General features: G+C 42.8%; 1 protein-coding gene across 3 annotated transcripts; it reads left to right on the forward strand.

Annotated features, from left to right (window-relative positions):
* Nucleotides 1-32927: 32927 nt before the first annotated feature.
* On the forward strand, nucleotides 32928-115836 carry ppfibp1a (PPFIA binding protein 1a). Of its 3 annotated transcripts, XM_034163153.1 has the most exons (25): nucleotides 32928-33045; nucleotides 40971-41048; nucleotides 68828-68908; nucleotides 69777-69997; nucleotides 81784-81873; nucleotides 83814-83915; nucleotides 83994-84104; nucleotides 95869-95977; nucleotides 96557-96618; nucleotides 96698-96764; nucleotides 97009-97127; nucleotides 97299-97372; nucleotides 99309-99363; nucleotides 99574-99727; nucleotides 100666-100789; nucleotides 103041-103163; nucleotides 103378-103528; nucleotides 103616-103727; nucleotides 103805-103893; nucleotides 103973-104095; nucleotides 109833-109958; nucleotides 112202-112390; nucleotides 114512-114658; nucleotides 114804-114869; nucleotides 114940-115836. In XM_034163153.1, exons 3-25 carry the CDS (start codon nucleotides 68845-68847, stop codon nucleotides 115021-115023), a joined length of 2562 nt encoding a protein of 853 aa, XP_034019044.1. In that variant the 5' UTR covers nucleotides 32928-33045; nucleotides 40971-41048; nucleotides 68828-68844; the 3' UTR covers nucleotides 115024-115836. The 3 variants fall into 3 exon arrangements, with proteins under 3 accessions (XP_034019044.1, XP_034019043.1, XP_034019045.1); XM_034163152.1 differs by lacking the exon at nucleotides 40971-41048 and having other exon boundaries at nucleotides 32929-33045; XM_034163154.1 differs by lacking the exon at nucleotides 40971-41048 and having other exon boundaries at nucleotides 32929-33045; nucleotides 69777-69982.
* The last annotated feature ends 6060 nt before the right edge of the window (nucleotides 115837-121896 follow it).

Raw genomic sequence — 121896 nt, forward strand, 5'->3', positions numbered from 1 at the left:
CGGTAGTTGATTTCTCGGCGAGGAGGTGGAGCAATGATCCAGCTTTTGTAGAGATGGTGGTGATTGGTGACAGCTGGTGTAAACGAGTGACAGCTGTCACTCTCTGTCTCGGCGCCCTCTCATGCTCGAAGCCCGCACTCCAAGCAGGGCGCCGACTGGTGGTGGTGGGCCAGCAGTACCTCCTCTTCAGCGGCCCACACAACAGGACATCGGCTTCCAGTGACGCCCACCAGAAGCGCTGCTGGACTACTGCCACGGTCCTACGCACTCCGGGATGACAGGAGAGCTTGGATCCGTGGCAGAAGTCCAAGACGGCAGCCCTGGCTTCTGGTGGGACGTAAAGTCTGTTCTTAGGACCGTTCCCCGGGTCCGGGTTCCTGGTCAGGGCCTCCCGGACGGTCTTCTCCATGTCCCATGTGAGGGTGGCCACGACAGTGGACTCGGGAACGATGGTCTCGATGGGGTCTGACAAGTCGGCCTTGGCTGCCTCTTCGTGCACCCAGGACAGTGCGTCGGATCGTTGGTTTCTAGTCCCGGGACGGTAGGTGATCCGGAAGTCAAAGTGTCCAAAGAACAGGGACCAGCGGGCTTGCCTAGGGTTCAGACGCTTGGCGGTCCGGATGTACTCCAGGTTCCGATGGTCCGTGAAAACCGTGAAAGGCACCGTAGCTCCCTCCAACAGGTGTCTCCACTCTTCAAGAGCCTCCTTAACCGCGAGGAGTTCCCGATAATTCTACACAATTTCCCCACAGAAAAGAAAGATCCAGACGGACGTAAAAGTCGGACTAAAATTGTAAGTTTCTTGCACACATTTATTTTGTCAATATCCTGAAACTGTGCCGAATTCTAATGTGGCTGATGACGCTATTTTCGTGCATCGGCTTATGACTGTAATGTTGCACCATGAATGACGTGGCGCGTAATATTGTAATATTGACATGTTCTATAAACAAACTGCATGCATGCACATATCATCGTATGTCTGTCAACTTATCAAAACAAACGTGACACCAAAGAGGTAATATGTGAGACCCACCTTCATTGTCGTCATTACGAAGCCGGTGGAGTCGCGATTTCTCATCCCTGCTTAGCAAATATTCTGCAATATCCACAGTTTCAGACTCTGGACTTCGTCTAACCATCCGTCAGTTGCCTTCAAGGGGTCAGAAATTTGTTTGTCTCCAGCTATCAACAAGGACAAGTCATTTTTAACAGCAGCGCGCTCTTCCTCCTTTGTCGGCACTAACGGTAGTTTCTGTACAGATGCAGCACACACAAGCACAATCAGCTCTCCTTTCCATTTCTGTCCACTGCCGTACGTAGTCCTGGTTGTAACAGGCAATCCGCGGAGCTTACAAAAACGCTTTAAATAGTCAACTTTTCAGCGGTTGAAATGGTCCAAATCATAGCACTCCTCGCTGCTTTCCGCTGTCATAGCATGTGGATTGGTAGTCGAAAAATTTAGCCTGCCCATAATGCACCGCGCGGCCTGAGATGCACACTTCCAACGCTTATTTCCGATGGTATATGAACACAGCTGCAGCCTCAGCGCTCAGAAACGGCTTCTGCACTGTGTGAAATTATTCAGCTGCTAGAACGAAGTTAACCTAAACAATAACATTACAAAAACTAAACAAACGATTAAAAAACGTCAAGAACGACAGCAAAACGAAACATGGACAAATTTAGGTTTTCGTTGCCCTTCGTTAAGTGCCATTGACTGGGCCATAAAGTGGACCCAAAATGTGTTTAGAAAATATTTAGAAAATATGTTACTTATCATAGAAACAAATCTGCAACAAAAGCAGAAATACGAGGTCTGTTAGAAAAGTATCGGACCTTATTCTTTTTTGCAAAAACCTGATGTATTTGAATCAAGCCTGCTTGCGTGAGCCAACCTTGAACCTTCGTGCACATGTGTGAATTTTTTCACGCCTGTCGATTGCATCAGTTTCTGGCAAGCAGCGTTTGAGTGAGGACGTGTGCAGCGCACTGGGCAGATTTTTATTGCAAGGAAAATGACAGAACGACTGGAGCAGCGCCACATCAAATTTTGCCAGAAACTGAGCGACAGCCAGGTGGAGACCATTCGGATGATTCAGACAGCTTTCAGTGATGATGATATGGGAATCACACAGATTACGGAGTGGTACAACCGGTTTAAAGACGGCTGCACAATGGTGGAGAGTGAGCCGCGCTCCGGGCGGCCATCAACATGCTGAAATGACCAGATCATTGCCAAAGTGAACGCTGTGGTGATGTGGGACTGTCGTGTGACTACTGGAGAGATTGCGGACGAGGTGGACATTAGCACTTTTTCGGCACATTCCATTGTGACAGAAGATTTGGCCATGAAAAGAGTGGCGGTGAAATTCTTTCCTGAAGCTTCTGACGGAGCAAAAGCAGATTCGCTGGTCAAGCTTCACAGATGCTTCTGCTCTCAGCATGCAGAGGTTCCTGCAGCTGGGTGCCAATTTGCCAATTCACCACACAGCTCAACTCAGCTTTATACAACAGTGATGTGAAAACTAGGCAGCTGCCCAGTTCACTCGTGCCAAAAACTGCTACTGTCTCCAGAGATGTTCAGTCAGATTCAGGTCTGGGCTCTGGCTGGGACACTCAAGGACATTCACAGAGTTGTCGTGAAGACACTCCTTTGATATCTTGGCTGTGTGTTTAGGGTCACTGTCCTGCTGAAAGATGAACCGTCGCCCCAGTCTGAGGTCAAGAGTGCTCTGGAGCAGGTTTTCATCCAGGATGTCTCTGTACATTGCTGCATTCATCTTTCCCTCAATCCTGACTAGTCTCCCAGTTCCTGCTGCTGAAAAACATCCCCACAGCATGATGCTGCCACCACCATGCTTCACTGTAGGGATGGTGCCTGGTTTCCTCCAAACATGAGGTGAAAGAGTTCAATCTTTGTCTCATCAGACCAGAGAATTTTGTTTCTCCTGGTCTGAGAGTCCTTCAGGTGTCTTTTGTCAAACTCCAGGTGGGCTGCCATGTGTCTTTTACTAAGGAGTGGCTTCTGTCTGGTCACTACCATACAGGCCTGATTGGTGGATTGCTGCAGAGATGGTTGTCCTTCTGGAAGGTTCTCCTCTCTCGACAGAGGAATGCTGGAGCTCTGACAGAGTGACCATCGGGTTCTTGGTCACCTCCCTGACTAAGGTCCTTCTCCCCTGATCGCTCAGTTTAGATGGGCAGCCAGCTCTAGGAAGAGTCCTGGTGGATCTGAACTTCTTCCATTTACAGATGATGGAGGCCACTGTGCTCATTGGGACCTTCAAAGCAACAAAAATGTTTCTGTACCCTTCCCCAGATTTGTGGCTCCAGACAATCCTGTCTCAGAGGTCTACAGACAATTCCTTTGACTTCATGCTTGGTTTGTGCTCTGACTGTGAGACCTTATATGTAGACAGGTGTGTGTCTTTCCAAATCATGTCCAATCAATTGAATTTACCCCAGGTGGACTCCAAATAAGCTGTAGAAACATCTCAAGGCACCTGAGATCAACTTTGAGCTTTAAGGCAAAGGTTGTGAATATTTATGTACACCTGATTTCTTAGTTTGTTATTTTTAAAGAATTTGCAAAAAAAAAAAAGACCTCTTACATTGTCATTATGGAGTATTGTGCGTAGAATTTTGAGGGGAAAAAATGAATTTCATCCATTTTGGCATGAGACTGTAACATAAAAAAATGTGGGAAAACTGAAGTGCTGTGAAAACTTTCTAGATGCAGTAGAGAAGCTTGAATCTTCGACTGGACTGGGTTGCTTGACGTGAGGACGTTTCGCTTCAAATCACAGAAGCTTCCTCAGCTAAAATTCTTTCTCTGGACGTCTGACTTCTGTCTTGACTCTTGTAGAGAAGAATAAACCAGAAGCCAACAAAAGCTGGAGTTTTTTAACCTAACCAGACCCCACCTACCGAGAGGCTGACTGCTATAGGCTAGTGACTAAACAATAGCTCTAATTAGCACCTATTGTGCTCTAATTAGCACTCTCCTAATGACAGGACGGAAGCCTCCCCTGATGGCTCCCTTGACGACTCTCTCCTGATGACGTGAATGACTCATTACCATGAACAAAAGACTGAAACTGCTTTGACCTGAGTACCACATTGTAAACAGGGGACAAAGCGTGTCTGAGACCCGCTCCATGGTTAAGGCTGGGTTTCAAATGTTTTACAAAGAATGCTTCCTTGACCCCTCTCTCAAACCATTTCTTCTCTCTGGCTAAGATTTTAACTTCCTTGTCCTCAAACGTGTGGTTAGTGTCTTTCAGGTGGAGATGAACTGCAGACTGAGGTCTGCTGGCGCCCTCTCTGCGGTGCTGGTATAGCCTCTTGTGTAAAAGTTGCTTCGTCTCACCTATGTAGTGTTCATTACAGTTTTCCTGACATCTGATATAATACACTACATTTGTTGTGTGGGCCGCCAGAAGAGGATGTACTGCTGGCCCACCACCAAAGGGCGTCCTGCCTGAAGTGTGGGCTTCAGGCACGAGAGGGCGCTGCCGCCACGGACACAGCCGGGAGTGACAGCTGTCACTCATTAATTCCTGACAGCTGTCACACATTCTTCATCATCGCACTCCATAAAGACCAGACGTCATCTCCACCTCATCGCCGAGATATCATACTTCATTGGAGGTAATATCCTCAGCCGTTTGTGTGTTTTGCAATATATCTGTATATTGTGAGTGTTTGCAGGAGTACCGGTTCCTTTTTCTGTGGAGGCTGAGTGAGTGCAGGACGGCACTCTTTTCCCCTGAGGAATCACTGCGGTACTCTGCACCATATTGAGTGAGAGGTGGAGGTGGCATTCCCACCGCTGTTGTTACTGGGTGTACACACACCCACACTGACTGTCTTTGTTCTTCGCCAGCAGTACCAGATCCGACAGTCGGGGACGGTGATCACCTGGGAATTCGGGACTTGGCGGCTCCAGTATTCACCAGGTTCTGTGGGGGCGGAAATCGTGTGGTTACGGCTCTTCTCAGGACAGACGTCTTCTATCCTCGAGCCTGCCCACACGTCACCTTTGTAATTTGACTGTAATTATATTCTGAGATTGTCTGTATGTTCGTTGTGCACGTTTCACAACATTAAATTGTTACTTTTTGGCTCATCTATTGGCCGTTCATTTGCGCCCCCTGTTGTGGGTCCGTGTCACTACACTTTCACAACAACATTGCTCTGTTTGTAACGAGGGATCCTGTCCTTGGGGTGAACTAATTTCTGTCTCAAGGTGTTGGCTGGTTTAAAGTAAACTGGGATTTTGTGCTGTCTGAAGATCCTCTGTAGTTTTTCTCCTACTCCTGCTAAATAAGGGAGAGACACTGCTCTTCTTCTTGTCTCTGTCTCCTGTCTATCTGGTCTCTTTGTTTTCTGGGACTTCTGCACTTTGTCCAGGGACCAACGTGGGTACCCACATACTGTGAGGGCTTTCCATACAAGTTGTTGTTCTTTAGCCCTTCCCTCTGCAGGTGTGGGCACCTGTAGGGTTCTGTGTTGAAGAGTCCTGATCACCCCGAGCTTGTGTTCAAGGGGGTGGTTTGAGCCAAAGAGCAGATATTGGTCAGTGTGCATGGGTTTTCTGTAAACCTCTGTCTGGAGCTGCCTGTTCTCTCCAATCGTAACATCACAGTCCAAGAAGGCTAAATGGTTGTTTCTGGCATCCTCACGTGTGAACTTGATATTGGAGTCCACCGAATTGATGTGTTCTGTAAAGTCCTCGACCTCCTGTTGCTTGATTTTAACCCATGTGTCATCGACATATCTGAACCAGTGACTGGGAGAGATGCCCGTGAACGACGTCAAGGCTGTCTTCTCCACTCGCTCCATGTACAGATTGGCCACAATGGGGGATACCAGAGACCCCATCGCACAACCATGGATCTGCCTGTAGTAATTCCCCCTAAACAGGAAATACGTGGTGTTAAGACAGATCTCCAAGAACTCCAGCTTTTGTTGGCTTCTGGTTTATTCTTCTCTACAAGAGTCAAGACAGAAGTCAGACTACCAGAGCAAGAATTTTAGCTGAGGAAGCTTCTGTGATTTGAAGCAAAACGTCCTCATGTCAAGCAACCCAGTCCAGTCGAAGATTCAAACTTCTCTACTATGGAAACCACTTGGACAACTGAGAGCCTACACAGAAACATTCTAGATGCAGTGTAGTTCATAGGACTATGTCTCTATTGTCTTGATTCGTCTTGTCTCGGCATGCCTTCTATTTGCACATTTTATTCTGCCCTACTGCTGCACAATTCTATTATCACTGCAAATTTCCTTGTCCAGGACTAATAAAGGAATATTGCATTATAATTTAAACCTGCTCTTCACTAAGCTACTGTTGTGACACACTGGGACCTGAAAACAGACTCAAATGCAATGGGGTAGGTTTTGTGAAAAAAGCCAAAGGTACCAATTTACTGTAAATGTGCTGATGAGGTGGAGACCAGGAGGTGAAGTCGGACCAAGGTGCAGGTTGCCAGATGAGCCAGTGGAGCAGGTGGTGGCTGCAGAGGGCAAGAGAAGGAAAAAGCACAATGATGAACAGAGTATAGTCCAGAAAAAACATGAGGAGAGACAAACTCAGGCGATGAGGAAACAACTGTGAGGCCAGGTTACACTTCTGTAGATGGAAAGATCTGGCAGCATCCCCCAGTTCAGCCCAGGCCTACGTTGTACGCTGCTAATCAGTGCAGGTATGCTGCAGCCACAGGTGTAGTCAGTCAGCTCCACTGGCAGAGAAACACAGAAGACAACAGGTGCATGTGGCATCAGCAAGGGTTTGTCTCGTTGATATGCCCTCTATGAGCTGGATACATGTTTTGTACTGCATGTGGATGCAGTGCTTCAGTTAACAGCAGGTACACTGCATGTGTACTTGGTGGTCATTACTGTTTGAATGTAAATAATTCAAACACCTGGAGAACACAGGTGGTGTTCAAAGTCAAACCACCAACGTTTTGTTCAGTCAGACCGAGCTGGAAGAGCATTACTAATGCATCAGTCAAAATATGCTAATGAGGCACTCAACATCAAGTGCCTTTTAAAATGTGATCTGACTTGAACACACACACACATGCTGACTCAAGACATGAGAAGTGGGGCAGGAGGACAAAGGCAGTATGTGAGGAGAGGATAAACGGCCACCATCTTCAAAAGAGCCCTCAGACACAATGGCAGCAATGTTTAGGGCGCAACTAGATCCCGGGTCTGGAGCCCGTTGCATTCTATTAAAAAGAAATTCAAGAGAAAATGAAAAGATCACACACAGAATGAAGGTTGTGGTTTGAAGCAGAGTAAATGTTCCATGATGAGGCAGTAATGTGATCTCCTGTAGTCACACAGCAGCACACTGGCTTGATATCAACATAATTTTATTGACGGCACAATTACGCCACTTCTCATCAGTCAGGAGACGAGACTGAGGATGGGCCGATTCCTTTCCTTCTCTCACCGCAGAGCGGAGTGGGAATATCGCATCACCCACTTATTGCATTTAGGCAGCAGCTAATGGAGTGGAGTGGATCAGCCTCGGACCACATCCGAAGTCTATTTGATCATGAAATCCTTCACACACCAGAAGCTTTCCATATTAAATGCTTTGCCCTCACCCAGCTGAGCTTCTTATGTTTGTGGCCCAACACATTTGTTAGTATTTCTCAAACTTGATGGAGGAACCCTCTAAATTACCACAGCAAAAATATTGAAATATACTCAAAGTCCTTTGATTCCTACTGAATGTGACACATGGATTACAGTTGACCACACAACTACCCTTAAAGGGGACGCTTTGGCAAAGGCCAAAGACACTGGGGTCAAAGGTCATTTTTGTTTCCACTCTGATATGGAGGTGGGTTGTGGAATTGCCTGGGCAACATCAAATTCTACAAAGGTCAATCATTGGGCGTCAAAATTTAGGTTTTGAACAATAATTTACATCAAGTTGGCATAGGTGGATCCTGGTAATGCCGAGGTGACTTCCAATCTACCGAAGGTCAATCACAGGGTTATGACCATTGGGTCAAAGGTTATATTATATTTTTACCAGTTAATCATCATTTTTAATAATACTACATTAAATCCTGATCCCAGTGGTGGTTCTACCCTGAATTACTCCCCGGGCAAGACCAATTACAGGACCCAACATTAACCCAAATGATGGATAGAAAGTGTTGGATATAAACCCTGAATGCCGGCTTTTAATGTAATTGACCACCACTGAGTTCTGGTCAGAGAACACACACAGTCATCAGATGAGGTTGAAGTTTAATTTGAATGAATGGAGTTTGGCAGAATGAACAATTGAAGTTGGACAGACGTTTCTACAAAAATACAAACAAAATACATGACATTAGTGCAACTAATCCAAGTTTATATTGCCCCAAAATTAACAGTAATAACAGAGCCGGACTATTAAATAATTCAACAGAAATACATGCACATCTGAAACTAATAAACATCCAAATGTTACTAAAGTAAATGTAAATAAACCAGAAGCAGGATTAAATAACAGCTCCTAACTGCATATAAAATATAACTGGGCCCAACAGATCAGCTTTGCTAAGATTAGCACTGAGCTAATCTAATTTTCTCTGGGCCCCTCCCCAATCGGACAGGGAGTGACATGTTTAGTCCGCATGTTCTCCTGATTGCTGGCTGTCTGAGTGGTGTCCAAAAAATGAGGTGGGCTTCATAGATAATTGGCAAAGCTTCTGGGGAAAACCTGGTCTTGTTAGGAGAGACGGCATCCATCCCACTTTGGATGGAGCAGCTCTCATTTCTAGAAATCTGGCCAATTTTCTTAAATCCTCCAAAACCGTGACTATCCAGGGTTGGGACCAGGAAGAAGAGTTGTAGTCTTACACACCTCTCTGCAGCTTCTCACCCCCTGCCATCCCCTCATTACCCCATCCCCGTAGAGACGGTGCCTGCTCCCAGACCACCAATAACCAGCAAAAATCTATTTAAGCATAAAAATTCAAAAAGAAAAAATAATATAGCACCTTCAACTGCACCACAGACTAAAACAGTTAAATGTGGTCTATTAAACATTAGGTCTCTCTCTTCTAAGTCCCTGTTAGTAAATGATATAATAATTGATCAACATATTGATTTATTCTGCCTTACAGAAACCTGGTTACAGCAGGATGAATATGTTAGTTTAAATGAGTCAACACCCCCGAGTCACACTAACTGTCAGAACGCTCGTAGCACGGGCCGGGGCGGAGGATTAGCAGCAATCTTCCATTTCAGCTTATTAATTAATCAAAAACCCAGACAGAGCTTTAATTCATTTGAAAGCTTGACTCGTAGTCTTGTCCATCCAAATTGGAAGTCCCAAAAAACAGTTTTTATTTGTTGTTATCTATCGTCCACCTGCTCGTTACCTTGAGTTTCTCTGTGAAATTTCAGACCTTTTGTCTGACTTAGTGCTTAGCTCAGATAAGATAATTATAGTGGGCGATTTTAACATCCACACAGATGCTGAGAATGACAGCCTCAACACTGCATTTAATCTATTATTAGACTCGATTGGCTTTGCTCAAAATGTAAATGAGTCCACCCACCACTTTAATCATATCTTAGATCTTGTTCTGACTTATGGTATGGAAATTGAAGACTTAACAGTATTCCCTGAAAAACCCCCTTCTGTCTGATCATTTCTTAATAACATTTACATTTACTCTGATGGACTACCCAGCAGTGGGGAATAAGTTTCATTACACTAGAAGTCTTTCAGAAAGCGCTGTAACTAGGTTTAAGGATATGATTCCTTCTTTATGTTCTCTAATGCCATATACCAACACAGTGCAGAGTAGCTACCTAAACTCTGTAAGTGAGATAGAGTATCTCGTCAATAGTTTTACATCCTCATTGAAGACAACTTTGGATGCTGTAGCTCCTCTGAAAAAGAGAGCTTTAAATCAGAAGTGCCTGACTCCGTAGTACAACTCACAAACTCGCAGCTTAAAGCAGATAACCCGTAAGTTGGAGAGGAAATGGCGTCTCACTAATTTAGAAGATCTTCACTTAGCCTGGAAAAAGAGTCTGTTGCTCTATAAAAAAGCCCTCTGTAAAGCTAGGACGTCTTACTACTCATCACTAATTGAAGAAAATAAGAACAACCCCAGGTTTCTTTTCAGCACTGTAGCCACGCTGACAAAGAGTCAGAGCTCTATTGAGCCGAGTATTCCTTTAAGTATTCTACTATTAGAGAAAAAAATTACTCATAACCATCCCAAAGACATATCGTTATCTTTGCTGCTTTCAGTGATGCCGGTATTTGGTTAGACTCTTTCTCTCCGATTGTTCTGTCTGAGTTATTTTCATTAGTTACTTCCTCCAAATCATCAACATGTCTATTAGACCCCATTCCTACCAGGCTGCTCAAGGAAGCCCTACCATTAATTAATGCTTCGATCTTAAATATGATCAATCTGTCTTTATTAGTTGGCTATGTACCACAGGCTTTTAAGGTGGCAGAAATTAAACCATTACTTAAAAAGCCATCACTTGACCCAGCTATCTTAGCTAATTATAGGCCAATCTCCAACCTTCCTTTTCTCTCAAAAATTCTTGAAAGGGTAGTTGTAAAACAGCTAACTGGTCATCTGCAGAGGAATGGTCTATTTGAAGAGTTTCAGTCAGGGTTTAGAATTCATCATAGTACAGAAACAGCATTAGTGAAGGTTACAAATGATCTTCTTATGGCCTCAGACAGTGGACTCATCTCTGTGCTTGTTCTGTTAGACCTCAGTGCTGCTTTTGATACTGTTGACCATAAAATTTTATTACAGAGATTAGAGCATGCCATAGGTATTAAAGGCACTGCGCTGCGGTGGTTTGAATCATATTTATCTAATACATTACAATTTGTTCATGTAAATGGGGAGTCTTCTTCACAGACTAAGGTTAATTATGGAGTTCCACAAGGTTCTGTGCTAGGACCAATTTTATTCACTTTATACATGCTTCCCTTAGGCAGTATTATTAGACGGCATTGCTTAAATTTTCATTGTTACGCAGATGATACCCAGCTTTATCTATCCATGAAGCCAGAGGACACACACCAATTAGCTAAACTGCAGGAATGTCATTCAGACTTAAAGACATGGATGACCTCTAATTTCCTGCTTTTAAATTCAGATAAAACTGAAGTTATTGTACTTGGCCCCACAAATCTTAGAAACATGGTGTCTAACCAGATCCTTACTCTGGATGGCATTACCCTGACCTCTAGTAATACTGTGAGAAATCTTGGAGTCATTTTTGATCAGGATATGTCATTCAAAGCGCATATTAAACAAATATGTAGGACTGCTTTTTTACATTTGCGCAATATCTCTAAAATTAGAAAGGTCTTGTCTCAGAGTGATGCTGAAAAACTAATTCATGCATTTATTTCCTCTAGGTTGGACTATTGTAATTCATTATTATCAGGTTGTCCTTAAAGTTCCCTGAAAAGCCTTCAGTTAATTCAAAATGCTGCAGCTAGAGTACTGACAGGGACTAGAAGGAGAGAGCATATCTCACCCATATTGGCCTCTCTTCATTGGCTTCCTGTTAATTCTAGAATAGAATTTAAAATTCTTCTTCTTACTTATAAGATTTTGAATAATCAGGTCCCATCTTATCTAGGGACCTCATAGTACCATATCACCCCAATAGAGCGCTTCGCTCTCAGACTGCAGGCTTACTTGTAGTTCCTAGGGTTGTAAGAGTAGAATGGGAGGCAGAGCCTTCAGCTTTCAGGCTCCTCTCCTGTGGAACCAGCTCCCAATTCAGATCAGGGAGACAGACACCCTCTCTACTTTTAAGATTAGGCTTAAAACTTTCCTTTTGCTAAAGCTTATAGTTAGGGCTGGATCAGGTGACCCTGAACCATCCCTTAGTTATGCTGCTATAGACTTAGACTGCTGGGGGGTTCCCATGATGCACTGAGTGTTTCTTTCTCTTTTTGCTCTGTATGCACCACTCTGCATTTAATCATTAGTGATTGATCTCTGCTCCCCTCCACAGCATGTCTTTTTCCTGGTTCTCTCCCTCAGCCCCAACCAGTCCCAGCAGAAGACTGCCCCTCCCTGAGCCTGGTTCTGCTGGAGGTTTCTTCCTGTTAAAAGGAAGTTTTTTCCTTCCCACTGTCGCCAAGTGCTTGCTCACAGGGGGTCGTTTTGACCGTTGGGGTTTTTACGTAATTATTGTATGGCTTTGCCTTACAATATAAAGCGCCTTGGGGCAACTGTTTGTTGTGATTTGGCGCTATACAAATAAAATTGATTTGATTTGATTTGACTTAAGGATGATTCACAGTATATCTCTAACCTGCTCCTAAAACACACACACACACACACACACACACACACACACACACACACACACACACACACACACACACACACACACACACACACACACACACACACACACACACACACGCTTCAGACACTGATAAAGTTACCCTGAAACATAATGAACTGAAAAAACTCACATCATCAGAGACTTCTGACCAGCTGTGTGACCATCGTGGAGTTGTGCCAGAACTGGAGGTTACCACACATACACCCAAACAACATTCCAAAATAAAGCACAAAAGTGAGTGATGCACCTCAAAATAGGACCTTCGTCAGGGAGGTGACCAAGAACTTGATGGTCACTCTGCCAGAGCTCCAGCATTCCTCTGTGGAGAGAGGAGAACCTTCCAGAAAGACAACCATCTCTGCAGCAATCCACCAATCAGGCCTGTATGGTAGAGTGGCCAGACAGAAGGCACTCCTTTAGTAAAATGCACATGGCAGCCCACCTGGAGTTTGACAAAAGGCACCTGAAGGACTCTCAGACCAGGAGAAACAAAATTCTCTGGTCTGATGAGACAAAGGTTGAACTCTCTGGCATCATGTTTGGAGGAAACCAGGCACCATCCCTACAGTGAACATGGTGGTGGCAGCATCATGCTGTGAGGATGTTTTTCAGCAGCAGGAACTGGGAGACTAGTCAGGATTGAGGGAAAGATGAATGCAGAAATGTACAGAGACATCCTGGATGAAAACCTGCTCCAGAGCGCTCTGGACCTCAGACTGGGGCGACGGTTCATCTTTCAACAGGTTAGTGACCCTAAACACACAGCCAAGATATCAAAGGAGTGGCTTCAGGACAACTCTGTGAATGTCCTTGAGTGGTCCAGCCAGAGCCCAGACCTGAATCTGACTGAACATCTCTGGAGAGATCTGAAAATGTCTGTGCACCGACGCTCCACATCCAACCTGATGGAGTTTGAGAGGTGCTGCAAAGAGGAATGGACCAAACTGCCCAAAGATAGGTGCACCAAGCTTGTGGCATCATATTCAAGAAGACTTGAGGCTGGAATTGCTGCCAAAGGTGCATCAATTAAGTATTGATGAAAGGCTGTGAATACTTATGGACGTGATTTCTTAGTTTCTTTTTTTTTTTCCTTAAATTTGCAAAAATGTAAAAAAAAAAGAAAAAAGTTTTTCATGTTGTCATTAGTGGGTGTTGTGTGTAGAATTTTGAGGGGAAAATATGAATTTCATCCATTTTGGAATAAGGCTGTAATATAACAAAATGTGGAAAAAGTGAAGCGCTGTGAATATTTTCTGGATGCTCTGTATTCCTTCTGTTTTTTTTTTGTTTGTTTGTTTTTTTTTTGTTTTTTTTTATTGTGAGGACGATTAAGTGATGTACTTTGTGCTTTAGTTTTTATGTATTGTAATGCACTATGTCTGTTGATTGTTTGAGACAAACTAATCTAATCTAATAACCAATTTTGCTTAACTCAAATTCAAATTCAAAGGAGCTTTATTGGCATCACCAATACAGTATTTCCAGCAACCCAGACTCATTTGAGGAGTAAAACTGTTGCTATGAAAAGGTATTTCATCCATTTGTTAATCAGTTTTGAACTAAGATTTGAGTTTGACCAGTTGGTTTCAAATCCACAATCAATGCACTGCAAACTTACCTTTCACCTTGACCTATTTAAGTCCTATATAGGAGCTGAGGCCCTTAAAAATGTTTTACACTCATTGCTCAAGAGATAAATTATCGACTGGTGTCGAGGCTACAAAATCCAGTAGTGAGACAAGTTGCACTCTGCATGTAAAACGTGTTCCAGCACTTCAACTGCACAGGACAGTTAGTGCTTTATTATTAGTCTCCTGACAGCTACAGGAGATAATCACGGGATGTCATTAGGTTCCACACAGCTGATGGACAAAGCTATTTGTGGTGTGTTCCTTTCTTTTGTTCATACAACTTACACTTACAGAGGAGAGGGCATGTGTGTGACATGCCTATTTACAGCAGAGCTCATCACCTGCAGCCAGCGGCAATTCATGCCAGAGAGCCTTGTCACATATGTGAATCAGTTGTCACATAGCATTAGCAATGCACAATGCATAGAAAGTGAACGTATTGCACAGCAGGTGGCGTGAAAGACTGATCCTGTGGGTGCTACACTCCACAATATAAACGTACAAATAAATATACATACATCTGTCTGTACTGGTGTTTTTGATCATACAGTTTTCTGTGTGACTTTATGATGGCATCATTCACACCATTCAATCACAAATACTTTGCTGAACAATATATGCCTTAGATCAAGTTTCTTGGTTGTTGAAATATACAAAAAAGTTGGTTTTTGGACCATGTTTTCCTTGACCTTGATCTTTGAATTTTGACAAAAGTACTACAAAATCTAATCATCTCTAGATATTTATCCAGGTAATTTTCCCACCAAGTTTGAAGGAAATCTGTCCAGCTACTTTGGAGTTATCTTATTGACAGACACTCAGACACACGCCAGTGAAAACAATACCCTGCTATCACAGCTTCACTGACCCGCAGGGTACCAAAGCACTCAGTTATCCAATGTGGGGGATTTGAGCTGTGACAATGTTCACTGTGAGGAAAGATTATTGCAGGTTGTAAGGTTGGTAAGGTTAGACCTTACTTGTGTGGGCAGCTTGGTTGTGATTTGGGGCTATAGAAATGAAATAAATGAAATTAGAAATTAAGGTTGTGGACACAGTGGTGCCACAATGTAGTGGTGATGCTTTGAAATGTAATGAATACCAGTGAGCCAGGGACATGGAGTGGAACCTGTTACTGTGGAAGAATTGAGACCCTTTTACATGAGCTCCCATCTAATTATTTAACACTGTCTGTTACATAAGAGATAAGGACATAAAGCAGTGTGATTTCCCTGCCTTCATCAGCGAGCGGCCGAATGATGAAATAAAACCAGCTCTCAAGCCTCATCCCTCAGCTAACGAAGAGATCGCTCACTGTTTCAGAGTGCTTCTCAGTGCATGTAACACGCTTGACAAATGACCAGAGTTTGGATTATATATCACACGACTGCAGTGCCTGTAGGAAGTTTATATTCTGATAGAAAATTGGGAGCTAAAAAAAATTATATTGAAAAAGTCCATCTCCAGATCAATACTGCATATTAATTCCAAATACCACCACCAGACCAGCTGAATTCTAAATATAGTGCTATGAAATGCCATCACCAGAATGCAGCACTTTCAAATGCCACCAGTTATACGAGGGAAGCGACACGCAGCGGCGTAAAGCTCGCTCATGGTACACTGAGTCCCAAACAGGAAGTGCCAAATTTTGAGTCTACAGTGAAACAGGAAATGTAAAATGTCAAACACTTCCTGCATTGACAGACGAGATCTCATGGAATCTCACGGGAATACAATGGCAAGTTCACACTGAAACAGGAAATGTCAAATGTTGAACACTTCCTGGCATGGGTGTAGCTAGAACGGAGGCCGGGGTTTCACTGGGCTCCGCTGAAATCTGATTGGACACAGATGATTGACATATCATGGCAAATGCAAAAAAAGAAAAAACAAAAAAGCTGCATTTTGAAATCAGTGACACATACTGACTGCTAGGCCCCTCCAGTACAGTAGTTGGTGCTAGTTGGTTCCACAAGAAGTTCTAATCCACCTTGGAAGAAGAAAAATGCTTTAATAAGATGTTAAACTGAAAACGTCATCTGACTCTAAATGACACCAAAGTTCTTTGAGCAAAGTCAAAGGGGAGGTGATGGTCTAGTGGTTAAGCACTGGGCTTGAGACCAGAGGATCCTTGGTTCAAATCCCAGCCTGACCGGAAAATCACTAAGGGCCCTTGGGCAAGGTTCTTAATCCCCTCGTTGCTCTCAGTGTGTAGAGAGCGCCTTGTATGGCAGCACCCTCACATCGGGGTGAATGTTTGGCATTATTGTAAAGCGCTTTGAGCATGTGATGCAGGTGGAAAAGTGCTATATAAATGCAGTCCATTTACCAAATTATATCGGTGAGTAAACGACTGTATTTTATGCCAGAAACGAGGTCCAGGTTGTTAAAAGCAGCATTTCTCCTTTAATTCAGGTTGCCTTATATATACAAGGTCTGTCCATAAAGTAACGGTCCTTTTTATTTTTTTCAAAAACTATATGGATTTCATTCATATGTTTTTACGTCAGTCATGCTTGAACCCTCGTGCGCATGCGTGAGTTTTTCCACGCCTGTCGGTGATGTCATTCGCCTGTGAGCACTCCTTGTGGGAGGAGTCGCCCAGCCCCTCGTCGGAATTCCTTTGTCTGAGGAGTTGCTGAGAGACTGGCGCTTTGTTTGATCAAAATTTTTTCTAAACCTGTGAGACACATCGAAGTGGACATGGTTCGAAAAATTAAGCTGGTTTTCAGTGAAAATTTTAACGGCTGATGAGAGATTTTGAGGTGATACTGTCGCTTTAAGGACTTCCCACGGTGCGAGACGTCGCTCAGCGCTCTCAGGCGCCGTCGTCAGCCTGTTTCAAGCTGAAAACCTCCACATTTCAGGCTCTATTGATCCAGGACGTCGTGAGAGAACAGAGAAGTTTCAGAAGAAGTCGGTTTCAGCATTTTATCTGGATATTCCACTGTTAAAGGAGATTTTTTTAATGAAAGACGTGCGGACGGATTGCAGCGTCGGCTCGCAGCCGCCACGATGCTCCGCCACAGGAAAAACACCTCTGTTGGAAGCCTTAAGGACAAGTTGGAACATGTCCAGCTGTTAAACAATTTCTCATATACTCACTCCACTGAAAGCCATCAAAAGCCGCCTGGATTTTACAAATGGTTATCAACACGGAGGTGTTTTTCCTGTGCCGCCGCACCGCGCCGGCTGCGTCCTGACGCGCGGACCCGTCCGCACATCTTTCATTAAAAAAATCTCCTTTAACAGTGGAATATCCGGATAAAATGCTGAAACCGACTTATTCTGAAACTTCTCTGTTCTCTCACGACGTCCTCGATCAATAGAGCCTGAAATGTGGAGGTTTTCAGCTTGAAACAGGCTGATGACGGCGCCTGAGAGCGCTGAGCGACGTCTCGCACCGTGAAAAGTCCTTAAAGCGACAGAATCACCTCAAAATCTCTCATCAGCCGTTAAAATTTTCACCGAAAACCAGCTTAATTTTTCGAACCGTGTCCACTTCGATGTGTCTCACAGGTTTAGAAAAAGTTTTGATCAAACAAAGCACCAGTCTCTCAGCAACTTCTCAGACAAAGGAATTCCGACGAGGGGCTGGACGACTCCTCCCACAAGGAGTGCTCACAGGCGAATGACGTCACCGACAGGCGTGTAAAAACTCACGCATGTGCACGAGGGTTCAAGCATGTCTGACGTAAAAACATATGAATGAAATCCATATAGTTTTTGAAAAAAATAAAAAGGACCTATACTTTATGGACAGACCTCGTATGTGTGTTTTTTCCAGTGATTTTTAAAAAAGCAGGCAGCTGTTGATTCATGAGATATAACGTGAAGACACTCAAGCTGAAAGAAATACAGGGAATTTATTCCTCCTCTGTTCTGTATAAAACCTGTGTAACCTCTTAATTTTGCTCTCTGAAGGACTGGTTTTTAAATAACATCTTCATTTTGCTGTCTGAGTGACACACCAGTGACACAACTTTAGATAAATAAATCATAAATAAAATTATCTTCCTTAACTCAAACTGAAAGCAAATCTCTACAACTTGATATAACTGAATTAAAAATCTAAAATCCATCTTCCTGATGAAGTGGTGTAGAGGACGATTTTCTTCAAAAGAAGACCTGAAAGTTCAGCTACAATTTGACAGAAAGTACATTTGAGATGAAAGACTAGATTTGATGTTTTGGTGAAAGAAACTTTTGTATTTCTTCATAATTGATGTAAATAAAGTCCAAGACATATTCAGTGACTTGGAAATGTTCATGTTTCCATCCCCTGACTTGTCTAAAGAAAACTGGCAATAAAACTGATTATTATTTACAGGTTTGATCAAGTTTTAGAGATTTGCTTTCAGTTTGAGTTTGAGGAAGATCATTTTAGAAATTTTTATTCTTTATTTTTTGTATTTCTTGTATTTAAAATGGCATAATCAAATTAAAATGTGTGAAATTCCAAGTGTTCCAATACTTTTGGAGGGAACAGTATCCTAACCTTATGATGAGTGTAAAATGAGTGTGAGATTATTACTGTTTGGTTTAAGAAGGTTTAATTTTCACTGTTGCTGCATTTTTTGTCAAATCATAGTCATATCGTATATCATGTTGATATGAAAATACTGAGATATGATCATTTGGCCATCTACATTTTAAAAAATGCTTAAAGTGGCAGGTGATTAAAAGGGCTGTAATTACAGGGGGTCTGGGGAGCCCCCCATAAACTGAAAGGTTGTATTCATGCTAATGCTCCCCTGAAGCATTTACTCAAAAAAAGTCTAAAGGACCTAAATGACATGGTGAGATGCTGAAGAGCTTCGCTCGTTCATGTCTGCCACATATACATATTAATATAAATAATAAAAATAATAACCAATGAATATACCTGTACAGTATTTAGTACAGTGCTTTAATTTTCCCTCAAAATATTTTATTTTACAAACTATATCTTGTCATTGTTGAATAATAGTGGTTTATCTATTAAAGAGTAAAAACTGAAGGAAATGAATTGTAAGGCCTGAAAGACGTTTCTGTAGGAAGTGTTTTAGCCATCAGGTCAAGTCAGAGGGGGAGGTATTGACTTTTTAAATACTTGAAAGCCACTGGACTCTTCTTCTTCTTCTTTGTCTTTCGGCTGTTCCCGTTAGTGGTCGCCACAGCAGATCAATCGTTTCCATCTCACCCTGTCTTCTGTATCTTCCTCTGTCACACCAACCACCTGCATGTCCTCTCTCAGCACATCCATGAACCTCCTCTTTGGTCTCCCTCTTCTCCTCCTGCCTGGTGGCTCCATCCTTAGCATCCTTCTCCCTATATACCCTGGGTCCCTCATCTGCACATGTCCAAACCATCTCAATCTCGCCTCTCTGACTTTGTCTCCAAACCGTCCCACCTGAGCTGTCCCTCTGATATGTTCATTCCAAATCTTGTCCATTCTTGTCACTCCCAAAGAGAATCTCAACATCTTCAGCTCTGCCACCTCCAGCTCTGCCTCCTGTCTTTTTGTTAGTGCCACTGTCTCTAAACCATACAACATAGCTGGTCTCACTACTGTTTTGTAAACTTTCTCCTTCACTCTTGCTGATATTCTTCGGTCATAAATCACTCCTGCCACCTTTCTCCACCCACTCCACCCTGCCTGCACTCTCTTCTTCACCTCTCTACCACACTCTCCATTACTTTGAACAGTTGACCCCAAATATTTAAACTCATCTACTTTCACCACTTCCACTCCTTGTAACTGCACTATTCCACTGGGCTCCCTCTCGTTCACACACATGTACTCAGTCTTGCTTCTACTGACTTTCATTCCCCTTCTCTCCAAAGCATATCTCCACTTCTCCAGACTAGACTCAACTTGCTCTCTACTCTCACTACAGATCACAATGTGATCTGCAAACATCATAGTCCATGGGGACTCCTGTCTGATCTCATCTGTCAACCTGTCCATCACCACTGCAAACAAGAAAGGACTCAGAGCTGATCCTTGGTGTAATCCCACCTCCACCTTGAATGAGTCTGTCATTCCGACTGCGCATCTCACCGCTGTCACACTATTCTTGTACATGTCCTGCACTACCCTAACATACTTCTCTGCCACTCCAGACTTCCTCATACAATGCCACAGCTCTTCTCTTGGCACCCTATCATAAGCTTTTTCTAAGTCCACAAACACACAATGTAACTCTTTCTGTCCTTCTCTGTACTTTTCCAACAGTATTCTCAGAGCAAACATTGCATCTGTAGTGCTCTTTCTCGGCATGAAACCATATTGCTGCTCACAGATCTTCACCTGTTTTCTAAGCCTAGCTTCTACTACTCTTTCCCATAACTTCATGCTGTGGCTGATCAGCTTTATGCCTCTGTAGTTACTGCAGCTCTGCACATCACTCTTGTTCTTGAAAATAGGAACCAGCACACTTCGTCTCCACTCCTCAGGCATCCTCTCACTTTCCAAGATTTTATTAAACAATCTGGTTAGAAACTCTACTGCCATCTCTCCTAGACATTTCCATGCCTCCATTGGAATGTCATCTGGACCAACTGCCTTTCCACTCTTCATCCTCTTCATAGCAGCCCTCACTTCTTCCTTGCTAATCTCTTTTACTTCCTGATTTACTCTCACCACATCATCCAGCCTTTTCTCTCGCTCATTTTCGTTATTCATCAACTCTTCAAAATATTCCCTCCACCTTCTCAGCACACACTCCTCACTTGTCAGCACATTACCATGTGCATCTTTTACCACCCTAACCTGCTGCACATCCTTTCCAGCTCTGTCCCTTTGTCTGGCCAATCGGTACAAGTCCTTTTCTCCTTCCTTACTATTCAACTTCTTGTACAGCTCGCAATATGCCTTTTCCTTTGCTTTTGCCACTTCTCGCCTTACGCCGCATCTCCTTGTACTCCTGTCTACTTTCTTCATCTCTCCGACTATCCCAAAACTTTTTCGCCAACCTCTTTCTCCTTATGCTTTCCTGGACCTCCTCATTCCACCACCAAGTCTCCTTGTCTTCCTTCCACTGTCCAGATGTCATACCCAGTACTGCCCTAGCTGTCTCCCTCACCACATCTGCAGTACTCTTCCAGTTGTCCAAAATTGCTTCCCCTCCAACTAGTGCTTCTCTCACCTGCTCGCTAAATTTCACACAACAGTCTTCCTCCTTCAGCTTCCACCATCTGATCCTTTGTTGAGCTCTCACTCTCTTCTTCTTCTTTACCTCTAAAGTCATCCTACAAACAACCATCCTATACTGTCTAGTGACACTCTCTCCTGCTACCACCTTACAGTCTGTGATTTCTTTTAGCTTGCATCTCCTATAAAGAATGTAGTCCACCTGTGTGCACCTTCCTCAACTCTTATATGTTACCCTGTGCTCCTCTCTTTTCTTAAAGTAGGTGTTCACCACAGCCATTTCCATCCTTTTTGCAAAATCAACTACCATCTGTCCTTCCCCATTCCTATCCTTGATACCATATCTACCCATTACTTCCTCATCACCTCTGTTCCCTTCACCAACATGCCCATTGAAGTCTGCTCCTATCACCACTCTTTCATGCTTGGGCACACTCTCCACCACCTCATCTAAGACACTCCAGAAATCTTCTTTCTCCTTCATCTCACAACCTACCTGTGGGGCATATGCACTGATGATATTCATCATCACCCCTTCAATTTCCAACTTCACAGTCATCACCCTGTCAGACACTCGCTTAACCTCCAACACACTTTTAACATACTCTTCCTTTAAAATGACCCCAACACCATTTCTCTTCCTGTCCTCACCATGGTACAACAACTTGTACCCACCGCCGATGCTCCTGCTCTTACTTCCCTTCCACTTGGTCTCTTGCACACACAATATGTCTACCTTTCTCCTCTCCATCATATCAGCCAGCTCTCTCCCTTTACCAGTCATACTACCAACATTCAAAGTCCCCACTCTCATTTCCACCCTTCTAGTTTTCTTCTTCTCCCGCTGTTCGTGGCAACGTTTTCCTCCTCTTCTTCATCATTGTCTTCGCCCAGCAGTAGCCCAATTTCCACCGGCACCCTGTTGGGCAATAGCACCGGTGGCGGACGTTCTTAACCCGGGCCGCGACCGATCCGGTATGGGAATTCGATTCTGAGTCTGCATAGTTGGGTTGGCTTGAAAGCCACTGGACTCGTTGAGAGGATTTAGTACTGCTATAATGGACTGATGCAGCAGGTGGCAGCAGTGCAACAATAAGGATGCCAGCTGCTCTTAAATGCAGCAGAAGAAGAGAGGGTGCGCTTGTTTTTAAGCGCAGGGTCACCTTTTGAATGGAGCGCATTTCGTGTCCAAATAAAGCCATAAAATATATTTATATATATATTTTTAAGTTTGCGGTTTTATACGACAAAATAAACAGAACATGGAAACAAATTTGACGGAAATCCGTATACAAATGGATGTTTTGCAGGACAGAGACGTCACAAAGGGTGCCATCTTGGAAGTACTAATATTACAATGTCAAAATAAAGGTTTAATATCAAAATAAAGGTTTTGAAAATTAATCCCCCAAAGTTTCATAAAAAAGGATGCACATCATTGTGCCATGTGCAAACCATATCCGAAAGTTGAGGTCGATCTGACAAACAGAGAGATATGCGAGCCACATAGATAGATGCTTGAAGCTGAAAGGTTCAGCTGACAATCACTTAATCATTAAAGCTACTTGTCAATCAAACACTAGCTTTTTTCCTGCTACACAACAGACTGAATATATCCATGTATTCATCCATCCATCAGGTTGTACAAGGTTGTAACGGACCAGAGTGGTATCCACAGTACAGTCACATAGCAGAGGATTACGGAATATCAGTTCTCAGTCTATGACTGTACCTTCAGTCGTCAGTCAGGCTCGTAGTCAATAACACAAGCAAAGGGTCAGAACACAGGTGAGCAGTCCACAGAGCAAGAGTCTTTCAGAAGAGAACAACAAGGTGTTATCCAAATATACACGCTAAGGTCAGTAACAAGTGTCCTACCATGCAAAAAAATCCAATATCCAGCAGATATAACTTGGTGATCAAAATGACAATGGGGTCATAGATGAACAATCAAAAACATAAGGAACCAAAAGAATGCAAGAGAGCTTGGATGGAACCTAAGATAATCTGGTGCAGAATAATAAAAAGAATGTGTCTTTTAAAGATGGCAACCAATAAATGGAGGAAGCACGGGAACACAAGAGCACAGGGAATAAACCCGGAAGGACCAGTGCACATGAATACATTTGGAACCACAGTGAATGACAATAAAACCTAAAAAACACAGGAACATGGAGGAACACTAATAGAAGTTAAGGCCCTGGCACACCTTGACGATATAGCATATGACAATCATATTAAAAAACGCTGGCATAAGACCAATAAGTTAAGAGCAAGCTGACGCACATGGAAGCACGCTGAAACACGCTGAAGCTCGCTGATGTTCGTCCAAATAAGCTGAGCTCCTCAAAAAATTTTGGGCATGCTGAAAATTTTCAACGCATGCCAGCGTGTGACTCACATGTCCCGCTCATGCTGGACATAAGTTACAGGTAAGTTATGCGATTGTTGGCAGTCGTTTCTTGTAATTTACTCTAAATACATCCATTAATGCTGGCCACTGATTGGCTGAAACCTACAGTCCTGATGCAGAACGATGGTTTCATTCACACATGGAGTAAATCTGACCTGTTCATTTCAGTCCAATTCACCATCACAGATGGACATGAATCCACATAAAGCTCCTGATTTTTGAAAATGACATCTGAAAGTACTTTAATTTGTGGCTGAAAACTTAGCATTTTAAAGCAAGTCCCTCTGTGGTTTTTCTGCTGCAGGTGTGTTTCTCAGCCCATGTCGCGCCCTGATCACACAGAAGCACTGTGATGATTTAAACTTTTAAAGTGTCATTGCTGTCGGTGTGATCATCAGACGACCTGATCGAGCAGGATGATCACACCTGATTAATGCACTGTAACACTTTAAAGCATCATCACTGTCAGTGATCATCCCACCGACAAATCACACAGTGCTTCATTCAGTGACTCGACGGGTGCTTTAAAAGTTTAAATCATCACAGCGTTTCATTATTCAGTTCTGCTAATCAGGAAGCAGCCGGCGCTTTAAACATTTAAAGAGACAGCACTTCATTCATTCATGCAGCATTTCCCACAGCCAGTTCAGCATTCTGTGTACAATGAAAATGGTCCACCAAGATAAAAAATGAAAATAAAAAAATTAAATAATGTTAAATTACTCTGTTTCTGACGTGCACCACACTGTGCAGTACCGACCCAAACCACTGGGTGGAAATGGAGCTGTCAGCATACACTGGATAATCGTCAAGGTGTGACAGCTGCATTAACTTATTAGGCATATGCCAACGTGTGCCAGCATTTTTGATACGGTCGGCATACACAGGCAAAATTGTCAAGGTGTGACAGGGCCTTCAGTGAATGAGATGAAGACAAGAGAAAGAAAGATGTGAAGAAAGAATACAAAGATGCAGGGGAAAATGGAGGAGCAATAGAACACAAAAACCAAAACTAAAATCCAGAAGAGAAACCTGTGTAGTGTACTGTGGGAAATATGATCACACAGAGAATCAGTGGACAAAAGGAAAGCAGATGGAAAAGAAACAGACAATAAACTGGGGCGAGTACCAGCCAGGTGCACCATAAGGGTCATGGTGGCATCCCACTCCCATCCACATTCTCCAATTCCTTCTGTGATATTCCTATTCTACATGGCATATATGTTCTCTCCAGCTCATAATGGGTGTACCCTGCTGTCACCTTTCAGTTTTATGTCATATTTAGAAAAATGCATCCATGGGATATTTTGAGAAGATGCCCAAATCACATCAGGTCAGGTCTTGGCTCTATGCCAGACATTTCCACATGTACCACACCATGGAACACCCTGTAGTCTTGAATAGCAATCGTCCAGTCCACCATCACTCCTTAAAAGTGCTGCAGGTAGATTAAACATGGATATCCCGGTGGCCTTTTCCAGTTGCTTGGATTCTTAACACTGAGTCACCCACAGAGACGATCCTGGCCATAGAAATGTGCTACGTGGCTAAAATCTCCCAGAATACCTCACTACGTCGATGAGTCTCGCTTAGTGTCCTCTACTTTGACTCAATATCATTCCAGCAGTACCCAAGAGTCTCTGAAGAGACCTAGCACCATAGACATCCAGTCATCACCTGAGGTCACTGGTTGCATCCAAGTCTCACAACAAGAAGCCAGGAAGCACTAGGACCCTAAGGATTTAGACCATCGGCACTGGCAGACATCTTTTGTCCAGGAACCACAAGTTTCAATAAACTCTTCCAAGGCATTTTGCATCACACAAGTAGAGTACAGCAGAGTACCACTGCCTTAAATATGAGGTCTTTATCCTGGCTACTCCACATAGTACAGTGGAGATGATGTTCAGAAGAATGAATCAAACAATATCAGAACTACATTGTCTACAGAAAGCAAGAATGGAATCCTGAGAGCTCCATAGCAAAAACTCTCCAACTTGAGATACTACATATGAAAATCATTCACCAAACGGGGCACAAGGTATCACCCTAATAAAGTCTGTGTTTCTGATTTTGATCAGCAAGAGGCATTCTTACATCATCACCAAAATCAAGTTTTTAAAATTGTCCTTCACGACCATTACTGCAGAGTCTAGTGGAGTTTTCATGGTTTCAGTTCACATATAGACCCTCTAAACTCAAATACCTGAGCCACAGTGACAATCTAAATTGATTACTGGGGTTTTGAACAAATTTGTCAAGCTACTAATCTTGTGATGTGAAGTGGTTTTAAATTGCTTTGCTGATGCACAGTATGACACTGAAAATATTTTTCAACTCCAACCATTTGACTTCAGGGAGAGGATAAAAACTTGCACAGGGGAATAATATGAAGACCACAAATAAAATGGAGGGAGATTTGTAGCTGCAAGCACTGGCAAAATAGTTATTATGAGAGTAAAGTCTGTATTTAGGGTACATGCAGTTTTACATCCTTTCAGGCTCCAGAGTTGTAGTTTGGTTTCCTACTTCTCTTGAATACATGAATAGAACTGCAATAGGTCAAACACAAACGGGATCTGCTGAAGTGAATTAATTAAGCCACAATTTTCAATATCTATGGACATGACGCCTCAAAAATGTCATGTTTTGGTGTTTGGGTCTATTCCCCACATTGTTCTATTTCTGCTGTTATTCTGCCTCAGGAATATTATTTCTTCTGATGTTTAATTTTTCTCTTGGCCTCTGGGTGCTTGTCCTCTCTCACTCCCTCTGGTGTCCTCTTTCTACACTCTGCCACCTGAAGTGATTTCCATCAGTCATTTCCACAGCTCTCCCTGCCTTTGCTGGATTGTTAAGCATTTTCCTTGTGTTTTCAGCGTGTCTTGTTCTGTTCCACATTACTGCTTTCCTGTTTTGGACCACTGCTGCTATCTCGTGATCCTGGTTTAGGTTTGCTCTTTTGTATTGACTGGCTGGGATGAAAATCCCTTGTTACTGAACCTCGCCTGTTTCTGGATATCCCTCTGCTGCCTCTTTCTGAGAGATGGTTACCTGTTGGACTGACCTTCTTATTAATGATCCAGGACTGACTCCTGTTTCTGAAGAAAGAACTTTGAACTTGGGATCACACCATTGTACTCACCATTACAATATATCTGTGAGTAAAAGGAGAACAATTCTACTATTTTGATTGTCTTTAAAAAAAACATTGACATAAAAATCACTTTCACACCATCTCAGACCTATAAATTACCTTATGGACGGCATTTATATAAGTAGTAATCAGGAGTAACTGATTACTACTGGTTACCCCAAAAATGAGGCTGAAAACTAAAGGTGACAGAGCCTTTATAGGCTCTGGAACAACCTGCCCTGGCACGTTCGCTCTGCCAGATCGTTTGAGGTTTTGAAATCTTCAATAACTACCGTGTGTTCCTAGGGTGAAGAAGAAGTCAGCGGGTCAAAGAGCCTTGGCTTATCGTGCACCCGCTCTCCCTGCGACCGTGAGGCACTCAGATTCCGTGGACATTTTTAAGTCAAGACTAAAAAATGTATTTTTATTCCTTTTCTTATGAAAAGCTTTTATTTGTTTTATCTGTTTTATTCTTTTACTTGTGTATTTGAATCTTTTAATTTACTCACTCATTTTAATTTTGATTTTGAACTGTTTTGTGTGAGGCACCTCAAGGCAACTTTTGTTGTGATTTGATGTGTTATAAATTGAAAAGAAATTTTATTTAAGTTACTTTATTATATAGTATTGAGTTATGTGGTTTGGTTTAGTTTTATTGTAATTGCTGCATTTTTATTATTGTTTTATTGTATACAGCACTTTGGTTGAATGTGGTTGTTTTAAATGTGCTTTAGAAATAAAGTTTGAGTTGAGTATATAGCGCTTTTCCATCTGCATCAGAAGCTTAAAGTGCCTTACAATGATGCCTTGCATTCACACAAACACACTCACACACCGGTGTGGGGGGGGCTGCCATGCAAGGAGCTCACTACACACCAGGAGCGACTTAGACTATAGATGGCACTACATCCTACACACTGTAGCTTTAACATAGTTCTTACTAACATATGGATATGATTACTGGAGCTCAAAGTAGCATGAAGAGCAATCTTATTGCTGATACTATACACTGAATCCCTTAATATACATCAACAAATACATTATCCTTACATTCTTGGCATTTTTCAAGGAGCACAGCTTTTAAACAGAAGTAAGCCTATACAGGCCCTGTGGCCCACTGGTGCTTATTCCTAGATTCATGGGAAGAAGTGGATGGAACTCGACGTGCCCTGGATGGGGTACCAGTCTGAGGCAGGTTACTTGCCCAGCCAAGGCTGATACCCATTTACAGATGGCTAGACTGGGACATTGCAGATGAAGTGTCCTGTCCAAGGACACAGACAGGTAAGCATGACTGGGAATAGAACGCAGGATGACATTATTAATCAGTGGCACAATTTATTAAACAGAAGACACTGTTCATTAAACTGAAAGGCTTGTTCATACAAGTTTTTTTTTTAATCTGCAGGTACCATTTGTGGAACAAACTGTTTATTATTGAAACATCAGTGTTACTTATCCAGTAGGGGCCAGTTTATAAAACAGATGACATCATTTATTAAACCACAGACACACTTTATTAAAGTAGAAAGTCCTATATAGACCCTGGTGCCTGTTCTTATCTCCAGATTACACACTTCATTAAAACAAGAGTGTGATTGTTAATATCAACACAGATTACTAATCTGACAACATGGTTAATTAATCTGAAAGTAAGGTATATTAAATTTAGGTAATCAATTGCTCACCATAGTACATAATTTATTAAACCAAGATAGTGATTTAATCATTAATCTTGCTTTTAGATCCATGCACACAAATGTCGATGTCAGTATTTTTATTTTTAAATCTTGAACATTGCAGTCAGTCCATTCTGAGTGCCAGTCCGAAGCCCGGATAAATGAGCGGGGTTGCATCAGGAAGGGCATCCAGCATAAAACAAGCCAACCCAACTATGCAGACTAAAAATTGAATTTCCATACTGGATTAGTCGAGGCCTGGGTTAACAATGACCGCCAGTGCTGCTGCCCAACAGAGTGCCAGCGGAAATTGGTTTACTGCTGGGTAAAGAAGAAGAAGAAGAGGAGGAGGAAAATGTGTCCACAGACAGCGGGACAAGAGGAAAATTAGAAGGGTGGACGTGAGAGTCGGGACTTTGAATGTTGGCAGTCTGACTGGTAAAGGGAGAGAGTTGGCTGATATGATGGAGAGAAGAAAAGTAGACATACTGCGCCTCATGTATCAACATTGCGTACGGTGATATTTGAGCGTATATGGGGTGTACGCCAAAACGGCTGCGCTACTTGGCATTTATCAATGTGGTCGTTGGCGTACACTGCGCTGAAAATATACACCAGGTCGAGAGGTGGCGTAAATTATACACCAAAATGAACCAGCGCTGGAATCCACATAAAAATGAAGATGATCAACATGATAAACAGTGCCATTATACAAATCAATGCATATGTTACATAAATAACACTTTCCTGATTATACTACATAATAATCAATACAAATCACGTCTTTGCGGGATTGTTGGTCTCGAGCATGATCCATGGTCACATCGCTGACTGCAAAGAAAGTGCTGCTCGCCTTTTTCTCCAGACTTCGAGCCTGGAGCCAGAGCAGCGCTGAGCTTAACTTCATGTGGTGTGATCGTTTTAGACAATGAAATTGATAATAACAACTGTAGTTTCGTCATTCCCTTAATTCGCCCGTGCTGCAACCAGGTTTTGTCGTCTCCATTCGGTTGTCACAATAAAATAAATACAGAATACATTTAAAAAATAAAGAAATCTGACAGATTAGGTGTGTCTTATTAATTGAGCGAGCAAATATCCACATGTCAAGAATTATTGACATGTGAAAAGAGAATACAGTGGTCCCTCACTATAACGCCGTTCACCTGTCGTGGCCTCACCGTTTGCGGAGTTTTTAGTCCAATTTTGCATGTCTTTTTTTACAGTGTTCTGTGTTCTGCGTATCTGTTTATAAGAATCTTGTTGTCCAGAAGAGAAAAGAGCGCCAACAACTACTCATAACTGTGTTTGTCACTCGGAAACAAACACCTGCTGCAGCCAGGTGTGAGTGGGAAAAGGTGCGGCGTCAGGACACAGAGGCGCAATCAGTGAAATACTGGTCAGTCACATTAATAATTTCTTATGTGTCCGACCTCGTTCGTTGATCGTTAAAATTAATTCATTAGTTCTAAATGCCATCATAATTATTTATAGGAAAACGTTCTATTTTATTTCTCAAACAAATGTTTGGGCCTGAAAACAGTTTGGTATTATTTTCCTACTAAGGTTTGAACTTTGAGAGTGTTTACACACGAGAGAAAAGTGAGGAAATGTTAATGCCTGATTGAGAAAGTGTATAAAGTGGTTTTACAGGGTTTTTACAGCTTTAAAACATCTATAATAATTGTAAAAAAATAACGCTGACTACGTCGCGGACTATGCTTTTTGCGGGCTATTTTTAGAATGTAACTCCCGCGATAAACGAGGGACCACAGTAACACTTTTTTGATTATACTACAAAACAATTAATACGACGGCCGCTTCTGAGGCTTTATTGGCACGCGTCGTGATTGGTGGAGTTCTTTTTCTTTGCCGTCTTCCTGGCTTCCATGTCGTAAAATGAGGGTGTGTCTGAGGTGGAGTCTGAATATTTATGGGCGCGTTTATTATAATTACCATCGTTTTCACCCGCCGCATTTATCAAGGTCACGTCAGGCATACGCCGGAAATGGGCAGGTGCGCACTGCTTGATACATGTCACGGCAACTTTGGTGTACTTCAAATTTACACCGTAAATTTACGCCACAAGTGCACAACTTTGATACATGAGGCCCAGTGTGTGTACAAGAGACCAAGTGGAAGGGAAGTAAGAGCAGGAGCATCGGCGATGGGTTCAAGTTATTGTATCATGGTGAGGACAGGAAGAAAAATGGTCATTTTAAAGTTAGAGTATGTTAAGAGTGTGTTGGAGGTTAAGTGAGTGTCTGAGAGGGTGATGAGTGTGAGGTTGGAAACTGGAGGTGATGATGAATATCATCAGTGCATATGCCCCACAGGTAGGTGGTAAACTGAATGAGAAAGAAGATTTCTGGAATGAGTTAGATGAGGTGGTGGAGAGTGAACCCAAGCATGAAAGAGTGATGATAGGAGTGGACTTCAATGGGCATGTTGGTGATTGGAACAGAGGTGGTTAGGGTTAGGAATGAACATACCAGAGGGACAGCTCAGGTGGGACAGTTTGGAGACAAAGTCAAAGAAGTGAGACTGAGATGGTTCAGACATGTGCAGAGGAGGGACCCAGGGTATATTGGGAGAAGGCTGCTGAGGATGGAGCCACCAGGCAGGAGGAGAAGAGGGAGGACAAAGAGGAGGCTTATGGATGTGCTGAGGGAGGACATGCAAGTGGTTGGTGAGACAGAGAAAAATACAGAGGACAGGGCGAGATGGAAACGATTGATCTGCTGTGACGACCCCTAACGGGAGCAGCCGACAGAATAAGAAGAACATTGTGGAGTGCCATATAAAATCAAAATCATTGCACAAAGAGGAACTTTAAGTATTCGTGACTCAGACATAAATCATGATTCCTGTTTAAAATGGTTTTTGCTAATACCAGAGTTAAATTTGTGTATGTCCACATCTGTTAGTTTGCTCTTGATTTCAAGATGGGAGCTTCAGAGACAACAACATGACACCAACACAAACATACTGGTTTCAATTCACTCCTGGCTCTCTCTCAAATTAGTAATTGTTACGAGGTTGTAAAGGTAATTGCAAGCAGCAGGGTTACCATGGCCACTAAATCATGATGCAGCATGCTAGAATGTACAGTGACATTTGTTTCAGAGATTAAACTGGAAAGGCAAAACCACTCATGAAGCCAGAATGGGGGCATGCACCCGGAGTTACAGCTTTCTGCAGGATCATTTCAACTGTAGCATTTCATCAACAATGTGTACGTGATCCTCTGCAAAACACACAAAAGTCAAAAATGGCTGTAAACGTGATTTAAAAAGTAAAAGTGATTGATGTTTGGCTTTCACTTTGCATGGTAGAATTTTAAATTGCACTTGTAGATGTAGCGACAAACTGTGTTAACTGACAATGGTTTTCTGAAGTGTTCCTGAGCCCACGCGGTAAGATCCTTTACACAATGATGTCGGTTTTTAATGCAGTGCCACCTGAGGGATCAAAGGTCATGGGCATTCAATTCTGGTTTTGGGCCTTGCCGCTTATGTGTAGAAAGTTCTCCAGATTCTCCGAATCTTCTGATTATATTATGGACTGTAGATGATGGAATCCCTAAATTCCTTGCAATTGAACTGTTGGGCTATATTTTTCATGCAGTTGTTCACAAAGTGGTGATCCTCACCTCATCTTTGCTTGTGAATGGCGGAGCCTTTTGGGGATGCTCCGTTTATACCCAATCATGACACTCACCTGTTTCCAATTAGGTGTTCTTTGAGCATTCATCAACTTTCCCAGTGTTTTGTTGCTCCGTCCCAACTTTTTTGAAACGTGTTGCAGGCATCCATTTCAAAATGAGCAAATATTTGCACAAAAACAATAAAGTTTATCAGTTTGAACATTAAATATCTTGTCTTTGTGGTGTATTCAATTGAATATAGGTTGAAGAGGATTTGAAAATCATTGTATTCTGTTTTTATCTACATTTTACACAACGTCCCAACTTCATTGGAATTGGGGTTGTATTTTAAAGCCACATACCACCTCATAGCTGTTGAAGAGGAAAGTGTATTTAAACTGTATTCATAAGGAGACTCAGTTTTGGAGCTAATCTTCTCTTGTATCTAATTTGTTTAGCTCTTCTCAGCCTCTATAAATCGAAAGGAAATCAAATTATAAATATTCAGCAAACTTATCCCCGTCAATTTTTTCCACTAATAGCAAGATATAGAAACAAACACTCAAAATTAAAATGATTTTAAATGAGATTAAATGCAACATCATGCTCGTCTACATTTGGTATCAAATAAATTGCTTTGTTTTATCACCCAAAAGAAATTGTGCATTTTTATAGGATAAAATTATCTCATCATTTATTTATTTTCACAAAATAATTCTTAATAATTAAAATTTCTTAATTTTATGTTAGATATATCCAAACCCTTTGCGCAGTATTTTGCATATATTCTGTGTCTTACTTACTGGTTTCCTGCTTTTACTTTACTTTTACTTTGGAAAAACGTCTGGTAGTTTTCCTGCCGTACGTTTTGTTTTCATCTTGACACCGCTGTCTTTTTTTTTTTTTGCTTTAAAATGAGAAGAAAAAAGTCACAATTTCAGTGAGTTGAACGTCGAGCGAAGCGCAGTTGAAAAGTTCAAGCTGCTGGAAACTGCAGGATCACACCGAGAACTTCTTCCCGGGTGAAAACGTAAGTTGAATAAGTTTGAGTGAACTTTCTTTTGTTGTTGGAGTTTGTAAAACGGAGCGCGGAGTTTTACTTTTAATCCAGGATTCGAAGCGCGGTTCGCTCGTGTGAGTTTAACTCCGCTTTTGTAGCCTGAAGGATCATTTGATTAATTGATGGACAAATTTTAAGATCATCTAAAATGTAAGTATTTTTATATTTTTATTTTTGTTTCTATCTAAAGAAAAAAAGTTGCAGAATTTTTCAGTTATAAATATGGTAACTTACTTTTTCGCCGAGACCGTTTATTCATTTTAGCTTTTACGACACAGTCAGTTAATCAAAAGAAACTTTCTCATCTTTTTGAATCACACAATTTAGGAAAGCAAATACGTAATTTCGACTGATGAGTTCTTATTTTTCTAAATCATACGAGAGGTTTGCATCCAGCTCATTTAATTAATCAGAACCTTTCCGGAGTGTGACCAGCCGGACGATGTCACAATTCTGATGCTGCGCAATACTCTTGGAATTGCGCAAAGCCATGATTTGGAAGTGGAAGTATTGTTCAAATTTCCAGGGCTCCTGCATTTTACTTTAAAACGTTTTACCCTAACCCAGACCGTTATACTGGTCCTAATCATTTAAGGAAAAATAATCTGCAAACTTGTTGCCATCTGAGACACTTTGAGCAGGGCTTTGAACCAGAATTTTTTTTTTCCCAACTGGTTCCTTCTGAACAGAAACGTATTTCAACGTTTCCGGTTTTGGGCTCCACCCCAAAATTAGCCATTTGGTGGTTAGGAGTGCACACATGTCTGGGAAAGCCTATAGCACTCCTGGGTCAACAGTCACAGGTACCAGACAATATACAGTTATAGACTTTTGATTTCAGTGTACCCGTGATTATGCGGACCTGGACACCCCATCCTGACCAGGTCCGCATAATCATGGGTACACCGAAATTAAAAGTCTATAACTATCTTATTATATGGTAAACAAGAAAATTGGGGAGTTTGTGAAACATACTAAAACTGAAAAATCAATCTCAAGTTTCAACTCCTTATTATTACTGTCATACAGCACCAACAGGTCCAAAATACTTCATGAGCACAATCTCTAAAGCCCCTTTCACACCGGGGCTGCCTCGAGCTTCCTGTGGTGTCGTGACGACACAGGAATGTCTGCGTCAGGTGCGCGCTGCAGACAGACTGTGCACTCTGATTTATCTTCTAGTTTATATTTGTGCTGAGCTGCAGGTCTGCGCTCTGAGTTCTGTTATAGTTTATCTTTCCGACTTTGACCGCAAGATGCGCGTGCGCACGAACCGTCTGTGAGTAAATGTGGAGATGTCTGGAGTAGAGGTGCACCGATCAATCGGCCACCGCTCATTATCGGCCGATCACGCCTTGATCGATTTGATCGGTGATCGGCAAAATGCGCCGATCAAAAGGACCGATCACAACAGTGCAGGCAGTAGCGCAGGGAGTGCTTGGTGTGTTTGTCAGGAAAATGATCATTTCTCTACATTGATTACAGACCCTGCAGTGGGTCCGTGATCAACTTTTCTGCAGCGCGGCTTTGCTCTGAACCTTGAACCAATCGAACCAGTGGTTCGCAGATTGAAGCAATGCTTCGAGCCTTTTGCTTCGTTTATACTTTCTTTCTTTCGCTTAATTTTCCCCCGCTAAAACCCTAAAGAGCATACGTCTGTGAGTATTATTTACCTTTTCTATGTTAAATCGACCTGTTGTGGTCTTCTGAAACAGTTGATAGATGTATTTTATAACTTAAAAACGGGAGCGATGCTAATGCGTTAGCATGTCTATGGCATTTTCAATGTTAAAAGTTAGCATTACGCATTTGCAGCTGTCATCACGTTCGGGTGCATTTGTTTTCAAATTGTAATATTTCTTAAATTTATTTTTGTTTATATATTAATTTATTATTATTTTGGGCATGATCCAAATATGTACTTGATCAGTATCGGCCAATCAAAATTTCAGTGATCGGTGATCGGCCTAAAAAAAATCCTGATTGGTGCACCTTTAGTCTGGAGTTATACTTGATGTGGACATGTCCTGTCTCTGGAAATCAGTCTGTGAGCAGGACTTTTATGGACTGTATTTAAACACATTTGTGAGAGAAGACTGAAGACTGCAGCCAGCAGCGTTTTTTTTTCCTCGGTTCAAAACCCAGCCAGACTGGAAAATCACTAAGGGTCCTTTGGCAAGGTCCTTAATCCCCAAGTTGCTCCTGGTGTGTAGTGAGCACCTTGCATGACAGCACCCTGACGTACGTGTGTGTGTGTGTGTGTATGTGTATGTGTGTGCGTGTGCGTGCGAATGGGTGAATGTGAGGCATAATTGTAAAGCACTTCTGATGCAGATGGAAAAGTGCTATATAAATGCAGTGCTCAGTCTCATGTGGCTGAGCGCCACTTGTCCCTCTAAGAAGTTGATGCTGACTGCACTGGGCCGCATAACTAGTTAGCATACCGGAGTCCCATTCGTTACTGGAATTAACCAGACAAATCACTCCACCAGCTTAGAAGTGCCACGCACCACCAACCACAGAATCAAGAAAGACCTATCAATCTGCCAATCCTCTCCGTGTCCAAGCTGGCTGAGGTTTCCTGTGTTGAGTCAAATTAAGCCGCAGCTCCACTCATGGTGCCGCCCTTCTTTTAGTTCCTTTAAGAAAGGCTTTGGTGTCCCGGAGCCTGCCCAGCAAATCATAGGAATAACGCCTCCAGATCACTAGTTGGCATCATTTATGGTCAGAACTACGACGGTATCTGATCATCTTCAAACCTCTGACTTTCATTCTTGATTAATGAAAACATTCTTGGCAAATGCTTTTGCTTTTGTCCGTCTTGTGCCGGTCGAAGAATTTCACCTCTGTTGACACAATACGAATGCCCTCGGCCATCCCTCTTAATCATGGCTCCGGTTCAGAGAAGAAAACCCACAAAATGGAACTGGAGTCCTATTCCATTATTCCTAGCTGGGGTATCCAGGAGACCTGACCTGGTGTGAACACTTTCATTTTTTTCTGAAGTAAACGCGTCGGACCCCGCGGGACACTCGGCTAAGAACATCAAGGGGGCACCGAGAGGCAGGGGCTTGGACAGATGGCAGCTTGATCCCAAGTTCCAACTACGAGCTTTTTAACTGCAGCAACTTTAAGATATGCTATTGGAGCTTGAATTACTGCAACTGGTGGCAACAGAGGCACACAAAATACTGATAAACAGAGAGAGAAATGACTTGGATTTAAATGGCCGCTCACATGTGTTGGCTATGTTTGGTACTAGTGAACTCTGACCTCTCCCACAATACAGTACGTCACCCGAGACGCCGATATGGCTAATTGACATTCCCATTCCCATTAGAACAAACAAATATCCTTCTCAGACAAGGTTAATAGCATTCCATGTCAGCTGTGGGACACTGAAAACACTTTATGTGCCAGACCTGTATGTGGCGCTGTGACGCTCTCACAAATGACAGAGAAGACAGTAGAGGGTACTCAAACAGACAACATAAGCGGGACACTGAGTAAAATAAAGCCTTTTAAGCGGGACACTGAGTAAAATAAAGCCTTTTAAGAGAAAGAGGGTCTGATCACCTGAAATAGACTTACTCTGTATTTAAAGCCAAGCAGTGTGTTTCTTGTATTTTTAAAAGACACAGTGCTGTGTTGCTCTCAGCCTTGCAGCGAAGTCTGCGCAAACCCACAGCTGCGCAAACTCCAGCGATTTGTTCCGTCAACCAGAAAAATAAGTTATTTTAAAAGGTGAAATATATTCTCTCCAGTGTTCACCCATCTGATGTATCTTCGGCATTCTGCTGAAATAAAGCCCATTTGATCCACTAAAACAAAAAAATTATAATAATGACCCAAATAAATGCAGTGTTTTTAAAGAAATATGCCGATGTTGTGCTTTTCTCAGCGTGAAATGTGGGACAGCACTTTGTCTCTCCACCAACAACATCCATGAAAATACAGACCTGGAATGGATGTGTGCACCTCAATCTATTAGCGTCGCTCAGGACAGGAAGATGTGCCGATCAGCAATAATAAACTGACTGCTTTTTTTTTGCGCTAGCGTCGCTATTTCCTAATGTATTTTAATAAATGTAGGCTTGTTTTAAAGCCCTTTGAACGTATGCATGTGTGGGTGAAAAAAAAAAAACTTATGTAAAATGCAGAAATTTGGGGAAATTATGAAAAACTGAGCTGCTTTTCTCACTCTATTGTCGCTACTTGTTAACAGATTTTAATAAAAGTAGACTTGTTTTAAAGCCCTTTGAAAGCTCTTTCCAATGAACCTATGCATGCGTGGGTAGAAAAACTGTTTTATGTAAAGTGTGGAAATTTGGGGAATTTACTGTGTCTCCCCTTTATAAATGAAGCCTTGTAAGTTGTATTCAAGCTGATTAAAAGCTCGGATAAAAAAATCCTTATGTATTAAAATATAAATCTGAAGTATGCCTTGCCATTGTGGTCATTTACCTTGCTGCTTTTTCCACTGTAATATTACTGCTAGTCTTTTAATGACAACAACATATATATGAGGTCTGTGAGAAAAGTATCTGACCTTTTTATTTTATGCAAAAAATATATGGATTTGATTCATATGTTTTTACGTCAGCCAAGCTTGAACCTTCGTGCGCATGCGTGAGATTTTCCACGCCTGTCGGTTGCGTCATTTGCCTGTGGGCAGGCTTTGAGTGAGCACTACTCCACCCCTCTCGTCGTTTCATTGCGAGGAAATGGCGGAATGATTTGGGCTTTTTTTTTTCCAAAATTTATCTGGCTTTCGGTGAAAATTTTACGGGCTTCACAGAGAATAAGGAGTGTTACTACAGCTTTAAGGACGGCCCACAATGGCGTATGGCGCGCCGCGCTCCGAGCCGCCATCAAGAGGCAGAAACCACCACATCATTTCTAAACGGATCGCTGTGTGGATCCGTGACCATCGTGTGCAATTTCTCTGGTTATCACAAGAGCTGGACATCAGCCATTTTCCGGCAGATTTCACTTTTAACAAGAGATTTTGTCATGGAAAGCCACGCGGAGGCTTTGCGCGTCAGGACCGATTCGCTGATGAAGCGAGACAAAGGAACACCTCCGTTTCAGAGTGTTAGAGGACAAGTTGGGACAAGCCCAGCTCTCCACAATTTCTCTTATACTCACTCAACTGGTAAACACTGAAAGCCGAGATAGGCGCGCCGTGCGCCATTGTGGGCCGTCCTTAAAGCTGTAGTAACACTCCTTATTCTCTGTGAAGCCCGTAAAATTTTCACCGAAAGCCAGATAAATTTTTTCAAATGGTTCCCACCTGCCAGTCTCTAACAGTTTCTGAAAAACGTCTGATGGGAAAAAAAACCCAAATCATTCCGCCATTTCCTCGCAATGAAACGACGACGAGAGGGGTGGACCAGTGCTCACTCAAAGCCTGCCCACAGGCGAATGACGCAACCGACAGGCGTGGAAAAACTCACGCATGCGCACAAAGGTTCAAGCTTGGCTGACGTAAAAACATATGAATCAAATCCATATATTTTTTTGCATAAAATAAAAAGGTCGGATTCTTTTCTCACAGACCTTGTGTGTGTGTGTGTGTGTGTATATATATATGTATGTGTGTGTATGTATGTATATGTGTGCATGATTTTTACTAGCATTTTATTACAAGTAGTAGATATAAAGCCATTCACCATCCCTGGTTCTTAAGACCAGGCACCTAAGTGGCTCTGCTCTACTCTTTTCTACTCTCCTATTTTACTCTTCCTTTTTAGATATTTAGATATACCTTTATATACTAGCATAGTTTCACCTTAGAATTGGAATATAAGATATACCTTACTGAATTTTCATATCATATTAAACAACAACTGCAAGTATGTATGTGTGTATACAAGGTCTATTAGACAATAAACCGACCCTTTTTTTTTTTTTTTTTTTTTAACTATATGGATTTGATTGACATGCAATTACACCAATCATGCTTGAACCCTCGTGCGCATGCGTGAGTTTTTTCACGCGTGTCGGTGACGTCATTTCCCTGTGGGCAGGCCTTGAGTGAGATGTGGTCCCGCCCTCTCGGCTGAATTCCTTTGTTTCACACGCTGCTCGAGACGGCGCGCGTTGCTTTATCAAAATTTTTTCTGGACCTGTGAGGAATATCCAAGTGGACACTATTCGAGAAATTCAGCTGGTTTTCGGTGAAAAGTTTAACGGCTGATGAGAGATTATGGGGTGTTTCTGTCGCTGTAAGGACTTCCCACAGAGCGGGACATCGTGCAGCACTTCCACACACCGTTGTCGGCCTGTTTCGACCTGAAAACATCCTAATTTAAGGCTTAATTCACCCAGGACGTCGTGAGAGAACAGAAAAGATTCAGAAGAGGCCGGCATGAGGACTTTATGCGGACATTCCACTGTTTAAGGACATTTTTTAATGAAAGACGTGCGCGCAAATTCGCAGAGTCGTCACGGAAACGACTCGGCGAATCTGTGTGCGCCGCGACAGGAAAAACTAAAATTAAACTCAAATTCGGGCGGCTTTTGATGGCTTTCAACAAGTGAGTAACTGAGAAATTGTTTAACAGCTTGGGCATGTTCCAACTTACCGTTAAGGTTTCCAACGGAGGTGTTTTTCCTGTCGCGACCCCCCGAGGTCGGGTCCAGCCCGACATGCGACTCTGCCCGCACGTTCTTTCATTACAAAATGTCCGTTAACAATGGAATGTCCGAATAAACTCCTCATGCCGACTTCTTCTGAAAGTTCTCTGACTTACTGGGTCAACAGAGCCTGAAATGTGGAAGTTTTCAACTTGAAACGGCGAGACGCTGCCGCCTCGAAGCGCAGATCGCCGTCAGGCGCCATGGGCCATCCTTAAAGCGACACTACCAGACCAAAATCTCTCATCAGCCGTTAAAATTTTTACCGAAAACCAGCTGAATTTATCGAATGGTGTCCACTCAGTTGTGCCTTACAGTTTTGAAAAAATTTTGATCAAACAAAGTAGCAGTCTGAGCCATTCCTAAACAATGAAAAAAATCGACGAGAGGGTGGGCGACTCCTCACTCAAAGACTGCCCACAGGCGAATGACGTAACCGACAGGCGTGAAAAAACTCTTGCATGCCCACGAGGGTTCAAGCATGTCTGATGTAATCACACGTGATTCAAATCCATATGGTTTTTGAAAAAAATAATAAGGTCAGATACTTTTCTAATAGACCTCGTGTATATATATTTAAACATTTTTGTTTCCATATCTGTATGCATGTGAACGCAGCTTAATGAAAAGAACTTATGGCGTTGCGTTAGAGTCTCAGTATATCGATATTAATTGTGACATAACGACTTTAAAATAGACATTTGTTTTACATAATTACATTAAGGCTCTTGTACAGTTCATTTTAGTATTTGAGAATTTATTTTTGTAGTTGGTGCAGCAGATGGTGAAGCTCTGGCTGCCTTTTTTTTCTCCTCATTTCGCTTCTGGCTCAAGGTGCTCTCTCCACCCTTAGTAATGGCCGCCGTGTGGCACGCCGCTATTCACGTGACGTCCATTCCAGGTTTCTATTTCCATGACAACATCCACAATAAAAGACAGGCAGCAGTGAGCCTCACCGGGTTGTCGTCGTCTTCTTCTTCTTCTTCTGTCAAGTTTATTGGCGGTTTCTAAACTGACACGGTGCATTACCACCACCAACTGTTTGGGTTTGGAGCATTAATGGAGTCTGATGTCCTAATGATCTGGTGAGGACAAAGCTTTTCAAGAACGAAAAAAATAGCAGTATGAAGCAGTTACCATTATTTTAAATAAACAGTTCTGTTCGGGAAGATAAAAAATATAAAGTTTATGGTTTTGTTTTAGTTCCTAGCAAAATGCCAATGTTTCTGGTTTTCCTTCCATGAACTGGTACAAAGTCTTGACTCTGAGGACCTCGTTCTTACACCGGAAGCACTTCCAGAAATGGCGGCCAGTCCTTTCCACACACAGAAAAGGTAAACTCGATAGAAAACAAAGTCCCTGTTTGTTGTGGAGAGAATTTATTCACATTACACGTTACATTGTTATTGTTTCAGTCGTTTGCATAATTTTCATTAATTGTCTTGAATGATATGAAATGTGTTGGCAACATCATCGATGCTTTGATCATAAAGTTTTGGCTTCCTGCAGAGCAAATGTCACAAATGTGGGGCAGATCGATATTTTTTTGGAAACACTGTCAATCATTTGGGGACTTGATTATTATTTATTCTCAGATTGTACACTTTTGGATCATAGTTTGTTTGTCTGAGGGGAATTATTTTCAGGACAAATGGTGTTTGAATCCAGATTTGGTGGTAGTAAATATATTAGACACTGTAAATAACAATTATTTTCATAATTAATTAATGGATCATTTTTCTTGATTTAATTGTGCAGTTTTTGAGCCAAAAAATGATCACATTCAAGAATCCAAAATAAAAAAAAAACGTTATCACATTATCAATTACCAATTATCATCTAGACTATGGCTCCAGTCTGTGTGTAGAAAAAGCAGTTTAAATTTGCACTGAGTGCTTGTCTTCCTTTGTTTGAGGTACAGCTGTGCAGGAAAGTCCTCCTGAAGCACTGCCTGACCTGCTACGCCTGATTAGGACTTGGCTGCTGGACAGAGAACTGAAAGCATAACAAAGGATTTTATTTCTATCTCTGACAGTAACCATATTTGTACCTGATTACACTTCCCCAGCCAGTGTTTGGCAATGGAGTCCACACTTTTTTAAAGTTGTCTACCCTGCTGTGGCTCACATTGTGGTCCAAAGCTCCTTTTTTCCCCCTGAGGTAACAGATGTTTTCATTTGTTTATTAATGTAAAGAGGAGACGATACACACTTCTTTTACAGGAAAAATAAAACTGAGTACTGGAGAGGCCCAAATCAGCAGGGCTTTTGTTGTTATTGAAGCTCTGCATCAATCCTAGCAACTTTTTAAAGGTATTTCTGTTCCTTACATACACGTGGTGGTACTCTTATAAAAAGTACAATTACTTAAAGTAGACCTGCATTGAAATAAATGCAGTCAGATTTTTTTGACCAAAAAATGACTTACATTTACACATAAGATCCTTCTGAATGTAGTAAAGTAAATCTGCAAGCCCAGATCTGTCATTCAACAGAGAAATCTTCATTTAAAAATGACAAATTTACAGCTAAAATTTAGCCCTCTGCAAAACTGTCATCACATCCGGGACGCTGCCGAGACGTCAGGGAAAAGACCCTATCCCAGCATGCATTGCGCACGCCAACTGTAATTTGTGGATTTACATCAGTTTGCATCTGCATCTTTTTCTTGTCTTATACGGAAGGATCTACTTTTTTTAAAACTTCATATTGTCTTGCAGCACATTTGGTGAGTACACATTTCTTTTATTTGTGCTTGAAAATTATTTTGGGGGACTTTTTCCTACGCCGGTTTGATTGAGTGGTTTCTCATTGAAAATCTACTGTCTTTCGCCTCCGGTGTTACCGTTGCGGGGTACGGAGGCGGGACCCGAAAAGAATCCAAGTCATTAAAAAGATATAAACCTCTCTCAGCGGCCACGGAGCTCTGCGGCTCCAATTACCGAGACATGCGGTGCTGTGGAAAGTCTGTCCTTGCAGCAACAGGTGTCACCGGCCGCTCCGCATCAAAACAGCGAGCGTAGTCTCTGGACTTGTGCCAAGTTGGCTGCATCTCCATTCATTAGAGAGAGAGGTGGTGCCAGCTGCACAGCAGACACGGGGGCGACGTGAGTGGCCCGCTTCGGCGTTTACCGAGCACACAGACTCAGTAAGCGCAGCGGAGGCAGAGAGCGAGGCGTCGGGGAAGAACGTCGCCCGCTGCCGATGTCGCCGCTGATCTGAGCATGCAGAGCTGTATCTCACATTCATTGCAGCTTACTTTTGGATGCTGAAACCAGGATGTGTATAACAGTAACATTACTAACAGATAAAATCAATTTCAATGCGGGATCGGACTGAAGACGGGAGCGCTCCGTCTTCTGCCGGATGTCACTGCAATGTCCCGGATGTACAAACAGTTTTTGCTGAGGGCCAAATTTTAGCTGCAAATTTGTAATTTTTAAATGAAGATTTCTCCGCTGAATTACAAATTTGGGCTTGCAGATTTACTTTACTGCATTCATATGGGTCTTATAAATACATATCAGCTATTTCTTTCTGAGATCTGACCACATTTATTTCAATGCAGGTCTACATTAAGAGCCAATTTTTTTAAGGATCAGGCAGGCTGTGATTCAAGCCGACTGATTTCCACAAAACATGGCTCAGAGATGGAAACTACCAAGAAACAATCTTTCCCAAAAAATTTTCAACCGAAAACCAAATGGTGACCTTGCCAGGGGTCATCAAAGTTCAATGCAGAAATACGAAAAAACTGATATTTCATTAAATTCCCATCTTTCAAGTGGTGTAACATTCAGTGTCATCAAGTCCCCAAGCTAGTTTAACTATCAAATGACTTATGGAGGCAAACTCTTAGGGAGTTTGCCTCCATAAGCCATTTGCCAAAATTTTGCCAACTGTTATATAAAGTAGAGATGTTGGTTTATCCACTCCTGCAAATTCTGTTTTTAAAAAAAAAAAAAAAAAAAAGGCTGATGGTGCGGGCCACCAGGTGGCACTAAACGTCCTAAAAATTGGGCAGGTCGAATACTTTGGCGCTCCATCAAGACCCCAATGTTTTTTCAGTTGCATTTGATAGAGTAGGGCCTATATTTGTTGATAACATTGAAATCTGGTTGGGGTCGTGATGGTGCAGAGGGCTATGGGCCTTTAAATACAGCCAATTTTGTGAAATAACCAGACTTTGAGCGCCCCCTATATTCAGCGCCATCGATCCCCAAACCTAATATGTATATAAGAAAGAGTTTGCTTCCATAAGTCATTTGATAGTTAAACTGGCTTGGGGACTTGATGACACTGAATGTTACACCACTTAAAAGATGGGAATTTAATGAAATGTCATTTTATGCATATTTATGCCTTTAACTTTGATCCCTGGCAAGGTCACCCACCTGTTTGGTTTTCGGTGGAGAAATTTTGGGAAAGTTAGTTTCTTGGTAGGTTCCATCTCTGAGCCATATTTCGCTGAAATTCAAGTCAGCTTGAATCACACCCTAATGTAAACCTGCCTGAACTTTAAAAACATTGCCTCTTAATTTTTCCCCAGTAATTGTGTATTCCAGCATTTATTTGATGACTAATACAGTAATCAAAACTGTGAGGCTTTCAGTTGTATAAAATACAGGTTTAGATGAAGCCTGTTGATGATAAAAGCAGCCTGTAAGCTCTGTTTTTTCATGGCAGAAAGATTAATTAAAATGCCAAAAAAAATCCCTTCTCAGGCTAACCTTGCTGAATTGTTCATGATAAAGTCCAAAGGTCAAAGGCCAATATATCCACGTGCAGGTCTATACAAGCACCAGACCTCAGATTTGGAAAAGAAAGAAACTGACGAAGTTAATTTCAAGCGCCATGTAACTTTATGGCCACAGACATCCATAAACTGAAAGCAACTCCTGCTCATAATTTCCACCATGCATGTGATAAGATTATTCCCTGTAATAAACCCAATACCATGGTGCTGTTGTTTGTCTTTCGGCTGCCCCTGGTTGTCCCAGGACTGATCTGCATTTGGAACTGGCGCAACTTCACAGTGGATGCTCTTCCTGATGCAAATGGAGAAACACACAAAGCTCTTAGTCTTCCTACATACTCCCTCTGCCAAGTACAAATCAGGACCTACTCTGGTTCAGGTGTGTACAGAGCATGTCTCCACCAGCGACACACGAGTAGATGGTGCCTCCCAGCAGCTACAGGACTACTTTGAAAACACCAACTGGGATGTTTTCTGCAACCAGGACCTGGAAGAATACAGCTCTGCAGTACTTGGGTACATTCAGCACTGTGTGGACACTGTCACGGTAGACAGGCATATCCGGGTCTTCCCAAATGAAAAGCCCTGGATGACCAAAAGTGTCGATCCTGCTGAAGGAGAGGGACATAGCCTTCAGGTCTGGCAACAGAGAACATTACAGTGGTGTCAGAGCAGACCTGAAGCGAGGCATCAAAGAGGCAAAGTCAGCCTACAGGGAGAGGATCAAGGAGGACTTCAGCAGCAACAACAGCCAGCAGGTGTGGCAAGGGGTTCAGCACTTTATCAACTACAGATCCAGTAACATCACTGCAGCAACAGGGGGCATCTCGCTGGCAGATACCAACCACTTCTTTGCCCATTTCGAAGTGGAGACAGTTGCGGGGACCGCACGGCAGATACCAACCACCAACAGCCAGACCTTCACCGTGCAAGCCCTGGAGGTCAGGCATGTTCTGCGGATGGTGAACCCCCGGAATGCTGCAGGACCAGACGGCGTGACCGAGAGTACTGAGGGACTATGCTGACCAACTGGCTGATGTCTATACCAGCATCTTTAACCAGTCCCTCTCCCAATGCTCCACCACCCCCACCCCGCCTGAAGTCCTCCACAATCATCCCTGTTCCAAAGAGAACCACCATCAGCATCCTCAACGACTACCGGCCAGTAGCACTCATGCGCATCATTATGAAGTGCTCTGAAAAACTTGTCCAGAGGCACATCACCTCATCCCTGCCCATCACACTGGACCCCCACCAGCAAATAGATCAACAGAGAATGCCATCGCCACTGCTCGACACACCGAGGGAGCTACGCAAGGCTTCTGTGTCTAGACTTTAGCTTGGCATTTAATACAATCATACCTAGCAGGCTGATGAGTAAGCTGGGGGACCTGGGCCCCTCTGAGAACATCTGCGTGTGGATTATGGACATCTTGACCATCCAGATTGTTACCAGCGCAAAGTTCAAAAGCCAGCATCTGTGATGTATGGGGGCCTGCCTGCAGTCCAGATCTGTCACCCATTGAAAATGTGTGGCACATTATGAAGCGCAAAATACAACAACGGAGACCCCGGACTGTTGAACAACTGAAGTCGTACATCAACATTTCAAAATGAGCAAATATTTGCACAAAAACAATAAAGTTTATCAGTTTGAACATTAAATATCTTGTCTTTGTGGTGTATTCAGTTGAATATAGGTTGAAGAGGATTTGCAAATCATTGTATTCTGTTTTTATTTACATTTTACACAATGTCCCAACTTCCTTGGAATTGGGGTTGTACAATATACAGTGGGGTTAAAAAAAAGTATTTAGTCAGTCCCTGATTGTGCAAATGCTCCTACTTAGAAAGATGAGAGAGGTCTGTAATTTTCATCATAGGTACACTTCAACTATGAGACAAAATGAGGAAAAAAAAAAAACCAGGAAATCACATTGTCGGATTTTTAAAGAATTTATTTGTAATTATGGTGGAAAATAAGTATTTGGTCACCTACAAACAAGCAAGATTTCTGGCTCTCACAGACCTGCAACTGTTTTTTTTTTTTTTTTTTAAGAAGCTCTTCTGTCCTCCACCTGTTACCTGTATTAATGGCACCTGTTTGAACTCATTATCTGTATAAAAGACACCTGTCCACATCCTCAAACAGTCAGACTCCAAACTCAACCATGGCCAAGACCAAAGAGCTGTTGAAGGACACCAGGAAGAAAATTGTATACCTGCACCAGGCTGGGAAGAGTGAATCTACAATAGTCAGGCAGGTTGGTGTGAATAAATCAACTGTGGGAGCATTTGTAAGAAAATGGAAGACATACAAGACCATTGATAATCTCCCTCAATCTGGGGCTCCACGCAAGATGTCACTGTGTGGGGTTAAAATGATCATGAGAACGGTGAGCAAAAATCCCAGAACTACACAAAGGGACCTGCAGAGAGCTGGGACCAAAGTAAAAAAAGGCTACACTCTACGCAGAGAGGGACTCGAATCCTGCAGTGCCAGGCATGTCCCCCTGCTTAAGACAGTACATGTCCAGGCCCGTCTGAAGTTTGCCAGAGAGCATATGGATGATCCAGAAGAGGATTCGGAGAATATCATGGTCAGATGAAACCAAAATGGAACTTTTTAGTAAAAACTCAACTTGTCGTGTTTGGAGGAAGAAGAATGCTGAGTTGCATTCCAAGAACACCATATCTACTGTGAAGCATGGGGGTGTAAACATCATGTTTTGGGGCTGTTTTTCTGCAAAGGGGACAGGACGACTGATCCGTGTTAAGGGAAGAATGAACGGGGCCATGTATCATGAGATTTCAAGCCAAAACCACCTTCCATCAGTGAAAGCATTGAAGATGCAACGTGGCTGGGTCTTCCAGCATGACAATGATCCCAAACACACCACTCGGGTAACGAAGAAGTGGCTCCGTAAAAAGCATTTCAAGGTCCTGGAGTGGCCAAGCCAGTCTCCAGACCTTAACCCCATAGAAAATTTGTTGAGGGAGTTGAAAGTCCATACGACAGCCCCAAAACATCAATGCTCTAGAGGAGATCTGCATGGAGGAATGGACCAAAATACCAGCTACAGCGTGTGCAAACCTGGTGAAGACTTACAGAAACGTTTGACCTCTGTCATTGCCAACAAAGTTTATGTTACAAAGTATTGAGTTGAATTTTTGTTATTGACCAAATACTTATTTTCCACCATAATTTACAAATAAATTCTTTAAAAGTCCAACAATGTGATTTCCTGGATGTCCCCCCCATTTTGTCTCACAGTTGAAGTGTACTTATAATGAAAATTACAGACCTCTCTCATCTTTCTAAGTAGGAGAACTTGCACAATCAGGGACTGACTAAATACTTGTTTACCCCACTGTAATGTTCCTCTCCTACGGAATTCTTCTTCATATTTGCATTTAGTGTCGTACATTTTTGCACATTCCTTGTATTTTGTATATTGTGTACAGTTTTTTGCTTTCCTTCATTCTTATTATTCTATTGTATTTTATTTAAACTCTGTTATTTATTTATCATCAACCACTGCACTAAAAAGAGAGCTGCTACTTTTTTTAATCTCGATATACTTTGTACTGCTACGCTGTAAAATGATGATAAAAGGATCCTGTGCTGTATATTCCATCATACAAGTTGCAGTGCCTTCCAAACAAGTTAATAAAATATTTTACTGCAGAAAGTTACCCAAATTTTAATCAGTTTATCCTCATTTCATGCCCTTCTTGCTTCGACACTTCCAAAATGCTAACATTTATCGTTTTTGAGTTATTAATGAAAGTGGAAGGGGTGGACTCTTATATTTTCACTTACTGAATTATCCCAGGCTTTTATGAAATTCACACTAACATTTTACCTGTACTCATTAAATGAAGTGAATTACATTGCGATGTGACAAAAGCAGCACTGTAGACTTTGGAATTTCAGTTTTCACTAATGTCAGTGTCGGATTTGTCTGAGAATGACTGTGAGTGAGAGGAAGACATTTCTGCACAATATGCCAGGAAATACTTCCTAATAGAACCAAGCAAGGGTCTTCCTGAGTCTCGGGATGCTTCTTTTTTTGGTGTCTTGTTTGTGCTTTCAGGTTCACTCCAGTGGGTAACCCTGTGAAGCTTTCAGTGTTTTACTTTGGAGTAGCTCATCTGACATAATGCCCTGAACACGCGACTCTGTTCAAACTCTGCACTCGCAAAGAGCTGCTTCTGTGCAGTGAACTTGATAAAAGCAGCAAGAGGCGACGTTTCTTGTCTTGCTGTGGTCTGTTATTCTGTTCCTCTCTTTCCACTGTCCTTGTTTTCTGTGCAAAGACATTTGGATAGCTGCAGTTTGGCTACTTGGAGAAACTAGAATCTTGAGACCAGTGTTGGCAGTGCTGCCATGTGAGTATCTTGAAGACAAAGAGATGTTTGTGTGCGCAGCGTCTCATTGGCCCACCGCCGCTGCAGCAAGGCATAAAGCATAGCTCTCTGACGTCTCTGTTAAACACTTTGAACTCACAGTAGCTCAGACAAAAGTCCACCATAGGTCCTCTCAGGGAAGGAGTGTAAACGAAGACTGCAGGCTGGACTTCACATGGGATCAATTTGGACAAATCAGTGCCACATTGCACACTTCGGGATATCACTTTCAAGTACTGGTAGAGCTACACAGGCTGGACTGTAAAGGTGCCCTGACACTTGCATGACTTTGATCCGTGCACTTGCACGCACATCGTTGTGACGATGCCACCCGCTGGTTAGGGTTAGGGACACTGCGTATATAAAATAATTATTTCATAGCAGATTAATCATTTTCCTTGCACGTTGGCTGTTGAAAACAACTCTAATCGCTTCCGGAATCACAGCAGACTGTTCCAGCTGGAGCTCTTCCTGCACGCGCGCTGAACGAGGTGGAGAAAGCCTTTTGAGCCGTCTAAAAAGGTAATTATTTGTCATGTTTACATTGTCATGACTTGGTAAAACAGTTGCATGTTCTTCACTTCTTGTGTGCAGCTGTAAAAGTATGTTAATGACAGATTTTAACATCTTGTTATAATCTGTCGTTATAAATCTTTTTGAGGAAGATGAGAACCTTCCAGGTTTCTTCTGAGATGATAACTCTCTTTTATAGAAGTTTTACTGAATCTGTTTTAATTTTTTATATTGTTGCATGGTTTGGAAATTTGAATTGTTCCAATAAGTCGTCTCGATAGTCTTGTCAAAACTGCTGGAAAAATCTCAGGAAGTCAGCAGGCCGGGGTAATGTCCATCTATAACAGACAGGTCCTGAGGAAGGCTAATGCTATTCTGGATTGTCCTAATCACCCACTGGAAAAAAAGAGTTTGAGCTTTTGCCCTCAGGCCGTCATATTAGTACTCATGAGGAGGACTAAAAGATTTCAGGTCTGGTTTATTCCCAGTGCAATTTTATTACTTAATGGCAATTAGCCCTTAGGTGCTCTTGTTTTTCTTGCACTACTATTGCTTATTTGCACATCCACACTTTGCACTTTTGCAGTACTTTGTAGTGTTTTGGCATGAATTCTGGATTGAACATTTGACATTTGTATGTGTATGGTGCTTTTAATATGGAATTGTTTTTATTATGTCTGAACTTAGACTTTTAATTGGGTCTTATTTTCACTGTTAATATTGTTATTGTCTTTTGTGTGCTCCTGCTGCAACACTAATTTCCCTTTATGGGACAATAAAGAAATTCTGACTTTGATGCGTGAGTGATTTTCTTTTTTCAACATTTCAAAATTCTCTTTGTGCACTTGCACACGGCGGCACACATCTCGCATTCAGTCTACACTGGTTCACAGCGAGTTTACTCATCAGTACGACACACTGCATACGCGTGCATGAAACAAAGTCGTGCAAGTGTCAGGGGGCCTCAAGTGGTTGGGATAGTAACTACAACCCCTGGCAAAAATTATGGAATCACCGGCCTCGGAGGATGTTCACTCAGTTGTTTAATTTTGTAGAAAAAAAGCAGATCACAGACATGACACAAAACTAAAGTCATTTCAAATGGCAACTTTCTGGCTTTAAGAAACGCTGTAAGAAATCAGGAAAAAAAATTGTGGCAGTCAGTAACGGTTACTTTTTTAGACCAAGTAGAGGGGAAAAAAATATGGAATCACTCAATTCTGAGGAAAAAATGATGGAATCATGAAAAACAAAAGAACGCTCCAACACATCACTAGTATTTTGTTGCACCACCTCTGGCTTTTATAACAGCTTGCAGTCTCTGAGGCATGGACTTAATGAGTGACAAACAGTACTCTTCATCAATCTGGCTCCAACTTTCTCTGATTGCTGTTGCCAGATCAGGTTTGCAAGTTGGAGCCTTGTCATGGACCATTTTCTTCAACTTCCACCAAAGATTTTCAATTGGATTAAGATCCGGACTATTTGCAGGCCATGACATTGACCCTATGTGTCTTTTTGCAAGGAATGTTTTCACAGTTTTTGCTCTATGGCAAGATGCATTATCATCTTGAAAAATGATTTCATCATCCCCAAACATCCTTTCAATTGATGGGATAAGAAAAGTGTCCAAAATATCAACGTAAACTTGTGCATTTATTGATGATGTAATGACAGCCATCTCCCCAGTGCCTTTACCTGACATGCAGCCCCATATCATCAGTGACTGTGGAAATTTACATGTTCTCTTCAGGCAGTCATCTTTAGAAATCTCATTGGAACGGCACCAAACAAAAGTTCCAGCATCATCACCCTGCCCAATGCAGATTCGAGATTCATCACTGAATATGACTTTCATCCAGTCATCCACAGTCCATGATTGGACTGTGGATGATGTGAGATCATCAGTAACTAATCTGTTTGAAAGTAGTTTGCCTCTACTGGTGGTTGGCTCTCACTGCGGTATTGTATCACTTCCTGTTCCGGAGCACAGCTGTGTTTTTCTGTATCTGTTAGCTGTTTAATCTGCGCAGTTAGATTGATCTAGTTATCTAGATTACGATTTGTTTCCCAGTGTAATCTTTACGTGCCTTAACTAAAGCACTCCTTCTGCTGAATCACCTCTAAATTATTTACACATTATTCACTTTGCGTGTTTTTAGGAATCCGCTAGCTTAGCGTAGCTACTAGCTCTTAGCCGATTTAGCATGGCGGCTTCTCCTGTCTCTCCCGCACTTTTCTGCTCTGGGTGTGAAATGTTTAGTTATTCCTCGGCCTCCTTTAGCAGTAACGGTACTTGTAATAAGTGTAGCTTATTCGTAGCTTTGGAGGCCAGGCTGGGCGAATTGGAGACCCGGCTCCGCACCGTGGAAAATTCTACAGTTAGCCAGGCCCCTGTAGTCGGTGCGGACCAAGGTAGCTTAGCCGCCGTTAGTTCCCCCCTGGCAGATCCCGAGCAGCCGGGAAAGCAGGCTGACTGGGTGACTGTGAGGAGGAAGCGTAGCCCTAAACAGAAGCCCCATGTACACCGCCAACCCGTTCACATCTCTAACCGTTTTTCCCCACTCGACGACACACCCGCCGAGGATCAAACTCTGGTTATTGGCGACTCTGTTTTGAGAAATGTGAAGTTAGCGACACCAGCAACCATAGTCAATTGTCTTCCGGGGGCCAGAGCAGGCGACATTGAAGGAAATTTGAAACTGCTGGCTAAGGCTAAGCGTAAATTTGGTAAGATTGTAATTCACGTCGGCAGTAATGACACCCGGTTACGCCAATCGGAGGTCACTAAAATTAACATTAAATCGGTGTGTAACTTTGCAAAAACAATGTCGGACTCTGTAGTTTTCTCTGGGCCCCTCCCCAATCAGACCGGGAGTGACATGTTTAGCCGCATGTTCTCCTTGAATTGCTGGCTGTCTGAGTGGTGTCCAAAAAATGAGGTGGGCTTCATAGATAATTGGCAAAGCTTCTGGGGAAAACCTGGTCTTGTTAGGAGAGACGGCATCCATCCCACTTTGGATGGAGCAGCTCTCATTTCTAGAAATCTGGCCAATTTTCTTAATCCTCCAAACCGTGACTATCCAGGGTTGGGACCAGGAAGCAGAGTTGTAGTCTTACACACCTCTCTGCAGCTTCTCTCCCCCTGCCATCCCCTCATTACCCCATCCCCGTAGAGACGGTGCCTGCTCCCAGACTACCAATAACCAGCAAAAATCTATTTAAGCATAAAAATTCAAAAAGAAAAAATAATATAGCACCTTCAACTGCACCACAGACTAAAACAGTTAAATGTGGTCTATTAAACATTAGGTCTCTCTCTTCTAAGTCCCTGTTGGTAAATGATATAATAATTGATCAACATATTGATTTATTCTGCCTAACAGAAACCTGGTTACAGCAGGATGAATATGTTAGTTTAAATGAGTCAACACCCCCGAGTCACACTAACTGTCAGAATGCTCGTAGCACGGGCCGGGGCGGAGGATTAGCAGCAATCTTCCATTCCAGCTTATTAATTAATCAAAAACCCAGACAGAGCTTTAATTCATTTGAAAGCTTGTCTCTTAGTCTTGTCCATCCAAATTGGAAGTCCCAAAAACCAGTTTTATTTGTTATTATCTATCGTCCACCTGGTCGTTACTGTGAGTTTCTCTGTGAATTTTCAGACCTTTTGTCTGACTTAGTGCTTAGCTCAGATAAGATAATTATAGTGGGCGATTTTAACATCCACACAGATGCTGAGAATGACAGCCTCAACACTGCATTTAATCTATTATTAGACTCTATTGGCTTTGCTCAAAAAGTAAATGAGTCCACCCACCACTTTAATCATATCTTAGATCTTGTTCTGACTTATGGTATGGAAATAGAAGACTTAACAGTATTCCCTGAAAACTCCCTTCTGTCTGATCATTTCTTAATAACATTTACATTTACTCTGATGGACTACCCAGCAGTAGGGAATAAGTTTCATTACACTAGAAGTCTTTCAGAAAGCGCTGTAACTAGGTTTAAGGATATGATTCCTTCTTTATGTTCTCTAATGCCATATAACAACACAGTGCAGAGTAGCTACCTAAACTTTGTAAGGGAGATAGAGTATCTCGTCAATAGTTTTACATCCTCATTGAAGACAACTTTGGATGCTGTAGCTCCTCTGAAAAAGAGAGCTTTAAATCAGAAGTGTCTGACTCCGTGGTATAACTCACAAACTCGTAGCTTAAAGCAGATAACCCGTAAGTTGGAGAGGAAATGGCGTCTCACTAATTTAGAAGATCTTCACTTAGCCTGGAAAAAGAGTCTGTTGCTCTATAAAAAAGCCCTCCGTAAAGCTAGGACATCTTTCTACTCATCACTAATTGAAGAAAATAAGAACAACCCCAGGTTTCTTTTCAGCACTGTAGCCAGGCTGACAAAGAGTCAGAGCTCTATTGAGCTGAGTATTCCATTAACTTTAACTAGTAATGACTTCATGACTTTCTTTGCTAACAAAATTTTAACTATTAGAGAAAAAATTACTCATAACCATCCCAAAGACGTATCGTTATCTTTGGCTGCTTTCAGTGATGCCGGTATTTGGTTAGACTCTTTCTCTCCGATTGTTCTGTCTGAGTTATTTTCATTAGTTACTTCATCCAAACCATCAACATGTTTATTAGACCCCATTCCTACCAGGCTGCTCAAGGAAGCCCTACCATTATTTAATGCTTCGATCTTAAATATGATCAATCTATCTTTGTTAGTTGGCTATGTACCACAGGCTTTTAAGGTGGCAGTAATTAAACCATTACTTAAAAAGCCATCACTTGACCCAGCTATCTTAGCTAATTATAGGCCAATCTCCAACCTTCCTTTTCTCTCAAAAATTCTTGAAAGGGTTGTTGTAAAACAGCTAACTGATCATCTGCAGAGGAATGGTCTATTTGAAGAGTTTCAGTCAGGTTTTAGAATTCATCATAGTACAGAAACAGCATTAGTGAAGGTTACAAATGATCTTCTTATGGCCTCGGACAGTGGACTCATCTCTGTGCTTGTTCTGTTAGACCTCAGTGCTGCTTTTGATACTGTTGACCATAAAATTTTATTACAGAGATTAGAGCATGCCATAGGTATTAAAGGCACTGCGCTGCGGTGGTTTGAATCATATTTGTCTAATAGATTACAATTTGTTCATGTAAATGGGGAATCTTCTTCACAGACTAAAGTTAATTATGGAGTTCCACAAGGTTCTGTGCTAGGACCAATTTTATTCACTTTATATATGCTTCCCTTAGGCAGTATTATTAGACGGTATTGCTTAAATTTTCATTGTTACGCAGATGATACCCAGGTTTATCTATCCATGAAGCCAGAGGACACACACCAATTAGCTAAACTGCAGGATTGTCTTACAGACATAAAGACATGGATGACCTCTAATTTCCTGCTTTTAAACTCAGATAAAACTGAAGTTATTGTACTTGGCCCCACAAATCTTAGAAACATGGTGTCTAACCAGATCCTTACTCTGGATGGCATTACCCTGACCTCTAGTAATACTGTGAGAAATCTTGGAGTCATTTTTGATCAGGATATGTCATTCAAAGTGCATATTAAACAAATATGTAGGACTGCTTTTTTGCATTTACGCAATATCTCTAAAATCAGAAAGGTCTTGTCTCAGAGTGATGCTGAAAAACTAATTCATGCATTTATTTCCTCTAGGCTGGACTATTGTAATTCATTATTATCAGGTTGTCCTAAAAGTTCCCTAAAAAGCCTTCAGTTAATTCAAAATGCTGCAGCTAGAGTACTGACGGGGACTAGAAGGAGAGAGCATATCTCACCCATATTGGCCTCTCTTCATTGGCTTCCTGTTAATTCTAGAATAGAATTTAAAATTCTTCTTCTTACTTATAAGGTTTTGAATAATCAGGTCCCATCTTATCTTAGGGACCTCATAGTACCATATCACCCCAATAGAGCGCTTCGCTCTCAGACTGCAGGCTTACTTGTAGTTCCTAGGGTTTGTAAGAGTAGAATGGGAGGCAGAGCCTTCAGCTTTCAGGCTCCTCTCCTGTGGAACCAGCTCCCAATTCAGATCAGGGAGACAGACACCCTCTCTACTTTTAAGATTAGGCTTAAAACTTTCCTTTTTGCTAAAGCTTATAGTTAGGGCTGGATCAGGTGACCCTGAACCATCCCTTAGTTATGCTGCTATAGACGTAGACTGCTGGGGGGTTCCCATGATGCACTGTTTCTTTCTCTTTTTGCTCTGTATGCACCACTCTGCATTTAATCATTAGTGATCGATCTCTGCTCCCCTCCACAGCATGTCTTTTTCCTGGTTCTCTCCCTCAGCCCCAACCAGTCCCAGCAGAAGACTGCCCCTCCCTGAGCCTGGTTCTGCTGGAGGTTTCTTCCTGTTAAAAGGGAGTTTTTCCTTCCCACTGTAGCCAAGTGCTTGCTCACAGGGGGTCGTTTTGACCGTTGGGGTTTTACATAATTATTGTATGGCCTTGCCTTACAATATAAAGCGCCTTGGGGCAACTGTTTGTTGTGATTTGGCGCTATATAAAAAAAATTGATTGATTGATTGATTGATTGATTGCTTTTCCTTAGCCCATTGTAACCTTGTTTTTTTCTGTTTAGGTGTTAATGATGGCTTTCGTTTAGCTTTTCTGTATGTAAATCTCATTTCCTTTAGGCGGTTTCTTACAGTTCGGTCACAGACGTTGACTCCAGTTTCCTCCCATTCGTTCCTCATTTGTTTTGTTGTGCATTTTTGATTTTTGAGACATATTGCTTTAAGTTTTCTGTCTTGACGCTTTGTCTTCCTTGGTCTACCAGTATGTTTGCCTTTAACAACCTTCCTATGTTGTTTGTATTTGGTCCAGAGTTTAGACACAGCTGACTGTGAACAACCAACATCTTTTGCAACATTGCGTGATGATTTACCCTCTTTTAAGAGTTTGATAATCCTCTCCTTTGTTTCAATTGACATCTCTCGTGTTGGAGCCATGATTCATGTCAGTCCACTTGGTGCAACAGCTCTCCAAGGTGTGATCACTCCTTTTTAGATGCAGACTAATGAGCAGATCTGATTTGATGCAGGTGTTAGTTTTGGGGATGAAAATTTACAGGGTGATTCCATAATTTATTCCTCAGAATTGAGTGAGTCCATATTTTTTTCCCTCTGCTTGGTCTAAAAAGTAACCGTTACTGACTGACACAATTTTTTTTTTTTCCTGATTTCTTACAGTGTTTCTTAAAGCCAGAAAGTTGCCATTTGAAATGACTTTAGTTTTGTGTCATGTCTGTGATCTGCTTTTTTTTTTGCAAAATTAAACAACTGAACATCCTCCAAGGCCGGTGAGTCCATAATTATTGCCAGGGGTTGTATGTGTACTCAGCTGTTAAGCAGGATTATTCACTAGCTGCTATTGTTAATGCCACTACAAGTAAAGCAACACTTACTTGTGATCTAATGTCAGTCCTTTAATTCTGAAGGGGTTAAAGCTTATGTTCCAATTTTATGTCTGTGATAAATCCAAGTGGAATCCTTTTTCAGTTGAATGCTATTTGCACATAAAAATGGAAAAATTCATGGTAGTGATCCTTGTGGGATGCCTTCATCAACATTTTATAGTTTTGACTGTACAAGAAAGATATGAGCACGTGAAACTCTACTTATTTAAAAACAATGATTGAGTGGGTGGAAGTACTAAATGCTTCAGGTTGAAGCTGTGACTACTTCTAACAGCTGCTATTACTAATAATGTTCAGGTAGTTGAACGACTGCTGCTCCTGTGATTACTGGTCTTTGCCAGTTTAGCCTTGAAAAGCCATGACAGCTGGAACTCGGTTGTTGAATCACGATGGCGGCTGTGCATCGGGTCAAGCAATCAAAGGGGGTTTTTAATCCTCCACATCAGGTTATTGGACTTGCAGCATTGCAGAAGTAATCAACAGATTAATTGTTAATGAAAATAATGAGTTGCAGCCTGATTAGGGATTTTTTTTTGTGTGTGTGTCTCAGGAAGTGGAAAGCTGAGATTTTAATTCCATACTTTTCTGTTGGGAAAGTGTAGTGACACGGACCCACAACAGGGGGCACAAATGAACGGACAATGGAGGAAGTCAAATAACAACACTTTACTGTTGTGAATAAGCACAACAAACACAGCAGATTACAATAATAGTCAATGAAGTCAATTCACAAAAATGTGTCGCGTGGGCAGGCTCGAAGATAAGAGACGTCTGTCCAAATCAGAACCGGAACCACACGATTTCCTCCGCCACCGAACCCCGGGAATACTGGAGCCGCCAAGTCCCGAACTCCCAGGTGGCCACTGCCTCCGCTTGTCGGATCTGGTACTGCTGGCGAGGAACAAAAACAGTTAGATGTGGGTGCGTCTGCACCCAGCAACACATATGGTGGAAAACCACCTCCACCTCTCGTCGGAAAAAAGGAAACAAAATATCTGCTATCCAACACACAAAGTAACAGGTATTCCTGTCAGGAAGACAACAAAGTCGGCTGAGTACGTTACCTCCTCGGTAGAGCGATATCTCGGCAAAGAGGTGGAGATGTCGTCCTGCTGATATACCATTGCTGATCAGATGATTGGTGACAGCTGTTGTAGGCGATAAGTGACAGCTGTCACCCCAGCTGCTCCTGTGAGGCGGCAGCGCCCTCTGGTGCCTGGAGCCCGCACTCCAGACAGGGCGCCCTCTGGTGGTGGTGGGCCAGCAGTACCTCCTCTTCAGCGGCCCACACAACAGGACCCCCCCCTCAACGGGCGCCTCCTGGCGCCCGACCAGGCTTGTCCGGGTGGCGGCGGTAGAAATCGGCCAGGAGGGCCGGGTCCAGGATGAAGCTCCTCCTCACCCAGGAGCGTTCTTCGGGGCCGTACCCCTCCCAGTCCACCAAATACTGGAAGCCCCGGCCCATCCTACGGACATCCAAGAGCCGGCGCACAGTCCAAGCCGGCTCGCCATCGATGATCCGGGCAGGAGGCGGCGCCGGACCCGGAGCACAGAGGGGTGAGGTGTGATGCGGCTTTATCCGGGACACATGGAAAACAGGATGGATCCGCAGTGAGGCCGGAAGCTGAAGCCTCACTGCGGCTGGACTGATGACCTTAAGGATTTTGAAGGGGCCGATGTAACGGTCCTGTAGTTTGGGGGAGTCCACTCTTAGGGGAATGTCCTTTGTGGACAACCACACCTCCTGCCCTGGCCGATACGCAGGGGCCGGGGTCCGCCGACGGTCTGCATGGGCTTTTGCCCTCGTCCGGGCCTTTAGCAAAGCAGAACGGGCGGCGCGCCACACCCGACGGCACTTCCGCAGGTGGGCCTGGACCGAGGGCACACCGACCTCTCCCTCAACCACCGGAAACAACGAGGGCTGATACCCCAGACACACCTCAAAAGGGGAGAGGCCGGTGGCTGAAGACACCTGGCTGTTATGGGCATACTCGATCCAGGCCAAATGGGTACTCCAGGCCGCCGGGTGCGCGGCCGTCACGCAGCGCAGGGCCTGTTCCACCTCCTGATTCACCCGTTCTGCTTGCCCGTTGGTCTGAGGATGATACCCGGACGAGAGACTCACCGTGGCCCCCAGTTCCCGGCAGAAGCTCCTCCAGACTTGCGAGGAGAACTGGGGACCGCGATCGGAGACGATGTCTGTTGGAATCCCATGCAGCCGGACGACGTGGTGGACCAGGAGGTCCGCTGTCTCCTGGGCAGTCGGGAGCTTCGGGAGGGCCACGAAGTGGGCCGCCTTGGAGAATCGGTCCACTATCGTGAGGATGGTGGTGTTGCCCTGGGACGGCGGGAGGCCCGTGACAAAATCCAGGCCGATGTGGGACCAGGGGCGATGAGGCACAGGCAGCGGCTGGAGCAGTCCCGATGCCCTGCGGTGGTCAGCCTTGCCCCTGGCGCAGGTGGTGCAGGCCTGGATATAATCCCGGACGTCGGCCTCCAGGGACGCCCACCAGAAGCGCTGCCGGACAACTGCCACGGTCCTACGCGCCCCTGGATGACAGGAGTACGTGGAGCCGTGACAGAAGTCCAGGACTGCAGCCCTGGCCTCTGGTGGGACGTAAAGTTTGTTCTTCGGCCCAGTTCCGGGATCCGGGCTCCGTGCCAGGGCCTCCCGGACGGTTTTCTCTACGTCCCAGGTGAGGATGGCCACGATAGCGGACTCCGGGATGATATGTTCCGGTGGATCCGACAACTCCGTTTTGACTTCGTCTTCATGCACCCGGGACAAGGCATCCGATCTCTGGTTTTTGGTCCCGGGACGGTAGGTGATCCGGAAGTCAAAACGGCCGAAGAACAGTGACCAGCAGGCTTGCCTGGGGTTCAGCCGCTTGGCGGTCCTGATATACTCCAGGTTCCGGTGGTCAGTGAAAACCGTGAATGGCACGGACGTTCCCTCCAACAGATGTCTCCACTCTTCAAGAGCCTCTTTCACCGCAAGGAGTTCTCGATTGCCGACGTCATAGTTCCGTTCAGCCGGGGTCAACCTGCGTGAAAAGAAGGCACACGGGTGAAGTACCTTATCGGTCTTTCCGCTCTGGGACAGCACGGCTCCTATCCCTGAATCAGAGGCGTCCACCTCAACCATGAACTGGCGGCTAGGGTCGGGCTGCACCAAAACTGGCGCAGTAGAGAACCGTCGTTTCAACTCCTTGAACGCGGCTTCGCACCGATCCGACCAGGTGAAGGGGACTTTTGGAGAGGTCAGGGCTGTCAGGGGGCTAACTAACTGACTGTAGCCCTTAATGAACCTCCTATAGAAATTAGCGAAGCCGAGGAACTGTTGCAGCTTCCTACGGCTTGTTGGTTGGGGCCAATCTCTCACCGCCGCAACCTTGGCCGGATCAGGGGCGACGGAGTTAGAGAAGATGATAAACCCCAGGAAGGACAAAGACGTGCGGTGAAACTCGCACTTCTCGCCCTTCACAAACAGTCGGTTCTCTAACAACCGCTGCAGGACCTGACATACATGCTGGACATGGGTCTCAGGATACGGAGAAAAGATGAGAATATCGTCCAGATATACGAAGACGAATCGGTGCAGGAAGTCCCGCAAGACGTCGTTAACCAAGGCTTGGAACGTCGCGGGGGCGTTGGTGAGGCCGAACGGCATGACCAGGTACTCAAAGTGACCTAATGGGGTGTTAAATGCCGTCTTCCATTCGTCTCCCTTCCGGATCCGAACCAGGTGATACGCATTTCTAAGATCCAGCTTAGTAAAGATTTTGGCTCCATGCAGGGGGGTGAACACGGAATCTAACCATGGCAACGGGTATCGGTTGCGAACCGTAATCTCATTCAGCCCCCTGTAATCAATACATGGATGAAGTCCGCCATCTTTCTTGCCCACAAAAAAGAAACCTGCCCCCATCGGGGAGGTGGAGTTCCGGATCAGCCTGGCAGCTAATGAGTCCCGGATGTAGGTCTCCATTGATTCGCGCTCAGGTCGTGAGAGGTTGTACAGCCTGCTGGACGGGAACTCAGCGCCTGGAACCAAATCAATGGCACAATCGTACGGACGGTGCGGGGGAAGGGTGAGTGCCAGATCCTTACTGAAGACGTCAGCAAGATCGTGGTACTCAACCGGCACTGCCGTCAGATTGGGAGGGACTTTGACCTCCTCCTTAGCCTGTGAACCGGGAGGAACCGAGGATCCTAAACACACCCGATGGCAGGTTTCGCTCCACTGAACCACCACCCCAGACGGCCAATCAATCTGGGGATTGTGCTTCAACATCCATGGGAAGCCCAAAATCACGCGGGAGGTAGAAGGAGTTACAAAAAACTCAATCTCCTCCCGGTGGTTTCCAGACACCACCAGAGTTACTGGTGGTGTCTTGTGTGTGAGTAAAGGGAGGAGGGTGCCATCTAGTGCCCGCACCTGCAACGGCGAAGGAAGCGCCACCAGAGGGAGCCCTACCTCCCTTGCCCATCTGCTGTCTAGCAGATTCCCTTCTGACCCCGTGTCCACCAGTGCCCGGGCTTGAAGGGTTAAATCCCCGCTCAGGATTCTGTGGGAGTCGTGTGGCAATTTGTGTGTGTCTCACTTGAATGTTTTGACCCCCCCTTAGCCCAGTCTCTAAGGGCGAGTGTTGTCGTTTTGGCCATTTGGGGGAGTTTCTCTGTGTGTGCTCAGTTGAGCTGCAGAGAAAACACTCTCCACGGATCAGCCTCCCCATTTTGGCCCTGTGCGTTTCCCTAACAAAGTCAGCAGGCGGAGCTGTTGCCCCACAAAGCGCTGCGGCTGTGGAGCGTGGGGAGGGCGGCCCCTTTTCGAACCCGGAAGGGAGAGGGGCGGCGCGTATCCGGTCACGTCCTTCGCCTCGCTCCCGACGGCGTTCCTCCAACCGACTGTCTAATCGTATAACGAGATCGATAAGCCCATCTAAATCCCGCGGTTCCTCCTTAGCTACCAGCTGCTCCTTCAGAACCAACGACAGTCCGTTTATGTAGGCGGCGCGGAGCGCAACGTTATTCCAGCCGGACCTCGCAGCCGCGATGCGGAAGTTGACTGCATAAGCGGCTGCGCTCTCGCGTCCCTGTCTCATTGACAGCAGCACGGTTGAAGCGGTCTCTCCTCTGTTAGGGTGATCAAACACTGTTCTGAACTCCCCCACAAACCCAGTGTATGCTGATAACAACCGTGAGTTCTGTTCCCAGAGCGCCGTAGCCCAGGCGCGTGCTTTACCCCGAAGCAGAGCAATCACATAAGCTATTTTACTAGCATCTGACGCGTACATGACGGGACGTTGTGCGAAGACGAGCGAACACTGCATAAGAAAATCCGCGCACGTCTCCACAGAACCTCCGTACGGCTCAGGAGGGCTTATGTATGCTTCAGGGGATGGTGGGAGGGGTTGTTGAACCACCACTGGAACGTTTATATCCTGCACAGGGTCGGCAGGAGGATGAGCTGCAGTAGCGCCCTGAGCGCTCGCCGCCATCTGTGCGGAGAGAGCCTCCACTCTGCGGTTCAGGAGGATGTTTTGCTCAGTCATTTGATCCAACCGAGCCGTAAAGGCGGTGAGAATGGGCTGCAGCTCACCAATCACGTCTCCTGCAGACGCCTGCGCTCCCTGCTCTCCCATTGGTCGTTCAACAGCCGGGTGACGCCCCTTGGAGTCCATGACGCTGGCCGAGATATCCTGTTGGGAAAGTGTAGTGACACGGACCCACAACAGGGGGCGCAAATGAACGGACAATGGAGGAAGTCAAATAACAACACTTTACTGTTGTGAATAAGCACAACAAACACAGCAGATTACAATAATAGTCAATGAAGTCAATTCACAAAAATGTGTCGCGTGGGCAGGCTCGAAGATAAGAGACGTCTGTCCAAAGCAGAACCGGAACCACACGATTTCCTCCGCCACCGAACCCCGGGAATACTGGAGCCGCCAAGTCCCGAACTCCCAGGTGGCCACTGCCTCCGCTTGTCGGATCTGGTACTGCTGGCGAGGAACAAAAACAGTTAGATGTGGGTGCGTCTGCACCAAGCAACACGTATGGTGGAAAACCACCTCCACCTCTCGTCGGAAAAAAGGAAACAAAATATCTGCTATCCAACACACAAAGTAACAGGTATTCCTGTCAGGAAGACAACAAAGTCGGCTGAGTACGTTACCTCCTCTGTAGAGCGATATCTCGGCAAAGAGGTGGAGATGTCGTCCTGCTGATATACCACTGCTGATCAGATGATTGGTGACAGCTGTTGTAGGCGATAAGTGACAGCTGTCACCCCGGCTGCTCCTGTGAGGCGGCAGCGCCCTCTGGTACCTGGAGCCCGCACTCCAGACAGGGCGCCCTCTGGTGGTGGTGGGCCAGCAGTACCTCCTCTTCAGCGGCCCACACAACACTTTTCTTCAAGAATGCCCTTTTTTTGGCACTTTATAGCCTTTATTTGTTTGGATTTTTTAAAAATACTTTTTATACTTTAAAAAATAAACTTGATGGAAAAATACTTACAGTGCTGGACATTATTAGTAGAATTTATGGTAATGGTTTACTAGCAAATAAAACAAAGGATAATTAATAGGTTAATAAAATATGTGACTTGGTGGTTTAGTGGTTAGCACTGATGCCTCACAGCAAGAAGGTCGTGGGATAAATCCAAGTGGAGTGTGGAGTTTGCATGTTCTCGTCGTGTCTGTGTGGGTTTCCTCCCACAATCAAAAACCTGCTTATTTAGGGTCTGCTCCTTTCTCTTCCCCTAATCAAGGCAGCGTCTCTACATCTGGAGTTGGTCCCCGGGTGCCAGACTGTGACTGCACACTGCCCCTAGTGGTTGGATTGTGTCTAAAAATAAATAAGATGGTTAAATGCAGTGGACAAATTTCATTGTCTTTATGTGCAATGACAATACTTCTTCTGCTACTAAAATAATAATCTGTAGATTAATGGATTACAAAGATATTTGTTAGGTGCATCCCTTCAGAAGTCAACATGGCTGTGAAATGCTGAAAGAAGCATCAAAGTGGTGGTGATACAAATCACTATGTCCAGTCAGAACTTTGCGACTAAAATTAGCGAAAAAGAATGCAGAGATTTGTGTTTTGGGTCTTTAACCTTGATTTTTTTTTTCTTCTATATTAATCCAATACAGTTAATTGTGATCATGTGAGGTCAACTATATCTGTGCAAGAATTGTGTACAAGCTTAATTAAGTATCTTAAAAACCTAAACACTTAAAAATGTACTTACTACAGCACAGCTGTTAGTTGATAACCGTTTTGTCTGTTGAGCTAGAAATGTTTTTGCTGAATGTGTTCTCAGGATATGGGGTGGAAGGTTAAGGCGGTGAGGTTACTGAGGTTGGTGGCGATGTCAGTACCAGGCATCAATGTTTTGGTTTTAGGAAGGACTGACCTGCTGAGGAATCTATGCGGCGCTCACTCCCACCCTGTGGCGTTATCAGTCATCATTAGTGGCGCTACTTCAGACGGCTGCAAAGCTGGACCTCCTCCGACTGCGGGCTTTTCTCTTCAGACTCTGGAGAGATCATTGTTTATGGGTGGTTTGCTTGTCACTGACCCAACAACAAGCAGAAAGCCATTTATAATGAGAGACTCTACTTGGTCTAGTTTGATGAAGCTGAAAAATGAATTACATGTGGACAGTTTGGATGTACTGTCAAAGTTAAAATACCAGATTTGATTTCAGCAGTGGAGTTAAACAAGGCAGTGTTCTTGCACCAACACTTATTGGCATCTTCCTCTCCATGCTCCTTAAGTATGCTTTCAAGAATTGCAGTGAGGGAGTCTACGTGCATAACAGAGCTGATGGCACGTTGTTCAACATTGCACAACTTAACACCAAGACACAAATCCAAAAGGTATTTATCCACAAGCTGCTCTTTGCAGACGATACAGCTTTGATATCACACGTGGAAGTTGGACTACAGCAGCTTCTATCCTGTCTCTCCCACACTAGTTATACAGCTTCATGATGAACTGGTATAGAGCAGGATTTTCTTAAAAACAAGACCTGAAAGTTCACCTACAATTTGCCAGAAAGTACATCTGAGATACAAGCCTAGATTTGATGTTTGGTGAAAGAAAATCCTCCTCCATACCACTTCATCATGGAGCTGTATAACTGCTGATCCAAAATGCAGAATCTGCGCCATGCACAATTTCTAAAATCACAGATTGTAGAGATTTACTTTCAGTTTTAATTTAAGGAAGATAATTTTAGAAATTTTTATTTTTTGTACTTGAAATGGCAAACAAATTAAAATGCATGAAATGCCAAGTGTTCCAATACATTTGGAGGGCTGTGTGTGTGTGTGTGTGTGTGTGTGTGTGTGTGTGTGTGTGTGTGTGTGTGTGTGTGTGTGTGTGTGTGTGTGTGTGTGTGTGTGTGTGCGTGCGTGTGTATGAAACTAATTGACAGTTTAATGGATAATGACAATAATCATTAGTTACAGGCCTAATGAAGATTTTGGGAATATCCTGGGAAATAGTTTTGAGAGACTTTTTGGTAGATGGTACACTGTGGTCTTCTTCTCGTGGTGGTGGTGGTTTTTCCACTGGGCACATGGAGGAAAATATTTTGAAACCTGCTTTAATTTTCCCACATGATGAAAGCAGCTGACCAAATAACTCTGGTTGCTGCCCTGGTGAGAATGAGGACTCGTTTTCCATCATAACTTGGAAATAACTGCAGAAGAAAACACAATAGCGAGAAGTATCTGCATCTGTGGCCTCCTCACTCTGCATTACAAATGAAAAATGCAATTAAAAAAAAGATTCTTATTTTGAAATTGTTGAAAAGTTTTTTTTTTTTTTTTTTTTTAAGTGTTCTGTTTGAAGTCCAGGATGTATTTAATGGAAATGTTTGTGTATTTGTCCCCTGACTTGTCTAAAGGAAACTGGCTGGCATTGTGGTGGTGTACAGAGGCAAAATTACAAATATTATCACGATAGTTGATCTATATGAACTGACCCCCATAGTTCACTAAGCATATGAACTGCGGATTAATTGCAAAGTTTACATAATTGTGAAATATAGACTTATTTTCACAGTGACGTGTTTTTAAAGTAATAATTGTGTAAATGTCAGTGGAGAGTTGTAGTGAAGTTGAAGCAGATGGTATGTTCACATGAGTGGGTAAAAAGCAGTTGTGCGTTCGTGTGAATGGAGCATGTTACCAGTAGACCGGCTCTGCTGCCTTGTATTCTGCTCAGTTTGGCTTCAGCCATGCTCAACGCATACTGGGTTCCAAGCACTGAAAGAGTCACTCTGAAATATCAGGAGTTGAGGAAGGCGCATGTGTCACACTTCCCCATGCTGCCTTGAGCTAACTGAGCTGAGCATGGGTGGAGCCCCAAGGTGGCTGGAAGTCCAGGAAAAAAAGGACTTTCCCTGACTTGTTCCGAGTGGTGCCCTGCTCAAAAAGCTATATTAATCGAATGTACAAAGCTGACCGTGCCTGTGCGTTCTCTATGCACAGCCACAGTAACTAATCATTCAACACCAAACTTGATATGGTGACTGGAGGCACCAAGGTCACTGGAGGTCACTGGGGGCCTTAGATTGAAAGCGTACGTGTGCGAACACACACACACAATCAGTCTTATATATTAGATCATGACCCACTCACTGGAGCCCTTATTTTCACAGTTCAACTGATAGTCAGGTCAGGTAGCAGCATCACACTTTACTTACTACGTAGTAGCGGCTGGCTAGGGTGCACTTTAATTACAATCCAAACGGGCCAGCACGCACCATGTGCCAGTTGAAGTGTGCATTTTTTTTCAACTAAAATGTACCTGCTGTGTGCCAGAGCATTGCAGTGATATGACCTGCTGTCACCTTTTATCACCATTCACTTGAGTCTCATGAATGTCAAAAATGACGACAACATACACAAAATGCAACGCAACTTACTACACCTTAGTAAAGGGACATGAAGCATACAATGACATGGATAAATTTCAGCTCCATTGCCTGTGTGTAGAACTTTTTTTTTTGCTGATAGGAAAAATGATTTGATCCTTGGCTAAAAACCCAAGGGTCTAATCTGTCCTCTCGCTCATTTTCTTTGTGTACCTAAGTGGTTGTTTGTATGACTGTACAAATGCATTTGGAGGATTGTTTTATTGTGCCCTCCCTATTGTTTGCGAGTGTTGGATCAGTCAAAGGTCCTCGTGTTAACAGGCAGCCCTCCGCCCAGCTCTTAATGAAGATGCTGCTTTATTTATGCTCTTAATGCCAGTTTTTCTAACTCTGCTGGGTGTGACACTGTGACCCTCCAGAGGGAGGACATGAAGAAAGCCGGCGGTCCCCCCCACCACTGTTCATGCACCATTAGTTCTGCTCTGTGTTTGAACATGAACAATGTACCATATGAAACTTTTGTTTGTTTTGTTTTAATTTAACCCATGAGCTCTTAGTTGACTTGCTAAGTGATCAGTGAAGACATTTCACCAATGTTGGAGTGCAGCATTCACGGGGATGTTTGTTATGGATGTTTCAAATGCTGCACATGCCAGTACTACGAAGTTGGAGACCCCTGGCAAAATAGTGTCATTATTCCAGCTATGAACCTTTCCCAGAGCACACATGACTGCTTTGGGTCTGGGCAGTAACATTGTGTAAATCACTTTGTTTTTCAGTTTGATGCTCTCACGGGTAATTGACTGCAGTGGACATTTGAAAGACTAACACAATTAGTGATGATACAATTATGTGGTGTCCACATACATCTATAAATATACACATTCATGCAGGGTTTGTGGTTCCAAACCCATGGCAATTGATTAAACGACAGTTATCTTAGTTCACCCTGTCATACACGCAAGTTCCATTGTCCCTGATATAATGTCTTCTGATCTTCTTCTCACCATCTCTTAGTTAGGACACAATTGACCTGTCTAGGACAAAGGCCATCCATCTCTTGCCATCATCATACAATTTCAGACTTTCACATTGAGGTGAATGTGAGGCATTATTGTAAAGTGCTTTGAGTGTCTGATGCAGATGGAAAAGTGCTATATAAGTGCAGTCCATTTACCATTTATCAATATTTTTGTAATTCTTTATTTATATAGAATAGTCAGCTCATCTGATGTTTTATTTCCTAGTGATGCACACTTTAACATCACACAACACTAACGTAATGAAACCGCCCAAGGCCACTAGAGTCCTTAAATGAAATGAGAAAAAAACTATCCTTTGCTGCTGTCATTTTGAACATTTTGCTGTTCAGATAAATTTGTGTTTTTAGTTCACAACTTTCTTTCCTTAAAACGTTATTTAATATGGATTCAATAAATCCAAGTTAAATAATTAAAGTATGAACCAGATAATTTTTTTTAATGGAGCCCAATATGAACTAAAACCCATAGCAGGCTGGAAGGTGTGTTTTTAAATGGTACTTATTGGGCTCCCATGGAAAATATCAGGTACGGGACCCTATAAAGGGATTTGCTCTTACTATTTTTTTGCTATTCAAGACATTCTACAACTTTATGGTATCATTTAAGTGTAGAAAGCTGGCTGCTAATTTTTTTTCTCCAGAGAGCTTACAAATGCGCTGTTTTACAGGTTAACATTTAATGGACAGATGAATCACAGATTCAGCACAGAATGGAAATATATGGCAAAGGTGATTTTTTTTTTTTTTTTTTTTTTTTTTACCCCCCTCAATATATAACGATTAGCATGTCCCTCCGTCAGTCTTCGCTTGTTAGCGTGATCTCTCAAGAACCAGTTGACCAGTGTCATTCATATTTAGCATAAGCATGTAATTGGGTGATCCCCCGACACTTTGTATTACTGATTTGTGGGGACAGGGAGGACGTGTCACCCCCTGATGACTCCTGTTGATGATGAGGTGACTTTATTATTCCATCTGGAGGGGTAGACTCCTTTCTGTGCTTTTTCACGCTGCACTTTTCCTTTTCAGATTGACATTCAGAGAGGATGATGTCTGATGCCAGCGAGATGTTGGCAGCGGCCTTGGAGCAAATGGATGGTATCATAGCAGGTAACCACAGTGCACACTTGGACACTTCCAGATGTGACTGTAGCACTCGCAGAGTATCGCCACATCTGGAAAACATTCAAGCTTTCCCTGTTATTCCACTTCTACCTGCAGTATAGAAGAAGGCTCCTTAATAAATTAGAAATAATGCTGAACTTGTTTTTAGATCACATGACCCTTTTTTTTTTCCCTGGTTGCACTGCATTCCTCCACCATGAGAAATGAAACTTTCCACTGTCTGCGTTGTGACAGAAGCTGATGGTTATTCAAGCCTGTGAGTTTGGAATACAAACTCTTGCTCTGTGGAGAAGGCTTCATATTCAAAGTCCCCTTTTTCCACAGATCTGTGTAATTCTAGCGCTGACCTTTCCAATGAGAGGAAAGAGGCTGGTCACATGACATGACCCCATCCCTCCTGTTTCTGCACAACTACAGCTGCCATTCAGCCACGCTCTATGGTTACTGTTGGGAAGCCATGACTGAATATTTATTCCACTTTCTCCGTTACTCATGGGGATGCTTATTACGGTGACATTGATGGTGAGGAGAAGAATTTAGCTCACAATGGGAATGCTGTGTTCTCGTGTCCAGTCAACACACGCACACAACTTACATCTCATGTGAAGAAATTAGAACTTTCACAGCTGCAATCATAGAAGTAGATTAATTTTTTTATTGTCTCTATTTGTCTATACTGTTTATTCCAAAGTGTTTAAGTCACAGAAAATGTATTCAAAATTGAAGAAAGCTTAAACAAGCTTGGATACTTTCTGGCCTAATTTAGTTTTTGGAGTCTCTTGTGTTATTTAATGATTTATAGAATATAAACAGTGGGTTTTTTTTGCGTCAACATGGCTCTGTGTCTCACTAGGCTCCAAGGCCATGGATTACTCCAATGGGCTGTTTGACTGCCAGTCGCCCTCTTCGCCCTTCCTGGGTGGCCTTCGAGTGCTACACCTGCTTGAGGACTTGCGTGCAGCACTGGAACTGATGGACAGCGAGGAGAAGGACAACCTGCGATGCCAGATTCCTGATTCCACTGCAGAGGGGCTAGCAGAGTGGCTACACGGACAAATGGTAGAAAGATCTGCTGTAAGGGCTGCTTAGACTTTACTGTGTCGTGTTTATCAGTAGGCACCCTTCTCTGTGCCGGTGTCACCGTCCTAATGGTCCCCTCAAAAAATCGGTCCGCCCTGCCTTCACTGCGCATGCGTCATTTCAGAGCGTTGCAGCAATTCACGATTATCACCTCGTTTCTGCTTCAAACTGCCTCCAGTCATCTGTCTCAGCAACAGATATCTGAAGCTTTTCTACAACAATCATTTCCACATAAATTCAGCATTATTTCATCATGAAAGACGGAGGAAGCGATCAGAGCACTGCAGCAGCATGTTGAAGTCTGACTCTCTACACCCAAACCGATCAGAGGGAATAATGTGATTCTTAACCAAAAACCTCTTACGAGGTCTGTGAGAAAAGTATCCGACCTTATTATTTAAAAAAAAAAAAACATATGGATTTGAATCACGTGTGATTACATCAGCCGAGCTTGAACCCTCGTGGGCATGCAAGAGTTTTTTCACGCCTGTCGGTGACGTCATTCGCCTGTGAGCATGCCTTGTGGAAGGAGTGGTCCAGCCCCCTCGTCGGAATTCCTTTGTCTGAGAAGTTGCTGAGAGCCTGGCGCTGTGCTTGATCAAAATTTTTTCAAAAACTGTGAGGCACATCCAAGTGGACACCATTTGAGAAATTCAGCTGGTTTTCGGTGAAAATTTTAACGGCTGATGAGAGATTTTGGATTGTTTCTATCGCTGTAAGGACTTCCTATGGAGCGGGACGTCGCAACCTCCCAATTTAAGCCTCTGTTGATCCAAGACGTCGTGAGAGAACAAAGAACTTTCAGAATAAGTCGGGATCAGCAGTTTATCCAGACATTCCACTGTTAAATATTTTTTTTAATGAAAGACGTGCGGACGGATTGGCGTGTCGGCTCACAGTCGGCGCAACGCGCCCGCCACAGGAAAAACACCTCCGTTGGAAGCCTTAAGGACAAGTTGGAACATGCCCTGCTGTTAAACAATTTCTCAGATACTCACTCAACTGGAAGCCACCAAAAGCCGCCTGGATTTTACAAATGGTTATCAACACGGAGGTATGTTTCCTGTGGCGGGCGCACCACACCGGCTGCGAGCTAACGCGCCAATCCGTCCGCACGTCTTTCATTAAAAAAAATCTCCTTTAACAGTGGAATGTCCCGATAAACTGCTGATTCCGACCTCTTCTGAAAGTTCTCTGTTCTCTCACGACGTCCTGGGTCTACAGAGGCTTAAATTTGGAGGTTTTCAGCTTGAAACAGGATGACGACGTCGCCTTGGAGCGCTGCGCGACGTCCTGCTCCGTGGGAAGTCCTTAAGGCGATAGAAACAATCCAAAATTTCTCATCAGCCATTAAAATTTTCACCGAAAACCAGCTGAATTTCTTGAATGGTTTCCACTCGGATGTGCCTCAGTTTTTGAAAAAATTTTGATGAAGCACAGCGCCTGTCTCTCAGCAACTTCTCAGACAAAGGAATTCCGACGAGGGGGCTGGACCACTCCTTCCACAAGGCGTGCTCACAGGTGAATGATGTCACCGACAGGCGTGAAAAAACTCACGCATGCGCACGAGGATTCAAGCTTGGCTGATGTAATCACACGTGATTCAAATCCATATAGTTTTTTAAAAAATAAAACTGTTGGTTTCTTTTCTCGCAGACCTCGTAAATCATTCTCAAGTCAGGTGTCAGCAGAAACGAGGTGATAATTGGTGAATCACTGCTGATGGTCAGAAATGACGCATGCATGGCGAAGGCAGGGCGGACCGATTTTTAGGGAGGACCGCTCGGTCGGTGACATCAGCATGTTACGACCCCCATCGCACATAGTAAGAATGCGCAGGAATTAGGCCGACTGAGGCCGACACGGAAAATATGCCCATAATCCAGACGCAGTTGGGAGGGAAAGAGGGGTGTAGACTCTGGCCAGATCCCATCCAAAATGCCACCATGCACACCTGCACGATTGCAACCAAAGCGTATTTACACAACAGTTAGATGACACAGACTGCTGTCAGATGGCACTGAGACCATAAATAAAGCACACAGACTGCCCGATGTCCAGACGTCTGGATGGCAAACATGGGACCGGAGCGGGATCCAGTGCTGTGTCCTCCCTTTGCACAGGACCTGCCGGTACTGGACATCTGAGTACAACCAATATATGGACTGGACTCATGCCATATGTGTTAAAGCCCGCATTAGTGCTGTCACTCAGTCACCCATGCAATCACATCTTCACTTGTCCTCTTTTTCCCAGCGCTCACTGACCTCACAGCAGGAGATCATGCTGACACAGCACGCCGATGTGGTGAGCACACGCCAGCCCCTTTCACACTGGGCTGATGTAGAGATGCGTAATGCGGCGTACCGCACAATGATTCCAATTTAAAATTGAAAATGATCTAGTGCCCAGAGGGATATCATTCCACACCTTAGTGTAGATGTAAAAGAATGATCTTTGTCCATAGGTATTTTTATAAGAAGGGACTTGGAGCTGTTCCGCCAATGTTGATCTGGTGCTCCTTTGAGAGTTTGTAGTTGGTACTAGAGCCAACAGAGCTGGTGGCAGGTTGAAGTTTTTTAACTAAAAATAGACTCTAATAGCCATACTGCTTATATAGTTGTTGAAAGTCAGAGCATTTGATCTGGACAGAGCTATACAATGGTGGGTCCAACCTGGAAGTTGACAGTGAATTTTGAAAGCTCTGTTGTACAGTTGAGCCACAGGATCAAGAACATCATTTGTGGTGAGAGACCATATAGGCAAACAATAGGAGATAGAGGAGAGGACTGCGGCATGGAGGTACTTGTGAGAAACAGAGGTTGTCAAATATGGTCTGATTTTGTTGTACACATACAGTTTTTGTTGCAGTTTCTTGGTCAAAGAGTTGACATGTTCTTTGTAATTAAGATGAGAATCCAAGAGCACACCAAGATATTTACAAGGTTGCTGTTATGTGCAGTTTGTAATCGGAGAACATGATTGTGTTGCACATTTGAAGTTGCTTCCTGGAGGAATGAAAATAGATACATTGTGTCTTTTTCATGTTAATACGATCCGTTAGCCAATTTTGGAGTGTTTTGAGATCAGATGACAATTTAATATTTACAAAATTGGGGATCGGAGTAAAAGAGTACAGTGTCATCTGCATACAATACAATGTTAGAATAACTGCATATAAGTGGAAGATCATTAACATAAAGAAGAAACAGTAATGGACCAAGAGTACTCCCTTGTGGTACACCGATATTGTATTTAAGAGGACAAGATTTAGTTTGACCAATTTTTGACTATTTGAGACCTGCCACTCAAATAGGATGTAATCATGTCAAGCACACTTTGGGACAACTTAAAGGACTGAAGTTTACTTAGTAAAATGAGATGATTTACTGTATCAAATGCTTTACGGAGATCTATAAAAACTGCACCTGTAACCTGTCCTTTGTTTAAAGCAGAGCGTATATGTTCAGTGAACAGCAGAAGAGCAGACATAGTGAAACGTTTGGACCGAAAACCATACTGAGAGTCACTGAGCAGGTGGTTTTTCTCCAGGAAGCTGATAAGTTGATTATACAGAGTTTTTTCTAGTAATTTTGATATTGTTGAAAGTATAGCTATTGGTCTGTAATTTGAAATGCATGTAGGGCTGTCTGATTTAAATATGGGAATGATCAGGGCAGTTTTTCAGGAAGATGGGAACACAGAGAGTCTAATACATAAATTGATCAGATGGTGAAACAAAGGTACAAAGCTTTCAGAGTGTGTCTTCAGGAAGTTCATTGTTAAGCCAGTGACATCCCGTGTGTGAGAGTTGTTTAAGGATTGAAAAGTGGCAGATATCTCTTGTTGGGAGACTTCTGCAAAGGAGAACAAAGGTTGAAGACCTGTCTGCACCGTTGTAACATCAGGAGATGTGAAGACAGAGGATAACTCCTTTACAGAGGATATAAAATAATCATTAAAAGCACTTGCAAGCCTTTCGTGTTCCGTGACAAGGTTACCACCGATATTAATTTGAATTTTATTTAAGTTATTCTTTTTATTGTTTCCTGTTATGTTGTTAAGTACTTGCCATATCGTTTTTGGATTTGAGCCAGCTTGAACAATTAAGTTTTGAAAATATGTCATTTTGGATTTGTATAATTCAGCCGTGCATTTATTTCTAATTTGCCTGAATTGATATTTACTCTCTGGCGTTTTGGTTTTTCTATATTGTTTTAAAGATGTAGATTTTTGTTTAAGAAGTTTAATTATTTGGGAGTTAATCCAAGGTAATTTATTTTGCCGTTAAGTCATTCGGACAGTTGTATATTTTGTAATTACACTTTTGATTTTCTCATGAAAATTAATTAAGATTTGATCAGGGTTTCTAAGTTGCATTTCATTTGACCAATCAATATTGTCAATCTCTTCGTTTAATCGTGGTAAATTAGAGTTTAGTACTTTGGTCACAGTTGGATGACTAGCATGACCTTTTGGATTCTTGGCTTTTTTCCTGATTACATATGTAAGGAAATGATCAGAAATAGCAGTTTCTACTATACCGAGAGAGCGAATTTGGAGGGTTGAGAAGTAAAGATGAGATCAAGCACAAAACTGCATGTTTTTCAAATTCTAGTTGGGTTTTTGATTAACTGAGCAAGTCCAAGTTTGGTTGCAAGAGCTTTTAATGGTTTAGATGAGCTGTCATTCCAGTCCAGATTTAGGTCTCCAAGTACAATCAATTCCTTTGTATTCACCAATTTTAATATATCAGAGAGTTGAGACACATATAGGTTCGGATTTACATTCAGAGGTTTATACGTTACTATAATTGTAATTGCATGTTAATTTGTAAAATTTATAACTAGCTGCAGTGACTCCGAAAGCAGTTTCAATTTTTGATATGGAGTGCGCATAATTTTGACTTACATAGAGCGCCACTCCACCTCCACATTTACCAATACGGTCTTTCCTATATAAACTATAGTTTTCAATGGAGAGAAAAGAATCAGGAATTTCTGGTGTTAGCCATATCAGGTTTGGCTGGTGAAGCAGGCTGGACACAAATGCAGGATGCGAGTACACAGCTCAGTGGAGCAAAAGCATTTACTTTGTTCAGTAGCTGAGGTCGGTACACAGATAAGCAGTCCAAAAGAAGCAACAGTAACAAAATCATCAGGCTTAGGCGTGGTCAAGGTACACAGGCAGGTAATCAAAAACATGATGAAGCAATCAAGGCAAAAACACAAGGAACTGAGCTGGAAAGAGGCACAAGGCACATCGATCTGGCGAAGGACAGAGACAAACTGTGAGGCTTATAAAGCACCTGGGTGATTAACTGCAAACTCAGAACAGGTGTGTGGAGAAACTCCCAGAACCAGGGTGTGGCCAGACAGAGGGAGACACCCACCACCAAGAACCAGGAGAGAAAGGCAAGAAACAACAGGACAGAGAAAACCCAAGCAGAAGGATAGAACAGAGACAGAACAAGAGACACAACCCAAACAACCAGGAACCTGACAGTACACCTCCCTCAAGGGCCGACCCCCGACGGCCCAGGAGCAGAAGGGTGAGAAGCATGAAACTCACGAATAAGGGCAGGGTCCAACACAAACCGGGAGGGAATCCAGGACCGCTCCTCGGGGCCATAACCTGCCCAATCCACCAAATACTGGAAACCACGACCCCGCCGCCGGGAACCCAGAAGGCACCGCACCGTGAAGGCGGGCCACCCATCCACGAAGCGGGCGGAAGGCGGGGGATCGGCCGGCTGTCACAAAGGGCTGGACCGCACAGGCTTCAGGTGGCTGACATGGAAAGTAGGGTGAACCCTCATGGACCTTGGAAGGCGGAGACGGACAGAGACAGGGTTAATGATCCTGTATATCGGGAATGGGCCAACAAACCTGGGAGCTAGTTTCCGAGGCACTCCACGCAGTGGCAGGTGGCGCGTGGAAAGCCAAACTTGTTGTCCCAGGGCGTAGGAAGGTGCGATCGACCGTTTGCAATCCGCTGCGGCCTTGTATGCTTGTGAAGACCGCAACAGGGCTCTCCGAGCCCGCTCCCAGGTTCGTCGGCAACGTAAGATGAGTCCCAGAGCCGCAGGTACCGGTGAACGTAGATCTGTGGAATCAAACAGGGATGGCTGATGACCAAAAACCACATGAAAAGGCGAAAAACCAGAGGCAGACGTAAGTAGGCTGTTGTGGGCTAGTTCTATCCATGGTAACTGAGAGGACCAAGAGGCAGGATATTGGGAGGCTAGGATTCGTAGACCCTTTTCAATTCCTGGTTGAGGCGTTCTGTTTGACCATTAGCTGGGGGATGGTAACCAGATGTGAGGCTGGATGTGACCCCAAGAAGACGGCAGAACCCCCTCCAAAACTGTGAAACAAACTGAGGACCCCGATCAGAGACAGTATCCTGCGGCAACCCATGAAGCCTAAAGACATGAGTTAACAGAGCCTCAGCCGTTTCCTTGGCTGAGGGGAGCCTAGGCAAAGGTACAAAATGCACCATTTTGGACAGATGATCCACAACAGTCATAATTACTGAGTTGCCGCTTGAAACCGGCAACCCAGTCACAAAGTCAACAGAAATATATGTCCATGGTCGGACAGGAATGGGCAGAGGTAACAGAGCACCCGCAGGAGGGCGAGTGGAGGATTTATGCATAGCACAAACGGAGCAAGGATTTATGCATAGCACAAATGGAGCAAGCATTAACATATTCTTGGACATCAGTTAACATGTGTGGCCACCAAAATCTCTGCTTTAACACAAACATGGTTCTCTGGATACCTGGATGACATGAGAATCGGCTATCATTTCCCCAACAGATTACCTCACCCCTAAGAGGGGTCGGAACGAATAATTTGTCGGGAGGGCAGTCTGAGGGACCTGGAGTATTAACTAGCGCTGCCCTTACTTTCGCTTCAACATCCCAGGTAAGTGCGGACACAAAACAGGTTTCCGGAAGGATAGTTTCTGGATTAGGCGTGGAATCAGAAGAGTCACCAAGATGGGAAAGAGCATCTGGCTTCCCATTCTTAGACCCTGGACGATAAGATATCACAAAATTGAACCGGCTGAAGAATATGGCCCACCTGGACTGTCGAGCCTTAAGCCGTTTCACTGTGCGGAGATAAGCTAAATTTTTAGTGGGTGACTGATTTTAAACATAGTAAGTCATATAAATCCAAGCATATTTCAAAGTCGCTGGTAAGCAATACAACTGCTTCTACAACTCCTGGCAAGAATGATGGAATCACCGGCCTTGGAGGATGTTCATTCAGCTGTTTAATTTTGTAGAAAAAAAGCAGATCACAGACATGACACAAAACTAAAGTAATTTCAAATGGCAACTTTCTGGCTTTAAGAAACACTATAAGAAATCAGGAAAAATAATTGTGGCAGTCAGTAACGGTTACTTTTTTAGACCAAGCAGAGGGAAAAAAATATGGAATCACTCAATTCTGAGGAATAAATTATGAAATCACTCTGTAAATTTTCATCCCCAAAACTAACACCTGCATCAAATCAGATCTGCTCATTAGTCTGCATCTAAAAAGGAGTGATCACACCTTGGAGAGCTGTTGCACCAAGTGGACTGACATGAATCATGGCTCCAACACGAGAGATGTCAAATGAAACAAAGGAGAGGATTATCAAACTCTTAAGAGGGTAAATCATCACGCAATGTTGCAAAAGATGTTGGTTGTTCACAGTCAGCTGTGTCTAAACTCTGGACCAAATACAAACAACATGGGAAGGTTGTTAAAGGCAAACATACTGGTAGACCAAGGAAGACATCAAAGCGTCAAGAAGAAAACTTAAAGCAATATGTCTCAAAAATCGAAAATGCACAACAAAACAAATGAGGAACGAATGAGAGGAAACTGGAGTCAACGTCTGTGACCGAACTGTAAGAAACCGCCTAAAGGAAATGGGATTTACATACAGAAAAGCTAAATGAAAGCCATCATTAACACCTAAACAGAAAAAAACAAGGTTACAATGGGCTAAGGAAAAGCAATCGTGGACTATGGATGACTGGATGAAAGTCATATTCAGTGATGAATCTCGAATCTGCATTGGGCAAGGTGATGATGCTGGAACTTTTGTTTGGTGCCTTTCCAATGAGATTAATAAAGATGACTGCCTGAAGAGAACATGTAAATTTCCACAGTCATTGATGATATGGGGCTGCATGTCAGGTAAAGGCACTGGGGAGGTGGCTGTCATTACATCATCAATAAATGCACAAGTTTACGTTGATATTTTGGACACTTTTCTTATCCCATCAATTGAAAGGATGTTTGGGGATGATGAAATCATTTTTCAAGATGATAATGCATCTTGCCATAGAGCAAAAACTGTGAAAACATTCCTTGCAAAAAAGACGCATAGGGTCAATGTCATGGCCTGCAAATAGTCCGGATCTTAATCCAATTGAAAATCTTTGGTGGAAGTTGAAGAAAATGGTCCATGACAAGGCTCCAACCTGCAAAGCTGATCTGGCAACAGCAATCAGAGAAAGTTGGAGCCAGATTGATGAAGAGTACTGTTTGTCACTCATTAAGTCCATGCCTCAGAGACTGCAAGCTGTTATAAAAGCCAGAGGTGGTGCAACAAAATACTAGTGATGTGTTGGAGCGTTCTTTTGTTTTTCATGATTCCATAATTTATTCCTCAGAATTGAGTGATTCCATATTTTTTTCCCTCTGCTTGGTCTAAAAAAGTAACCGTTACTGACTGCCACAATTATTTTTCCTGATTTCTTATAGTGTTTCTTAAAGCCAGAAAGTTGCCATTTGAAATTACTTTAGTTTTGTGTCATGTCTGTGATCTGCTTTTTTTCTACAAAATTAAACAGCTGAATGAACATCCTCCGAGGCCGGTGATTCCATCATTTTTGCCAGGAGTTGTAGAAGCAGTTGTATTGCTTACCAGCGACTTTGAAATATGCTTGGATTTATATGACTTACTATGTTTAAGATCAGTCACCCACTGCTGAAATAGAATAGTGAGTGTGGAAAGGGATACTGCCGGGGAGGAAGGTTAGTCCGAGTGTAACCTGTCGTCCTTCGCTGCAAGCTCCGGGCCATAGCAGTGACTGAAAAGATAAGGTAAAAAAAAAAAAAAACAACTATGGCTTTACCTCACAAAATGTGGCCCTCAAAATGCAGGCAACAGTGTTTCAGGGAGTTATAAATATTTTCGCGGGGCAAACGGTCCCAGTCTCCCCTACAGTGCTGGCTGTGCGACACGCAGCAGGAGAACGTCTCCCACAACCACGCAGACTGTGGTTCAGTCAGTCTTTTCCACTAGCACTTGCTGCATGGCTGAAAAGTGAACCCACACCACAGAACCTTCACGCTATCTCCCACGGAAAAGGCACGTTATGAGGAATGAACGCAAAAAAAAAAACACGTGTGAATTAAACGGTGGACTTTTCTTTTTTTCTTGCCTGCAACAGACAAGAGTCCAGGTCATCATGATTGGCATCTTTAAATAGCTTTGACAGAGGTGATGAATAAATTGTGGACCTGCTTCGAAATCAGAACCACCTGGTCCACAATCAGTGCAGAGAAATGATCATTGTCACACCCAAGGAAACAGCAGAACGGACCAACTGCAGCGGCATTTTTTTCAGCGACGCTCTTCCAATGCTGACGAGAAATACACACATATATGTGTGTGTGTACGAGGTCTGTCCAAAAAGTATTGGACCTTTTTATTTTTTTTTTCAAAAACTATATGGATTTGAATCTCGTGTGATTGCGTCAGCCAAGCTTGAACCTTCGTGCGCATGCGTGAGTTTTTCCACGCCTGTCGGTTGCGTCATTCACCTGTGGGCAGGCTTTGTGTGAGCACTGGTACACCCCTCCCGTCGGATTTGTTTTGTCTGAGAACTTGCTGAGAGGCTGCCGCTTTGCTCCATGAAATTTTTTCAGAAACTGTTAGAGACAGGCACTTGGAAACCATTCGATAGATTCAGATGGATATCGGTGAGGATTCTGTCGGCGTCACACAGATTATGGACTGTTAAAACCTTTTTAAAGATGGCCCACGGAGGTGGAGGCCGCGCAGTGCGCTGAGAGGTCATCGACAGGCTGGAACGACCAGATCATTTCTAAACTGAACGCTGTGTTGATCCGGGACATCATGTGAGTACCATAGAAATGGCAATAGAGCTGGACATAGTACTTTTGTGGCACATTCCACTGTTACAGGAGTTTTTGTAATGAAAGACGTGCGGAGGAATTTGCGCGTCGGCACGAAGCAGCTCAGGACGCGCAGCAAAAAAAAAAAAAACACCTCCGTGTTGGAAACCATTCAGAAGATTCAGACGGCTTTCGATGGCTTTCAGTCGAGTGAGTATCCGAGAAATTGTGTAACAGCTGGGCATGTCACAACTTGTCCTGTGAGACTTCCAACATGGACATGCTTTTTGTTGTACGCCATTGTGGCTCCGTGCCGACGCGAGAATTCCTCCGTACGTCTTTCATTACAAAATCTCCTGTAACGGTGGAATGTGCCGCAAAAGTGCTGATGTCCACCTCTTCTGCAATTTCTCTGGTAGTCAGACGACGTAGAGTATCCTCACCGAAAGCTGTCTGAATTTTCCGAATGGTTTCCACCTGGCTGTCTCTCACAGTTTCTGGAAAAATTTGATTCAGCGCTGCTCCAGTCGCTCAGCCATTTCCCTGACAATGAAAATCCGATGAGAGGGGTGGACCAGTGCTCACACAAAGCTTGCTCACAGGCGAATGACACAACCGACAGGCATGAAAAAACTCACGCATGCGCACGAAGGTTCAAGCTTGGCTGATGCAAGCGCACATGATTCAAATCCATATAGTTTTTTAAAAAAATAAAAAGGTCGGATAGTTTTCTAACAGACCTCGTGTGTGTGTGTGTGTGTATATATATATATATGTATGTATGTGTGTGTGTGTGTGTATGTATTGATCTGTGGGATTTAAAATCGATTTTTTTAAAAAATCAGCAACTCAATCTTTTCAACCCAGCAGTACTGAGAACATATTAAATTGCAATTACAAAAACTTTTCCCCCACTTTCCTGTTACACTGAGGCTTGTAAAGAGTTTGTAGTTTTGACACATTTCCACTGAAAACTATTAACTTTTCATTGTGAAAATGAGTAAAGCCCCTTCTGCGTCTATGCGACACAGAAGTAACTGGATTATAATGAAAGATTCTGATGGGAGTTTTTTCCTTCAACTCAGAGTGGAGAGCGACACTTCACTTTGATGGGAATTACAGCAGTAATGCGGCTCGCTCAGTGTATTCTTACGCCAGCCTTTCACTGGTGTCTGGTGCGACGAGTGCAAAACAAATGCAGCGAAAGCGGTAACCAGTTAATGCCGTTTCTATGTGTTTCCTGCCTTTTAATTAGTACACAAACTGAATATCTTAATTAATTTTTCAAAACTACTTTGATAGAAGCCGTAATGCAGCTCGCTCAGTGTATTCCTACGCCAGCCTTTCCTTGGTGTCCGACAGGACGACCGCCGCAACAACAGCGGTAACCAGGTAATGGCGTTCTCCCATCATGCACCTCGGTTTCTCCTATCATGCTTCTTGTGTACTTCTGTTTACGGTGACGAAAGCGTGCTTCCAGTTTGCGGTCATGGCGGAGACTGAGTCGGATGGACTACGACTTTGATGTCACGCCCGTCTGTCAACATCTTCGCGCTGCTCGGTATTATCACATTAGTGCTGTCAGACTATGGCTGCATGTTGTTCCAATGAACATATGGCTTCTCATTTCAGACTAACGGCCACGACTCTGTGGCTGTTGAATCACTTTACCAAGAGCGTCTCTCCAGACTGGAAAGTGACAAGGAGTGTCTTATTCTCCAGGTGTGTCAGCACAACTTACTGCAACAGTCGTACCTGTTCTTATGTATACATTAGAAACCTGGTTTGCTTCTTTATCTGGTCTGTTTATGAATTTATTTTCCCCTCAAAATTGTATTCACAACACCTCGTAATGGCAACAGGAAAAAAGTAATTTTTGCAAATTTATTAAAACTAAGAAACCACATGTACATAAGTGTTTACAGCCTTTGCTCAGTACTTTGTTGATGCACCTTTGGCAGCAATTCCAGCCTCAAGTCTTCTTGAATATGATGCCACAAGCTTGGTGCACCTATCTTTGGGAAGTTTGGTCCATTCCTCTTTGCAGCACCTCTCAAGATCCATCAGGTTGGATGGGGAGCGTCAGTGCACAGCCCATTTTCTCTCCTGAGATGTTCAGTCAGATTCAGGTCTGGGCTCTGGCTGGACCACTCAAGGACATTCACAGAGTTGTCCTGAAGCCACTCCTTTGATATCTTGGATGTGTGTTTAGGGTCATTGTCCTGCTGAAAGATGAACCGTCGCCCCAGTCTGAGGTCAAGAGCACTCTGGAGCAGGTTTTCATCCAGGATGTCTCTGTACATTGCTGCATTCATCTTTCCCTCAATCCTGACTAGTCTCCCAGTTCCTGCTGCTGAAAAAACATCCCCACAGCATGATGCTGCCACCACCATGCTTCACTGTAGGGATGGTGCCTGGTTTCCTCCAAACATGATGCCAAAGAGTTCACTCTTTGTCTCATCAGACCAGAGAATTTTGTTTCTCCTGGTCTGAGAGTCCTTCAGGTGTCATTTGTCAAACTCCAGGTCGGCTGCCATGTGCCTTTTACTAAGACGTGGCTTCCGTCTGGCCACTTTAAATGGTAAATGGACCATTTATATAGCGCTTTTCCATCTGCATCAGAAGTTCAACATGCCTTACAATAATGCCTCACATTCACCCATTCACACAAATACACACACACCGATATGGTGCTGCCTTGCAAGGCGCTGACTACACACTGGGAGCAACTAAGGGATTAAGGATCTTTTTCCAGTCTGGCTGGGTTTTGAACCAAAGATCCTCTGATATGAAGTCCAACGCTCTACCATACAGGCCTGATTGGTGGATTGCTGCAGAGATGGTTGTCCTTCTGGAAGGTTCTCCTCTCTCCACAGAGGAATGCTGGAGCTCTGACAGAGTGACCATCGGGTTCTTGGTCACCTCCCTGACTAAGGTCCTTCTCCCCCAATCACTCAGTTTAGACAGACGACCAGCTCTAGGAAGAGTCCTAGTGGATCTGAACTTCTTCCATTTACAGATGATTGAGGCCACTGTGCTCATTGGGACCTTCAAAGCAGCAGAAATGTTTCTGTTCCCTTCCCCAGATTTGTGCCTCCAGACAATCCTGTCTCTGAGGTCTACAGACAATTCCTTTGACTTCATGCTTGGTTTGTGCTCTGACTGTGGGACCTTATATGTAGACAGGTGTGTGTCTTTCCAAATCATGTCCAATCAACTGAATTGACCCCAGGTGGACTCCAAATAAGCTGTAGAAACATCTCAAGGATGATCAGAGGAAACAGGAGACACCTGAGATCAACTTTCATCATCATGGCAAAGACTGTGAATACAGGTGATTTCTTAGTTATTTTTAATAAGTTTGCAATAACCTAAAAAAAACTTTTTCACATTGTCATTATGAAGTATTGTGTTTAGAATTTAGAGAAAAAGAAATGAATTTCCTCCATTTTGGAATAAGGCTGCACCATAACAAAAGGTAGAAAAAGTGATAATTATTAAAGGGGTCATATTGTGCAAAGCTAATAATACCATGATATGATGCAATCACCATCCAAAAAGTGAAAATCACCATGATATTAATTTTAGATCCTGTCACCCACCAGAGTTTGCAGCAAATTCTGTGATGGTTTTTCTAATAAAGATGTCTTACTGTGGACCAGGTGAGTGTCCTTACAGACCAGGTGGAGGTGCAGGGTGAAAAGATTCGGGACCTTGAGCAGCATCGGGAGAAACTGAATGCCACTGAGGAGTTGCTGCAGCAGGTAAGGCATCTGAAGTACAACAGGAGTTTACACCAACCTGCAATCTGTCTTTGGCATGTCTTTGTGCACCTTCCACAGGAGCTGTTAAACAGGTCAGAGCTGGAAACCCAGCGGCTGGAACTGATGATGGAGGTGTCCGGTCTGAAGCTGAAGTTGACTGCTGTGGAGAGGGATCACAGTGACAGTCAGGTGATCTTTTTGCTCTGGGTGTGCCTGCAGCCATTTCTGTAGTTTTGTTTAGCTCGTTTGACCAAACATAAAATTAAGTCAATTTGATGCATTTTCCGGATAAATGTCTCCCAACCTGATATCAGAGTTCTTGTCGTGTTGGCAAAGCTAAGTGTTTTTGTAGCTGTTGCATTCTACGTCAAGGCGTTGTGAGGAAACAAACGTTACCGAATCCACAAGTCAAAACTATATATTTTTTTCATCATCAATGTCTGGCAGCAAACAGATCAGGCTACACTGCTGACACAGAATGATCAATCAATCAATCAATTTTTTTTATATAGCGCCAAATCACAACAAACAGTTGCCCCAAGGCGCTTTATATTGCAAGGCAAGGCCATACAATAATTATGTAAAACCCCAACGGTCAAAACGACCCCCTGTGAGCAAGCACTTGGCTACAGTGGGAAGGAAAAACTCCCTTTTAACAGGAAGAAACCTCCAGCAGAACCAGGCTCAGGGAGGGGCAGTCTTCTGCTGGGACTGGTTGGGGCTGAGGGAGAGAACCAGGAAAAAGACATGCTGTGGAGGGGAGCAGAGATCGATCACTAATGATTAAATGCAGAGTGGTGCATACAGAGCAAAAAGAAAAAGAAACAGTGCATCATGGGAACCCCCCAGCAGTCTACGTCTATAGCAGCATAACTAAGGGATGGTTCAGGGTCACCTGATCCAGCCCTAACTATAAGCTTTAGCAAAAAGGAAAGTTTTAAGCCTAATCTTAAAAGTAGAGAGGGTGTCTGTCTCCCTGATCTGAATTGGGAGCTGGTTCCACAGGAGAGGAGCCTGAAAGCTGAAGGCTCTGCCTCCCACTCTACTCTTACAAACCCTAGGAACTACAAGTAAGCCTGCAGTCTGAGAGCGAAGCGCTCTATTGGGGTAATATGGTACTACGAGGTCCCTAAGATAAGATGGGACCTGATTATTCAAAACCTTATAAGTAAGAAGAAGAATTTTAAATTCTATTCTAGAATTAACAGGAAGCCAATGAAGAGAGGCCAATATGGGTGAGATATGCTCTCTCCTTCTAGTCCCCGTCAGTACTCTAGCTGCAGCATTTTGAATTAACTGAAGGCTTTTTAGGGAACTTTTAGGACAACCTGATAATAATGAATTACAATAGTCCAGCCTAGAGGAAATAAATGCATGAATTAGTTTTTCAGCATCACTCTGAGACAAGACCTTTCTGATTTTAGAGATATTGCGTAAATGCAAAAAAGCAGTCCTACATATTTGTTTAATATGCACTTTGAATGACATATCCTGATCAAAAATGACTCCAAGATTTCTCACAGTATTACTAGAGGTCAGGGTAATGCCATCCAGAGTAAGGATCTGGTTAGACACCATGTTTCTAAGATTTGTGGGGCCAAGTACAATAACTTCAGTTTTATCTGAGTTTAAAAGCAGGAAATTAGAGGTCATCCATGTCTTTATGTCTGTAAGACAATCCTGCAGTTTAGCTAATTGGTGTGTGTCCTCTGGCTTCATGGATAGATAAAGCTGGGTATCATCTGCGTAACAATGAAAATTTAAGCAATACCGTCTAATAATACTGCCTAAGGGAAGCATGTATAAAGTGAATAAAATTGGTCCTAGCACAGAACCTTGTGGAACTCCATAATTAACTTTAGTCTGTGAAGAAGATTCCCCATTTACATGAACAAATTGTAATCTATTAGACAAATATGATTCAAACCACCGCAGCGCAGTGCCTTTAATACCTATGGCATGCTCTAATCTCTGTAATAAAATTTTATGGTCAACAGTATCAAAAGCAGCACTGAGATCTAACAGAACAAGCACAGAGATGAGTCCACTGTCCGAGGCCATAAGAAGATCATTTGTAACCTTCACTAATGCTGTTTCTGTACTATGATGAATTCTAAAACCTGACTGAAACTCTTCAAATAGACCATTCCTCTGCAGATGATCAGTTAGCTGTTTTACAACTACCCTTTCAAGAATTTTGAGAGAAAAGGAAGGTTGGAGATTGGCCTATAATTAGCTAAGATAGCTGGGTCAAGTGATGGCTTTTTAAGTAATGGTTTAATTACTGCCACCTTAAAAGCCTGTGGTACATAGCCAACTAACAAAGATAGATTGATCATATTTAAGATCGAAGCATTAAATAATGGTAGGGCTTCCTTGAGCAGCCTGGTAGGAATGGGGTCTAATAAACATGTTGATGGTTTGGATGAAGTAACTAATGAGAATAACTCAGACAGAACAATCGGAGAGAAAGAGTCTAACCAAATACCGGCATCACTGAAAGCAGCCAAAGATAACGATACGTCTTTGGGATGGTTATGAGTAATTTTTTCTCTAATAGTTAAAATTTTGTTAGCAAAGAAAGTCATGAAGTCATTACTAGTTAAAGTTAATGGAATACTCAGCTCAATAGAGCTCTGACTCTTTGTCAGCCTGGCTACAGTGCTGAAAAGAAACCTGGGGTTGTTCTTATTTTCTTCAATTAGTGATGAGTAGAAAGATGTCCTAGCTTTACGAAGGGCTTTTTTATAGAGCAACAGACTCTTTTTCCAGGCTAAGTGAAGATCTTCTAAATTAGTGAGACGCCATTTCCTCTCCAACTTACGGGTTATCTGCTTTAAGCTACGAGTTTGTGAGTTATACCACGGAGTCAGACACTTCTGATTTAAAGCTCTCTTTTTCAGAGGAGCTACAGCATCCAAAATTGTCCTCAATGAGGATGCAAAACTATTGACGAGATACTCTATCTCCCTTACAGAGTTTAGGTAGCTACTCTGCACTGTGTTGGTATATGGCATTAGAGAACATAAAGAAGGAATCATATCCTTAAACCTAGTTACAGCGCTTTCTGAAAGACTTCTAGTGTAATGAAACTTATTCCCCACTGCTGGGTAGTCCATCAGAGTAAATGTAAATGTTATTAAGAAATGATCAGACAGAAGGGAGTTATCAGGGAATACTGTTAAGTCTTCTATTTCCATACCATAAGTCAGAACAAGATCTAAGATATGATTAAAGTGGTGGGTGGACTCATTTACTTTTTGAGCAAAGCCAATAGAGTCTAATAATAGATTAAATGCAGTGTTGAGGCTGTCATTCTCAGCATCTGTGTGGATGTTAAAATCGCCCACTATAATTATCTTATCTGAGCTAAGCACTAAGTCAGACAAAAGGTCTGAAAATTCACAGAGAAACTCACAGTAACGACCAGGTGGACGATAGATAATAACAAATAAACTGGTTTTTGGGACTTCCAATTTAGATGGACAAGACTAAGAGACAAGCTTTCAAATGAATTAAAGCTCTGTCTGGGTTTTGGATTAATTAATAAGCTGGAATGGAAGATTGCTGCTAATCCTCCACCCCGGCCCGTGCTACGAGCATTCTGACAGTTAGTGTGACTCGGGGGTGTTGACTCATTTAAACTAACATATTCATCCTGCTGTAACCAGGTTTCTGTTAGGCAGAATAAATCAATATGTTGATCAATTATTATATCATTTACCAACAGGGACTTAGAAGAGAGAGACCTAATGTTTAATAGACCACATTTAACTGTTTTAGTCTGTGGTGCAGTTGAAGGTGCTATATTATTTTTTCTTTTTGAATTTTTATGCTTAAATAGATTTTTGCTGGTTATTGGTAGTCTGGGAGCAGGCACCGTCTCTACGGGGATGGGGTAATGAGGGGATGGCAGGGGGAGAGAAGCTGCAGAGAGGTGTGTAAGACTACAACTCTGCTTCCTGGTCCCAACCCTGGATAGTCACGGTTTGGAGGATTTAAGAAAATTGGCCAGATTTCTAGAAATGAGAGCTGCTCCATCCAAAGTGGGATGGCTGCCGTCTCTCCTAACAAGACCAGGTTTTCCCCAGAAGCTTTGCCAATTATCTATGAAGCCCACCTCATTTTTTGGACACCACTCAGACAGCCAGCAATTCAAGGAGAACATGCGGCTAAACATGTCACTCCCGGTCTGATTGGGGAGGGGCCCAGAGAAAACTACAGAGTCCGACATTGTTTTTGCAAAGTTACACACCGATTCAATGTTAATTTTAGTGACCTCCGATTGGCGTAACCGGGTGTCATTACTGCCGACGTGAATTACAATCTTACCAAATTTACGCTTAGCCTTAGCCAGCAGTTTCAAATTTCCTTCAATGTCGCCTGCTCTGGCCCCCGGAAGACAATTGACTATGGTTGCTGGTGTCGCTAACTTCACATTTCTCAAAACAGAGTCGCCAATAACCAGAGTTTGATCCTCGGCGGGTGTATCGTCGAGTGGGGAAAAACGGTTAAAGATGTGAACGGGTTGGCGGTGTACACGGGGCTTCTGTTTAGGGCTACGCTTCCTCCTCACAGTCACCCAGTCGGCCTGCTTTCCCGGCTGCTCGGGATCTGCCAGGGGGGAACTAACGGCGGCTAAGCTACCTTGGTCCGCACCGACTACAGGGGCCTTGCTAGCTGTAGAATTTTCCACGGTGCGGAGCCGAGTCTCCAATTCGCCCAGCCTGGCCTCCAAAGCTACGAATAAGCTACACTTATTACAAGTACCATTACTGCTAAAGGAGGCCGAGGAATAACTAAACATTTCACACCCAGAGCAGAAAAGTGCGGGAGAGACAGGAGAAGCCGCCATGCTAAATCGGCTAAGAGCTAGTAGCTACGCTAAGCTAGCGGATTCCTAAAAACACGCAAAGCGAATAATGTGTAAATAATTTAGAGGTGATTCAGCAGAAGGAGTGCTTTAGTTAAGGCACGTAAAGATTACACTGGGAAACAAATCGTAATCTAGATAACTAGATCAATCTAACTGCGCAGATCAAACAGCTAACAGATACAGAAAAACACCGCTGTGCTCCGGAACAAGAAGTGATACAATACCGCAGTGAGAGCCGACCACCAGTAGAGTCAAGTAAAAAAGTAAAAAAAAAAAAAAAAAAAAAAAAAAAAAAAAAAAAAAAAAAAAAAAAAAAAAAAAAAATTAAAAAATAAAAAGGTAAAAAAGTAAAAAAGTCTTGAAAAAGACTATTAGTTCAAAGTCCAAAGCAGCAGGTAGCAGTCTCTGTGTAAACAGTCCCAACAGAGAGCCAAAATTAACAGATACAGCAAAACACCGCTGTGCTCCGGAACAGTCAGAGCAGTCGCCTCTGGACTGCAGTGTGACGGCCAATGATGTCAGCACAGTCTTCTTCTTGTAACTTTAATGATGGTTAGCAGTCCTGTTGGTGCTTTACTGTCACCAGCTGGACATGAGTATGACAGACTGACAAAACAACAAAATATGTATATATATATATATATATATATATATATATATATATATATATCCTGCAGTGAAAGTGTTTGTTTTAATAAAATCTACACAGGCATCACAATTAATGTGTAAAGGTACAAAAAGTAAAAGTATTCATTATGTAGAATGAACCCTTTATTAAACTCTATCTCTTGATGTTATGGCATGTTGACTGTGTTCAGTGAGACTGTGCAAAATAAATACGGTTCTAATAAATGGTAACTGCACTGCATTTATATAGCGCTTTTCCATCTGCATCAGAAGCTCGTTGCGCTTTACAATGATGCCTCACATTCACACAGTCACACTCACACACTGATGTCAGGGTGCTGCCATGCAAGGTACTCACAACACACTGGGAGCAACTTGGGGATTAGGGACCTTGCCCAAGGGCGCTTAGTGATTTTTTTTTTTTTTTTTTCTCTGGTCTGGCTGGGTTTTGAACCCGGGGATCCTTTGGTCTGAAGTCCAATGCTTAACCACTAGACCATCACCTCTTCAAACCTCATCATATCCTAAAAAAAAAAGGTTCATATTTATCACTTTTAATATAATTTGTCATTTTCTGTTGATCAGGAACCAGACAGTAGTGTTGTAGTTCTCAAATCCGGTCTTGGTCTCGAGACCACTTTTTCATGTAGATGGCTTTTAATTAAAAATTAGGAGGATGTAATAAAATCATCGGCATTTATTTATTTGTCTGTCTGTTAGCAGGATTATGTCAAAACTACTGCTTTTCTCAAAAAGAAGACCTGAAAGTTCAGCTACAATTTGCCAGAAGGTACATGTGTGATCAAAGCCTAGATTTGATTTGAAAGAAAATCCTCCTCTATATCACTTCATCATGAAGCTGTATAACTGGGGATACAAAATGTAAAACTTGCACTGTGCACAATTTCTCAAATATGGCTGTGAAATGAAAATTGTGAAATCCGGGGAAAATTTTCAGTGGGTCTGGAGGGTACAACCCACCAGGAGCCGGGGTCTAGAGCCTGCAAGGTCCAGAAACCAAATGAATTTTGTATCTGATACATTTTCAGCATCTCCTGGAAGAAAACAAAATCTCAAAAGAAGTGCATATTTAAATGATCCTATATTCAACCTTTCATTTGACCTGTCAATGATGATGTTGAAATAACAGAATATGACGTGGAAGTAGGACCTGGAATGAGTTTCCTTTTAATTGTCAACCAAATTATGCATCAACTCAGAACAATTAAACTACATTAAATTCAAGAAGACTGAAAGACTAAAGCATTTCAAAAACCACAGCTAAAGCTTGGAGAATATTTTGAAAAAATCATGGTAAACTATCAATAACATACCTTATAGTAAAAGTTAGAAATTCTTGTGTGAATTCCTGTAAATCCATTCAAAGCCACAATGTCTTTTTTTTTTTTTTTTCCAATGAAAGAAAGTCTACATGAATTAAGAAAAGTCACATAATCTTGAACAGCACAATGTTTATTTTCCAGGGAGAGAAAAATTCTTACCATGTTTCCTGACGGGACAAGTTGCAGTTCGCTTTTCCCGTTTATTTTATCTTTTATTTCATGAAGACGACTTTAAATTCAAGCCAGCGCCAATTCCCTGGATTCTTGATTCATTATCCAACTTTTCACACCATCTTTCTCGCCATCTTCCCTCTGTCCGATGTCGCTCTGTGACACAGATATACCACAAAATTCTTCTTTTAAAAACTTGATGGCACTAAAAAGTATGCTTTGTCCACATGCTACGTTTAGCTTAAAAACAGCATCTTGCAGCAGGAGGCACACGGCGTCGCCATAGCAACCACCCAGTCCCGCTTTATGACAACTGTCATAACAGCCTCGTTTTGAGTGAGCCATTTTTCTCTGTGAAACTCCGCGGATCCGAGGACACTGATTTGTATCTATTATACAGATAAGTGTCCAGATTTATGAAATTTGCATGATGTTGTAAAAAGTAAGAATGCTTTGCAATAAGTTATTTTAAAAACTCTGACGATCACACTTACAGAGTAAAACACCAACACCCCCCACCATGATGAAATCCACGGAATTCCACAGATCCACTGAGTTTTCACAGCCACAGAAGCCTGTAACTTCTTCTGTGTTGTCTGGGTGTCTTGGTGGCTTTCCTCACTCTTCTTCTTGCACAGTCACTCAGTTTTTGAGAACTGTCTACTCCACACAGATTTACCACAGAGTGCCATACTGCCTGTGTTTCTACATAACTGATGTAAATAAAGTTCAAGACATATTCAGTGACTTAGAAATGTTCATGTATCCATCCCCTGACGTCTGAAGAAAAGTGGCAATTAAACTGATTATATACAGGTATTATACCAAAGGGGCTGATTATGCAACACATCATCTTGGCTTTTATATTTTTAATTCATTTATATTGAGTTGTAGAGATTTGTTTTCAGTTTGAGTTTAAGGAAGATAATTTTAGAAATTTTTATACTGAGAAATCTGATTTAGTTTTTGTATTTGAAATGGCATATTTAAAATGTGTGAAATACCAAGGGGCAAAGTCACTGTAAATGTAAAAGCACAAGTCACCAGAGTCAGTAGATATAAATATATTATAAACTCTTAAAAGTGTTGTGTGGGCTGCCAGAAGAGGAGGTACTGCTGGCCCACCACCAGAGGGCGCCCTGTCTGGAGTGCGGGCACCAGAGGGCGCAGCCGCCTCACAGGAGCAGCCAGGGTGACAGCTGTCACGCATCACCTGCAACAGCTGTTACCAATCATCTGATCGGCAGGAGTATATCAGCAGGACGACGTCTCCACCTCTTTGCCGAGATATCATTTCTACCGAGAAGGTAACGTACTCAGCTAACTGTTTGACAGTGATCTTTGTGACTTTGTGCATTACTCTGAGAGAACTTTCCAACGAGAGGTGGAGGCAGCTTACCTGCCGTTCGGATTCCTGGGTGCGAACGCGCCCTCCTTTAATTGTTCTTTATTCCTCGCCAGCAGTACCAGGTCCGACACGCGGAGGCAGTGGCCACCTGGGAATTCGGGACTTGGCGGCTCCAGTATTCCCGGGGTCTGGTGGCGGAGGAAACCGTGTGGTTCCGGTTCTACTTTGGAGAGGCGTCTCCTATCTTCGAGCCTGCCCACACGACACCTGTGTGAATTTGACTTTGTCCATTATTGTAATCTGTTGTACTTGTTGTGCATATTCACAACAGTAAAGTGTGTTATTTGACCTATTCCATTGTCCGTTCATTTGCGCCCCCTGTTGTGGGTCCGTGTACTTACACTTTCCCAACAAAAAGAGCTGGGCAGGGTCTTAAAACTGGGTTGGAAAACCTCAAGAATATTGTGTTCTTTCACAAAGGCCATTAACTGACTGTAAACTATCTTCTCAAAGATTTTAGAAAGAAAAGGCAGATTGGTGATAGGCCTGAAATTGACAAGAACTGCAGGATCTAACCCAGGCTTTTTAATCAGATGTCACACTGTTGCCTATTTCAAATTTTTAGGGACCACCTGAGGACAAACTGCTATTAATAACTGCAAGAACAGATGGTCCTACAGTGTGGAAAACCTCTTTAAGTAGCTGAGAGGGACATCATCAAATGACCTACAATCTCCTGTACAGCACGAGTCGTGTCATTGAGCCAGGGCTCAGATTTAGTTTTAGGCTGCCCGATAATACCACAATTTTTACACAATATAGAACAAAATATATTGAATTCATGTAGTAGACTAATGATTTTCAGCACAGTCCAAACCCCCTTTTTAAGGTTTTGTTGAAATGCTGAGTTTGCTGCTGATTGATTTTACAATCACAGGGGAGGTGATGGTCTAGTGGTTAAGGTATTAAGACCAAAAGATCTTTGTTCAAATCTCAGCCTCACTGGAAAATCACTAAGGGCCCCAGGACCTTGGTCTTTAATCCCCTATTCCCCAGGGTGCTCCCGGTGTGTAGTGGACACCTTGCATGGCAGCAACCTCGCATGAATGTGAGCCATTATTTGTAAAGTGCTTTGAGTGTCTGATGCTGGAAAAGTGCGTTTACCATACCAAAGCGTGTCCATTTACAATATTATCGATTGGCTTTTTAACTGTTTTTAATACAGCTGAAACATTTCCAAGCTGATTGACAGTAATGAGTACTTGTTTAAAGTTGTAATTTATTTCTATAGTTTACATTTTAAAAAAAGCTAAACTTTGTGTTGTTAGGTTTTATTACTGTTCTATTTTAAATGGCTTTGAACAAACAGTATTTGTTCAAAGGTAAACTGCTTTAAAAAAAAAACACAATGCTACAATACCCTTGGCTGTATGAACATTGTGTTCTTTATAATTTGCAGTTGTTAAAGCTGCGTTTACACATAACGACAAGTCATGAATGCCACCAAGTACACATTCTTGGCCGCTGATCACGAATGTGATGATTCGGGGCAGAGGCATCAGGTGTCCTCAGGAACTGCTGCAACCTGTTACCACACGTTACGATTAATGGTATGTGTTGCTACAGAATTATCAGGAACCATTACGTACGGTCAAGAATAATGTTCTGTGTTGTTGTGCGCTATTGTGCGTAACAGCCCATCATTAAGTTCTGTCACGTTGTGAACGAGGTGAATTGTCTCCACACACACACCCATATTCATCCAACCGAATTCAGATCGCTCCAGTTTTTCAGAAGAACTTTGTGACTGCATGCATAGTTGGGCTCTGTGCCATGGAGTGGTGCAGAGAGGAGGAGGAGGACAGAACCAGATGTGTGGCTTCATGCGGCTCTCGTCTGGCGCATTTTCCCAAACATCAGGCGCATGCAGCAGGTGGAACACCTGCAGGAGCGCGCTGAAGAGCACTGAAATTTGACTTTTAGCCGACTTGGTGTCAGCAATCAAACTGAATGCGGTGCAGCAGGGTTTAATTGTGCACGCGCTTCTTCCTCCGCTGGACTGGAGGAGGTGCAGAGATGTCTGGCTGCACGTGAGTCTCCTCTCGCTCCTCTGGTTGCTCAGACTCGTTCTCCCGCTCATCGGTTACAGCAGCAGGTGGAACACCTGCAGGAGCGTCCTGAGGAGCTTCAGCAGGGACTGTGGAACGACATTTGGAGCCGAGTTTAATTGTGCGCACGTGACAGAAAACTGATTCGTTGTGGCGCGCATTGAAATGTGACGCTACGTTACAAGTCGTGTCAAAACTTGACAGTTTCCGTGTCACTTCGTAATAACGCATGACAGTTTGGGCTCCAAGAACCATCACAGGAACCACTACGAACGTTGTCACGTTCTATTAAGGATCAATACGCTCAGTTGCGACCTCCACGACGTGAGACGAAATGAGGGTGGTGTGTGACATTCATGGAAGATTTTTTGACAGACAAAAACATGCTCCACGAATATCAAGAATATCACGCACCAACACGTACTATTAAGAAACATATTCAGAGGCGTTAATTCACGTTAAGAATGTCAGAACACGAATGACAGAAAAATGACATTCGTAACACGTCTTGGTTATGTGTAAATGCACCTTTAAGTAATTATTAGGTTCCAAAAACTGAGTTTGCAGCTAGCAACCAGACTGTGATGTCACAGTGCGGCTCTACTCTGATTGGCTGTCACCTCCGCCACTCACAAACTAAACTGAAGAGATTGAATGCTGATGTCTTCAGAGGTGTTATTAGGTTCTAAAAACAGTGTTTTCGGTGTTAGAAGTATTTATTTCTCACTAGCTCTTCCATAATATGAGACATGCATATAAACACACAAAACAAAGTGGTTTTGGAGAGACCAGCCACTGATGTCACGGTGCAGCTCTACTCTGATTGGCTGTCACACCCGCCATTCAAAAACAACAGAACAGGTTCACACAGAATGTGAGTTTTTAACCTCTTAAAAATGCCAAAGTTATCCATCTTTGAACTTATCCAAGATCTGTGTCCCAAGAATGTTTCCTGTGAATTTGAAGACTGTGGCAGTAACAGGACTGGACTTATACTGAGCACAGACAGACGGACGCCAGGTCTTCGCAATACCTGATGGCCATGTGTTGGCCTTGGGTTTTTAAAAAAAAAAAAGAAAAAAAAGCTTGATGCACGTTTTAACATGTTCCAAGGCTCCGCCTCCACCTGTGGATGGTTTTATATGTTTAAATGAACAGTAGCAGTTTCAACTGTTGCTGGTGTGAAGTGAGTCTGAATGTGTTTTTAACCCGTTTCAACAGAATTCTGCCAGTTTTTAAACTCTTCTAATCCAGTTGGTAACTGGACTGAGACGGATTAATGTGATGAATTAATGTTTTTCCAGTTTTGCTTCTTTTTTCTTCTTTTAGAGAGTTTTTCCCCTTGGTTTGTTTTTTGGGGGGGTAAAAATATATCTGAGCACCTTAAGTTTTTTGTCGGAACCTTTAAGTTAAAGCAGACGTGTGCCTGAACCTGGCGGTGTGAATGCAGTAAAGAGTTTCTGTCCTTCTCGGGCTGTAGGAGGAGTTGCAGCTCCTGCAGAGGCGGCTGGAGGAGCGCGAGGTGGAGCTGAGGAGGCTGAAGGATGAGAGCAGACTGAGTGTGGAGAGCTTCAATGGAGGAGAGAGAGGTGAGAGATGTTTTACTGATGTTTGGTAGTTGGAACGCAGCTCTGATATTCATACACAGTTAATGTGGATTAGCCAGACACATGGTTGATGTTCCCAAAGAAATCATCTGGAATTTCTCTCAAATTTTTTCATTTGCTGTATTAATGATTCAGATGGCAACATCTCCAATGAGGTTTTCGTGCTTGGCTTGAACCATCGGGTCATGGGAATGATGTTTTTCTTTTGCACTTATCTGCATGGAAATGTAGAAAGCAAACTCAAATGGGAAGAAAGAATTTCTATTATTCTGGTGACTTCTAATCTGCAAAAAAAAAAAAAAAATCAAAACCTCCTGCACACTAACTCACACACCAGCATCCAAACGCCACCCCTTTGAGTGATGACTCACTCGTGCATTTATGTCACTGAAGGTCCGTGCGTGTCAGTGTGTGCTGGGTTCGACCTCTAATGCATGTGGGGGTTTTTTTGTTTTGTTTTTTTTCCTCTCTGTTGAAACACAGCGTTTAGCGCTGTGACACTTCAGTTGCTCCCCACATTTATATAAAAACAACAAAAAAAAACCTCTCTTCCTTCCCTAGAAAAAGAAATGCTGAAGATGAAGAGAAAGCTGGAGTCACTGACATCAGCCAATGATGAGAAGGTACGATGTGACGCAGATCAGCGGCCACTTGGGTTAGCTGACAGCGAGTGCCGGCCTAACGTTCCGCGTTTGTCCACAGGAGAGAAGAATTAAAGAGCTCGAGGAGTCACTTACAAAGTGCCAAAAAGTGCAGGAGCTGGTCAAAGGTCAGCTGGTTTTTGTGGGTTTGTCACTATAACAAAAACATGAAAGGAACATAGCATCCATAACCATCATTAGTTTTTAATTATCTGCAACAAGGAATCAGTGTTTTCATAAACTAATAAATGAATAAATAAAAAAGCCCTTCATGTCTGTGGGAGCCCAGAGCACAGAGTTTCTGTTTATTTGATTGGACACAAGTTCTGACAAAAATATAAAAGAAACAAAGAGGCTAAAATGTGCTTTCAGAGACTGTACAAGAGGACAACTACAACGAAATCCCAGAATATCCCTACAGTTCTGCTGCCATGGAGGTGGATCAGGTAACCGAGACCATGGAAGATGAGACGGGAAGGAGCTCCGGCATGGTAAATATCTCTCTCTCACGCACACAGGATGAATGTCGGACTGACGCTTCCTGAACAAAACCTCAAAACTTCCGGCTGTGTAAAAGGTTTCTTCCAGAAATCCACAACTGGTTGATTTTTATGGGAAACCATGTTCAGTTAATCTTTTTCTTCACTTTCTGCCTGTTTTAGTCGATTCCGTGCATAGCGGTTCTCTCCGAAATGAAGGAGCTGGACCAGGAGCAACAGCTCCAGGCAGCAGAAAGGTAGATGTCATGTGACTTTCACATAGAATTATGGTTGGATTGTTTTTGCTTTATCTGCCTGGAGGTTGGAGACTCTGTCTTGTTGGTGCTGGAGCTTATCCCCGGATTCCATAACGTCAAGTGGATGACGGTCTACGAATGCCCCTGGATGAGACACCAGTCTAAGTCAGTTTACTTCCCCTGCCAAGGCCGGTATAGGCAGGTAGCACGAGTCCTTATGCTGCGTTCACACCGGGTGCGACGCGAGCGACAGCAACGACAGGTTGCCATGTAATCCCTATGTAAGGACGCGTTTTGGCGCCAAGTCACGCAGTGCGACGCGATGGACCCGAATGAAGAGATTTTGAGCGATTGGCGCGTTTGTGGCGCAATATTGCGTCGCATCACGTCGCGTTGCCCTCCTCCCCAAGTTGAAAAATCTGAACTTTTTCGTCTCGTCGCGCCACGATGACCAATCAGGGACTGAATATGTAGTGACGTGGAGATGTCTGGAGTTTGACTGAAGATGTGAACATGTCCTGTCTCTGGTAGCAGCCTGTGAGCAGGACTTATGTCTCTTTTGTCCTTTATTTCACAATTATGACAGAGTTTTTGGAGCGAGCAGCAGCCCCGCAGCAGCGGGGAGCAGAGTTTCTTTTTATTTTACGTGCGCGCAAGCGAATCGTCCATGGAGATTATTTTACTTATTAACTACACAGATGTATAATAAAGCAAATGGTGACTGGTTTCTAAACACAATTATGACAGAGTTTTGAGGGGAAGAGTGAGCAGCAGCCCCACAGCAGGCAGCAGAGTTTCTTCTTTTTTTTTTTTAAATTGTTTACATGTGCGTGCGTGAACGGGACAGTTGGTCCTCAAACTGGGTCCCGCAGAGGTGGAAGGACCGCTGAAAGCGGCCGTCATCCAGACGCAGCAAATAATGATACTTCCTGAATTGGGAACGTCTCATGACGTTTGTCAGCTTTCCACAACAACTCGCTCCGTGTGATCAAGGTCCGTCATGTTAACTTGACTGACAACCGGAGCCTGCGAGCGGAATGGAAGCTCCTCCTATTTGATGACGTACCGGGGTGAATTTTCGCAGCAAAAGCAGAGCGACACACTGGGCGATGGTGGCGCATCCTTCGCCACGCGACCCCCACGAATTTGTAGCGTCTGATCGCACCCGGTGTGAACGCAGCATTATCCACTCAGCTACCTGCTCATGTTTCATGCATGTCTTACAGGAGGCTCCAAGTTCTTCCCTGTGTAGAATACGGGGCAGGAAGTTACATGCCATAGTGAATCTGATCAAATTTCAAAATAAAACACTGACTATAGATCAAACTTGACTTGCCATGGGCGCCATGTTGAAAATTCAAAATGCCTCCATATCCAAATCTTTTCGGTATGCCTTTGGCTATACGTGTACCAAATTTCATGCTTTTATCACAAACTGAGCGATTGTTTTGGTTATCTGCTGCACTATATATACTTCAATTAACTGCAAAACCAAAATTAACAAGGAGCCACATACCTGGTGTAAATTACAATAATAAAAAGTTGAACCAGGAGTGAAATATGTTTAATGTGTGTCTGCGTGAAGCTGCAGTCTCCGGGGAATTTTAAAATAAGATTTGGAAACGTCTGATCATTAAATCATGAAAATGTGAACTCTTTATCAACACAGTGATATTAGCAGCCTGCCATCCTGCACATTACACCTTTACGTTAACACAATCTTTTTACTTGACAGCAGTCCATATTGTTGTGTAATTTTTGATTCATCAGACGTGAAATTTTTCTTTTTCCCTTTTATTGTCCGAGGTTCCTCTGCTTCCGTTGGGCAGTGATGCCTGACGTGTTTCCGTCGGTATTGTATTTGAATGACTGATGTTTGGATAAAGTGAGGAACTGATTGTGATGGTCTGACTTCTAACTTCTCTTTTTGTTGTAGTTCCTCAGGTGACCCCCAGGAGGACAACCCAGCGGTAACTAGCAGTACGAACCTGGTAAGAAGATACAGAGCTGATATATTAAATCCAGCCGAGTCTATGGTCTGCTTGATCCACTGAAATAATCTTGTAACCCACCCCCACCCCCCAAACCCCCCCAGTCATAGGATATAGAGTCCAGACAGTGCTACTCTGACACCTGCTGGCTGAATGGTGAAATGACAGTCACTGAATTTAATTTTGAATTTATTTCTGTTTCCATCACAGAGCAGAAATGAAATCAGATATAGTTCCTTGTCACCAGCTAAGAAAAACACCACAAACAAGGAGAGCTTTGGTACTAAAAAAGCTCGTGCTTCGTTTGGCCGCAGCTTCTTCAAGCTGCGTGGGAGCAAGCAGACGTCCAGCGCGCCGAACCTGGGTGAGCCTCCGAACCATCCAGCACCATATTTTTGTCTTGGAATTTGTCAAGTTAAAGTGTTGTCACAATTTGACAAGTGTATGTCTTGTTTGTTGCTAACTTGTGCTTGAATATCACAGCTGGAGTGCCAGTGCACCAGCTTTAGGTTCAGGAGTGTGGCGGTGGCAGCTCAGTTTGCCGTATAGCTCCTCTGGATCTCAAAGGGTCACGGTGTCAAAACGGCAACTTTTCTCCTGCTTTCTTGGCATCAGTGTTGAAGAGGTTTTTAACTGAAGAATTCCCACCATCTCCCTCTGGTTTCTTACGTTTCCTCAGAGGTTTTCTGAACTCTTTGGGTCATACTTTAGAAAAGAATAATTGATGTAGAAAATGAGTATAGTTTAGTGAGGGATGAATAAATTATAGAACGTGATGAACAAACATTACCTGCTTTGATGTAACACTGTGAAAATGGGCCTCTGCCTTTCAAATTAAGTCTTTAGCCATTCTGTGTTGCTCTGCACTGTTAGTTTCTTCAGACCATTTGCTGAACAGGTTGATGCTGACCTGGAAATTATTGTTGTGTATTGTAACGGAATTATTCTCAACATTCTGCTCCAAACATAATTTTTGCTGTTGGCTCAGTCGTCTCCAGCTTTCAGTGATTCAGCCGCGATTCATTTCTGTATCAATTTTGAACCTAATAACTTGTTGCTGTAATAACCAGCTGTCCCTGACAGAACATCTGACCTGAAGCGTTTGCTTACAGGGGCCCAAGTGGATATTGTTAGAACTTCTTTCCTTTGCATGAGTGGACTTGGTGTGATTTTTGTGCTTATTTACTTTTGATAACTTTCTTGCGGTGGTAGAAGCTGTTCTGTCTAGTACATTTGAAGTTGCGTTAACCTGCATGTGAACTTTTTATATATATATATATATATATATATATATATACACAGCTGGCTTGGAACATAGAGGAACAGAACACTTGGACCTGGCTGGTGTTCCACCACGGACATCTACCCTTCCATCTTCACCAGCAACCAAAAATAAGTCCAAGGGCTTCAAGAAATTTTTTGGCAGGTAAGCATCAGCAGTATACAAGTTGTGTTTTAGTCTATGGGCCAAGCAGGTTTTCAGTACCACTTAAGGGGACGAAACGACACTTAGAATCCAGCCTCAGTGTACCATGGCCTACACAAAAATGTATGATAGCCATCCCAGGGTGGTAGCTGTAGCCAGGTAATTACACAGAAGTCAAACTTTAAAAATGCTCCAATCATGTTGAAAACTATATCAAATTATTTGTCTGATCATAACAATTCCAAAAAGGTATAGTTTGGACTGTGATGGAATGTTCTGGAGTTATGGGGTCAAAACAGCAGAAATGGTGGCAAAGGTCAATTTCAGGTTAATAGGGTTCTAAAAAGGAATAGTTTGCACCATCTGTCATGCTTAGTTATCATGTTACAGGGTAACATATGTCACATGTCATAGAATTCAATGGATGTTGACCTTGTTTGACCTTTACTTTGGAGACAAAGCATTCAACACAGTTAAAACTATTCCATTTATTGATCCTTTTATTTCAACTAATAATTAGCATAATTTTTTCATGAAATTGGAGCAACTTTAACTTTTGACTTCTGTACAAACTGAAACTGACCTTTGTCACCATTTTTGATGTTTTTAACCCCATAACTCCAGAACATTCCATCATAGATAGTCCAAACTATACCTATTTGGAATTGTTATGATCAGACAAATAATGTGATATAGTTTTCAACATGATTGGAGCATTTTTAAAGTTTGACCTCTGTGTAATTCTTCATTGATCCCTACTTGGCTACAGCTACCCCCTGGGATGGCTATCATACATTTTTGTGTAGGCCATGATACACTGAGACTGGATTCTGTCTTTTTTTTTCCCCTTAAGTGGTATCGATTAGGTCAAAATTGATGACTGGCTCATGGACTATTTGGAGTCATTCTACTTCTCTGTCAGCTGGAAACAGGAGCATCAGGATTTGGAATTTTCATTGGAAAAGTTAATGTTTCTTTGTTGTGTTCAGTCGCTAAATTCTTTCAGCGAGTGACTTAAATGTGACATTTTAAAGTTTGCTCACTCTGCCTTAAGCAACAAATTTTACAGTATGGAGCAGCTGACTTGGCTAGCTAATGACCGTACCCAGCTAGGTTAGCTACGTTGGTCCATATGGTTAACGTTCCTGTTTTCAAGCCAGTAAAACAGATCTACAGCTGTGCCTATATGACAAAACAATCCTAAAACCTTTTTGAAAAGTGAGACTTTCTTCATGCTAATGTTCTGTGTCTGACAATATTTGTGATTTTGATAAAACCACCTGAGAATGTTGCAGTTTTCCTGCCATGGAGGAAAATTTGAAGTTACAGGATGCATGTGACTAGGCAGGTTTACATCCCCCTCTAAATTCACAATTTGATGTAGGGAATTAAAATTAAACTTACTGCAAACATATTTAGCAAAAAACACACACTCATCCTCAACCGCTTAATCCAAGATCAGGTGGCGGGGGGCTGGAGCCTATCCCAGCAGTCATAGGTTGTGGGCGGGGTTCACAAACACAGGGAGAACATGCAAATTCCACACAGAAAGGCCACAGGTGGGAATAGATCACATTACCTTCTTGCTGTGGGGCAACAGTGCTAACGACTAAGCCACTGTGTTGCCCCGAGGAGAAAAAAAAAAAAAAATTCATCACAAATAAAAGCTTTACACTCACACGAAGTGGTTTTTCAAGCAATCTGAAAAAGCTTTATTCCACAAAACGGCAAAGAAACTGTTCCTTCCAGGTCAGATGACATTCTAAACGAATGCCAATATTTGACAGGACTTCTGATCTATTGCTGTGACTGTTATCACGAGCTGGGAAAAAAACCCCAGCAGTGACGTTTCATCACTCAGTGGAAACGTTGTCATTTTGCTATGTTGCCCAAATCAGTGACAGAAACCCAGCTTCTGATGTCTGCATACAAAGAATAAATCAGAATCAATTTATGAGCCATTTGACGTTACCAACACAGAGAGCCTTTAAACTTAGCATGAATTGATTCAGTATTCTGAGTTTTGTGCAGAATTTCACACACTAAAGCAGCTATTTGCACAACAGTGGGAGTTGGGACTTTCTGTATTGGCAGCGTGTGAAGTATTTGCACTTTGTCCAGCCTGGATGTGCAGATCGTGTTGGTGCTGTTGCACTCTGACCTTCCTCGACATAATACCGCTCTGGAACGCCTCAAGTGTCCACGCTCTGTAATGAGGGTCTGAAAATTCTGATGATTTTCACTCCTGCAGGCTAAAGAGGAGTCACTCCACCTCCTTTAACCTGGATGATGCAGCGGAAATGGGGTTCAAGAGGGGCGGAGTTAGAGCTACAGCTGGCCCACGCCTCGGGTGGTCGCACGAGTTAAATCACAAGTAGGTGTCAAAAAAACAAAAACTCATTCATTGCGAGTAGCTCCTCGTCATGTACAGTTGTCTTCATACATATTCCTCAAAGATGAAATGTTTCACTCACTCATCTTCACCTGCTTGTCTGGGATGGGGCTGCGAGGACTCCGGGGGGGGGGGTGGAACCCCAAAGTTCCCTTTCCAGATAAATGTTTATCGTTAACTGTTTGTTCTCCGTCAGCTGTACCAATGTTCCTTTCTCGCGGTGGAGTAAAGAGGACGTTTGTGGTTGGATGCATGAGCAGGGCCTGGGGCTGTACATGGTCCAAGGCCAGAGCTGGATCACATCGGGACAAATGCTGCTGCAGGCGTCGCAGCACGATCTGGAGAAGGTCACTGTGGAATCAGAAGGAATGTCTCTCTTTGAAATCCTTCTGCTGGATGTTTACTGTGTCGTGTGTTTCTGTTGATGTCTGCAGGAGTTGGGCATGAAGCATCCTTTCCATCAGAAGAAGCTGCAGCTCGCTCTGCAGGCTCTCGGGTCAGAGGACGATGAGCTCAAAGGCAAACTGGACCACAACTGGGTGACCAGTAAGTGTGACATCACCTGAGCGCCGGACAAAACGTGACGCCTGCGGTTGATTTTGGAACTCAAACATTTTTTTCAGGGTGGTTGGATGACATTGGTCTCCCGCAGTACAAAAGTAACTTTGATGAGGCCTGTGTTGATGGTCGCATGCTGCACTACATGACGGTGGTAAGCGATCCGCCATCAATATCCCCTCAGACTGGTTGAAGTGACCCGCCTGATGAACATTTAATCTGCTGTTTGCCAGGACGACCTGCTGTCTCTGAAAGTGGGGAGTGTTCTTCATCACCTGAGCATCAAGAGAGCCATTCAGGTCCTGCGCCTCAACTCATACGAGCCAAACTGCCTCAGACGACGGCCGTCAGACAAGGTATGAGTCTCGAGAGACCTACACTACTGCGACGACTGCATCAATCCAACGGTTTTAGAGCCCCTTTACACATAACACAAAGTTGGGCGATAGAAGCAGAAAACGGCCACAAAAGGGAGGGAAAAAAAAACAAATTGGCAACTGCAAAAAATTCCAGCCGCTGTCGCGAGGGACAGACAGTCAGACAGGTGTGAATGATCCTGCAGCAACTGCTTCATGCACACTCGTGTGCGCGCACATGAACACAGTGCGAGCACGTGAGAGGTGTGATACCATATTGCACTCATACAGCAGTGGAAGCAATCACATGCTGGATAAATGTATATTAATCAATGAAAATGTGTAAGGACTAAATAATGAGGGCACAGTACATTATAAGAACAATGAATGTACTATTTAAATGTAAGACAATCATGTTACTGGTAATGATTCTGTTCTCTCACACACACACACACATAAAAAAAGCAATGTTTAATATTTTATTCCTGTTATAAAGTGTGGACAATACAAGAATTAACCTCCTCCTGTTCCTTAAAGTACATGATCCATGGCCATGGACGTAAACAAGGAGGTAATTTACTGACATGAATGAAGCCATGTACTCAATCATGAACACGTCAGCCGGCTCCACATGTCCAGCTGTCGAGCACGCATTGAGGTGCTGGTGACCACATTGCAAAGGTGATGAGTTGTTTTATTTAACATGTGAAGAGAGCCCACCAGCGTGTTGTGAGGTGATATTCTGCATGGCTGTGAGTTGCAAGTACACAACGGTCAGCAGCTGCTGCTTGCCACCAACACGTGGGGCCGGCTCTCATAACATGCTGATAATTACATACAAACATTTGGATCGGTCAGCCACGTCTCATGGGGTGCGGCACAGTGTATACTTTATCAGCTGGCCGGCTGATATGATAGTACAATAAAAACACACATTCATTGAGGTTTGGATAATTGACTGAAAAATGGTGAAAACCTAAAAACTGCTTTCCAGCTCAACCTTCATTTCTAAAGCACATTTAAAACAACAGTCGTCGACCAAAGTGCTGTATGTAATTAAAAAATGGGCACCAAGTTAACCCCAATCGTAAATAAATGAATTAAAAATAACACTGAAATTACAGCGGGCAATAAAACTGATAAAAGACAAAGTAAAATAAAGAGTAAAAATAGTAGTAAATAATTTAATTTAATTGATTTTATTTACATAGCGCCAAATCACAACAAAGCTGCCTCAGGTGCAACACATAAGTAAGGTCTAACCTTACCAACCTCTAGAGCAAGAACACAGACAACAGTGGTAAGAAAAACTCCCTCTGAGGAAGAAACCTCAAGCAGACCAGACTCAGAGGGGTGACCCTCTGCTTGGTCCATGATACAGAAAGACTACGAATAAGGTCAAATTTGTCAGCATTAAGCAACAGGAAAAACAGAAGAAATACTAAAGTGAAACAGAGATACAATCGCTCATTTGGGAAACGCCAGAGAAAAAAAGTAGGTTTATAAAGAGGCTTTAAATGTCTCCAGGGACAGGGATGATCTAATATTAAAGGGGAGAATATTCCATAGCCGGGGGGCAGCCGCTGCAAAGGTTCTGTCACCTCTCATCTTTATTCTGGTTTTAGGTGCCTCCAGCAACAGTTGGTCAGAAGACCTTAAGGCTCTGATTGGGGTGTAGGGAAAAAGAAGCTCCGAAAGATACACTGGGGTCAGGCCATCGAGGGCTTTAAAGACAATTAAAAGAAGTTTAAAATCAACCCGGTAATGGACCGGAAGCCAGTGAAGAGTAGCCAAGACCGGCGTGATGTGGTCAGACTACTTCTTTCCCGAAAGAAGATGAGGAGAAGCGTTCTCAATAAGCTGGAAACGGTTTAGAGAGGTCTGATCCAAGCCAACAAACAGTCGAATAATCTAGTCTACTTGTGTCAAAGGCGTGGATAATCTTCTCAAGGTCAATCCCAGAGAACTATGGCTTGGACTTCGCCAGGAGACAGAGTTGGAAGAAATTTGTTCTAACAACAGCACCGATCTGCTTATCAAATTTAAAATGGTTGTCAAAAATCACCCCAAGGTTCCTCACACAGGAGTGAATGTTGGACCCCAGGGACCCATGACATCAGCAGAGCAGGCTGTGGAAGTGCTCCCCCAAACAGGATAACCTCCGTCTTGAATTAATTAAGATTTAATAGGTTAGCACTCATCCAAGATTTGACCTCACTCCCACAATCCAATAATGGCTGCACTGGGTCACTGCCTGACGACCTTAGTGGCAGGTAAATTGGACATTGTCGGCAAAACAATGGAAAGATATTAGATTAGATAAGAAAAGCCTTTATTCATCCCTCAATGGGGAAATTTCAGTGTCACATCGCAGCATAGAACAGTAGGAGTAGACAGAAGGGCATGCAATAAAACGAACAAGCAGTTCTTAAAAACAAGAACTAAAAAAGCACTGAGTGCCAGGTAAAGCTAAGACTACCATTGTTCAGTTCAGTGCTGCACTGCCGGGATGATATTTGGATTTATATCGGATTGAGATTTGGTATTTTCGAAAGATAATGCAGAGAGGCAACATGTACAAACCATAAGTCCTACAACCCCAATTCCAGTGAAGTTGGGACGTTGTGTAAAATGTAAATAAAAAAAAGAATACAATGATTTTCAAATCCTCTTCAACCTATATTCAATTGAATACACCACAAAGACAAGATATTTAATGTTCAAACTGATAAACTTTGTTTTTGTGCAAATATTTGCTCATTTTGAAATGGATGCCTGCAACACATTTCCAAAAAGCTGGGACAGTGGTATGTTTCCCACTGTGTTACATCACCTTTCCTTCTAACAACACTCAATAAGCATTTGGGAACTGAGGACACTAATTGTTGAAGCTTTGTAGGTGGAATTCTTTCCCATTCTTGCTTGATGTACAACTTCAGTTGTTCAACAGTCCGGGGTCTCCATTGTCGTATTTTGCACTTCATAATGTGCCACACATTTTCAATGGGCGACAGGTCTGGACTGCAGGCAGGCCAGTCTAGTACCCGCACTCTTTTACTACGAAGCCATGCTGTTGTAACACGTGCAGAATGTGTCTTGGCATTGTCTTGCTGAAATAAGCAGGGACGTCCCTGAAAAAGACGTTGCTTGGATGCAGCATGTGTTGCTCCAAAACCTGGATGTACCTTTCAGCATTGATGGTGCCATCACAGATGTATAAGTTGTCCATGCCATGGGCACTAACACACCCCCATACCATCACAGATGCTGGCTTTTGAACTTTGCGCTGGTAACAATCTGGATGGTCTGTTTCCTCTTTTGTCCAGAGGACACGACGTCCATGATTTCCAAAAACAATTTGAAATGTGGACTCATCAGACCACAGCACACTTTTCCACTTTGTGTCTGTCCATTTCATATGAGTTCGGGCCCAGAGAAGGCGGTGGTGTTTCTGGATGTTGTTGATGTTTGGCTTTCACTTTGCATGGTAGAGTTTTAACTTGCACTTGTAGATGTAGCGACGAACTGTGTTAACTGACAATCGTTTTCTGAAGTGTTCCTGACCCCACGCAATAAGATCCTTTACACCAGGGGTGGCCAAGTTCGGCCCTCGAGATCAACCTTCGTGACACTCTTAGTTGTCTCCCTGCTCCAACACACCTGAATCCAATGAAAGGCTCATTAAAAGTCTGCTAACGAGTCTTTCATTGGATTCCGGTGTGTTGGAGCAGGGAGACAACAAGAGTGTCAGGAAGGTGGCTCTCGAGGACCAAACTTGGCCACCCCTGCTTTACACAATGATGTCTGTTTTTAATGCAGTGCCATCTGAGGGGTCGAAGGTCATGGGCATTCAGTGTTGGTTTTCAGTCTTGCCGCTTATGTGGAGAAAGTTCTCCAGATTCTCTGACTCTTATTATGGACTATAGATGATGGAATCCCTAAATTCCTTGCAACTGAACATTGAGAAACATTGTTCTTAAACTGTTGGACTATTTTTTTCACGCAGTTGTTCACAAAGTGGTGATCCTCAGTCCATCTTTGCTTGTGAACGGCTGAGCCTTTTGGGGATGCTCCTTTTAAACCCAATCATGACACTCACCTGTTTCCAATTAGGTGTTCTTTGAGCATTCATCAACTTTCCAAGTCTTTTGTTGCCCTGTCCCAACTTTTTTGAAATGTGTTGCAGGCATCCATTTCAAAATGAGCAAATATTTGCACAAAAACAATAAAGTTTATCAGTTTGAACATTAAATATCTTGTCTTTGTGGTGTATTCAACTGAATATAGGTTGAAGAGGATTTGCAAATCATTGTATTCTGTTTTTATTTACATTTTACGCTTTAGCTTTATTGATAACTGGCCTTTGTTCTGGGTCCGCCGTGGCTTGCTGATGCCGGACGACCTCCACCCTACTGGGGAAGGTGCCGCCATCTTGTCTGCGAACAGTTAGAGCTCTACAGGGAGGGTAACATTCGGAATTTACAGCAGGCCACGAAGCAGGTGATTAGAGACCTGGATGTGGATGTGGAATCCATTAGCTTAGCGGGAAATTAGTGCAGAAAATCCACTATGGTGATAGTGCAGTTTATCTGCCAGGGAGGGAAATTCAACAAGTTGAGACTGTGGCCTGCTTCTGTAGACGTGTCCATAAAAATCATAGAGGGATATGCAGCATACTGGTATAGTATGTTTCTATGCTTTTTACTCTTTTAAATTCATTTTATTAGTAATTGGAGCGTGCCGCGGCCTCAACTTTACCTAAATTCTGGGTCTTTTAGTGAAGTTTAGGGCTAGTGGCCGGCGATCACCTTAGTATTTCTCTGTTTTTCTTGTTGTTTAATGCTGACAAATTATATTGTATTTTTTGTCTTTCTGATGCCTGATTCTGTTTTTTCTCTGTTTAAGGTGCAGCTCCATCCAGAGATGGGTGTGGTATTTGTACTGGAGACCCTCCTGTCCTGTGCGCCAATAGCATTTCTTGTATATTCGTTTTGTGAATTGTTCTGTAATTTGTGTCTGTATCATGGCCCAAGCAGAGGGTCACCCCTCTGAGTCTAATCTGCTTGAGGTTTCTTCCTCAGAGGGAGTTTTTCCCTTACTACTGCTCTGGGGGTTAGTAAAGTTAGACCTTACTTGTGTGAAGCATCTTGAGGCACCTCTGTTGTGATTTGGCGCTATATAAATGAAAATAATTTGAAATTGAAGAAAACTGTTTAAAATGGCTCACCCACGTGTCTACTGTAGTTCTGATTTTGTTTAATTGATATGACACTAATAATGTGAAATCCTCCCAATGTAAACAATTTCAGTTTCAAGTCTTCTCACGTGCAGAATCTTTGGTTTGAATATATGCACCCATGTTTCAACAAAAATGTAGTATGCACAGAATATTGTCTTGTAGCAGTGTGTGTGTGTAATGCACTACTGGGATAAGTGGGGCTGTGAGCATGTGTCCATGTATGAAAACAGTGTTTATGTTTAATCTGCTGTCCTATTTAAAACATTCACATCCTCTGCATGTTATCTGATTCTGACAAGAAAAAGTTAACACAAGAAAACTCATATGACCCAGATTTCTTTGAAAATAAAAAGCACTTCCTCTCTAGTTCACCACATTCAAACTTTGTAGTGATGTCATTATTTCCCCAATTTATCACATGCGACCGTAACAAGTTTTTTTTTTTTTTTTCTTTCTTTCCCCGCCATCTCTGGATTTTAATTCTCAGTTTGTGTCCAGAACAACATGACACCAGCAGCAGTGTCGCAGTGGACCAATCACAGAGTGATGGAGTGGCTCCGCTCCGTGGATCTGGCAGAATACGCGCCCAACCTGAGGGGCAGCGGCGTGCATGGGGGGCTGATGGTGAGAGGCTTCAGACTCTGGAACCTCATAATGGTGACAAAATGAAAAGAAGACACAGAGTTCCTCAAACATGTTTCAGTCCTACGCCAGCAAGATGTTGGCTGCAGGTTATGTTTTCACTCGTCTGTTTTTGAACAGCCTGGAACCCACAATTCTTCATATGTTGTTAGAATTATTTATTTTTTACAGAGGATTCATATCCTGATAGACAAGAACTAATTCAATTTTCAAGGTCAAAGGTCAAAGTCAGGAAAAAATCAAGAAAAATGGGAAAAATCCCTATTTGAGTCATGTAGGATGGTATCCTTTATCAACCAACAGTCTGATCCAGATTCCAGTTTTTGTGGCCATTTAAATGGAACACTGAAAACCCCATTTAATGTATATTTTACATTATATCTTAATCAAACGTGCTTCAGTCACTCTCATATTTGAAATTGAGGTGCAGACTGACACTCACTGTCACCTGACAGTTTCATCTGGATTAGGCAGGTGGAGATTAATCGATACGAATCGGTATCTAGATACAGACGTGCGATCCAAGTGCATCAGTTCATTTGATGGGTTGAATCATGTTGCATCACTCGCTGCCTGCTTGCGTTGATTTTTTTCCTCTTTCCCCGATGCACATTGAATGCACCATAGACGGAAGCTAGAAAGCACATTTCTAGGACATCGGAAGCCTTGTTGCTTAATGATGTCCTTATCGACCCTGCAGTTTGGGACAACGGAGTGGCCGTTGTTTTTGAGGGTGTTAATCGGGAAATTAGCATTTCTCTATGTTGATTGCAGACTGCAGTGGGGTTGCTGAAGCAACGAAGCAGCACTTCAACCCGCTGTTTGCTGGTTCTCTGCATCGCTTCCAGCAGCAGGTCTTCATGAACCCTTCTCAAAGCCATTTAAAGATGTCAATCATGAGTCAGCTTTGTGTGGATTAAAGTCACCAACTGGGACTCTTGTTGCGGGCAAGAAATGAGAACCGTCCTCTGTTCCACACCAGAGTTTTACGCGATGGTTCTGGTTCTCTGGTGTGAGCACCGTGTGAGGAGTTCAGCCTGAAGTTGTCCATCAGGTGAAGGAAATAATCATAATTATTATTATTTTGTGGCACTAAGTGCACAGCTCCAAAGAGCCACGCAGATTTCAGACTGAAATCAACCACCGTTTTAAATCAAATGACACCTCTTTCCAAACGGTATAATACAAACTACAGCCAACCAAAACCGGGTTTTTTGTCCACAAAATGAGACTTCCTGCTTTTTTTTTTTTTTATGAATTACATCCTGACGTGCAGCGCAGCCGGCTGTAAGAGCTCAGCTCAGAGTTTATGGAGTTACATTTGTGTCATAAATGTCTGAAAGGAAATGCTTTAAACAGAAATTACAGATTTTATTAATTTTTATTTATGTAAAAAAAATCGATCCAGTGACCAATTTCATATTTATTTACTTTAAGACTATAAAATATTAGACATAGAAAACCTGTAAAGCCTACTTTTAGTACATAGAAAATTCACAAGAGGTATCCATAAGGGAATTGATTTTGCTCAAATCTTATCAATACCTATCATTAATCATATCGCACCAAATCTCATTGTGAGGAATTGAATTGCCATCAGATGCATATCAAATCGGGAACAGGGGTGAACCTTACCGTCAGTATCGTACTGCTGGTAGTGAATCGAGGTGTGCATCGAATCGTTGTCAGTGATGAGACTCTCATGACTCATCTGGATCTGATCTGGATTGTGTGGACATTTGACTTTAATATTAAAAAGCCCATTTGGTGTACATCTTTCATTACATCGCAATCAAAAGGGTCTCAATCACTCATTTTTCTATTATCCATTTACCTACAACACCAAAATTGGACAAAGGTTCCAATTTTATTAGTCAGAAATGAAGTGCCAATAAGCAGTGACAAACTGTGCACAGCAGAGATGACCAATGTTCTGCGAAAATTATCTGAATAACAAATCAGAAACCAAAGAGGTTGGGGGGGGGAAACAAAACCTGACAACACCACAAAAACAATTGAAGTGCATGACCTAAATACATCCTCCTGACTTTTGATCACATGTAATTTAGCTTATGAAAAGTCTGTTCTAACAGGACTTTGAGCTTGAAAATATTTACAAGGCAAAAATGTGTGGAACTGGAAACTAGTGTTGGTGGGAGGTTGGTGCTCTGACCGTGGTCCTGTAGTTTAATTATACATTCCCTTTTCTCAACTCTGTTCTGAAGGTGTTGGAACCTCGCTTCAATGTCGAGTCATTTGCCCTTCTGCTCAACATCCCTCCAAGTAAAACCCTGTTGAGACGCCACTTGGCCACACACTTCCACCTGCTTATTGGCACTGAGGCCCAGCGCCTCAAACAGGACTGTCTGGAAAATCCTGACTACACCGTCCTTACTGCCACTGCCAAGGTCAAGGTAACAGCCCGACCACCAAATGACAACCACAATGTGTGCAAGGACATTTTGCAAATACTTTGAGACCGTAAATCCTGATTTATGCTTCAGCAATGCCGCAGGGCTGTTGATACGCAATGATGTTGACATGGACATGACCCTTTCAAAGTTCTCTGTCATGTTAGTGGGTGTCAATGCAACTTACCGCCAGAATACTAGGGGGCATGACATAGCGAACAAGGCAGAAGTTTCTTTCCGCCTGCACCGTCACTGGTTCTGGTTGTTTTTGGTAAACCCCCCCCTTTTTTTTTTTTCTTCTGGACTAATTTGTCCCTCAATGAGCTCCACTTCTTACGCAATCATCAACCTCCATACCAGCGTTGCGTGCAATTTCCATGTACTGCAGGTCATTTGAGCGTCTGTAGTTTTTTGACTCTGTTGTAAAGTTGCTCATATTTGCGGACTTCTCTGCCAAACATTCCTCTATTTGATCCATGATTGAAATGTAATCGGCATGCGCATTGCAAAAACCTTTAATTATGATGGGAGAGTCAGGAGTGAAAGCAGAAGTGACAAACCGCAGCTTTTGTGGTCTCTGTCGTTTCAACGTGTAGAGTAAGTGCACCCGTAAGCCCACTTTAAACTTTGATGTCAACTTACAAAAAAAGGAAAATATATATATTTTGCCATCCATTACTTCATCCAATCAAATGGTTTGTTACTTCTATGATATTTTTATGGCATACAGATCACATTTTCCGTTGTTGACTTGGCCCCACCCCAAAGTACACAGGCTCAGGACCCCTGACTAGAAGACACCCACAAACTTTTGTTTTGGTGTTTTGGAACTTGTCATTCATTTTCAGCAAATTTCAGCCACATCTTTGGTAAATACATTATGTCAAGTAAAAGGTAAATGTACTAATTTTGATTTCTAGATAAATAGTATTTTGCCAAATTCTATGATTTCCCTTCAAATGGAAAGATGAGTTTTATGAGCGAGCAAACATAGCTGATGTCATGCTAACACGCCTAGCCCTGTTAATGCTACTCTGCTACAAGAACTAAGGTTGTCAGCTACATCAGATATATTCTGATACATGATCCTTTCTCATTTGTCATATTGTATCACATGTTGGAGACAAGCTGGACAAATGGGCATGAAACCACTGGAATCTCTGAAGAAACAAACCACTGCAGGATTTGTAGAAAAGCGTCATCTGCTGAGCTTTGAGAATTTAAACTGTTTTCTAATGTGTCTTACTTTTAAGATTTAAATGGCTCGGCTCCTTCCCCATGACATCAGTTTATTAATCCTCTTCAGCCCAAGTAAAATTATAATTTTTTTTTTTTTTTTTTTTTACACATTTTACAAACTTCATGTCTTGACAGTAGCAAGGCTCCCATTTTGACTTAAATGGGAATTAGTAATTAGATATGCGTACAGTTTGTCCACAGTAGGTTCTGTGATGAATGATACGTGCACAGCTTAATCATCGGTTTTATCAGAAAAGTTGGGAGGGAGGGGATTATTTGTCCGGAGCAGTCCATAAACTCTACCAGAATATCTTCAGTAAGAGCCTGTTCTGTGTGTTTTGGTCAGTCAGCTTTCTCTGTAAAAGTCTCGACTCAGTGGAACCAACGCTCTCCCTGACAGCATTAGGAACTCTGATTCTACTGGAAGCTTCAAGAACAAACTCAAAAATGTACTCGGACACTCAACTCTGTAACCAATGGTATCAGAACGTCATGTTAAATACGTCGGTGTGGGTGAACTTTGAGATAATGTTTTTGTTCCTTATGTTTTAATTGTGACCTGCTAAGGGACTGCAGGTGTAAATTAGCTTTAAGATAACTCTGGTACGATGCATCAAATGAAAACATTTGTTTTTTTTATTGTACATGGTCCCTTTACAATTAAACAAATAGGAGGAGGCGTCGTAAGCTCTTATGTCTGTCACACTACATTGAAGGCAGGTTTTATGATTTCAGTTTTAATCTGTTTTTATTTGCTGTGTCTGTCTGTGTGTGTCATCCCTCGTTTCTCTGCAGAAAGATTTCCCAGCAGGGACAAAGTGGATTTGATTTGATTTTGTGGTGGAATTTCTGGGCTCCTGAATAAATGCGTTTGTTCTCCTTCAGCCAAGACGTCTTTCGTTTGGTGGATTCGGGACTCTTCGCCGGAAACGCCAGGAGGATGGTGAAGAATATGTCTGCCCCATGAATGTGGAGATGCCACAGAGCTGCAGCGCCCGGATCAACAAGGATGATATGGATCACCTGGAGCAGGTAGGAGGGAGGGAGGGGAAACTGATTCCTGACCATGTCATCACATGAAGGTTGTTTCTTGAACGGTGGTGCGATTAGGTTGAGGTGTAACCTTGGACTTGTCTTTCGTCCAACAGTTTGATGGTTTTTCATCTGTTTGTTGCAGATGGAAGACTCTGAAGGGACAGTCAGACAGATTGGAGCATTTTCTGAAGGCATCAACAACTTAACAGTGAGATAAATCCCCCCCACAGAACATATTTGTGTGGTCCCCCAAAAAAACCGTTTCTGTCCTGTTCCAGAGCATGCTGAAGGATGACCAGTTTTTTCAGGAGATTCCAATCGGTCCTGCAGAGGTCAGCATGGCACAAACTGAAGACCACTAACATCTCAATCTCCAGATGGAGAAAAAATAATAATCCCTTTGGCTCCGTGTCAGCGCTGTCACCAAGTGTGACTTTTCAGTTTGCATCAGTCTGGATGTGCAGCCGTCACCTCAAACATATTTATTGAAGCTGCCCAAAACTTAATGCATGAACTGAGATATTTGTTGCTTTCTGCATGTTTATTTTATTGTTTGGAGAATAATTTGAAGGTCTGCATCTTGTAGCGGCACAGAGATTCTGCTGTTGCAGCCTTTAGGAAGGTCAAACCTTTTAAGGCCGTATGAATCATGCTGACATTTCAGAGTTTATTTCTGTTACAGGGGAGTATTCACAGTATACTACACTCAAACTGTACTACCAAACACTTTGTGCCTTCAGTTAGGCTTTTGTGGTACATAGTTTGGATTTTCTTTTCATATTGATACCAAAGAATGTCTCACTCTCTATATTTTTTTTTTCATCTTTTACCAAAATACTTTAGACTGTTTTTTTTTTAATGCACCAGTATCAATAATTAAAAATTATTCTGAAAGCCTAAAATTTAGTGTGTGTGATTTAGGGGCGTTTATTAGCATGAATAGAATGCAGCATTCATAATGTGTTCATTAGTGTAGAATTACTGACAAAAGCTCTTCAGATCACCATGGGTCGCACCGTTTTTTTTCTTTATTACCAGCTCTTAGTGTACTTTATTAATCTGCATTTATTCGTTTATTATTAGCTTGTTTAGTGCTTTTGATTCCTGGGAAAGTCTGTCATCACTTACTGACTGCAGGATTTTTCATTACCTAAAGCCTCGGTCCCATGGAGTGAAGAAGGAGCCACGCACCCTGTTTTTTTTTTTGTTTGTTTGTTTCGTGAGCTATCGTGGTAGTATAGTGGCTCAGAGTGGCTCTTAGAGGCATTATCTTCAGTTAACGAGGCTCCTCTCTGAGCGTGGCGCTAATTTCAAGATGTTCAAAATTTAGCAACAACAGCGTGGCGCAGTTTGTGTTACTGCGACGGCTTAGAGGCATTTGCGTGGTGCTTACGAGTCTGCAAAAAGTCCATTATCTGTACGCCTGGCACCTTTGCAGGACCTGAGAGGCTATTTTTGGAGTGGCTCCTCCTCTTGCGCACACAATTGCACCTGCTCTGTGCGCTGGACTCTATATTTTGTAGTGGATTAATCATTTTCTGCCAAACCTTGGATGGTGAAAACACTTCTAATCACTTCTGGCATCACAGAGGACTGTTTCATCTGGACACTTTTTTTCCTCTTTCCTGCTCCATGTGGGATGTATTTTGAGCAGCGTAAGGTAATTATTTTTAATGTTTTTTATAGCTTGATAAAACAGTTCCTTGCTATAAAAGTATGTCTGTATGTTGATTTAATATCTTGTTAATGGATCACTGTGTGTGCGCACTGAGGCAGGACCTGAGAGGCTATTTTTGGAGCGGTTCTCCTCTTTGCACACCAAATTCCACCTGCTCTGTGCGCTGGACTCTATATAAAATAATTATTTTGTAGCGGATTAATCATTTTCTGTCAAACCTTGGATGCCGAAAATACCTGTAATCACTTCTGGAATAAATGTATCACATGAGCTCCGCTGTGTGCGCGCACTGAGGCAGTGACTCATCATCACGCTTCAAACGAGCATTTAGGCAGAACGCCAGCTCACAAAAGAATGATATTTCAGTCAATATTGGACGAACACAAAATTTGGGTGACTGCGTGAAAGTGGATGTGTGTTTAAAGCCATGGAAGATAACTCCAGTGGAGCAGCTAGAGCTGTGCGGCAACACAGGTGGAGAGCGTGCAAAAGAGCGATTTTGAAGACATAACACAACACAAAGTTAAAAGTTGTATCATCGTGACTTGTAAGCTGCGGAAGAAAAAGAAATATATATATTGAAAATGATCCACAGGTGTATATAATAAAACGGCCACCTCATTCTGTATGCAGAACGGCACTGCGGGCAAAAGAGCGCTTTTGCAGAAATAAACAGACGAACACAAAGTCAAAAATGGATTCACGTTGTAAAAATGATTGTTTAAAGCCAGGGAAAAAATAAAGCCAGCAAGCCACGGATGGAACGGAAGCCAGAAAGAGCAGAGAGGCGGCTGTCCATGAAAGGACAACAGCAGCGCGCGTGCAAAAGAGCGATTTTGCAGAAATAAACGGACAAAGTTTTGTGTGTTTAAAGCCGCAAAAAAAAAAAAAAAAAAAGCCAGAGAGCCGCGGAGCCAGCGAGGAGCACAGAGGCGGCTCTCCAGGAACCCGTGGTTCGGGTCTAGCTGGTCTGGTGCATTACAAGTGGACAGCAGCCTGGCGCACAGCGCACAACTGTGGAACTGTGATGGAGTATCTATTTTTGGACTGCGTTAAAAAAAAAGGGACATCTTTAAATGCTGCTGTGAATCTGTGAATTGAAAACTCACACTTTGAAGGGACCAGGTGTGGGAGGGCTGGAGGTTTGGACCAAACTCATGCCTAAACGTGCGCCAACATGGCGTTATCATGGCGCTATCATGGCACTACGTGGCTTAGTGTGGCTGATGCGAGCCATTCAAGACTGTAATGACAGGTGGTCATGGCTCACTAGAGGCTGCTACGCGGCACATGCGGGGTACAGAGAGGCACACAGTGGCACCTTCATAGTGGATACGTGTTAAGATGAAAACGTCATTCTTGAAATAATCACCCCACACCCATGCGTGGCTCCTTCTTTGGCCTTTATTATTCGGTGGGACTGAGGCTTAAGTCACACTAGGGCTGGGTGATATGCCTTAAAATTCATATCACAATACAAATTGAATCCCTTCACGGTAACTGTATATATCACGATATAATGTAAGTGTAAAGGCTATAATGAGCAGCCCATTCTCTGGCCTGTTAGACATGTATTTTTGTGCACTGGAATCATCTCATTTCGCCATTCCTGCTTCTGTCCAGCAGGAACCATTGTTAGTCTGCTTTTGATGATGTTTGCTGCAGAAAGACCTCAGAGATGCCACCACATGGGTTGATGATCCTGAGTGGCTCATGTCGGGGGGGGTCCACCAATGATAGAGCAGGAGGCGTGGGTTTTATTTCTCTGCTCTCCTGCCCCGAGACGGAGCTCTCAGCTCAGCTGAATGAGGAAATGTGAGACCGTTTACTGCAGCTTTCTGCAAATATGTGCACCAAATATGACCATAAAATTCACAAAAAAAATTGCGGAAATTATTAATCATAATTTAGGTTATACGACCCCTGGCAAAAATGATGGAATCACCGTCCTCGGAGGATGTTCATTCAGTTGTTTAATTTTGTAGAAAAAAAGCAGATCACAGACATGACACAAAACTAAAGTCATTTCAAATGGCAACTTTCTGGCTTTAAGAAACACTATAAGAAATCAGGAAAAATAATTGTGGCAGTCAGTAACGGTTACTTTTTTAGACCAAGCAGAGGGAAAAAAATATGGAATCACTCAATTCTGAGGAAAAATGGAATCATGAAAAACAAAAGAATGCTCCAACACATCACAAGTATTTTGTTGCACCACCTCTGGCTTTTATAACAGCTTGCAGTCTCTGAGGCATGGACTTAATGAGTGACAAACAGTACTCTTCATCAATCTGGCTCCAACTTTCTCTGATTGCTGTTGCCAGATCAGCTTTGCAGGTTGGAGCCTTGTCATGGACCATTTTCTTCAACTTCCACCAAAGATTTTCAATTTGATTAAGATCTGGACTATTTGCAGGCCATGACATTGACCCTTTGTGTCTTTGTGCAAGGAATGTTTTCACAGTTTTTGCTCTATGGCAAGATGCATTATCATCTTGAAAAATGATTTCATCATCCCCAAACATCCTTTCAATTGATGGGATAAGAAAAGTGTCCAAAATATCAACGTAAACTTGTGCATTTATTGATGATGTAATGACAGCCATCTCCCCACTGCCTCTACCTGACATGCAGCCCCATATCATCAATGACTGCAGAAATTTACATGTTCTCTTCAGGCAGTCATCTTTATAAATCTCATTGGAACGGCACCAAACAAAAGTTCCAGCATCATCACCTTGCCCAATGCAGATTCAAGATTCATCACTGAATATGACTTTCATCCAGTCATCCACAGTCCACGATTGCTTTTCCTTAGCCCATTGTAACCTTGTTTTTTTTTCTGTTTAGGTGTTAATGGTGCCTTCCTTTTAAATTTTTCTGTATGTAAATCCCATTTCCTTTAGGCGGTTTCTTACAGTTCGGTCATAGACGTTGACTCCAGTTTCCTCCCATTCGTTCCTCATTTGTTTTGTTGTGCATTTTCGATTTTTGAGACATATTGCTTTAAGTTTTCTGTCTTGACGTTTTGATGTCTTCCTTGGTCTACCAGTATGTTTGCCTTTAACAACCTTCCCATGTTTGTATTTGGTCCAGAGTTTAGACACAGCTGACTGTGAACAACCAACATCTTTTGCAACATTGCGTGATGATTTACCCTCTTAAGAGTTTGATAATCCTCTCTCGTGTTGGAGCCATGATTCATGTCAGTCCACTTGGTGCAACAGCTCTCCAAGGTGTGCTCACTCCTTTTTAGATGCAGACTAACGAGCAGATCTGATATGATGCAGGTGTTAGTTTTGGGGATGAAAATTTACAGGGTGATTCCATAATTTATTCCTCAGAATTGAGTGATTCCATATTTTTTCCCCTCTGCTTGGTCTAAAAAAGTAACCATTACTGACTACCACAATTTTTTTTTCTTGATTTCTTATAGTGTTTCTTAAAGCATTTGAAATGACTTTAGTTTTGTGTCATGTCTGTGATCTGCGTTTTTTTCTGCAAAATTAAACAACTGAATGAACATCCTCCGAGGCCGGTGATTCCATAAGTATTGCCAGGGGTTGTAGTAGGCCTATTAACGTAATTTAAAAACTCGTATAAAGCTCAGTGTGCACTTTTAAAACAGACTGAGTCTGAATTTAATGGGACAATTGCTTAATTTTGTCATGTGACTTTTACGTGACCAAGTTCAGTCGGCCAACTCCAGTTAAAATAGCGTTTAATTTTACACTCTTACAAGGAGAGGTTTTAATCTGCAGACAGCATTTTCCAGTCGTTCAGAGTCACTGAGGAAGATACCATGATGTCATCGACAAACACTACCGTGATTGATCAGTGGAGGCTAAATCTCTACCATCAGCCAAATTTATACCGTGAACTAGATAAACCAGAGGAAAATCAGTATTTGAACACACTGTGGTTTTGCAGGTTCTCCCACTTAGAAATCATGGAGGGATCTGAAATTTTCATCTTAGGTGCATGTCCACTGTGAGAGACAATCTTAAAAAAAAAAAAAAAAATCCAGAAATCACAATGTATGATTTTTTTAAAAAATAATTTATTTGTATGTTACTGCTGCAAATAAGTATTTGACCACCTACCAACCAGCAAGAATTCTGTCTCTCACAGACCTGTTAATTTTTCTTTAAGAAGCCCTCTTATTCTGCACTCTTTACCTGTATTAATTGCACCTGTTTGAACTTGTTGCCTGTATAAGAGACACCTGTTCACACAATCAATCACACTCCAACCTGTCCACCATAGCCAAGACCAAAGAGCTGTCTAAGGACACCAGGGACAAAGCTGTAGACCTGCACAAGGCTGGGATGGACTACAGGACAACAGGCAAGCAGCTTGGTAGAAGACAACATCTGTTATGATTATTTATTAGAAAGTGGAAGAAACACAAGATGACTCTCAATCTCCCTCGGTCTGGGATTCCATGCAAGATCTCACTTTGTGGGGTAAGGATGATTCTGAGAAAGCTCAGAACTACACAGGAGGACCTGGTCAATGACCTGAAGAGAGCTGGGACCACAGTCACAAAGATTACATTAGTAACACATGATGCTGTCATGGTTTAAAATCCTGCAGGGCAGCAAGGTCCCCCTGCTCAAGCCAGCACATGTCCAGGCCCGTTTGAAGTTCACCAGTGACCATCTGGATGATCCAGAGGAGGCATGGGAGAAGGTCGTGGTCAGATGAGACCAGAATAGAGCTTTTTGGAATCAACTCCACTTACCATGTTTAGAGGATGAGAACATCCCCAAGAAAACCATCCCAACCGTGAAGCATGGAGGTGGAAACATCATACTCTAGGGGTGCTCTTCTGCAAAGGGGACAGGACGACTGCACCGTATTTAAGGGAGGATGGATGGGGTCATGTATTGAGAGATTCTGGCAAACAACCTCCTTCCCTCAGTAAGAGCATTGAAGCTGGGTCATGGCTGGGTCTTCAGCATGACAGTGACCCCAAACACACAGCCAGGCCAACTAAGAGGGGCTCCGTAAGAAGCATTTCAAGGTCCTGGAGTGGCCTGGCCAGTCTCCAGACCTGAACTCAATAGAAAATCTTTGGAGGGAGCTGAAACTCCAAACCTGAAAGATCTAGAGAAGATCTGTATGGAGGAGTGGACCAAAATCCCTGCTGCACTGTGTGAAAACCTGGTGAAGAACTACAGGAAACGTCTGACCTCTGTAATTGCAAACAAAGGCTACTGTACCAAATAACACTGATTTTCACAGGTGTTCAAATATTTATTTGCAGCAGTAACATACAAATAAATTATTAAAAAAAAATCATACATTGTGATTTCCAGATTTTTTTTTTTTTTAGATTATGTCTCTCGCAGTGGACATGAACCTAAGATGAAAATGATGATTTCTAAGTGGGAGAACTTGCAAAACCGCAGGGTGTTCAAATACTTATTTTCCTCACTGTATGTTTATACCCCCTCCTCCCAAACACACACTTGTGGCTTTTTCTAAATCTGAGTGTTACCATTTTGGGTTTAGGATTTTCTACAGACCTGTTCTTAAAATTTCAGCTTGTTCT

The sequence above is a fragment of the Thalassophryne amazonica genome, chromosome 22 (assembly GCF_902500255.1).
Source record: "Thalassophryne amazonica chromosome 22, fThaAma1.1, whole genome shotgun sequence".
Lineage (NCBI taxonomy): Eukaryota > Metazoa > Chordata > Actinopteri > Batrachoidiformes > Batrachoididae > Thalassophryne > Thalassophryne amazonica.

What these genes read in the sequence shown, in the direction of transcription:
- ppfibp1a (XM_034163153.1), top strand. Translation starts at nt 68,845, where the DNA reads ATGATGTCTGATGCCAGCGAGATGTTGGCAGCGGCCTTGGAGCAAATG. An exon ending in AATGGATGGTATCATAGCAG is followed by an intron (nt 68,909 to 69,776) that starts GTAACCACAGTG and finishes GTGTCTCACTAG; the next exon opens with GCTCCAAGGCCATGGATTAC. An exon ending in CTTCAATGGAGGAGAGAGAG is followed by an intron (nt 95,978 to 96,556) that starts GTGAGAGATGTT and finishes TTCCTTCCCTAG; the next exon opens with AAAAAGAAATGCTGAAGATG.